Source organism: Halichoeres trimaculatus, unplaced genomic scaffold (genome assembly GCF_033239565.1).
Source record: "Halichoeres trimaculatus isolate MK-OKI-2021-1 unplaced genomic scaffold, fHalTri1.1 fHalTri1_scaffold_21, whole genome shotgun sequence".
NCBI classification, from domain to species: domain Eukaryota; kingdom Metazoa; phylum Chordata; class Actinopteri; order Labriformes; family Labridae; genus Halichoeres; species Halichoeres trimaculatus.
In genome coordinates this window covers 906006-1029517 of record NW_027437199.1, presented here as the reverse complement: position 1 = coordinate 1029517, position 123512 = coordinate 906006, and the positions used below count along the sequence as shown (strand labels likewise).

At 38.5% G+C, this 123512-nt stretch overlaps 5 protein-coding genes across 9 annotated transcripts; 2 read left to right on the top strand and 3 right to left on the bottom strand.

The window, feature by feature from the left end:
• Positions 1-5665: 5665 nt before the first annotated feature.
• echdc3 (enoyl CoA hydratase domain containing 3) lies at positions 5666-13263 on the bottom strand. Its single transcript, XM_074698356.1, has 6 exons — positions 13069-13263; positions 11444-11565; positions 11264-11361; positions 10961-11161; positions 10662-10840; positions 5666-7003 (listed from the first exon to the last, which is right to left on the bottom strand). The coding sequence occupies exons 1-6, from the start codon at positions 13203-13205 to the stop codon at positions 6850-6852; spliced, it is 891 nt and encodes a 296-aa protein (XP_074554457.1). The 5' UTR covers positions 13206-13263; the 3' UTR covers positions 5666-6849.
• Positions 13264-14015: 752 nt separating this feature from the next.
• kcnj8 (potassium inwardly rectifying channel subfamily J member 8) lies at positions 14016-18070 on the bottom strand. The gene is made up of 6 exons (XM_074698733.1): positions 17543-18070; positions 15889-16037; positions 15639-15799; positions 15371-15510; positions 15075-15291; positions 14016-14962 (listed from the first exon to the last, which is right to left on the bottom strand). Exons 1-6 carry the CDS (start codon positions 17887-17889, stop codon positions 14711-14713), a joined length of 1266 nt encoding a protein of 421 aa, XP_074554834.1. The 5' UTR covers positions 17890-18070; the 3' UTR covers positions 14016-14710.
• A 3725-nt stretch (positions 18071-21795) lies between these two features.
• abcc9 (ATP-binding cassette, sub-family C (CFTR/MRP), member 9) lies at positions 21796-75825 on the bottom strand. Of its 5 annotated transcripts, XR_012600095.1 has the most exons (44): positions 75507-75825; positions 72544-72590; positions 70140-70311; positions 67233-67374; positions 67024-67145; positions 64355-64521; positions 64165-64266; positions 63934-64074; positions 63674-63859; positions 61527-61691; positions 60104-60259; positions 59892-60026; positions 59652-59814; positions 59528-59568; positions 57973-58115; positions 57642-57750; positions 57302-57409; positions 52939-53011; positions 52333-52438; positions 50469-50507; positions 48715-48750; positions 46203-46304; positions 45081-45165; positions 44913-44993; positions 43870-44007; positions 42223-42348; positions 41710-41809; positions 41562-41638; positions 41257-41484; positions 40993-41153; positions 39633-39702; positions 39315-39472; positions 39135-39227; positions 37994-38096; positions 37341-37448; positions 36751-36871; positions 34193-34323; positions 33181-33259; positions 28420-28528; positions 25385-25488; positions 23737-23870; positions 23553-23615; positions 22948-23202; positions 22402-22541 (listed from the first exon to the last, which is right to left on the bottom strand). XR_012600095.1 is itself a non-coding variant. In XM_074697946.1 (43 exons), exons 3-43 carry the CDS (start codon positions 70285-70287, stop codon positions 22404-22406), a joined length of 4791 nt encoding a protein of 1596 aa, XP_074554047.1. In that variant the 5' UTR covers positions 70288-70311; positions 72544-72590; positions 75507-75825; the 3' UTR covers positions 21796-22403. The 5 variants fall into 5 exon arrangements, 3 of the variants coding, with proteins under 3 accessions (XP_074554047.1, XP_074554048.1, XP_074554049.1); XM_074697946.1 differs by lacking the exon at positions 22948-23202 and having other exon boundaries at positions 21796-22541; XM_074697947.1 differs by lacking the exons at positions 22948-23202; positions 48715-48750 and having other exon boundaries at positions 21796-22541.
• Positions 75826-81484: 5659 nt separating this feature from the next.
• On the top strand, positions 81485-89564 carry LOC141810911 (uncharacterized). Its single transcript, XM_074698773.1, has 9 exons — positions 81485-81544; positions 84035-84100; positions 84394-84528; positions 86023-86097; positions 86311-86406; positions 86566-86672; positions 87271-87370; positions 87517-87600; positions 88156-89564. The coding sequence occupies exons 1-9, from the start codon at positions 81485-81487 to the stop codon at positions 88276-88278; spliced, it is 846 nt and encodes a 281-aa protein (XP_074554874.1). The 3' UTR covers positions 88279-89564.
• A 14479-nt stretch (positions 89565-104043) lies between these two features.
• On the top strand, positions 104044-115152 carry LOC141810418 (tetraspanin-8-like). The gene is made up of 9 exons (XM_074697950.1): positions 104044-104215; positions 105689-105745; positions 109602-109721; positions 109843-109917; positions 110558-110653; positions 110745-110870; positions 110984-111016; positions 111120-111203; positions 113233-115152. Exons 1-9 carry the CDS (start codon positions 104156-104158, stop codon positions 113323-113325), a joined length of 744 nt encoding a protein of 247 aa, XP_074554051.1. The 5' UTR covers positions 104044-104155; the 3' UTR covers positions 113326-115152.
• Positions 115153-123512: the final 8360 nt, after the last annotated feature.

Here is a 123512-nt window from a genome sequence, read left to right as displayed (position 1 = left end):
TGACCCTTTTTGTCAGAAAAAGTAAAAAAACAACTGAGGGGTTCGTCTTGACTCATTTGGTCAGAAAAAGGAAAAAAAACCTAAGGGGTTAGTCTTGACTTTTTTTGTCAGAAAAAGGAAAAAACACCTAAGGGGTTAGTCTTGACTTTTTTGTCACAAAGAGGAAAAAAACACCTAAGGGGTTAGTCGTGACCTTTTTTGTCAGAAAAAGGAAAAAACACCTAAGGGGTAAGTCTTGCATCTTTTTGTCAGAAAAAGAAAAAAACACCTAAGGGGTAAGTCTTGCATCTTTTTGTCAGAAAAAGAAAAAAACACCTAAGGGGTTAGTCTTGACTTTTTTTGTCACAAAGAGGAGAAAAACACCTAAGGGGATAGTCTTGACTTTTTTTGTCAGAAAAAGGAAAAAACACATAAGGGGTTAGTTTTGACCCTTTTTGTCAGAAAAAGTAAAAAAACAACTGAGGGGTTCGTCTTGACTCATTTGGTCAGAAAAAGGAAAAAAAACCTAAGGGGTTAGTCTTGACTTTTTTTGTCAGAAAAAGGAAAAAACACCTAAGGGGTTAGTCTTGACTCATTTGGTCAGAAAAAGGAAAAAACACCTAAGGGGTTAGTCTTGACTTTTTTGTCAATAAAGGGAAAAAAAACAACTAAAGGGTTAGTCTTGTCTTTTTTGTCGGAAAGAGGAAAAAAAACACCTAAGGGGTTAGTTTTGACCCTTTTTGTCAGAAAATGGAAAAAACACATAGGGGTTAGTCTTGACTTTTTTTGTTAATAAAGGGAAAAAAAACAACTAATGGGTTAGTCTTGACTCTTTTTGTCAGAAAAAGGAAAAAACACCTAAGGGGTTTGTCTTGACTTTTTTTTGTCAGAAAAAGGAAAAAACACAAAAGGGGACAGTTTTGACCCTTTTTGTCAGAAAAAGTCAAAAAACACCTAAGGGGTTGGTCTTAACCTTTTTTGTCAGAAAAAGGAAAAAACACATAAGGGGATAGTCCTGACTTTATTTGTCAGAAAAAGGAAAAAAAACACGTTCGGGTCTAGTCTTGACTCATTTGGTCGGAAAAAGAAAAAAAAACCTAAGGGGTTAGTCTTTACCTTTTTTGTCAGAAAAAGGAAAAAACACCTAAGGGGTTAGGCTTGACTTTTTTTGTCAGAAAGAGGAAAAAACACCTAAGGGGTTAGTCTTGAGTCATTTGGTCGGAAAAAGAAATAAAAACCTAAGGGGTTAGTCTTGACATTTTTTGTCAGAAAAAGGAAAAAACACCTAAGGGGTTAGTCTTGACTATTTTTGTCAGAAAAAGGAAAAAAAAACACCTAAGTGGTTAGTCTTGACTTTTTTTGTCAGAAAAGGAAAAAACACCTAAGGGGTTAGTGTTGACTTTTTTGTCAGAAAAAGTAAAAAAACACCTAAGGGGTTAGTCTTGACTCATTTGGTCGGAAAAAGTAAAAAAAACACCTAAGGGGTTGGTCTTAGCCTTTTTTGTCAGAAAAAGGAAAAAACACCTAAGGGGTTAGTCTTGACTTTTTTGTCAATAAAGGAAAAAAAACAACTAAGGGGTTAGTCTTGACTTTTTTTGTCAGAAAAAGGAAAAAACACATAAGGGGATAGTTTTGACCCTTTTTGTCAGAAAAAGTAAAAAAAACACGTTCGGGTCTAGTCTTGACTCATTTGGTCGGAAAAAGAAAAAACACCTAAGGGGTTGGTCTTGACCTTTTTTGTCAGAAAAAGGAAAAAACACCTAAGGGGTTAGTCTTGACCTTTTTTGTCAGAAAAGATAAAAAAACACCTTGGGGTTAGTCTTGACTTTTTTTGTCGGAAAGAGGAAAAAACACCTAAGGGGTTAGTCTTGACCTTTTTTGTCAGAAAAAGTAAAAAAAAAACACCTAAGGGGTTAGTCTTGACTTTTCTTGTCAGAAAGAGGAAAAAAAAACCTAAGGGGATAGTTTTGACCTTTTTTGTCAGAAAAATGAAAAAAATACCTAAGGGGATAGTTTTGACCCTTTTTGTCAGAAAAAGGAAAAAAACACCTAAGGGGTTATTCTTGACTTTTTTGTCAATAAAGGGAAAAAAAACCTAAGGGGTTAGTCTTGTCTTTTTTGTCGGAAAGAGGAAAAAACACCTAAGGGGTTAGTCTTGACTCATTTGGTCAGAAAAAGGAAAAAACACCTAAGGGGTTAGTCTTGACCTTTTTTGTCAGAAAAAGGAAAAAACACCTAAGGGGTTAGTCTTGACTTTTTTGTCACAAAGAGCAAAAAAACACCTAAGGGGTTAGTCTTGACATTTCTGTCAGAAAAAGAAAAAAAAACACCTAAGGGGTTAGTCTTGACTCATTTGATCAGAAAAAGAAAAAAAAAACCTAAGGGGAAAGTCTTAACCTTTTTTGTCAGAAAAAGGAAAAAACACCTAAGGGGTTAGTCTTGACTTTTTTGTCGATAAAGGAAAAAAAATCACCTAAGGGGTTAGTCTTGTCTTTTTTTGTCACAAAGAGGAAAAAACACCTAAGGGGTTAGTCTTGACCTTTTTGTCAGAAAAAGGAAAAAAACACCTAAGGGGTTAGTCTTGACTCATTTGTTCAGAAAAAAGAAAAAACACCTAAGGGGTTAGTCTTGTCTTTTTTTGTCACAAAGAGGAAAAAACAACTAAGGGGTTAGTCTTGACTTTTTTTGTCAGAAAGAGGAAAAAACACCTTAGGGGTTAGTCTTGACTTTTTTTGTCAGAAAGAGGAAAAAACACCTAAGGGGTTAGTCTTGACTTTTTTTGTCAGAAAGAGGAAAAAACACCTAAGGGGTTAGTCTTGACTCATTTGGTCGGAAAAAGAAATAAAAACCTAAGGGGTTAGTGTTGACTTTTTTGTCAGAAAAAGGAAAAAACACCTTAGGGGTTAGTCTTGACTTTTTTTGTCAGAAAGAGGAAAAAACACCTAAGGGGTTAGTCTTGACTCATTTGGTCGGAAAAAGAAATAAAAACCTAAGGGGTTAGTGTTGACTTTTTTGTCAGAAAAAGGAAAAAACACCTAAGGGGCTGGTCTTGACTATTTTTGTCAGAAAAAGGCAAAAAAACACCTAAGTGGTTAGTCTTGACTATTTTTGTCAGAAAAGGAAAATACACCTAAGGGGTTTGTCTTGACTTTTTTTTGTCAGAAAAAGTAAAAAAACACCTAAGGGGTTAGTCTTGACTCATTTGGTCGGAAAAAGTAAAAAAAAACACCTAAAGGGTTGGTCTTAGCCTTTTTTGTCAGAAAAAGGAAAAAACACATAAGGGGTAAGTCTTGACTTTTTTTGTCAGAAAAAGGAAAAAACACCTAAGGGGTTAGTCTTGACTCATTTGGTCGGAAAAAGAAAAAAAAACCTAAGGGGTTAGTCTTGACTTTTTGTCAGAAAAAGGAAAAAACACCTAAGGGGTTAGTCTTGACTTTTTTTGTCAGAAAGAGGAAAAAACACCTAAGGGGTTAGTCTTGACCTTTTTTGGCAGAAAAAGGAAAAAACACCTAAGGGGTAAGTCTTGCCCTTTTTTGTCAGAAAAGATAAAAAAACACCTAAGGGGTTAGTCTTGACTTTTTTTGTCGTAAAGAGGAAAAAACACCTAAGGGGTTAGTCTTGACTTTTCTTGTCAGAAAGAGGAAAAAACACCTAAGGGGTTAGTCTTGACCTTTTTTGTCAGAAAAAGGAAAAAAATAACTTAGGGGATAGTTTTGACCCTTTTTGTCAGAAAAAGGAAAAAAAACACATAGGGGTTATTCTTGACTTTTTTGTCAATTAAGGGAAAAAAAACAACTAAGGGGTTAGTCTTGTCTTTTTTGTCGGAAAGAGGAAAAAACACCTAAGGGGTTAGTCTTGACTTTTTTTGTCAGAAAAGGAAAAAACACCTAAGGGGTTAGTCTTGACTTTTTTTGTCACAAAGAGAACAAACACCTAAGGGGTTAGTCTTGACCTTTTTTTCAGAAAAAGGAAAAAACACCTAAGGGGGAAGTCTTGACTCGTCTTGTCACAGAGAGGAAAAAAAACAACTAAGGGGTTAGTCTTGACCTTTTTTTCAGAAAAAGGAAAAAAACACCTAAGGGGGAAGTCTTGACTCGTCTTGTCACAGAGAGGAAAAAAAACAACTAAGGGGTTAGTCTTGACCTTTTTGTCACAAAGAGCAAAAAAACACCTAAGGGGTTAGTCTTGACATTTCTGTCAGAAAAAGAAAAAAAAACACCTAAGGGGTTAGTCTTGACCTTTTTTGTCAGAAAAGGAAAAAAAAACACCTAAGGGGTTAGTCTTGACTCATTTGGTCAGAAAAAGAAAAAAAAACCTAAGGGGTAAGTCTTGACCTTTTTTGTCAGAAAAAGGAAAAAACACCTAAGGGGTTAGTCTTGACTTTTTTTGTCAGAAAGAGGAAAAAACACCTAAGGGGTTAGTCTTGACTTTTTTTGTCAGAAAGAGGAAAAAACACCTAAGGGGTAAGTCTTGACTTTTTTGTCAGAAAAGATAAAAAAAAACACCTAAGGGGTTAGTCTTGACCTTTTTTGTCAGAAAAGGAAAAAAAAACACCTAAGGGGTTAGTCTTGACTCATTTGGTCAGAAAAAGAAAAAAAAACCTAAGGGGTAAGTCTTGACCTTTTTTGTCAGAAAAAGGAAAAAACACCTAAGGGGTTAGTCTTGACTTTTTTTGTCAGAAAGAGGAAAAAACACCTAAGGGGTTAGTCTTGACTTTTTTTGTCAGAAAGAGGAAAAAACACCTAAGGGGTAAGTCTTGACTTTTTTGTCAGAAAAGATAAAAAAAAACACCTAAGGGGTTAGTCTTGACCTTTTTTGTCAGAAAAGATAAAAAAAACACCTAAGGGGTTAGTCTTGACCATTTTGTCAGAAAAAGTAAAAAAAAAACACCTAAGGGGTTAGTCTTGACCTTTTTTGTCAGAAAAAGGAAAAAAACACCTAAGGTGATAGTTTTGACCATTTTGTCAGAAAAAGGAAAAAAAACACATAGGGGTTATTCTTGACTTTTTTGTCAATAAAGGGAAAAAAAACAACTAAGGGGTTAGTCTTGTCTTTTTTGTCGGAAAGAGGAAAAAAAACCTAAGGGGTTAGTCTTGACTTTTTTTGTCAGAAAAAGGAAAAAACACCTAAGGGGTTAGTCTTGACTCATTTGGTCAGAAAAAGGAAAAAACACCTAAGGGGTTAGTCTTGACTTTTTTTGTCACAAAGAGGAAAAAACACCTAAGGGGTTAGTCTTGACTTTTTTTGTCAGAAAAAGGAAAAAACACCTAAGGGGTTAGTCTTGACTCATTTGGTCAGAAAAAGGAAAAAACACCTAAGGGGTTAGTCTTGACTTTTTTTGTCACAAAGAGGAAAAAACACCTAAGGGGTTAGTCTTGACTTTTTTTGTCACAAAGAGGAAAAAACACCTAAGGGGTTAGTCTTGACTTTTTTGTCACAAAGAGCAAAAAAACACCTAAGGGGTTAGTCTTGACCTTTTTTGTCAGAAAAGGAAAAAAAAACACCTAAGGGGTTAGTCTTGACTTTTTTTGTCACAAAGAGGAAAAAACACCTAAGGGGTTAGTCTTGACCTTTTTTGTCAGAAAAAGGAAAAAACACCTAAGGGGTTAGTCTTGAGTTTTTTTGTCAATAAAGGGAAAAAAACACCTTAGAGGTTAGTCTTGAATTATTTATTCATTTTCTTTTCTAAATTTCCAAATGTTGAAAAACACCTATACATCCAATTATCCATTACATGAATCGGGTATCATCAGTCATCCTTTTTGATAATTTTTTCTGTTTATTAAGCATTGTCCAAGAACTCATTGGACGGAAAAGGAAACAGGAAGTGACATATCTCCCTGTTTTGTTAATTGCACAGTAAACTGTAGACCATCTAATTTAAGACGAAATAATAAACAAAATACATCAAAACAGACAGAATAAGTTGTTTGAAATAAGCTCATCAGTGTGAAAGCTTCCAACTTTGAACAGTTTTTATTGGATTTTAAAAGTTTTTATATCAGAGACAAAACTTTATCCTCTTCATTCATGAGTCTATTAGATCCTTTAGCATTGACACTTAGCAGCTTTTAAGGCACTCGACAGTTCACAGACGTGTTTTTACATCATTTTGTGACTTATTACATTAAAAATCACAGCTTTAATTACATATCTACAATTAAAGAGCAGCATAATTTGTGAAATGTCTCAGAAGTGGTGCTAATTATTACACACCAAACTGGAAGTCGTGTGTTTCAGTCAGGCTGATGACTGAGTCACTGCAGAGTTTCCTGAACCAAAGACCTCATCAATCCATCAGTCCATCAGTTCATTAGTCCATCAGTCCATCAGTCCGTCAGTCCATCGATCCATCAGTCCATCAGTCCATGGATCCATCAGTCCATCAGTCTGTCAGTCCATCAGTCCATCGGTCCATCGGTCCATCAATCCATCAGTCCATCAGTTCATTAGTCCATCAGTCCATCAGTCCATCAGTCCGTCAGTCCATCAGTCCATCGGTCCATCAATCCATCAGTCCATCAGTTCATTAGTCCATCAGTCCATCAGTCCATCAGTCCATCAGTCCGTCGGTCCATCAGTCCATCGGTCCATCAATCCATCAGTCCATCAGTTCATTAGTCCATCAGTCCATCAGTCCGTCAGTCCATCAGTCCATCAATCCATCAGTCCATCAGTCCATCAGTCCATGGATCCATCAGCCTGTCAGTCCGTCGGTCCATCAGTCCATCAGTCCAATGGTCCATCAGTCCATCAGTCCAACGGTCCATCAGTCCATCAGTCCATCAGTCCAGTCCATCGGTCCATCAGTCCATCAGTCCATCGGTCCATCAGTCCATCAGTCCGTCGGTCCATCGGTCCATCGGTCCATCAGTCGTGGGCTTTTTCCACTTTGTTACTCCAGATTGGCTTTCGCTTCTCGATGAAGGCGCGGATCCCCTCCTGCCCGTCTCTCAGAGCCAGGTTGTCAACCATCACTTTGGAGGCTGTGGCATAAGCTGCATCTCGACCTTGAGCCATTTGTCTTTGGAGGAAAAGAAATCATTGATCATTAATCATTAAATGTATCAGCACAAGTCATTCTAAATATTTTTTTTATCAACGTAGCACATTTTAAGAAAAAAGTTATTAATTTTTTTGTCAGAAAGTAAAAAAAACCTGAGTGGTTAGTCTAATTTCTTTTTTTTTTTTGTCAGAAAAAGAAGATAAACAGCTTAGAGGTTAGTCTTGATAAATTTATTTTTTTGTCAGAAAAATAAAACAAAACAGGGGTTAGTCTTTATTTATTTATTTTTTTTGTCAGAAAAAGAAACAAAAACAACTAAGGGGTTCGTCTTGATTTATTTTTATTTTTATTAGAAAAAGAAATAAAAAGGGGTTCATCCTGATTTTTTTGTTTTTTATCAGAAAAAGGAAAAAAACCTTTAGGGGTAAGTCTTGACTTTAATTGTCAAAAAAAGGAAAAACACATAAGGGTTAGTCTTGACTCATTTTTTCAGAAAAAGGAAAAAATACATAGGGGGTTAGTCTTGACTTAAATTGTCAAAAAAGGAGAAAAAAATCACCTAAGGGGTTAGTTTTTACTTTTTTTGCTCAGAAAAAGGAAAAAAAACACCTAAGGGGTTAGTCTTGACTTTAATTGTCGAAAAAGGAGAAAAAAAACACTAAAGGGTTAGTCTTGACTTTTTTTGTCAAAAAAAAGTAAAAAAAAACACCTAAGGGGTTAGTCTTGACTTTTTTTGTCACAAAGAGGAAAAAAACAGCTAGGGGTTAGTCTTGACCTTTTTTTGTCCGAAAAAGGAAAAAAAACACCTAAGGGGTTAGTCTTGACTTTTTTGTCAATAAAGGGAAAAAAAACAACTAAGGGGTTAGTCTTGACTCATTTGGTCGGAAAAAGGAAAAAACACCTAAGGGGTTAGTCTTGACCTTTTTTTGTCAGAAAGAGGAAAAAACACCTAAGGGGTTATTCTTGACCTTTTTTCTCAGAAAAAGGAAAAAAACACCTAAGGGGTAAGTCTTGACCTTTTTCGTCAGAAAAAGGAAAAAAACACCTAAGGGGTTAGTCTTGACCTTTTTCGTCAGAAAAAGGAAAAAAACACCTAAGGGGTTAGTCTTGACCTTTTTCGTCAGAAAAAGGAAAAAAACACCTAAGGGGTAAGTCTTGACCTTTTTTATGTCAGAAAGAGCAAAAAACACCTAAGGGGTTAGTCTTGACCCATTTTGTCAGAAAATGGAAAAAAACACATAAGGGGTTTGTCTTGACCTTTTTTTGTCAGAAAGAGGACAAAAAACACCTAAGGGGTTCGTCTTGACTTTAATTGTCGAAAAAGGAGAAAAAAAACACAAAGGGGTTAGTCTTTACTTTTTTTCTCAGAAAAAGGAAAAAAAACACCTAAAGGGTTAGTCTTGACTTTTTTTTGTCAGAACAAGGAAAAAATCACCTAAGGGGTTAGTCTTGACTGTTTTTGTCGGAAAAAGGACAAAAAAACCTAATGGGTTAGTCTTGACTCATTTGGTCTGAAAAAGGATAAAAAAACACCTAAGGGGTTAGTCTTGACTTTTTTTGTCAGAAAAGAGAAAAAAACACCTAATGGGTTACCCCTGACTCATTTTTGTCAGAAAAAGGAAAAACACACATAAGGGGATAGTCTTGACTATTTTTGTCATAAAAGGAAAAAAAAACCTCAGGGGTTTGTCTTGACTTTTTTTTGTCAGAAAAAGGAAAAAATCACCTAAGGGGTAAGTCTTGACTTAAATTGTCAAAAAGGAGAAAAAAAACACCTAAGGGGTTAGTATTTACTTTTTTTCTCAGAAAAAGGAAAAAAAAACATATAAGGGGTTAGTGTTGACTTTTTTTTCAGACAAAGGAAAAAACACCTGAGGGGTTAGTCTTGACTTTAATTGTCAAAAAATGAGAAAAAAAACACCTAAGGGGTTAGTTTTTACTTTTTTCTCAGAAAAAGGAAAATAAAAACACATAAGGGGTTAATTTTTTAAATTTTTTTTTTTTTTTTTTTGGCAGAAAAAGGGAAAAAAACACCTAAGGGGTTAGTCTTGACTTTTTTGTCAATAAAGGGAAAAAAAACAACTAAGGGGTTAGTCTTGACTCATTTGGTCGGAAAAAGGAAAAAACACCTAAGGGGTTAGTCTTGACCTTTTTTTGTCAGAAAGAGGAAAAAACACCTAAGGGGTTAGTCTTGACCTTTTTCGTCAGAAAAAGGAAAAAAATACCTAAGGGGTTAGTCTTGACCTTTTTTCGTCCGAAAAAGGAAAAAAACACCTAAGGGGTAAGTCTTGACCTTTTTTTGTCAGAAAGAGGAAAAAACACCTAAGGGGTTAGTCTTGACCTTTTTGTCAGAAAAAGGAAAAAAAATACCTAAGGGGTAAGTCTTGACCCATTTTGTCAGAAAACGGAAAAAAACACATAAGGGGTTTGTCTTGACCTTTTTTTGTCAGAAAGAGGACAAAAAACACCTAAGGGGTTCGTCTTGACTTTAATTGTCGAAAAAGGAGAAAAAAAACACTAAGGGGTTAGTCTTTACTTTTTTTCTCAGAAAAAGGAAAAAAAAACACCTAAAGGGTTAGTCTTGACTTTTTTTTGTCAGAACAAGGAAAAAACACCTAAGGGGTTAGTCTTGACTGTTTTTGTCGGAAAAAGGACAAAAAAACCTAATGGGTTAGTCTTGACTCATTTGGTCTGAAAAAGGATAAAAAAACACCTAAGGGGTTAGTCTTGACCTTTTTCGTCAGAAAAAGGAAAAAAATACCTAAGGAGTTAGTCTTGACCTTTTTTCGTCAGAAAAAGGAAAAAAAACACCTAAGGGGTAAGTCTTGACCTTTTTTTGTCAGAAAGAGGAAAAAACACCTAAGGGGTTAGTCTTGACCTTTTTGTCAGAAAAAGGAAAAAAAATACCTAAGGGGTAAGTCTTGACCTTTTTGTCAGAAAACGGAAAAAAACACATAAGGGGTTTGTCCTGACCTTTTTTTGTCAGAAAAGGGAAAAAAACACCTAATGGGTTACCCCTGACTCATTTTTGTCAGAAAAAGGAAAAACACACATAAGGGGATAGTCTTGACTATTTTTGTCATAAAAGGAAAAAAAAACCTCAGGGGTTTGTCTTGACTTTTTTTTGTCAGAAAAAGGAAAAAATCACCTAAGGGGTAAGTCTTGACTTAAATTGTCAAAAAGGAGAAAAAAAACACATAAGTGGTTAGTCTTTACTTTTTTTCTCAGAAAAAGGAAAAAAACATATAAGGGGTTAGTGTTGACTTTTTTTTTCAGAACAAGGAAAAAACACCTGAGGGGTAAGTCTTGACTTTAATTGTCAAAAAAGGAGAAAAAAAACACCTAAGGGGTTAGTTTTTACTTTTTTCTCCGAAAAAGGAAAAAAAAACACATAAGGGGTTAATTTTTTAATTTTTTTTTTTTTTTTTTTTTTGGCAGAAAAAGGGAAAAAAACACCTAAGGGGTTAGTCTTGATTTATCTTAATTTTATTATTTGCCAAAAAATGGGGATAATCTTGATTTATTTTAATGTTATTTTTGTCAGAAAATGGAAAAAAAAACCTAGGGGGTTAGTCTTTGATCTACGTAGCACATGCAAAGGAACAGTTCAAATAAAATAAATGTTGTAAACCTGGATGATCTTCATTGGGGTATAGTTCCTCTTCCTATAATTTACCTTTGGAAAGTGGCTTTGCCAAGAGCTACCACAGGTCTGCTGGACTGACACACCCGCTGAGCGATCGCCAATGTTTCATCCTCCAACCGCTCCTCTGGCACCACCTTACTGACCAGACCGTGCAGCAAAGCATCATGGGCTGAGAGGGGGGTCCCTGTGAAAAGCATCTCCATAGCGACCTGATAAGAAAACATGAAGTTTTTATGAAAAGGGACTTGAAGTGTTGCTGTTATCAACAACAAAAGAAAGGAAAAACATCACTCTGTGCAGATGTTTGGCGAGTATCATCCAACGCTCACCTTTCTTGGCACCGCTCTACCAATGGCCACTGCCGGCGTGGAGCAGAACAGACCCACGTTAACACCAGGTGTGGCAAAGGTGGACTTTTCTGTCACTACGGCAATGTCACAGCTGGCAACAAGCTGGCAACCAGCTGCTGTGGCAACTCCGTTGACCATGGCGATCACTGGAACAGGTAGGTCTTGTAGCAGAGTCATCACCTGAGGAAAGTAAGAGCATGAGTAACACTCATCAGATTAATTTTGTTTTTAAATGATGAAAGATTATAGGAGGGAGAAGAGAAAACGTTAACACTAACTAACCTCTGAACAGGTGTGAAACACCTTTGTGTGATAGTCTCTGCCCTGAGCTGACGTCAGCTCTTTCAGGTCATGTCCAGAGGAAAACACCGGACCTTTGGCTGAAACATGTTTAAAACAAAATATGAGGGCCTGATGTTTTAAATCTTTTACTTATCAACACATAAAGCTGATAATACCTGCCTGATATAATAATAACTCTAAGATCTTCGCTGTCGACGTCACTGAGGATGTTTTCTCTGAGAGATTCCAACATGGACAAAGAGAGAGCGTTCCTCTTCTTGGGATTGTTCAGTATTATTCTCCTGGAGGAGGAAAAATAAACAGCATTAGTCTGACGGCACAGAAGAAGAACATTAACACTAATTGATTGATTGATTGATTTTTTTTTTTCAGAAAAAGAAATAAAACACCTAAAGGGTAAGTCTTGATTTTTTCCCTTTTTTGTCAGAAAAAAAGAAAAGAAAAAACACCTTAGGGGTAAGTCTTAATTCATTTATTTTTTGTCAGAAAATTAAAAGAAAACAACTAAGGGGCTTCTCTTGACTTTTTTTGTCAGAAAAAAAGAAAAAAAAAACACTTAGGGGGTTAGTCTTGATTCATTCATTATTTTTGGTCAGAAAAAGTAAAAATTACAACTTAGGGGTTAGTCTTTTTTATTTTTGTCAGAAAAGGGAAAAAACACAAAAGGAGTGAGTCTTGATTTATTCATTTATTGTTAGAAAAAGGAAAAAAAAACACCTAAGGGGTTACTCTTGATTGTTTTTGGGGGTTTTTTCGGAAAAAGGCAAACAACTACCCAAGGGGTTGGTCTTGATCTGTTAATTTTTGTCAGAAAAGGAAAAATAACACCTTAGGGGTTCTTCTTGATTAATTCATTTATTTTCGTCAGAAAAAAGGGAAAAAACACCTAAGGGAAAAGTCTTGATTTTTTGTTGTTGTTGTTAGAAAATGGAAAATAAACTACGTAAGGGGTTTGTCTTGATTTATTAATTTATGTCCGAAAAAGAAAAAATACCTAAGGGGTTAGTCTTGATTTATTTATTTGTTTGTTTGTTTTTTTTGTCAGAAAAAGGAAAAAAAACACCTAAGGGAAAAGTCTTGATTTTTTTTTTTTGTTTGAAAATGGAAAATAAACTACCAAAGGGGTTGGTCTTGATTTATTAATTTATGTCCGAAAAAGAAAAAATACCTAAGGGGTTAGTCTTGATTTATTTATTCGTATTTTTTGTCAGAAAAAGGAAAAAAAGCACCGAAGGGATAGGTCTGGATATATATATATATTTTTTTTTGTCTGATTAATGAAAAAAACCTACAACCTTAAATTCATTGACTTTAAACCAACTCTTACAGGTTTTCTAATAAATTCACCAGTGAAACCAGTCAATAACAAAGTAGGGCTGGATAAGCTAACCCTGATAAATGAAACCTAATACTGTGCAAGAAAGAAATTAAAGATAAACCTGATTAGCTGACCACGTTGTTTGACATTTGAACGTTTTAATGTGGTTTTAATAAATCTTAATAAGTGAAAAAAAGGCTTAGTTTAGATAACATGTGGTGAAAACACAGAGGCAGAAAGCACCTGAAAGATACCTTTCGAGAAAAAATGCAAAATCTAGTCTTCAATATTAAAACTTATGACATCGGTGCTGACATTTTTTCAACAGCATTGATACAAGTTAAATTAGTGTTGTGTTTCATGTGTCACTAGTGACTTTTTCTCGTATTTTAATCGGTGAACCTCCTGTTATTGAGCAGTTAGCACCTGTGAAAGTTTCCTGTGATCCACGCATTCAGTACTTCACCTTATTCCGTCGCTCTGCTGTCTCACCGTCAGCGGTTCCGGGTCCGTTTGGGAGTAAAACCGGGTCCCTGTGGGCAGAACTGAGGTTCTGCTCAGCTGGAACAAACTAACAGCTCTGCACAACAAACTACGAGCCATGTTTACCCTCCGTGCTTCACCTTCCCACCATCACTTCCGGGTGCGATGACGTTACGTCAGACGTACGTGCGTAAAGAAAAAACACGGAAATTCTATCAAAGAAGACAAAAAACAAGTTTTCTCCCGTAACATCTTAATTCCTCCTCCACGGAACATCATATTATTATTATTATTATTATTATTATTATTATTATTATTATTATTATTAATATTATTATTATTATTATTATTATTATTATTACTTTTTTGTAGTAGTAGTAGTAAAAGTACAAGTAGAACTATTATGACACTTATTAATATTTATTCATTTTAAAACTTAAATTAGCTACCCAAAGTCAAACCACAATTCACAAGCTCCCAGAAGTGGAAAAAAAAAGAGTGAGGCAACTGATGCCATGGATTTTTTTCCCTATTTTTATTTATTTTTTATTTTTATTTTTATTTTTTTTAAGGAAAAAAAATCCAAATTTTGACAATTATTCCAACAAAATAATTTACCAGCATGTCTCACAAAGAATTTCATTTTAAATGTCAATCGGCGAGAAAAATTTGATCAAAAAAAAACCCCCAAATAAATCAATTTAAATTTTAAATTAATAAATATATGAATAAATAAATAAATAAATAAACAACATAATCAGTTTGAATAATTTTCTTACTTTGTCATTAATTATTGCTAGAAATCCACTCAAGATGAAGAAACTGTGACTGGAAACTAATTGATACATTTTTAACAAAAAACATTGCACACTATTTTTTTGAGAATATATTTATTTTTAGAGTTAAACATTTTTAAAGTTGATTGGTGAGGTGAAAAACTGTTATTTGGTCTTAGCTTAATATAAGGAGCAAATAAAAGGCAGATTTAAGAAACTAAAAGTATTTATACCCAAGTGACATGACAGAAGGAAGTTAGAATAACATTTTCTGGGGAAACAAAAGATCATTTGATGGTTCAAAGTTTGTTTTTGTTTTGTTTTTCTGATTTATCATTTGTGAAGTTAATTACACAATGATTCTGTTAATTTTTTTCTCTCCAGTATTTTTAGTATTTTAAAGCCACGCTTTAAGATCAGTGTTTCCATGAGGGGTGTATTTTTACTCTTAACATCACAAACGATAAAGTAAAGTGAACTAAAAGATTTACAGTACAGTGACTTATTGCTACGAGTTCAGACTGCTGGTGCTTTCACCGGGACTTCAGTTTTTCTGCCAAACAGTAAAATAAACATGAAGACCCAGTGCTTTTAAATATGGTGTGTGTGTGTGTATGTGTGTGTGTGTGTGTGTGTGTGTGTGTGTGTGGTGTTTCTATCAGTGCAGTGAGTTTAAGTTTCATCTCGTTCAGACCTCGATCACTGACAGTAGAAGTGCTGAGAGACGAGTCTGGAAAAGGCAGGGAACAGAAAAAGGATGAGTCCATTCAGGGCTGGAGAAACACCCACACCCACGAGCCTCCGTCCCACTAGGAGGAGCAGAGCCACCAGCAGGGGGCAGGCCTCATGTCAGGTGACGGCGTTCAGGCTCTGACCTCCCTCTGCCGGGGTGAAGAACTGGACCTTTGGCGCCAGGAGCCCGGAGTTGTTCCTCCGCATGCTGCCGCTCCTGCTCCCAGCTTTGCGCATGGAGTTGTTGCGTCTCATGGAGTTTCGCTTCCTCAGAGAGTTCTGGTGTGACAGCTCGCTTTTCTGCAGAGTCTGGATCAGGATGGACGGCTTCTCGTCCAGCTCTTTGGCACTGCAGCGCGGCGTTGCTACCTGAAAAGTAACGGTGCAAGAAACAGGAAAGTTCATCAACCCACGTGTCAGCAAATCTCTCTCAGTTTCTGTTTCAGCAGCTTTGTTATCAATCATTCTGTGTCCCTCTCACCTTCACCGTGTTCCCAAACTTGGAGTAATCCACCGAGTAGACGCCCTCCTCCTCCGTCACGATGGGAACGAAGCGATGACCCCACTGGATCTCCTCAGAGACGTAGGAGGTCCGAGCCTGCGTGGTGATTCCCGTGGTCTCCACCACCCCCTCCAGGATGACGATCACCTCCAGGTCGCTACACTGCAGCTCCATGGCCGACAGGTCGTACAGAGGACTGCGAGCAGGAGGAAGTCAGTCAGGTGTCATTTACGTCTCGCTCTGCCCAAACCACGCCCACTCCAGCAGCGTCGTACCTGTTTTTGTCGATGACGTGGCAGATGATGAGCGGGGCGAGGAGGAACAGGCTGTTACTGGCCACGGCGCTCTCTGTGGGAACATCGATCTGATGGATCGGGATCACCTCCCCCTCTGGAGTCGTCGTCTTCCTCACCACCTGCAGGAAAAGGCCCCGCCAAAATAAAAACGAAAAGGATCAGAGAAAGGAGACATGTCTCTCAAACTGGATTCCCCGCCCACTGATCCATCGATCCCTCGATCCAGAGACTAAACCAGAAAGTTCACCTGCAGCCGGACGGTCGCTCCGATGATCATGCTCTTCCTGAGATCCCCGATACGAATCATGAAACACAGACGGTTGTTTCTGACGGCGATCACAGCGTGACGGCTAAAGATCAGAGTCTCTGCCCGGCGGTTGGACTGAGCGGTCTTCATGAAGATACAACCTGAGGAGGGGACAAAATGTCATTACCTCGTGCGTTGAATTTGGCGGGTAAATCCAGAAACACACTAACGAAGAGTCTGAGCGTCTCACCCAGCATGACGGCGTTGATGATGAGTCCCACAATGTTCTGCATGATGAGGACGGTGATGGCGGTCGGACACTGCTCCGTTATCATCCGTCCTCCAAAGCCGATGGTCACCTGAACCTCGATGGAGAACAGGAAGGCCGACGTGAACGACCTGGAGAGACGAGGTCAGAGGTCAGAGGTCAGAGGTCATCTGTTTCATGACGGTTTGTTAGGGACGATCACAAGATGAAATAAAAAAGAGTTTTACAGAATTTTGACCTTAACCTTATCGGGGAGCAGGAAACCGTCACCTAAGGGTGGCAGCCAAACAGAGGAAAAGGAACTAAGAGAAGGAAAGAAGGAAGGATGGAAGGATAGAAGAGGAATAAAATGGAGGAAGATAAGAATGGAAAAAGGGAGGAAATGAAAGGAAAGAAAGAGGATAAGACAAGTGGTAGAAAGGAAGGAAGGAAGGAAGGAAGGAAGGAAGGAAGGAAGGTAAGAAGACAGAAATGAAGGAAGGATGGCAGGTAAAAAGAGGAGAAGGAAGGAAAGCAACAACGTCAGGAAGAATAAAAGGAAGCTAGCAAGCAAAGAATGAAACAAAGATTTGCAGCAAGAAGTAAGGAAGGAAGGATGTGCCGTGGTCCATAGGAACAAGGAAAGAATGAAAAAGAGTGGTGGGAAGTAAGGGAGAAAGGAAGGTAGGAAAAGAAAAAGGGGGGAGAAGGGAAGGATAGATAAGTAGTAGGAAGGAAGGACAGATGATAAGGAAGGATGAAGAAAAAGAAAAGAGGAAAGGAAGTACAGATGGAAGGAATTCAACAAGTAATCACAGGAACATAGAAAAGAGGATCAAGAAAGGAAGGAAGGAAGGAAGGAAGAGGAATAAAATGGAGGAAGATAAGAATGGAAAAGGGGTAGAAATGGAAGAAAAGAAAGAGGATAAGACATGTGATAGAAGGAAGGAAAGAAAGAAAAATATGGTAAGAAGACAGGAATGAATGAAGGAAGCAAGGAAGGAAAGAAGGTGAAAAGAGTGGAAGGAAGGATAAATGGTATGAAGGAAAGCAAGCCAGAAAGAATAAAAGAAAGGTAGTAAGGGAAAAGGAAACAAAGAGGTGAAGTTGGAAGAAAAGATGGAAGAAAGAAAGAAAGAAAGAAAGAAAGAAAGAAAGAAAGAAAGAAAGAAAGAAAAGAGTGGTTGTAAGTAAGGAAGGAAGGAAGGAAGGAAGGAAAGAGGGTATGAAGGGGGAGTAGGCAAGTAGGGTCAGAAAGAAGAGTAGTAGGAAGGAAGGAAAGATAAGAAGAGTTATCGGTAGGAAGAAAATAGATAAGAGAAAAGGAAGGAAGGAAGGACGGAAGGAAGGAAGGAAGGAAGGAAGGAAGGAAGGAAGGAAGGAAGGAAGGAAGGAAAGGAAAGGAAAGGGGAGTTAGAAGGAGGTGCCAAACTTTTCCTCCGGCTCCTGCTCACTCTGTTTAATTTCCTGATGAAAAACTGTTCCCTGACTTCCTGTTATAAATCAATGTCTCTCTCTCCCTCTCTCTCTCTCTCTCCCACTGAGGAATTTAAAATGGAGGAAATGATGAAGACGAAGATGAAGAATTTTTGGAAAGAGGCGCAGAAAGACAGTCTGATCAAACACACTCCAGCTCCATGAACTTTCTGGTTCTTACTCCACTTCGGTGACGCAGCGCGCGCCCCGCAGCTCCCCCGGGTCCAGGTCTCCGTGCGCGAAGGCCACGAGCCACCAGCTCATGGCGAAGAGCAGCCAGCTGCTGACGAAGGTGGTGGTGAAGATGACGAGCGTGAAGCGCCACTTCAGGTCCACCAGCGTGGTGAAGACGTCCTGGAGGAAGCGGCCCTGCTCGCGGATGTTCTTGTGCGCTAAGTTGCACGAGCCGTTCTTGGCGATGAAGCGCGCCTTGTTCACGCGGTCCCTGAACACCGGCTTACGGTGCATCCGGGTGGCGAGTCCCGGCAGCCCGAACTCCTCCGGGATGATGCTTTTCCTCGGCAGCATCTGCGCAGTTTCTGTCGGTGAAGAATAAAGAAATAAAGGCTCAAAGAAACGTCACAGCGCGCGCTCAGTGCGTCTTTACGCGCGGGTCCAACATGTCCACCTGCTGGAAACCTCCGCTCCTTCTGAGGACTTCGGCTGCCTCCTTCGCTCTGCTGCTCCTCTGAGGGCTGGGACGGTCTCCCCTCTGCTTGTTGACGTAGTCCAGCTCCCAGAGTCCAGACCCGCTCAGAGCAGGGTGCTGCTGCCTCCAAGGACCCAGACCGTGGAGGAAAAAAAACAAACACGTTTCAGCTTCAGCAAAACTTTAACACAAATTAAAAGTTACAGTAAATACAAAATAAAGTCTAAAATTAAGTTTTCTCAGTTCAGTCACCGGAAAAAAAACTGAACCACAAAATTTCAGATCCGGCTCCATGTTTCTTGATTTTAACTACTTTAAGGTATAAAAACTACACAATCTTATCCTCCAGGGAACTGCAGTGACTTAAAGAGATGGGAGTTGGGGTCAAAGGTCAAATTCTTGATCTATTGCTAATCCAGAATACTTGTTTTTTTTCTGGTTATTTTCAGGTTTATTTAATTTTTTCATCAAACTGGAAACTGGACATTCATGCTTAATTGCATTTCCATAAAACACAGGACACCAGCTGATGTCAATACAGGAAGTGAACTGTGAATTTATGGTTTGATTTAACATTTGTTTACTTAAATAAAACAGTTTAAATTGAGTCAACATTTCCTCTAGAATCCAGGATAACGAAAATAAAGTTTAGCTGGAGCTGAAAGTTACTTTAAGTAGTTACACTTTAAAAGAAAAGTCTCCATTTAATGGTTTAAAAGTTGGCCCAGTTAAATAATACTGGTTTTAATCAAAGTTTACCTGGCAGAAACTTGAAATATGACCACCAGGAGGCGCCATTTAGTAATAAACTGTGATTCAGCCCCTGAAACATGAGGGTTATTGAGGGTCACATCCTGAGAGAAAAAAGCTCACTTCACTCGAAACATTTTTATTCTCAGTGCAAGTTTAAAAAAAGAACAAGAGGCACATGTTTTAATACTTTATAAATGTTTAAAAACTCTGAGATATACAGAATGTACAAAAACATCCATATTCACCTGTTTTCTACAAATTAAACCTGGTGTTTAAGTTACTAACAGTCAGATGTGCATCAGTATTTGTTGTGATGATTATAAAAAGTCGTCTTAGAAAAAAAAATGAATAATTGTTTTTGCATTTCTGAGCCAGACCTGAACACGAAGGTTTATGGAGCATCTCTGGATCCAGGATAAAAACAGGACTAAAACAAAAGCCACAAACAAAAGATGAGAAGAAGAGGTGAAAAAGTTTTAAACAGATTTTAAAAAATCACGGTGTCAGTTTTCTGAGATGAAACACATGAGGAGAATATTTAGAAAAGACTTTATTTGGCGTTCAGTCTGTACATTACAAAGTCAGTTTGAAATCTCATTTAAAAGCATCCAACGAATAAAAAGAAGAATAACTGATCAGTTAAATACAAAAAGGGACAATAGCACCGCTTTCTGAGTGAGACGGGACGGGTGGTTCGGTTACAGCTTGAAATAAATTCAGTGTGCTGGGTTGTGATGAGTTAAAATGAGTAACTGGAAACCGCACACGTCCAAAGTTTGGCATCGTGGACATTGACGTTGTTTTCTGAAACATGCAAAGATTTTCAGTCCACTTTCTCAGGTCTCACTGCAGCCCACGTCCGGTGTCTACTGTCCCCCAAAAGGATAATAAGTTCAGCAAAGCATGACTGCAGACAGACAGCGGGTTCACCGGCTCCAGCCTGAGCCGGGACACCCTACAGTGTTTGCACTAGTGACAGATAGAAATAGAGCTGATAGAACAGAACAAAGGTAGAAATATACCAGAGAGAGAAGTTTAAAACATCAAATCAGATAAATTCTGGATAGAAACTGACAAATTTGGCTAAACTGTTGCAGTGTCTTCTGTCTTTGTTTAAAGCTCCTGTAAGAAACTTTAGGTTTGTGTGGATTTTGGTGCCACCTCTGGACAAAAATGGTACTGAACTAGACAAGTTTATTTATTTATTCTGTTTTTAATAATCTAACATCGACAAATCTTTACTGCTAGTTCAATTTTCACAGATAAAACAACATGTGAAAAACTTTGGTTAACAGTTAACTCTCCTGTGAGGAGCTATCGGTTGGTGTTCACTTTGGCGCCCCCTGTGGAGAAAACACTCTGCCATCAGTTGCAGATTTTGTCTTTTTTAAGTGTTTTTTTAAAATCTAATCCTGCTTTTTCACTGAAGAACTTTGCCAGAGGAAATGTAGGATAAATGCAGTTTTGGCAGGGTAAAGTTTCAGATTATTAACTACAGAGAAATAATCTTGGTGCTAACTGTCGAACTAGTTTTTATCTACGTATTATAGGATCTGTTTTAGTGTCAGTCCATTTCATATCCAGTAAAAACCTCACACTTTTTACTCTTATCCTGTTTCTGGTATATTTCCACCAAATCTGGATCCTGACTCATGAACATTCCTGGTTTTCTTTGTTCTCTGTTCCTGGGAGTTCAGATGTTTCATCGCTGACGTCTGTGGAGCTTCTCCCTGTGAAATCTCTGCCATGCTGATGTCACTGATCGACGAAAATCCAGAGATCAAAATCCTCCTCCTGTGTCCTTTAAGGGGGTGCACGTCACAGAGGTTTTTGCAGAAATTGCAGAAAATCCTTTAAACATTGATTCTCTTTGTCAGAAGTTTGTGTTTTTGATTTGTGAATCAGACGAGACAAATGGGTCTGATACAGCAAACACCAGAGTCGGCTCTATCAGCGTCATTTCTGTCAGAACGTGGTGTATACACATGTCACATAAGACTAAAGTAAAACATAAGTGAGGCTTAAGTTTGGACCAAGGGTCTGCAACCTGCGGCTCTGGAGCCTGATGTGGCCTCCTGAATTTTTATTTGTCTTACAGAGGGTATTGATGATGACACTGACACAAAATAGAAACATGCGATAACATTTTGTTGAACTAAATATGCATCAGCTCTTTCAATATGGCTTTCAAATTCCTTTGAGATTTTTGTAATTTTTTCGAACATTTTGCAAATGTTTTGAGTTTCAATTGTTTAACAATTTTTAAATAAAAAAAAAGTTGCACATTTTTGCAAATGTCATTTTTTAATTCCACAATTTTTGCAAATTAGTTGAACTCCATTTTTGAAAAAAAAAATCAAATTTTTAAAATTTCAAAATTTTTGCACATTTTTTTTTTCAAATTGCAAATTTTTGGACTTCCAAACATAGAAAAAAATCTAGTAAATAATTATCTAAACAAGAAGTTTTTTTGTTTATAAAATTGTACATGTGATGTATTAGATTTAATTTTTATTTCTAATAGATTTGCATGTAACTGTTTCTAAACCGGAAACATTTGTAATATTAAAATTTTTTTTAAGTTTGCAAAATTATGGAATCAGATAAATTGTAAAATTTTTTCAAAATTTTCCCCTTTTTTATAATTGCAAATTTTTTAAGTTTTAAAAATTTGAAAAATGTTTGAAATGCAAAATTTTGTAATTTTTTTTTTCATTTTTATTAAAAATGTTTCCTTTTTTAAATATGTGCAAATCTATTAAAAAATAAAAATAAAAACTAAGACTTCACATGTAACAATTATATAAACACAAAAAACTTTAGATTATTATTAACTACATTTTTTTCAATGTTTGGAATTTTATACACTTCTTTTTGTTTTTACCATAAAGAAAAAGTACATTTTGTGGTTCCTGAATGGCTTTAATCCAGGTGAGCTGAGGAAAAATGGCTCCTGTGAAAGTAAAGGTTGCAGACCCCTGATTTAGATGATTCAACTGGCATCAAACCAGCTCTAGGTTAACTCAAACCGGGGTTAGGGTCAAGGCTCAGGGGTTATCACTAACTCTAACCCCAAAACCAACCATTCAGTTAACAACAAGACTCCAAACTTCCCTTTCTTCCATATTATTGCATAATACAAGTGCTAAAAGTGATCAAACTAAAACGTGTTGTGCATAGATTTAAATCTGAAATGTTACATATTTTTAACAAAATAATTAACGACTTTAAACTTCTAAAGATTTCCCATGATCCTGAGGGGACCGAAGAAAAAGCTTCTGAAAAACTCTTCATGAATCTGTTCATTTACATATTTCCAATACGTAAACAACGGATCGATTCATGTGACGTAGAAGGTCGATGATAGATCTGATGTCTAACCGTTAAAAAGAGGAGTCAGTATAAAACAGGCTGACCGGCTGAAAGATTCAAGTACAACTTTTCAAAAACATCACCAGATGATCAGCGGTGTTTGTAGTTCCTCCGTTAAACTCCAGGAGGAGCTCCTCCGTGTGTGTTTCGGCTTCACCAAAGAGTCACGTGAGTCTCACCTTGAAAAGTTTGCATCAAAAATAAAAAACAGACCGAGTGATCAGTCCGTCAGCTGTTCGCTCAGCGGTGACCGACTGTGAGTCGTCGTCTACATGTCGGCCTTAACGAACGAGGCGAACATCCCGTCCTCCTGCTCCAAAAGAGTCTCAGGTTTGTCGTACTCCAAAATGTTTCCTCGCTTCATCACGATGACAAGATCGGCTGTTAGGATGGTGTGGACTCGGTGCTGGAGACACAGAAAGAGCGAAAATAAGTTTCTCTAAAAGCGACAGAGTATTCACATGTAGAGTACCTCGACATGCACTCAGCAAAAACGCTCATTGAGGCGCCTGTTTCAGGCCTTGTGGATGGATTAGTTGATGGTTTCCAGCATCAATCAGCATGCTTCTTTTTAACACTTTCAAAATAAATAAGAAATGATCAAACGCGATGACTTTAAAGATGAGACTCCAGGTCAAAACTGACCAAAGTTTGTCTCTACGCAGACGATGTTGTCCTCTATGTTTGAGGAGGATTTGCAGGCTCCATGCCAAAATTTCAAGCACATTTTTAATCCTAAAAACTCTGCATGCAGAAAGATGAACAGGACATATCTGCGACACAGCATGCAGAGGTTTAGATCTGATACCAACCAGTCAGGCCTCAGCAGACCCAGACTCAGCCAGGAGAGTTTGAGCAAAGAGAAACAGATGGAAAAGGAAAGAAAAGACAGAGGAGAGGTGGGCGGAGAGGTCTGTGCTGATCCGGGTCTACTTGTGGGTCTTCACTAACACACTGAAGAGGCTCTCCTCTTGTGCTAGCAGGTTGGGACCAGAGTCACTTTCCACCAAGATCCCTGAGGAGAAGACCAAGACCTGCTCGGCGTCCAAGATAGAGGACACGCGGTGCTGGTGGAAGGACGGAGGATGGAGGGCAGGAAGCAGGACGGACGTAGAGATCACAGGCAGAGCACAGGACAAGGAAGGGTTGAAGAAGAAGAGGAGGAAAGAGGGAAACAATGTAGAGAAGAAGAAGAAGAGCAAACACAGGACAAAGCAGAGCCAGAGAAAGACACAAGTTTACTACAGACGCTAAACGCTTCTGCATCTTAAACTCATGAAACTTCAGGGAAAAGGTCTGAAAAGAGGAGGAAGCAGCAGAGAAAGGATGTTTCCTGCATCCTTTAGGGAAATATAATAAATGCACATGAAGCCCAAAGAAAGAGGCAAATATCTGCATCTAACAGAGGAAGACTTACAGCGATGGTGACGACCGTTCTGTCTGCAAACGCAGTCATCACGACTTTCTGTAAGATGTTTTCCTGCACAGAGAAAAAGTTCAGGATCAGAAAAAACGTCACCTCACTTTAAAAAGCCTCTGAGAAAACACAAGCCTGGTGCTTTTCAGTGAATCGTTTCCTAAATCTGAGGTGTCAAACCCACCGTGGCCATGTCTATAGACGCCGTGGCCTCGTCCATGATGAGGATGCTGCTCTTTCTGACGAAGGCTCGGGCCAAACAGAAGAGCTGTCTCTGACCCACGCTGAAGTTCTCTCCTCCTTCTGTCACCACCGCGTCTGGACGCCAAGAAACAAACAAACCATAGAATTCAGAAGCACTGAGTTGAAGGTTTAAATTGGGTTCTTGTGTGATTAAATCTACCATAAATATTTTGTGTATTTAATAGTCCAGAAAAATGATCGTCTGGGATCAGAGACACCTGAGGGACAGGTGAGTTCTGGTTTTATCAGTATGATAATGGACTGACTGATTCTTTTCCAGAAGTGATAAAAAGGAGCGTTCATTTGTTACTTTTATGGTTAATAAAAACGTCAGTGAGAGCTGCTGGAGCTCGGTCATTGTCACAAAACAAATGTGTCTCTCTTTGAAAACAAAAAAAGTTTGGACACCGCTAGTTTATCCTTAACTATTAACACACACTTATTACAACTGTTCAGCTGTCTAGAAGGAGCTGCACAGCTGCACTCAAACTGCACATTGCTGATCAAGTCAAAAACAAAAAAAGTCTTCACATAGGAAGAGCCCTTATAAGTAACAATGGGACTAAAACTATGTTTTTTCTCCACATTACACCTTGTATCTTTTATTTATTATTATTATTATTATTATTATTATTATTATTATTATTATTATTATTATTATTATAATTATTATTATAATAATTATTATTATTATTATTATAATTATTATTATTATTAAATAATATTTTTTAAAAAATTATCCTTTAATTTTCTATTTCGTTTTCTATTTTTCTGTTTTATATAATTTTTTTCTATATTCAATTTTACATTGTACCAGTGGGACTTAAACTATATTTTTTAACCACATTACACATTGAATCATTTGTTGGTTTTTATTATGATTATAATTATTATTTATTTATGTAACCTATTTATTTTTAATACATATCCTTTCATTTATTTTTTTTTTTTCTATTATCAATTTTACAGAGTACCAGTGGGACCTAAACTATTAGACCTAAATTAGTTTTTTTTTATCCATACAACACCTTGACTCTTTTGTTTATTATTAGTATTATTATAATTATTATCATTATTTATTTATTTATTTTTAAAAACATATCCTTAGATTTTCTTTTTTTTTCTATTTTTCTGTTTTACATCAATTTTTTTTATTAAATTTTACAGACACCAACAGGACTTAATTTTTTTTTTTTTTAAATCCACATTTTACCTTGTATCTTTAGTTATATATTATGATGATAATGACGATGATGATGATGATTATAATAATAATAATAATAATAATAATAATAATAATAATAATAATAATAATAATAATTAAAATAATAATCAAATAATAGTTTTTCATATTATTAACACATATCTTTTAATTTTCTATTTTTCTGTTTTTTTGGTTTTATTTTAACTTTTTTATTTATTTTATTTACAGAGTGTATAGTTTGTACTTGCTTACTATTTAAGAATTTGCTGGTCCCATGTTATTTTCCCGTTTACTGTTACCACCAATACACCGAGTCTAATTCCTTGTATGTGCAAATGCACTTGGTAATAAAACCCAATCCTGATTCTGATTGTGAAGTAAGTACCGAGTCCTCCAGGCAGAGTCTTCACCATGTTCTTCAACTGAGCGATCTCCAGCGCCTCCCAGAGTCGATCGTCAGAGCACGTCTTCTCTGGATCCAGGTTGAATCTGCAGAAAGAGGACACAAACCGCAGACAACAAGGTTTGAAACAGGAACTAAAATGGGGAAAAAGGAGCTTGAGAAGCTTTTTTTCTGGGGTGATTTCTCTAACCCTGGCTTCCCAACGAGCTCTTTGAGGAAAAACTGCCGGACGGGACTCGTTGAGTCACGGTGAAACTGATCCTGAGAGTCAGAGTCAGCGTGAGTCAAACTGAGCTTTAACACAACAGCTACATCTAAGATAACAGAGTGAAACAGTTACTGTCGACCATTCACCTCAGGCTGACGCTCACATCAACACGAGCTGCAATAAAACCACACACACACACACTCTCTGATTCTCACACACACGCAGACACACACATTATCTGGAGCGACATATCTGTCCAAACAAACAGCACATGCTCTTTGTCTTTCATAACAAACACAGAGTCACTGTCTCCTCTCCTAACACAAACACACAGGCTGTGCGGTGTGTGTGTGTGTGTGTGTGTGTGTGTGTGTGTGTGTGTGAGCGACAGAAAGCGACCTCCTCAGCCCGTGACGTCTGTGACCAAAGTCAGATTAGGTCTCAGTCAGAGTTCCCACTGAGTTTTAAACCACTAACCCCACAGCTGGGACCCAGAGTGGTCATGTGACCACAGCGTCTCAGCGCACATTTCTGTTCCCCGGGTTATTTTGTCTCATGTTGATTAACTTTGGTTTCTGCTTGATCTGAGGTTTTCTTTTTATAACTTTCCCTCTTCTCTAAAAGTCTGTGGTCTCAGAGTTCTGATTGAAAAATCCTCTTCTTCTCTTTTCTGCTGTTAAAAAACAAAATCAACCAAGTTTCTGCTGAAACCAAAAACTGCAGCAAACTGAGGTAACATTTGATCTTTCATCGCAGATTTCTACATTTCTTTCTGTACTCTTCGTTTCTTTAACTTGCAATATCACCCGTCTCTACCTGATACGGTGAAATGAAGCCAATCAGCAGACGCAGCCACATTGGATATGACGCGGGCTTTGAGCTTCCTTTCTAACAGCTATAGGGTGCCTGTCAGTCACATGACCTGAGCTGTGTCTCTGATTGGACAATCAGACGATCAATTCACCATCAGTACAGTGTGTGCCGATACAGAAATCAGTATTTCAGACCCAAGCTGTTTCTGAACCAGACTGTAAATAAGTTTTTAACGCTGTAAAAGTCTGTTTCTTTTTTTGGAAAGAAGAGACCATTTTTTTCTGTATTTATTCTCAATTTTATGAATTAAAAACGTTTTAAATATTGTAAATTCAAAGAGCACTGGGCTGAAACTTTTCAGTTCGTCTTTTTATTGAAACATTTTTCTCCCTGACGTCTCCCAGAAGCTTGGGTGCACCTTTTTTTATTTTAAATTGGGGATGCAAAATAAATTGGTATCGATATTGATATGGGCTGATTTTTACTCATAAGCTGCCCGCATTTTCAGAGCATCTTGAACGATCTTTCAAGACCCAAATTATCTTTTCTCTGACTGTGTAAACACCAAAACTACCCAAGAAGAGTGGACTCTCTTCTCTTATGATACAAAAAACAGACAAAATGTGCTTTTTTGATCACGTTCATCTCGGGCGCTCCATCCTCTGATCCTCTCCATGGTCGTCTTTTCTCACAAATGCTCCGCTCTTTCTCTCCGAACTACCTTGACATATCATCTCATCTCAGATTGTTGTTATTTTTTTACCAATACTAAGATAAATATCGGTAGATATTGGTTATCAGCCATAACAACAATATTAATATTGGATATCGGTATCGGCCAAAATTTTCATGCCTGTGCATCCTTACTTTAAACGGGCAAAATGTTTTGTCTTTTCCCAGTAAAGTAAATCTTTGAATTAAAAGTAATGTTTATTGTTAGATATTTAGCTCATGTGTGAATTTAAAAAAAAAAACAAAAAAAAACAAAAAAAAACAGAAAAATGAAAAAGTAGATTTTAAACCTTAAAAATAAATCTTAACTTTGTACAAACAACTTTCAAGTTTTGGTACATTTTCATCCATAATTTCATTTTTACAAACATCACTTTGGTAATTTTCTTCTTAAACTTAAAAATAATAATAATAATAATAATAATAATAAAATAAATAATAATAAATAATAAATCAAATGGATGGCTGAAACTTCTCAGCTTCAGTCACTTCTGTAAATATCCGTCAGCCTGTCAGATATCTGTGTCAGTCTCATGGTGTTATCAGAGAGTTTGATGTCTTCAGAAACTCATCGTTATCTTTGACTAAACTCCATTTCCCAGAATTCTTAAGGTCTCTGCAGATTCAGATGTTAAACTAGAACTTGAACCAGGACTTACAGAAAGCTTGAAGGAATATTATAAAAGTAAAGACTGATTTTGTCCCAGTGGTTACAGAGTGGAGGGTTGAGATCTTTCAGAATTTCAATTTTATCTGTTAATATTGGAGAAATTTAAAATAAAATGACTGAGTTGAAAACCCATTGCCAGTTTTCTGCTTTTCTTTGATGCCGCTGAAGTGTCTGCCAGCAGCAGGTTGGATCAGAGCAGCACAGGAAACACAGCAACACTCCCAAATTCTTCATCTTAATGAATTATGGTTATCATTTATCTGCGGACACTCTCACAGAATCGTCTTTTTATCGACCTCTCAAAGAGAACTGTCAGGGTCACTTTAAAACTCCGCCTCCAGCCTCTCTGAAACAGAACCAGGGTTGTTGAGCTGCTGTGTTCGCTGTGTCGTCGTAGCCGTGAGCGATGTTTAACCACGTCGAAGGACTGAGCGTGGCTGTCATGAGTCCCTGGATTTAGTTTTTCAGGGAAAGTTTGGGAACTTCAGAGTCAGAGGACGGAAACTTTCTGAGGTGACTTTCTGAGGTTTACTCCCCCTACTGGTCACATTAGAGCTAACACATAAAGAGTGGGGGCTTAGTGTGTGTTTGTACCTGATAGATCCGCTGAATAAGACTGGGTCCTGCAGGATGATGGACAGTCTGGACCTGAGCGTCTGCAGAGGGAGCCTACAGATGTCGATGCCGTCAATGACGATCTTTCCTGGAGAGAAAGAAAAAACACTTTTCTGTTTCAACAAGTTTGAAGTCGCTGTAAAAACAATTTGTTTCTAGTCGACTTCAGCGACACATGAAAAACTGAGGACTTTGTTTCCCATGAGCACCAACACCTGCTATCGTAAAGATGTTACTCTTTCCAGGGTGCGCTATTGTTTTGAAGAGAAGAGCTTTTTACTTCTTTGTTGGAGACAATTTTCAACGACATTAGCCTTTAGCTCATGCTTTAGCTTTTCGCTCATGTTTAAGCCTTGAAAAAGTGTTTTAGCCTTTAGATCATGTTTTAGCCTTTAGCTCATGTTAAAGCCTTTAGCTCATGTTTTAGCCTTTAGATCATGTTTTAGCCTTTAGCTTGTCTTTAAGTCTTTAGCTTATGTCTTGGCCTTTAGCTTGCGTTAAAGTCTTATGTTTAAGCCTTAAGCTCATGTTTTAGATCATGTTTTAGCCTTAAGCTCATGTTTTAGCTCATGTTTTAGCCTTTAGCCAATGTTTGAGCTTTTAGATCATGTTTTAGCTCTTAGCTTGTACTCTAGTCTTGAGCTAATGTCTTAGCCTTTAGTTTGAGTTTAAGTCTTTAGCTTGTTTGTTGTTCGGTAGCTAATGTTTTAGCCTTTAGTTGTCATTTAGCCTTAAGCTTATGTTTTAGCCTTTAGCTCATGCATTAGCTTTTAGCTCATGTTAAAGCCTTTAGATCATGTTTTAGCTCTTAGCTTGTCCTTCAGTCTTTTTCTCCTGTCTTAGCTTTTAGCACGCATTTAAGTATTTAGCTTATTTTTTTGTTCTGTAGCTTATGTTTTAGCCTCTAGCTCATCTTTTAGCCTCAAGCTTATGTTTTAGATCATGTTTTAGCCTTTAGCTTATCTTCAAGTCTTTAGCTTATGTCTTAGCCTTAAGCTCGCAATAAAGTCTTATGTTTTAGCCTTAAGCTCGTGTTTTAGCTCATGTTTTAGCCTTTAGCCAATGTTTGAGCTTTTAGATCATGTTTTGGCTCTTAGCTTGTCCTCTAGTCTTTAGCTTATGTCTTAGCCTTTAGTTCGCGTTTAAGTCTTTAGCTTGTTTATTGTTCTGTAGCTAATGTTTTAGCCTTTAGTTGTCATTTAGCCTTAAGCTTATGTTTTATCCTTTAGCTCATGCATTAGCTTTTAGCTCATGTTAAAGCCTTTAGATCATGTTTTAGCTCTTAGCTTGTCCTTTAGTCTTTTTCTCCTGTCTTAGCCTTTATCTTGCATTTAAGTCTTTAGCTCATTTTTTTGTTCTGTAGCTTGTGTTTTAGCCTCAAGCTTATGTTTTAGATCATGTTTTAGCCTTTAGATAGTGTTTTAGCCTTTAGCTTGTCCTTTAGTCTTTAGCTTATGTCTTAGCCTTTAGTTCACGTTTAAGTCTTTAGCTTGTTTTTTGTTCTGTAGCTTATGTTTAAGCCTTTAGCTTGTCTTTTAGCTTTAAGCATATGTTTTAGCCTTTGGCTCATGCTCTATCACTCTCCTGTTTAGCCTCCATCTGCTCTGACGTCTAGCTCTGGTGTTGACTCCCTTTGTCCAGTCCGGCCGGTGTATTTATGTTTTATATTTTATTCAAGTGTCCTTCACAAAAAGTGCCTAAACCCCCCCCCCCATGGTTTCATAAGACAACAGAAAAACAGTTGCTGTGTTTACAAAATAGAAATTCATAACACACTGAGTTGTTCAATCTTTTCTCAGCTCAATAAAAGAACATCACACTCTGCCTTTTCTCCAAAGCGTTACAGAGAAAATCTGCTTTAGCAAAAATCCCTCTTTTGAATCAAAACTCAAGTTTTTCAGTCACCAAACCAAAAATAAGGCTGCATTTATCAAAGACTTTTTTCTAAAGAGTAAATCTCTGAGGTCATCATTAATCTGATAAAACAGAACATGAATCTGATTTCAGCTTCACCAAAGTTACACAATGAACAGTAAAAACTCCCAGTCATCGTGTCGTCAGTGGATTCTTGTTCATTCTAACACTTGTGATCGTTTGTGACCTCGCTCTGTGAAAGATGCTGTATCAAATGAACGTATCTCTTTGAGAGTCGAGGGTGATACAGTAACAAAACTCTGAATATCAGCAGCAGCAGAACTCCAAGTTCTCAGGAAGACAAAGAAACTCGTGTTTCTAATTTGAGTGTCCTTGGTAGTTTCAATAAATGACTTTATCTTCTGCTTTACTTTGTGATTTTTACTGATACAAATGTAAACACTCCTGACAAACAAGCAGGACATCATTTTTTTTAAAATCCAGGTCATAGCCTCCATTTCACGCTGAAACTGCTCCTTTAAACCCGTGATTTAACTTGTTTACTATAAATGTTTCTGCAGTGTTGAACGCACTGATTCATTTTTAGGGTAATGGGATAAAAGATGTTCCCTCTCAGCCGGACTCTGCTCTGCTTTCTCTTTATAAGGAAATGCTGCTGACACTCGTCTTAATTTACTGCTAAATGAAAGGTTCGTCCAGCTGTGTTTACACTACGTGTGTGTGTGTGTGTGTGTGTGTGTGTGTGTATGGAAAAAGTGAGCATGTAATCTCATCTCAGTCTGAGTAATCTGTCTGAGAGCTGTCATCTTAATCCAGACTGAAAACAGAGTGAAACCGTTACACTTTTAAAATCCCATAAATAAAGAGCGACAGCTTTAGAGCTGGAGGACCCGCCGTCCTCAGAGAAAAACGACTCAGAGCTGGAAGTGACTGCGCGGAGGAGACGGAGCCGTGGCTCTCTTCATGTCGTTATTTTCCTCCTCTGATACGAGAGTCCACTTCAGCTGCTCTTGTTGGGGATTTAAAGTAAAACAAAGGAGCTTCAGATCCTCACTCAGAGACCTACAGGAGTGTTTCAAACACAGAAAGAGACGCTGCAATAAATATTTCTCTAACCTGAGTTTACACTGCTTTAAAAGATCTGGATAATAGGTTTGCTGCGTGTAGTAGCCCACCAAGCCTTGTGTTTATCAGGGCCCAAAAACCGGGGTGAAAGCCCTCTTTAAACCTTAGTGATTATTATCATTATCTCTGTTCCCTGACACTTTAACCCCAAACTGCATATCTTCAACTTGACTGATACGAGAACAAACTCCTATTTACTTCATAATTTTTATTAATTACCCTAAGAAATGTCTTTCAGGCCTTCATAAAGCATCACTGACCGGGTCCTGTCCTGTAGTTAAAGGCTGTGACTTTGGTGCCATGTCAAACTCTGAAACCTCACCATGAACCAGCAAGTCATTGTAGCCTCGTCATGTAAAGTCCAATCTGCTTCAAATTACACCCACCATCACCGTCTTCTTCCCAACACATCTAAAAGCTCAAACCCGCCACCCTCTGGAAATGCATAGTATCATTTTTAGGATGTTGCGTAAATTGCAGTACCATTGAATACGAAACAGCCAATCAGAATTTGCCGTGTCCAACTCCTGATTGGTTCTTTTTGTGGCGCATCTGTAATGGTGTCTGATGTTAATGTGCAAGGCTGAGCGAGAGTGAAGGTGTGTATGAGTATGAGTGTGTATATGCTAGAGCAAATTGATGGTCCTATAAAAAAGGTGTTTTTTTCACCAAGCAGTTAAATAGCACACACCTCATGATGGGTAAAGGCAAAGAGCTCTCTGAAGACATTCACAACCTGATTGTTGCTCAGCATCAGAATGGAACTGGTTACAGACTTTTATCAAAGCACCTGAATATTCCAGTCAGCACCGTTGGGGCCATTATTCACAAGTGGAAGAAGCACCACCTTACCATCAACAGGCCACGCACAGGAGCTCCTTGAAGATTTCTGACCAGGGAGTCAGAAAGATAGTCAGAAGAGGACTCAACCAGCCAAGGACCACCCTGAAAGTGCTCCAGAAAGACTTGGAGGCAGCAGGTACAATTGTTACAGAGAAAACAACAGGCAATGCACTCCACAGCCATGGCCTCTATGGACGCTCAGCCCGTAAGACTCCATTCCTCAAGAAAAGGCATGTTGAAGCTGGTTTAAAGTTTGCTAAACAGCATCTTGACAAGCCTGTAGAATACTGGGAGAATGTTGTCTGGTCAGATGAGACCAAAACTGAACTTTTGGGCTGTCATACTACAGACCATGTTTGGAGGAGAAATGGCACTGCACATACTTTTTTCCTGTGTTATCGTACTTAATTCACCATAATCATTATTTATGGACCTGAACGTTGTGATTTCTTTTCATGTGTGGATTATTTGAGTTAATACCAATGTCTGGGAGAAATTTTGTTTGAATTGCAGCTTTGGAAATAAATGTGATGAGAAAAAAGCTGACGCCTTCAATACTTATTTTCCCCACTGTATATATCTATATTTGACATTAATGATGACCCAGCAGAAGAAAGACAGACTAAAACAACACTTGGGCTGTGTTATGTTGTTTCTTTTAAGTCAAACTCTTTCTCCAGAGCAGCTGGAGGCTCAGACCCAGAGGGAAATCCTTCAGACACAGCGCAGCTCCTCCAGAAGAGAGCTCGCTTTAATGAGACGTAAACAAACCGGAGCAGGAACGACAAAGAGAGATGAGAGAGGGCAGGCAGAGAAACTAAAGATGAAAGCAGTGGAAACTCCGTGTGTGTGTGTGTGTGTGTGTGTGTGTGTGTGTGACAGGAGACAGACATTTACCTTCAAACATGTCCACCATGTTGAAAAAAGCCAAAGACAGAGACGACTTCCCGCTGCCCGTCCGCCCGCAGATTCCCACCTAACAGGAAGAGGAGAAAACGAGGTTGAGGGCGACGCCTCAGCGAGACTTCAGACACCTGAGTGAGAGCAGGTGTCAGGTACGTGCTGAGCGTGGACGCCGTTTGGTCATTAGGTGTCAGATCAGAGGTAAAGAGGAGTCAAAAACACAGTGTCCTCTCTCAGAGCTCGGGGAAATCTCCTCAAAGCTTCTTAAGACGTTATTCAAACTTTTACGCTTTTAGACAAGGTTAAAAATATCAGACTGAAAGTGAAACAGTTATTCAGAGTTTAGAGGTTTATACTTGGAGATAAAGAGGTGAAACTTTACGTCCTTGTCCTTAAATCCACTAAGTCATGTGACGTGTTTCCCTCGTCCCTCTCTGGGACACGTATATCCACCTATACATGTGCCACCCCTCTGTGATTTCAGCGTAATGTGAGCTCTGTGTGTTCCTATCGGCGGTGTGTGAAGTATGTACCAATAAACAGACGCAGCCACAGATTGATTAAAAACAAATGGCCTCTTTAACTCGTGCTCCTGATGTTACATCTGATGACTTTTTATCAGATCAGTACTAAATATGAAAAACTGACCTTTAACCTGTGAATCAGGCATCAGCACCTCCTAACACTGACCCTAAACTGATAATAAAATGTATAAACACACCTTTGTACCTTTTGATGGGAGTGATTTTAACTCTGTGTAAACTGCGTAGATTAAAAAAAATGCGGAAATGTCCTTTAATCTACTTCCATTTCTCCAGTGAGTGATTGATTCAGATAAAATCTAAAAATGAGGCAATAAACTTACTGTTTCTATAAAAGTCACGTTAAAAAATTATGAACTGACCCTTTACAAAGATGCTGTCGGTGTGGTTATTTACTCTGATGTAACCATCTACCCCTGATCGCTGCGCCCCCCACGTCCTCCTCACAGCGTGGTGTAAATTACCTTCTGTCCTGGCTCGATGTACGCGTTGACGTGTTTGAGCACAGGTTTGAGCATGGGGTCGTAGCGCACACACAGATCCTGGATCTTGATCTCACCGTCATGAGGCCAGTTCTCAGGGACCTGAGAGGAGTCTGCGAGGAGAAACACAGGAGGAGGGTTTACTTCAGTGTGGTTGTGGCGCTCTGTGTATGCAACAGGCCTACTTAGTGTAAATATGGAGCATATAGAACATACAGAAGTCATAACACTGAGGAATTATGGGAGGTGGTTTCCATAGACCCACCACGGCCACCCTGACCTCACAGTTCAGCTCTCACTTCCTTTTTCTTTCCTCTGTCGCTTCTTCAAACTCTGTTTTTACTACGACATAAACATTTAGTGACTGGATTTGGCTCCTGAACCACTGATGCACAGCGTGCACGTAGAGAAAACGACAGTGTCCTTGAAGTAGCTCGACTTTGTGCAGCGCAGGTTTGACTGGCTGAGTAGAAAGAGCTACACAGCTGCACAGAAACTGCACTTTGCTGAATGCAGGAGAGAATCTTAATGCAGACTGCATCGTACGCAGATTATTATTCTATTATCCCCGAATTTACTATAGCATCAAATAAACCCTTGAATCCAGAGTAAGCAATACTATCAAGTCATTATGGAGCCAGAAATCTACATCATCTTCACAATAAAGACAAACGAGCGTATGAAATGCCAAACAAAGAAGAAATCAAGCGGAAAAATTTCTAAACAGTAAGATTTTTTGTGTCCACAAAACTGTTCATGTGATGTGTTAGTTTCTATTTTCAATAAATCTGCAAATTATTAAAAAAAATAATTCATTTGGAAAACTTATAAAATTTTAATAAGTTGAAAATATTTCAGAAAATTTGAAATATATATATTTTTTAAATTAATAAAAAAGGTTCAAATTTTCTGAAAAATCCCCCCAAAAAACTTATTTCTAAAAGGTGACAAGATTTCATAAATTTGCAAAAAAAAGTTGAAATTGTCATTTCAGAAAAATTTATAAATTTCAAAATAATAAGTTGAAAATATGTCAAAAATTTGCAATATATTAAAAAAAAATAAATTAAAAAATGTTTAAGTTTCCTAAATAAATCCCCCCTAAAAATATTTCTGAAAGGTGGCAAGATTATTATAAATAAGCAAAAAAAAATTAAAAATTGTCATTTCAGAAAAATGTAAAAATTTCAAAAATAATAAAAAATAAAAAAGGAATTTAAATAATTAACAAAAATTTGCAGAATTTTTCTCAAATTTTCAAAATCCTCAAAATATATATTTTTTAAAATCAAATATTAAAAAAAGGCCTAAAATTTTATTTTAAGGAATTTGCAAAAATTGCAAAAAATTGCAAAAAAAATCTCAACAGAATTTGAAAGCGTTATTGACACGTGTGATGCATATTTAGTTCAACAAAATGTTAACACATGATTTTATTTAGTGTCAGTGTCTTTAATCATCAATACCCTCTGGAAGAAAAATAAAAAATCTTTATTTTAAATCATTTTTTTAAGCTATAAGCAGCCACTGCAAAGGAGTCACATGAGGCTCCAGAGCCACAGGTTGGACACCCTTGATCTAGAGTATTTGAGTATTTCTATGCGTTTTTTAAAGACCCGGTGACTTTGATATGAGCAGATTTGTGAGGTCTTCCAGAGACAAGAGTAAGGACAGGAATCTTACACAAACACGTCTCCAAATTAAAAAAAACAAACTCCACAGAAGTGAACTTCTGCCTGGACATGAACTATTCTGATCCTGCTAATGATCCACTTCCTCCTCTGCGAGTGTTTTGTTTTGTTAGATTTTGATAAATCGATGAAAAAAAAAACTTCCCTCCCTCCTTAATCAGATAACGCTGGACTGAAAGCCCAGAGCTGAAGTAATCGGCGCTTGTGCAAACAGCGGAGCCTACGTGCTACATTATTACTACAAAGAGAAGATAAGCTCATCACAGCTCTGCCGCCGGCTCCCTCCAGTTTGTTCCTCCCTAACTTTTGAGGAGTTTTTATCTGGAAGCTTCCATGATGTCAGAGAGGAGGAATCTGTCTGTTCTCTGTCACTCAGGAGCTTTTGGCTTTATTTTACGCTTTCACTGTAAACCACATGATGAGGAGGAGTCAGTCTTTCTCCTTTCTCCAATCAGTCACCCTCCACGCTCAGGGTTTGGGACGTTTCCAGAAAGAGACGCTCCGTTTTGGCAACAGATGCTTTGTCAGGGTTTCCCTTTTTGGTGCGAAGATGTGGTCTGATAAGTTTGTTTCATCCTCAATAAATACGATAAATCTCAACGGGACAAAATATTAAAATCACAACTGTGCTCTGCGAGGATAAGACTGGAGCAGAGTTTGTGTTTCACCACAGCAACAGTCGAGTCGTAAACTGAAAACACGGCTTCTGAACTCTCAACAAAAGATAAAACCTCACAAACACTCACTCACACACACCTCTCGACAAAAAACAAAGGGCTGAAGTGAAGCAGTCTCCATCTATCTCACACAGTCTTTGGTTCAAACTTGTAAAATGAGAAACTCCGTTACCCATAGATCCCTCGTAGTTCTCGGACTCTGTGCTCAGGAAGCTGTTGACCTTCTTCACAGCAGCCATCTGGACCTCCAGGTCCGCCAGGTTCCTCACGACCCAGTTCAGGTAGTTCGTGACCTGGATAACGAGGCACAAACGGAGCATGTCAGGGGATGAGGCGCTTTCCTGGACTTCAACCATGGGAGACAATCATAGAAGTAGAGACAGACTGATATGGTTTTTCAGGGCCGATACTGATACTGATTATTTATGGTGAAGGAAGCTGATAGCTGATATTTGTGGCTGATATTTATTTGCAGTAAAAGGGAAAATACTAGCGTCAAAATTTGGTTAGTTAAATGAAAGATAAGCTAGGGACAGAGGCTGAAAGCTAATTTCTAATCAGTGGATGCCGATATGCTTCAAAATTCAATAATTAGTCCATCCCTACATGGATTTGTTGGACAAACAGATCTAAAGTCATCTTGCCCTCATCATCTGATCCCCAGCTCAGGAATAAACTCGGACTCTGATACTCAGTATGAAATCCTGAAACCCTCACAGGTCCCTGATCTGGTCTGGGCTCCCGTGAAACAAGCGGACTCACCGTGAGGGCGTAAGTCAGCCCGAGGCCCACCATGCTCTCTGAGCTGCCCAGTGGATTCCAGATGAAGGCGACCGCCGCCGTCAGCACGATCACCGCTCCCAGGTAGTCCTGAACACACACGGTGAGAAGAGCGTTCATCCAGAAACATCTTTACCTTAGACGACTGATAACAAACATTCTCATCTCCCAGATTCTTTTAAGATTTTTGGTTGGTTGGATTTCACTAGCAATTTGCAGACAACAACACTGGCTGATTTACGATCCTCTAACTTGCTGCTCTTCTCTGTACCCAGAGTTTTTACAGACCTGGAGAAAACTGATTTTTCTTTTCAATGCACCTTGGTGGTGGAATAATCTTTAAAAAGGGCAAAAATTGGATGTAATTAATTAATTTAAGAGCATCATTAAGACTGTGGTGACAGAGGCATGTGGTTGTTTTTTGTGAAAGCCAAATGTATATTTGATTATTTGTTTTAAACCTGTTGATTGTGTTGTGTCATTTTCTATGTACCATGACTCTGTATGGCTGCTAAATTTGGCCAGGTCTCTCTTGTAGAAGAGATTTTTAATCTCAAAAGAACTTCCTGGTGAAACAAAGGTTAAACAAATTAATTAATTAATTAAAGAAAACAAACAATGAAACAGTCTCTCACCGTCCGGACCTCCAGCCAGCGGTTTGCAGCGGACAGGAACAGGTAAGCCGTGTTGTTGGTGTCTGTGAGCTCCAGCATGCGCTGTTTGAAACGGGCCTCATGTCTGAAACAATAAAAACATATTTAACACACGTATTAAACCCCAGCAGCAACACTTAATGATAAAAACCAACAACTCAGAGGTTTGATCCCTTTAAAAGTTTATTATCTTTGGATTTATGACTTTTTTTATCCACTTGGATCGCCCAGCATCCTGTTTGGACCCAACAAGGAAAAAAATATGCAAGAAAACAAAAGAGCGAGCAGGACATGAGAAAAGACAAAGACATAAAATAAAGCTTCAGAGTCATTAGATCTGAAGGTTTTTGACCATGAAAACGGGAGCGAGACCACATCACTGCCAAGAATGTGTCCCTACACCAGATTCACTGTTTCTGTGAGTGTGTGTGTGTGTGTGTGTGTGTGTGTGTGTGTGTGTGTGTGTGTGTGTGTGTGTGTGTGTGTGTGTGTGTGTGTGTGTGTGTGTGTGTGTGAGGCAGAGACAGTCCACAGGGAGAAGAAGCACAAACATGGGAGCATTAACGTTGGATTAAAGAGAAGATGGGAAAGAGGCAGAAACACAAAACCACACATGGATCTATGACAGAAACAACCACCGACGTTTCTGCTGTTATCTCCACAAAAACATGCACATTTTTGATGATTACCTCTCACGACTTTTGCTTGTTTGAGACAAATTTTCACAACCAAGTATTTTCTAAAACTTCTGCAAATGCTCTAAAATAAAAGCGCAGATAAATGTAAAACTTTACCATGGTTTAACTTCCATAATAAAGCTGTGTGCTCTGAGACGTGCATGATTTTGTTTCCTGCCTCTTTCATTGTTCCTCTTTTCTCCAAATAGCACACAAATACGCCAGTTAATCCAAATCTTACATTTACAGCCTGTTAAAATTCCTCTGTGGCTTTGTGGGGTTGTATAACAGACCGAACATCCATGTTTGGGCTTTGATATTTTTGTACAAACACTTGTTGATGTCTTGAATCTTCATGCAGCGTTTTGTTATTTCTAATCTTTGAAGGTGATGATTCAGCCCTGCTTCTCTTTCTTCTCTCTGCTACCTGTGTGTCTGTGTTTTACCTGAACGCTCGTATGGTTGTGAGACCTTCAGCCGTCTCAGAGAAGTGGCAGAGCAGAGGGAGCTGGGTGGAGTCATCCAGGTCCTGCAGGTCCCTGAGAAAGACAACATTCACATTACACACAAACAGCATGTTGAATTCTCTACGTTACTTTTCTAGATGAAACTCCCAGAGGACTCACCTCGAGGCGACGCGGAAGTACTTCTGGATGAAGTAGAAGGCGACCCCCAGAGGGATCAGAGCGATGAGGAAAGGTGGAGTGACGCTGGAAATGACCCCGATGGCCGACAAACAGAGCAGCGTGGACCGGGTCAAAGACTCCAGTGTTGGAGGAATGTGCTGGAAGAAAAGAGACGATGCAGTGAGAGCGAAAAGAGAAGTCTTCATTAACTCTTTGACACGGATCGATAAAGAATCACAACTTTCACCGTCAGATATTCATGGACAGCTTGATGTTGTTGATTTGTCTGATAAGAAACAAACTGTGGCTCAGACGTACCTGGTCGATGATGTTGGTATCAGCTGAGAATCTGTTGAGGATCTGACCCAAGGGAGTGATGTCAAAGAACCTGAGGATGACAAAAAGTTGTAAAACAATCCCTCATGGTACGGTACAATGCAAAGGATGTCACGCAGTAACGTACAATTTACTCACATTATCTCACAGAATGACCTCGTTAAACGATACAACAGAAAAAGATTTTGTTCAATACGGCACTGTACCGTACTGATACCATACAATAAAGAATACGACACCACTTTGTATGGTACGGTACAGTTTCCATATGTACAATGCAGTATGATATGATAGAATACAATAAGAAGTGATCCTGGACAGTGCCCTACACTTTGCTACCATATAAAAGAGAAGATTTCATACAATACAGCCTAATATTCACATGGTACGGTACAGATTGATTTTGATACTGCATGAAAACATGTTGTACGGTAGGGTACAATTACCAAACAATACAATTTAGTGTGATACAGCACTATGGGAAAAGATGTGATAAGATTTGATTCGATACAATACAAAATGATTTTGTGCGGTACGGTACACAATATGATATGATATGATATGATAAGATATGAGATGAAACTACTTTTAAAGTTACGGTACAGTTTCTAATCCAAAAGATAGGATATGATACAGTATTACACTTTACGGTACACTTGGAAATGATTTTGTACGGCACAATTTCCACTTGTATCCACAAGATACAATGGAAGTTTGAACAGTACGGTACAATTACCATACAACACCAATGATACAGTATGATACGAAACAATACCAAACTTCATGATATGAGATGTTGTCCTACGATTTTGATACGATAAGATACAACACAAAACAAAATAATTTTATATGGTACGGTTCAATTTCCAAATAATACGATAAGATACAGTAAGATAAAAAAATGTTACGATACAATAACTTCGGATAAGATAGAGTACGATACAGTACGACACAATAAGATAGGAAATGAGACGATATGATATGAATCAGTTTTGTACGGTACGATACAGTACGGTACAACACAACACAACACTAATGATACAGTATGATAAGATAAGATATGATAAGAAACAAAACTAAACTATTTGATATGAGATGCTGTTCTAGCATTTTTTACGGTACAAAACAAAATGATTTTGTATGTTACGGTACATATTCCAAAAAATACAATAAGATCCAATTTGAGACAATATGATACGAAACTATAAGATACAAAAGTGATTTCCTATGATTTTCAGATGATATGATGTAAAAATGTGTACGGTACAACACAATTTCCATACGATATAATATGATACGGTACATTACATACATACATTTGTTGAACAGACTGAGTTTGTACCTGATGGGCGCGTGGATGATTTTGTTGAGCAGGTTGTGATGAAGGTTCGTAGCTGCAGAAAGACCCAGAAACTCCACCGTGAGGGAGGTGATGAGACACAACGTGATCCCGGCCGCACACAGGATGATGAAGACCAGCAGGTGGAAGGAGATGATCCCTTCCTGGGAGACAAACATGCACTCCATCAAATTCATACTTCAACAAAAAAAGACATTTTTAAATCTGTGAAAAACGTCAAATCAGCGTCCGGCTTGACTTTGTTACCTCGCTGATGTTCGTGGCGTTGCTCATGGAGCTGTTCATGGCGCTGTTCATCGAGCTGTTCATCGAGCTGGTCATGGCATCAATTGATTGGCTCTGGTTACTTTTGAAGGTCGTCCACTTAGCCAGCCAGTAATCGATGGCTACGATCACCGAGTGTTTGAGAAGTTTCGAGAAAACCATGAGGAAGACCATGAGGAAGCCGCCAGAGGACAGGTAACAGCAGCACACCTGAGGAGGTTCAGTTCCCGTTAAAACACGTCAATCAGCAGATTTATCTCTGAAGATCTCCGTCTCACTGATCTTACCCTCCATGGGATCTTTGATCTTCTGTTGTTGGTGATCGTTGACATGTTGTCATCCTCTTCCTCCTCCTCTTCTTCCTCTGATGGGAAAAAAAGACGGTGTTAGCTCTAATCCATTCCTCGTGAAACGACCTAATGAAGAATTTGTTACCTTCGTCTTCATCGTCCATTTGGTTCTTGGCCTCCCTGGAGTAAAAAGCTCTCCTCAGGGTTTTCCTCTCCAGCGTGGTTTGACTGTCCTGCTGTATGTCCTGCATTAACACACACACACACACACACACACACACACACACACACACACACACACACACACACACACACACACACACACACACACACACACACACACACACACACACACACACACACATCACATCAACGATCATGAAAATCCTCAGGAGCTTAAAGTCATTTCACAAGAAGCGTTTGCCCTTTGAAAAACCTTTGAGGTATGTTAAAATGAAAACTTGCCAAGCACATTTTTTTTCAGTTTGAGCTTCATCATTGTCCGTCAAACGTTTGTAAATCAAAAACCAGTGGGAGAAAAACTCCAGTGGAGCTCAGTTTTCTTTGGATTAGCGCCTGGATCCATGTTTCTAACCAGTCAGACAGGAGGAGAGTCTGCCAGTCCATCGACCTTCAGCTCAAAGCGTGTGACACTGACCTTCTCCAGCTCCTGGTCCTGCCTGTTCATCAGAGTCTTCCAGTGGTCGTAGAGCTCCACGTCGTGCGTCTGAATGTCCTTCAGGGTCCCCTCCCTCAGGACGGAGCCGTCCTTCATCGCTATGATCTGGGCAGAAGCAGTCAACACAAGAAGATTGTTTGATTTCCTTCAACAGATTTTAAAGCAAAGTCACAGTTCCTGGAGATAACGTCTCTCATCCTGAGCATCACAGACTGCATGGAGCACAAAACGAAGCTCTGCAACAGGCGCTGCTAACAACATGATGATAGGGCACTAGATTTATATTTCACCAAGAGCATCAACATAAGAGATAAATAGAAATGTTAGGAGGTTAAGATTAAGAAAATAGGATTAAAACAACGAAGAATTAAAAACAACAAAAGGTATCCGATGAATAATCCTGCCTGTGATTCTGCCTAAAGAGAAATAAAAACAGGATTTCCAGGATCCATATTTTACAGGATTAGCCCCAGTATTCAGGTCCTGCTCTCTTCAGCTTGGAAAGATTTACTACATCTGTGAACTTTTCTTCTTCTACTCTGCTAAACTGGTGCACACAGCGCTGCAGGAAGCTGGTTTGTTAGCAGAGCTATCAGTCTGCTAGCTGCTCCACCGTCTTCTTAAAGCATCAAATGATGACTTAGCTTATCAGACTGGGCCTACAGAGAACCTGTGCTAAATGCCAACAGTTTAATCTCCTTTGTCCTTGATTTAAGAAAATCCATATCCGATGTGGTTTAGCCGTGCTTGATTAGCACATGAAACCAGACCATGCTGGTCTTCTTCTATACATGGAGATAATAGGTGGCTAACCATTACCTACTGCTGCGTTAAGAATCCCCTTCAAAATAAGAGCGCAGAGTTTTTTTTTTTTATTTCAATTTTGTTTTTTTACACAACCCACCTGTTTTGAATCACTGCTTCAAATACCTTTACTGCAGCAGCTTTTTGGCTTCACTTTTTAGGAGCTGTTACATCATCCATCATTTTTATGCACATCTTCTTTTTTATTGTGTTTTATTGTGTGTGTTGTTTAATGTATCTGATTTATTTATTTTACTGACCCATGCTGCTTTATATTTATGGTGAAACACTGAGCACTTTATGTCTTCACTCTGACCAAAGTATGATGGGTTTGTTTGTGTCGTGAATGTGATCACTCTGTTTGCAAAACAAATCCACCCCCGGGTATAAATAAAGTAAAGTTGAAAAGTATTAAATCAATCAAACAGATTGTATCTATGAAGCACTTTTTATACGCAAGAATGGTAACAAAAAGTGGTTGACAAAAAATAAGTACATAGAAAATAAAAATTATAATGATAATAACAAAAAAATATAAGTGAGGTAAGGTAAAATAAGATGTAAAAAATCAAGAAAATAAAACAACCAAATTAAAAAAATTAATAAATAAATAAATAAAAAACAAGACAGAAATCAGGTAATAAAATGCTAAAAGATCAAAGCAGTAAAAGAGAAAATGATGTAAAATTCAAACGTTAAAACATAAAAAAAGATTAAAAAAAATTGTATTTAACTCTAAAATATTCAGATTTTATGCCTTTAAACAGGATAAGTCCAGAGGTTTTTTTTTTAGCTGAATAGGTAAAGAAAAAAAGCTCTTACCCAGTCTGCGTGGATGAGGTACTGCAGTTTATGTGTGACCAGGACCACGGTCCGTTTATCGTCCTGCAGGAACTTGAGGATCCCCTCCTGCATCAGGTGATCGCTGAGGTGGATGTCCAGAGCGGAGAAGGGGTCGTCCTTAAATAAAAAGATTTGGAAGTTATCACACACAAACTTTAGAGTTAGAAAATGATGAGAAAACTTTTTAAAAACCTTATTTTGCTGTCTTTTTCTGTATCAGGTCTCAGAAACATCAGTTCCTGACTGATATTGTCCCCTGTCAAAGCATCTTCAAAACAAATCAGTGGACGACAACTTCAGCAACATTTTGATGGTGTAACGATAAATAAGCTAAATTATGAGCTAAAATATCATAATTAATCTATCAAAATAAGCTCCTAAGCTCTTTTTGGATTATAATATTAAAGAAAACATCCTTGTATTATCTGTCTTCATCAGTAATTATCTGGAAACACTCCCTGCTCTCAGCCCCTGAATATGAAGCTAATGATGATGGTTTTCTCCTGAACACTCAAACATCTGTCACTTCCTGTTAGCGTCTCCCCTGGTGGATAAATCATGTGCTTTAAAGTGCTGATGGAGCTCTAACAAAGATAAATCAATGTGTTTTATGATGAGTGTGTGAGATTATAACGAACAGCTCAATCAGGAGATGAGATTTAAGAGCTTCACTTCCTGATGAAATGAGGTTAACAAAAGAAAAACATCCCCTCCTCGTTACAGACGCTACGCAGAGTGATGAGCGTGTAAAAGAACGCCGCTAAAGTAAATACATCCCTGAAAAAACAAGCCAAGGCCGCGGTGGCAGCGGGGAATCCAGCAACAGCTCAGAAAGAAAAACACATGACGGAGCGACACCACCTCCTCCCTGAGGTCAACAAGTGTTATCTGTTACATCACACAGACCTGACGGAGCGAGGATACGGCTGAGACTCCTCCAGGACGGAGAGGGTGTTACTTAATCTGATTTACACACAGAAACAAAGTGAAGACACTCCCTGACACAGTGTGTGAGCGCTCACCAAGAAGACGATGTTGGTGTTCTGGTAGAGAGCTCGGGCCACGCAGATCCTCTGCCTCTGACCTCCGCTCAGGTTGATGCCCTGAGTCACAACAAAAGGAAATCAGGGCGAGGAAACGACCAAAGTATGATTCAGAGGAGTCGTCCTCAGAGGAAAGACGGAGCCTACCCTTTCTCCGATCTCTGTTTGGTCTCCAAACGGCAGCAGGTCGATGTCTGGCTGCAGGGAGCACGCGTCGATCACCGCTTTGTATCTGAAAAAAATGACAAAAACATCAGCAAAAAGGAAAAGTTCAGACTATTGAAAAGTGAAATCTTCCTTCCTAATGAACTAAAAAAAAATAATGTAAAAAAAAAAAAACTTTATATAAAGTAAGTAAGTAAAATGAGTCTTATTTGCAAAGATGAAGAAATGCTGCTTCTTCGGAAACAAAACTACAATTATTCTACATTTGTTTTTACATTATGACCTTTTCTGACAGAAATGATTTAGTTGCCATTATTTTTCTTCGATTTTTGACTTTTTTTTAATCTTCTTTTCTTTTACAGAACAATAAAAAAATAAAAATAAAAAAAATTTCATCTCCAAAAATTGCTTTTGGTTGGTCTGACCTTTAGATTTGTACTAACTTTTAATCACAACTGCAACTAATGACGACAGTGTTTCTTAAGGAAGTCGGATCAATTATCCCACATTTTTGGTTCATTTAATTTAATTTAATTTACCCAAGTCATTTTAATCTTGAAGCATTTCTATTCACATCACAATCTGACTTTAGAGAAAGAGTTCAGAGATTAGAGTCACGATTTCAAACGTTTTTTACAGATTTATGACTTTTTTTTTCAATTAATTTCAGTTTTCTTAACCTCCTTCTATTATATTTCCATCAAGAATAGAATAGTTCTTTATTGTCGTAAAACATACAACGCATTTATAAAAGTATGAGAAAGTCAGTGCCATATGAGTAGCCAACATTACACTACATAATAATTAATATAAAAAAAATAAATAAATAAGTAACAAACAAACACTCTGTCATACATACATCATACATGTGAATAGAAATCTATTTATTTCAGTAATTTAACAATTTACATGTCAGAACTTCGCAATGAGAAAGGAAAATGTGGTTTGTTGATTGATGGATCCATGGAACCCCTGAACCTGAATAATGTTGGTGTATAAATGATGTAATCATACAGAGTGAAGCCTAATCTGGAGTCAAAATATCCAGCGTGTATGAATCTCTGTCAGACAAACGTTAAACATGAGGTTTCCAACGCGCTGTACCTCTGCTTGTTGAAAGGACTCCCAAACGTGATGTTTTCCTCCACCGTTGCATTCAGGAGCCAGGACTTCTGGGTAGCGTAGGCCACAGAGTTCCTGTTCTTGCTGGGTGCATTATGGGAAACAGAGGCAAAAAACACAGGAAGAGTCAGAACTACAGGTTGTGTGTTCATAAAGCTTTTCATAAAGGACTACTGATCTGTTTACTACAGGTTTTTGAAAGCTCTTATAATAAACTTCTTTATTCAAACTGTATTTTAATTCTGTCAGAGTGTTCTTTCTTATTTCTAAAACTTTATTTGCGTCTCTAAAATCTTCTCTGCCTGAAACTTCTCAGGAGTGAATCTCAGGATCAGATCAGTACCCCGTCCTGACAGCTTTATGAAGCTTCACGCCACACCCAAACATAAAAAAGGAGAACGACAGGGGGGAGATTACGGGTTTGAAGTTTTCAAACTTCACTGCAAAAATGAAAAATGAGAAATAATGAGAGAGAAAAATGGATCATGGGTTGGGTTAAAGATGAGCTGCAAATCATCAACAACAGCAGCAACAACAGGAACAACAACAGCACCGACACAAGCATCCATAAAACAACAACAAGGACAAACACAACTGTTGAGCGCTTTGCTGGGAGTCGGGTTCAAGAAACCAGGGTCAAAATAGCTCCAGAGTTTCAATATTCAAGATTTAGTCTTAAAGGTATTTTAGTATGACAAAAAACTGCCTGAGCTAATTTTTAAAGAGGTTTGGGGTATTCTATATTATACGGAGCCATAAAGGTCCATGAAGAGGTATAAGTTTGCTTTAGGCCCACATGCTATCTTGTTTTTTTTTTTTAAATAATAACAAATTATCTTGTGTGACATACAAACATTAGATAACACCTTGGAAATTACTTAAAAGTTTTTTTTGTTTTTTTTTGCAAGAGATAACCTTGTAACAATAATCCAGTTTCCTTATTAGCACAAGATAGAAACCTTCACCAAGAAATAACTGATCCACAACAAGAAAATAAACTTTACCTTTACATCCTTTATGGGTGAATAGTTTTATCTAGTGTGTAAAAGTTATAATGTATAAACTCGTGCAAGTAAATTATCTCTCGGGAACAAGATCAGGTGGAAAACTGTTATCTTGTGCAAAGAAGTTGCCTGAAGGAAAAAAAAAAAAAAAATCTTCACAATAACTCAAAAAGGGTCATAACTTGACCCCCAAAAGTGAAAAGTCGTTTGCACAAGAGAAAACTACCTTTTTCCTAAAAGATACTAACTTTTTACACAACTTGATAACTTGTTTGCAAGTTTTTTAAAAAATGCAAGGGGATCTTGGGCCAAAAAGATAGATCTATTTCTTTTGGGAAATGTTTATAAACTTGTGCAAACAAGGCCATAACATGACATGGAAAAGTACTTATCTTGTGCAAATAAGCTGTCTGAAGATAAGTTGAAATCAACATGCACAGGATGACAACTCGCTTGCACAAAATAATCATCTGGATCCCACAAGACAATTTCTTAAATGAGAAATAGTTTTTTTGTGTGTTATCTGTTATGAACTTGCCCAAACAAATTATCTTGTAGGAATAAAATCAGGTGAAAACTGTTATCTTGTGCAAAAAGTTGCATGAAGGTCATAATTTGCCAAACAAAAGTAAAAAATAATTTCCACAGGAGAAAACTACCTTTTTCCTACGAGATACTAACTTTTTCACAACTTTTTCAGCCGTCTGTCAATTAAAGAAACCTGACCCTGAGATCATAAGATGACATGGAAGAGTACTCAATCTTGTGCAAATAAGTCGTCTGAAGATGATAACTGGAAATCTTAGGATAACAACTCGTTTTCACAAAATAATCATCTGGATCCCACAAGATAATGTTTTAAAGGGGGCGCTGTAGATTACTTTGCTCGGCTAACTGTGGGACATCACCCCCTGAACTAACTGTGGACTCCCAGCATTTAAAGCACAAACATCACCAGGATCAGAGATCACCAAACCACTGATGAACTGAGGAGGAGAGGAGCGGCAGGACGAGGAGCAGGCAGCGCTGTGAAGGCTGAAGCAGTTGTTCCTGAACACACACATTTTTCCCAAGATGCTGCTGCAACAGAGCTGTGACAGAAGCAGCGCTGCTACCTGAGCTTTGATCTGAGGGTTCAAACCACGTCTTCAATTTGTTTTTTTACATCAGGAGGAAATATTCAGTGTGTGTGGCTCAGGATCTGAATTAAAACCTGAATCATTCTTTTCTTTTTTTGTCTGAGCTGCAGAAATGTTTGGGAAAGCTTCACCGTCTGATTACGACCAATGCAGCCAAAGTCGTTTGTGTACATGAACAACACAGCCTGAAATACCGCCAGGGGAAACCCGCTCTGGCTCCTTGGGGAGGGAAAGATGAAAATTAGAGTCGGATCAAATGAGAGTCAGAGGGAGGAGGAAGATGAGGGTCACTGAGGATCACTTCACATCGACAGGGAGGAGGAGGCAGGAGACGGAGAGAGGAAGGTATACCTGAGGTCTTCATCGGCCTCCTCTGACTCTGACCAACTGTCAAAGTCAGGTCAGTGTGTTAGAAGAGTCCTACAGCCAACTGTGTGTGTATTCATGTGTGTATTCATGTGTGTATTCATGTGTGTGTGGAAATAAACAACAGAAATGCACATGGAGGAAGACACAAAGAGCGACACACTTCTTTCTGCTTAAAGAGACGAGAAAACACGGAAAGAGGAGGACAGACGGAGACAAATGACGGAGACAGACGGCAGAATGTTTTCATGCTCTGATCATGACAACATGTTAGCTTGCTAACGGCTAATCGAGTTAATCTTCCCACCCAGAGAAGGAGCGCCGTCTGCAGTCACTGTCTGTCTGTGATAATTAGGTTTCACAGCTTCTCTGAGACTGTCTCACATCCTCTCAGCTCAGGGTGTGTGTGTGTGTGTGTGTGTGTGTGTGTGTGTGTGTGTGTGTGTGTGAGGTGTGGGGATAACACTCTGGGTCCAAAGAGCAGATTCAGAAAACCCTCAGAGAACAAAAATATCAAGAAGTGTCAAATATTTGAGCTACTCTGGAGTTTCCTGGTACTACGTCGTCAGAGTCCAGAGAAGGTGAAGTCAGACGTCCTGAGAGGATAAATCATCATTTCAGGACAATGAAGTCGCATTTTTACCGGAAAATTGACCCAATATTTGATGACAGGAGACTAACTGTCACAGGATTACAAGGGTGAAGTCATGAAAGTCTCAACACTGAGAAAAATAAAGTCATAAGAATAAAAAAAAGGTGTCTAAAATTAAATGTTTTAAATTATAAGACAGAAAATCCCTCTTTCAACAAGGATTCTTCATATTTAGAGTGGGATATTTCAATTAGAAAAACTTAAAATTTCAAAAATAGTTTTGATTATCAAGAAGAAAGTTCTGTCTTGAAAAAAGTTGAAATATTATCTGAAAAGTCCTGATGAGATAAAAAAGAGGAGTCATATAAAAATAATTAATCCTTAATAAAACAAGAATAAAGATGTAAGACATAAAAGTCTTCATATTCTTAAAATTTGTCCATATAGAATAAAGTTTAATAGAAAAAAATGAAATCATACTTTATGAGAGTTAATTAAAAAAAATATGAAAACAAAAATAAATTCATAATTTTGGAAAGAGAGTGTCAAAAATCTTCAAAATTGATTTTTTTTATTTTATTTTATTTTATTGGAATAAAGTCTCTAACAAAAACTTTTAAAAGTGCACATATTTGAGAAAATAGTTACAGCACAAGAACAAAAACTGTTAATAAAAATAAACAAAAAATAACAATATATAAATAATAAAATAAAAGTAATATTAATAATAATATTAATAATAATAATAATAATAATAATAATAATAATAATAATAATAATAATAATAATAATAATAAATTAATAATATAATAATAAATAAAATAAACCTTCAAATTTTCATCTTTTGTTGATCATTGTAAAATTAAAATTAATTGACTTGGTATCAAACTCTATCAAACTTCTAAAAAGAAGCTGAGTCTGTCAGAGTTCACTCCTCTCCGTCCTCCTCATGTTTGAAACTTTTTCTAAAGATTAAAGATTAAATAATGTGTCGTTCTCTGGGCTTTCTTTGTTTTGTTCTCGTGTTGAACTTTGTATAAATACGTGTTAATCTGACGAGCTGGCTCAGTGGGTAAATGTTGATGTGATGGTTTTCACTCTGTGTAAATGATGATGTTGGAAGAAGAAGAGACCAGAGACAGAGTACCTGATGTTCCCCTCGTGGACCACCTCACATTCAGGAAGCCTGATGTGGCAGAAGGCAGGAGGTGAAGAGACAGAAACCAACACAAACACACTCACACACACTCACAGACAGATCAGTGCACACGCTCACTGCAGAGGTTAGTGTGCAGCTCACTGCAGGTTACAGAAACTCCGACAGGACAGGTTCACATCTAAAGTCCCTCAAGTTTAGAGTTTTTTTCAAAGAGTTTTAAAGAGTTTGTAAAGCATGGGATGGAAGCTGCAGAGAGCAGACAGGATGAGAGACGCACAAACTTCTGGAACAAAGAAGAGACAAAAACTGAAACAGGATCAAAAGTTTCAGATCAGAGGTTTTTAAGATCAGGAAAGAAAAGTCTGCATGCATAAACTCATACTGTCACTTTAAGAGCACAGTCCAGCTTTAGGTCACAAAAGGTGAAAGTAAAAACTAGGTTAGAAAAATAAATCCTGTTTCACATCGTCAGAAAAAGCTGTTCAACCATCCGGCTTGAAATAGATACTTAAGACAATAAAAGTTGCTCCACACATGGATCAGCAAAACCCAACAATAACTGACAATTTCAAAATAAAAGCCTCTTTAGTGTGACTGAAAAAACTTCACATTTAATAGAAAGGAAAAATAAACAGCCAACGTCATGATCAGGGGTCTGCAGCCTTAACTATAGGAGCCTCAGCTCAGCTGGATTAAAGTCAATCAGGAGCCACAAAATCTACTTTATCTTCACAACAAAGACAAAAAAGTGATCAAATTCTAAACACAGTATAAAACTAGTAAATATTTTTCTAAAAGGGAAGTTTTTTGTGTTTATAAATTGTACATGTGATGTCTCAGTTTTTTTATTTTCAATAAATTTGCAAATATTTTTAAATAATTCATTGATTTAGATAACTTATGAAATTTCAATAAGTTACAAAATATTCTTAAAACTTGCAAAAAATAAATTGTCGAAAAATTCCCCCAAAAAATTAAATTCGAAAAAAAAAGAGGCAAATTCTATACCTTTGGAAAAAAAAATAAAAAATATATATTTTCAAAAAAATGTAACAAATTCAAATATTTTTTAAAAATTAAGAAATGTAATAAAATAATTTTAAAAAATATTATTTTGCAAAACTTTTCAGGTATTCAATTATTTTATATTTGCAAAATCTTTAGAAATCATGGATTTTTTTTTCAAATCTAAAAAAATGCCTTAAAACTGAAATTCAAGTAATTTGCAAAAAGGTTTAAAAACTTGAAAAATATTTAAATGATTTTGCAAGCTTTATTGATAGATGTGCTAAAAATTTAGTTCAATGAAATGTTAACCCATGGTTATATTCTGTGTTAATATCTTTAATCATCAATACCCTTTGTAAGAAAAAAAAAATTCAATCAAATTTTTCAAAGCTTCAAGGAGCCACTGCAAAGGAGTCACAGGTTGAAGACCATGGTCATGACATATGATTCAGTTTATCATTCATGAAGAAGATTAATGATGAACGAAAAAAAACCTCCAGAGGAACTGGTGGAGTAGATAAATCTCCAGGAGCGTTAATCATGGTTAAAGACAGACGCATGAAGTGAAAACTCAAGAGGAGTCCGCCGTAAAACTGAAATGGGGACATTAAAGTGACTCCAGGTTTATACAACAGTCCGGTTTGTTTTAGGAGCTGAAGGTGGTCTGAGAGGAGACTCTGAGGATCACTCTGACTCAGATCAAAACCAGAGACTAAACAAAGGTGTGTAAGACCCTAAAGGTCAAAGTGGAAATCTAAAGTCTGACCGTGACAGAAAGTGATAACAGGAAACTTTGTGTTAACTTTTCAGACTGTGTTTAGAGAGCGTGAGTTTAACGTCTTACTTGCTCCAGTGGACTCTCCCATCGATGGTCTGCATCTCCCCGAGCATGGCCAGCAGCAGGGACGACTTCCCACAACCCACCTGGCCCACGATCATCGTCAGCTGACCTGAAGAGAAACACAAGGGTGAGACTTCACTCCCACTTCCTCTGAAAACATTTTCTCCTTCACACGTTCATCACAATTACAGATTATAACACAAACCTTACTCTTAAAGGAGGATTTTACACTGCATCATGAGAATTTAACAACCTTTACAGAGGGGTCAAAGGTCAGAAAACATGAGGTTAAAGCACCTTCAGAGCAGCAGCACACAGCGGAAAGAGAAACCCTGTTTGTCCTGTAGTAGCATAGCTGGGATAGCAAGCAAGTCACCTCCCAGGGGATCAAACGTGTGTGTGTGAGTGTGTGTGTGTGAGTGTGTGACACACTACTCCATCCATCTTCTGGCAGGCTGCACACCGCGCCCTGCTCTCCTGACACCGGATACCTCAGCAGCATTTCTGCAGCATAGCTTCAGCTCCGTGTCAGCAGGGATCCTGGAGCCGCAGCACGAACTCACCTTTCCCCTCTTTGTGAAGTGTGAGCTCAACCAACAGCTGACCTACCTGTGGGGATGCGGATGTTGATGTCTGACAGCGTGGACAGGTTGCTCCCCCAGGTGAAGAATCCATTGCTCACCTGAGAGAGGAACAAAGATGATTGAAACAGACTCATTTATTATCAGCTGAGTTTGAGAAACTTTCACAGGACGTCCAGAAGTGATGCTGCATTTTATTTAACTTCATTTTTGGGTGTTATTAACGTTGTGTCCTCAGCCTTTGTTGTGCAGTAAAGTAGTGATTTTATTATTAAAGCTGACAGCGACACACACCCCTAACGCTCAGTCGGTGTGGTCACTCACACAGGAAGAGAAATTTCCTGTCAAACAGCAGAGAAACAAGCGAAAAGCCTGGTATCTCCTCCCTGCTCGCTGATCTATGACCCCGCTTCCTGTTATAACTCTGTTGACATTCCTCCCATCTGTTAGATTTATTTGTTTATTTTAATGTTTATTTTTAAGACCCCCCCTCCAGATTTCTGTCCACAGTTTCATCCTCTGTGTGACACGGCTCCCTAAAGGCTTCACTGAGACTCAGAGATCTGCAGCGATGCTTCAGCGAGGACTCGACACAAACACCTGGACTCAAGCTTTCAGCTCCAGCTGATGATCAGTTCTCTGGGTTTTCTTAAAGCAGATCAGTTTCAGGTCCAGTTTTTACAAACATACTGCAGCAGCAAGACCCAGAGGGGTCAGAGAGATCGGATCAGAAGGGCGACAATGTTAAAGCCTTTAGCTCGTTGTTTAGCCTTTAGCTTGTGTCTTATCCTGAGCTCTTGTTTTCCTCTTGAGGTTGTGTTTCAGCCATAAGCACCTGTTTTAATCTTTAGTTCTTGTTTTAGCCTTTAGCTCATGTCTCATCCTTCAGCTCGTGTTTTAGTCGTTTAGCTTGTGTTCAAGCCATTAGTTCATGTTTTAGTCTTTAGCTTGTGTTTTAGTCTTTTGTTTGTGTTTTAGTCGTTTGTTTGTGTTTTAGCCTTTAGTTCATGTTTTAGTCTTGGGCTCATGTTTTAGTCATTAGCTTCTTTTAACCTTTAGCTTGTGATTTAGCTTTTAGCTTGTATTTTAGCCTTTAGCTCGTGTTTTAACCCATATTTTCCGCTTAGCTTGTGTTTTAGCCTTTAGCTCCTGTCTTATCCTGAGCTCTTGTTTTAGTCTTTAGCTTGTGTTTGAGCCCTTAGCTAGTGTTTCAACCTTTAGCTTACATTTTAGTTGTTTATGTGTTTTTAGCGTTTAGCTTGTGTTTTAGCCATTAACTTGTGTTTTAGTCTCTTGAATGTGTTTTAGCTTTTAGCTTGTGTTTTAACCCATATTTTCCTCTTAGCTTGTGTTTTAGCCATTAGCTCGTGTTTAAGCCATTTGCTCATGTTTTAGTGATTAGCTCCTTTTAACCTTTAGCTTGTGATTTTAGCCTTTAGCTTGTGTTTTAGCCTTTAGCTCGTGTTTTAACCCATATTTTCCTCTCAGCTCGTGTTCTAGCCTTTAGCTCATTTTTCAGTTATTAGCTTGTGTTTTAGCCTTTAGCTTGTGTTTTAGCCTTTAGCTTGTGTTTTAGTCTTAGCTCGTTTTAACCAGATTCGTCCCTTGTGCTGATATGTCTTGAATTTCCCTCAGGATCAATAAAGTATCTTTTAATTTAAGTCACTTTATCCATATTTCTCTGATGAAACCAACATTAACAAGTAATTAACTAACTCTTACAGTTTTCTCAAGTAAAGAAATAGGCTGCTGGGCTGTAGACGTGAGTAATCCTGCAGGTAAATGAACCCAAGAAGAACCAGATCCCTGAACATATTCAGCACTTTGTCTGTAGGAGCAAACTCAAACCCATGTGATGTTGTAAAGATGAACTCTGGGATGGATAAAACTCCTTCAGAGCCTACGTGTAGCTCTGCTCCTCTCTGCTCCTCCTCCCTAATTAGCGGACCTCGTCTGGTCAGCGCAGTGGCTCCACAGGGAAGAGGCAGGAAGAGCAGCCTTCACAGAGAGGCCACGGAGCCTTTCAGGGGCAACAAATTCTCGTGTGAATTCTACACTTCCTGAGGAGACAGAGACTACACACGCAGAGATACACGTCACATGTATGATTCCCGGCACCCAGAGATGACCCGCGGACGCACAAACAGCAGAGATATGAAACAGCTGCTGATGGAGTTAAATACACGGTGGCATTAAGGAGCAGCTCCTACGTGACGACGTGAGAGTGCTCACGAACTCTTCACGAATCATCGGACGATAGAGAACAGTCTGAAACACCATGAAGGATCTGAGCGGTGACAGTGATCTGCTCCTGAATAACTCCATTAAAATATGTTTCTTTATGTCATCAGGACTTTTCTCTACGAGGTAATGATTTAACTACACTGAGGATAGTCCTCTGGATTAAAAAGTATCTGGTTATATGTAGAGTTACACATCAGACCTCTATCAGGTAAAACCATGAAGGAAGAGTCACTTCTTAAAAAGGAGGATGATGTTTTTAAAGCAGCGTTATGTGTCTGAAACCGTCTAAGAGCCAACAACACTCAAGATTTGTTCAAGATTGTTTTTCTTAAAAATAATGCTCAGTTGAATTTTATTTTTAGGAAATTCTTTAAAATTTAATTTCCGAACCTTCCTACGCCTTGAGCTCATGTTTTAGCCCATTTTTCAGTCTTAACCCTGTTTTTATTCTACCCTTAGCTCGTGTTTAGGCCTGTAATTTAGTCTTTAGCCTGTTTATTTAGCCTTTCGCTAGTGTTAGAGCCTGTTTTTTATCCTTTAGCTCGTGATTTCGCCTGTTTTTCAGTTTCTAGCCTGAATTTTTTTTGCCATTAGCTCATGTTTTTGCCTGTTTTTCAGTCTTTAGCCTGTTTTTTTAGCCTTTAACTCGCATTTTAGCCTGTATTCTTAGTCTTAAGCCTGTGATTTGCCTTAAGCTCATTTTTTGGCCTGTTTTTCTAGTCTTCAGCCTGTGATTTACCTTTAGCTTATGTTTTAGCCTGGTTTTTATTTTTTTTTAGCCCTTAGCTTGTGTTTTAGCTTGTTTTTCAGCTTTTAGCCTGTTTGTTTAGCCTTGAGCTTGTGTTTTAGCCCATTTGTCAGTCTTGAGCCTGTTTTTCGGCCTTTAGCTCGTGTTTTAGCCCATTTGTCAGTCTTTAGCCTGTTTTTTAGCCTTTAGCTCGTGTTTTAGCCCGTTTTTCCGTCTGTAGCCTGTTTGTTTGGCCTTTATTTTGTGGTTTAGTTGTTTTTTAAGTCTTTGGCCTGTTTTTTGGCCTCTAGCTTGTGTTCCAGTCTTAAGCTCATGTTCAAGTCTTTAGCTCATGTTTTAGCTTTTTGCTTTAGCCTGTATTTTTAAACCATGTTCTGAAACACACTGTTGTATTTCTCTGTTTTGCCGAATAACACCTTGCAAAGGGACTGTATTTTACTCTTAGCTGTAGCATGTTTTTCAAAACTCTCAAACAAAAATCACAGCAGCAAAGCCTTAACCATCAAACGTTAGCAGAAAGTCAAGGTACTTTTTGAGATAACAGAAAAATTCCAGGTTTAAAGAAACCTTTTCTTACAACTAAACCATTGCTAACTTTTTATTCAGACTACTTATAGGGAGCTAGTATCGCCATGGGAACACCCACATCCCTCCAATCTTAACATCACTCAAAAATTTATCAGAGCAAAGTTTTAATTTACGCTGATGCTGAGCGTTTAAATAAACACTAAGAATCAAAACAAAGAGATAAAGATAAAACCATTCAAAACTGAGGATCATTGTCTGTGGAGCCATATTGGAAAAGAGGCGGGCTCTGAGCCTCCACACGAACAGCTATAGGACGCCTGCCTGTCAGTCAGCTGAGCTCTGATTGGGCGAACAGGTGAATGTGAAGTGAATGTTAGAAAAAGGTCAGAGGTAAAGAGGTTTAAACCTGAGGATCTGAAGCTCAGAAACGTGTGATGTAAAGTTTTTTATCATGACTATCGTTAATTATCTGAAGCCAGCCTGCTTCTTTACTTCATAAATAATCTTCATATCTTGTTGTTAATCTCGCTGTAGTTTAATCTCTCTCACACTCTCCTCTCCCATCTCCATTTCTGTGAAACCAGCAGCCTGTGCCTCGGTACCTAAAAGCGTCTACTCCCAGAGGTCTCAGCACATTAATCTGTGGACGGAGCTGTCAGAGCGCCACATGCTGCTCTGAAGAGCTGAGTTCATCCCTCCTGAGTCAGTCTCCTTCACCCCCCTGATCAGGATCCAGGATGACGTCTGAACACAGAAATGTCACAGCCTCTCTCTGCTATCATCAGCCTGCGATTGTTGTCTTTAAGATGAACTCTTTCTCTGTTCTCACCCCGCTTCATTTCCTCCCCACCACGTGACCTCTGACTCTGACCTTCACGGCCACATCCTCCGTCTCCGTGGGTCTCATCTGTCGCCGCGTCGGCTGCTCGTAGTTGTCCATCTGGTAGCGCATCGGCTTCTTCCGGTTGATGGCTTTGGTCTATAAGAGGATGTTAACAGAGATGTCTGAAGTTAAGACCAACTTATGACCTTAGGAGCTTCCTGCATCCGCTGCAGGTCCTCGGGGAGGAGAGGAAGAAATGCGGGGTGACTGGAGGATGCTGCCATGGAGGGTTCAAACAAACAGTGAGCGCGGCGTCCTGTCCTCCGTATACGACAGCGTGGAGATGCTTATTTTAAATCGACTGATTAATATCGTCTCACACACTCACCCCTCCGTGGTGTTTCTTCCCGGCTTCCATCGAAACACACATGTCTCCGTTTCGCCAGCTGTCATCTCCGATTTCGTCACTCTGAAGAAACTCGCCAAGCTTCTGGACGCTGTGAACACACACCGACACACACACACAGAGTCCATGAGTTGGTGTGATTGTGATGATACCAACAGCTTTAATCTCTCCGGGTTTAGAGTTCCTCCTCAGCGCTGGCAGGTTTCCTCTGAGCTCCTTAAATTAGACTGACCACTGAAAACACAACCAGCTCCTTTTCCCTGGTTTAGACACTTCACCACTTCACCACTAACAGACACACACACACACTCACCTGACCACGGCTTTGACAGCGAACCTGACGACGGTGGAGAGCAGGAAGAGAGGAGTGACCAGGATGTGGAACAAGGCCAGAGCTGCGAAGGCTTTAGAGGGACTGGGACCAGGGTAACCAGCGATGTGGTGGGTCACAAACGTCTGTGAGAAGAGATTTTAGATTTTATCTTCTGAAACACATCAGGGAAGTTTGGAAAGTTTCTAAAACAGGGGTATTGATGATTTAAGACACTGACACTAAATAAAATCCTGTGTTAACATTTAGTTGAACTAAATCTTCATCCCATCTGTCAATAAAGCCTGCCACCGCTCTACTTCACCTCCTACAACATCAACAGCCCACCAACTTTCCATGCACCTGTGGCTAACCTCAAGTTTTACAGCCCTGGGAAGATAACTACATCTACAAAAAGACTAATCTGGAAGAAAATACTGATTTTAATTCTGTGTGGATGGATTCATTTAACTGACATTGATAAACATGCCTGATATGTGTCAGGAAATGAGCAAACTACGAAAAATGATGAGTTGAGCAACATAATGATTTTTTTAAAAATCAAAATCCAGTATTCTTTCAAAAATTTTGCTAATGTTTAATATCTGAATACTTTGTGATGCTTCAACAAAATGTTTAAAATTCAAAACAAATTTCTAAATTTCTGCAAATTCAATAAATGTTATCAAATAAAAAAAAAAATCGATTTTTAAAAAAAGTTTTGCAATAAAATTTGTAAATAAAATTTGCATTTGTTTACGTTTCAAGATTTTTTTTGAGAGATTTTTGTGATTTTAATTTTATTTCCACTTTTCTTAAAATTTCATTTCTTAATTTTTTCTCTTTTTTAATTTTTTTCACATTTTTGACTTTTTATTTTATTTTTTTCAAATTTATTTTATTCTTTGCTTTTTTTAAATACATTTTTTAAAAACACATAAAATATTTTTTTTTCAATTTTTCAAAATTTCAGGAATACATTTTTTTTCATTTTTTTCTCCAAATTTGGAAATTCTAATGCCATTAAAAAAAAAAACATAACATACATTTTCCCCATTTTTTAAATTTCAGGAATACATTTTTTTTTCTTTTTTTTCAAATTTGGAAATTTTGATGCCCTTTAAAAAAATCTATACATTTTTTTCACTTTTTAAACTTTCAGGGATATAATTTTTTCATGTTTTTTTTTCAAATTTTGAAATTTCTTTTTTTTTTTTTTACAAATGTTTTACAAATTGTTGAACTCTGTAATTATTTTCAAATAAAAAAAAGTTATTCATTTAGACTTCATGGGTACAATTGCATAAATAATAAAAAAAAACTCCTTATGTTGGGAATAATCTAAAAGATTACAACTGTGTATAGAATCATATACACCTTTCAGTCTTTTCTGTGAAGATAAAGTAGATTTTGCGTCTCCTGAATGACTTTAATCCAGGTGAGCTGAGGAAAATGTCTCCTATGAAAGTAAAGGTTGTCGACCTCTGTTCTTAAAGTTTTCTCTTCCATAAATAAATTCATCATCTCTGAAGCGACAGACTGTGTGTTTCTCTCTTACCGCGAGGATGGCAGCGATGGGGATGGCAGCGTTCATGAAAACTGCACACAGAGAAAGAAAGATCAGATCACACGCTGACGCTGTGGAGGAAGTCAGACAGTCACAGGTTTGGTTTTGGTCTCACTGGACAGAGAGGTGTAGACGGCGAAGGTCCTGAGGCTGTGCAGCTCTTTGCCCCTGGTCTCCTCCACGCTGTCACAGAAGATGTTCTCCCAGGCGTACAGCTTCAGCAGCTTGATGCCCTTCAGGATCTCCGTGGTCTTCTTCAGCCGGTCCGTCGAGTGTTCCTGGAGGAAAGGATTCAAACCATGAGAGGAAACATCAACCAGCATCACGAACCACGGCGTCTCAGAGCGCTGCTCACCAACGAGCACTTCTGTGTGTCTGCCAGCTTCGTAGCTATCAGGTACTGAACCGGAGCCAGCAGGATGATGACAGCCGCTCCCACCAAGGCGCTGGGGCCCAGCAGGTAGTAGAGCAGGATCACCCCCATCACGATCTGCAGAGGAAAGGAGGTTAAAGATCACAGCATGAGATTTAACAGGATAAAGACTCACCAGGACACGCTCAGATCACCTGCACAGGCATGGCCCACAGGTTGGGGCACAGGAAGAGGAACCACATCAGCTGGTTGGTCTCGATCGCTACCAGGTTGTTGATCTGCCCCAGAGTCATCTCCCCCATGGACATGTTGGAGGTGGACAGGCGCAGGATTTTGTTGTAAATCATGGCCTGAAAAGAAAATGATGATTAAAGTTTTTCATTTCTATTATCAACTCTAAAAAAAAGAATCTCAAACATGAAAGTTACAAAACTATACAGATCTAAACTATACAGGAAAATTTCCCATCATTAAAACATTTACACAGAAAAACATTCGTGCTACTGAAATTTTTTAGCAGTCAACGAAAAAAATACATTCTTAAAAAGCCTGAAAGTAAAATCAAAATTCAGACTTTTTTTCCCCAGAGGTTGTGAGATGAGAGTCAAAATTTGGAAAAAAAAAAACTGAAAAGTCTCAATCTCATTTTTTTTTAATTCTGAGAAATACAAAGAATTTCAGGTTTAAAGTTATAATTTTGATTAAAAAATGAATATATTAACTAAATTTAATCTCAGATTTCTCTGGAAAAGTTATAAGTCTGGGATTTAATTAAAAATTGTGACTTTAATCTCAAAATCCTAAAAGCCACATACCAACTCTGTCTCTTTTTGTGAATTTAAACCAGAATTCTGAAAAAAAGCAAAAAATCCAACTTTTATTTCAGATTTTGAAAGTCAGATCTTTATGAAAACTGAATTCTGAGGAAAGAAAGTCACAATTACTGGATTAAAGTTAAAATTGTAGGGCATACTGATTTTTTTTTCCCTCATATTTAGAGATGAATAAATCAAAGTCCCAGTAACAAAGTCAGACTTTTAAGAAAAAATATAAATTTCAGAAAGTAAGTGAAACCTCAGAAGAGAGGAAAGTTTTTGCTTCTGAAAAGAGAAGTCAGAATTCTGGGATTGAAGTTAAAATTTGAAGGAAAAAAAAAGAGAATTATATTTCAAATTAAGTCTCAAACTTTTATAAAGCATGTTAGAGTCTGAAACGAAACAACGACCAAAAACGTAACAAAAAAAATTACAAAACCCAAAATGTAACAGCTGACTGAACGTGTAAAAACATTTTGCCCAAAAGACACGTTGACACAATGATTAAAAAAAACAGTGGTTCTAGTCAGAACTTTAGAAGAAATCCAGTTTCTGATTGTCATCCCAGATTTCTGAGAAAAAAGCAAAAACTCTGTCTCCCCTCCTCAGAATCCTAAACCCTGGGCTCAGGTGATGGGTCTGTTGCTCGGCAGGTTTCCTGAGAAACACCTGTCTGTGTCTGACTAAGTTCACTTTGATCCAAACCGTCTTCAGAGACGTCAAACACAGAATCCTCCTCAGACCAACACCTCAGAGGAGAAACAAAACGTCTGGCCTGGAGTTTCTGCTATGTTTCACTCACCAGCAGCGCTCCCCGCATGTTGATCCCCGTTTCTATGGTGACGTAGTACGAGGCCTGCAGGAAGGTCCTCTGGAGCACCAGAGCCAGGAAGAGGAGCACGGCCAGGACGGAGGTGTTCTGCAGGAGCTCCGTGGAGGACATGAAGTACACGTCGAAGGCTATCGTCTACACACACACACACACACACACACACACACACACACACACACACACACACACACACACACACACACACACACACACACACACACACACACAAACATGAAGCTTTAATGAGATGTTCCACTCCTTAAAGTGTCAAACAGTGAAAGTGATGCCTCTGATCCACATCTTGTAAAATTGTGACAGAAGCAGCAGCTGATAACTTTCCCCTGAAAGTGAAAATAGAGACCTGGTGAAAAAAAATTAAATAAATAAACAAAGATCTGGTAAAAAAATAACAATTAAACAAAGATCTGGTAAAAAAAAAAATCAAAATAAAGATCTGCTAAAAAAAAAAAAAAGATCGGGTAAAAAAAAAATAAACAAAGATCTGGTAGAAAAAATAAAATTACAAAAGATCTGGTAAAAAAATAAATAAATAAACAAAGATCTGGTAAAAAAATAAAACAAACAAAGATCTGGTAAAAAAAAATAAAATTAAAAAAGATCTGGTAAAAAATAAAATAAACAAAGATCTGGTTAAAAAAAAGTAAAATAAACAATGTTATGGTAAAAAAATAAAATAAAATAAAGATCTGGTAAAAATAAAATAAAGATCTGGTAAAAAAAAATACATAAACAAAGATCTGGTAAAAAAAAATAATAAAAATAAACAAAGATCTGGCAAAGGATCTCAGGGGGACTTCTTGGCTTTTGCAGGCTGCCTCAAGTGGACACTTTGGGAACTGCAGTTTTTGCACTTGTGCAGCAGTTTCTGAGCCAAACCTACACCCTGTGCACTAATCTGTCATAATATACTCTGAAAAATTACCTCCAAATACAAAAACAAACTTATCTGTTTGCTTATTTACTCCATGCGTAATTAATTAGTTTCTAAATTGCTTAACGAGGAAGTTGTGTGTATATATTTGAAGTATAAATACACACACTCCTGGAAGAATTTGACCCTGACATCCACTCCGATCACCATGAATGAACGTGCAGTGATTTTTACTCATGCCTATTAATAAGACTGGATGAAATCACCAAACACACACACTAAAAGCTGCGTCTGATGCTCAGCAGACCTCTGCGTATTAAAGTGACGGAGTGTGAGGTGAGTGGGAGATTTTCCACGTCAGTCAGAAATGCAGCGCTGCTCCGCTCTGTATCTCTGCTGCCCGTTACACACACTTTAACAAGCAGGCACAGAGCCGTTAACAGCTCATGGTGAACACTAACCAGAGCGGCGTGCAGCCAAACGGACTGCATGAAAATACACATCTGTCAGTGCAGCAGCACCTGCTCTGCTTCTCCACCCAGCTCCACCAACATCAAGAGCTTCAGGAGGAGGCAGCGCGGATTTTTTTTTTTTTTTTTTTTTGTGATTATTTTTTTTGTAATTATCTATTTTAATTATCTTGATAATTTTTATTTTATTTATTTTTTAAATCAAAGATAAAATATATAACTGAAAGACTTTTTATTGACTGTTTATTGTCAATTTGTTGTTAATTATTCATGATACGCATGTATTTTCTTTTTTAATCAAAGTTTAAAAAATAATTATAATTGTTAATTTTCAATATCTAATGTTTTTATGTCCACTGTGTTTACTGCCAATTTACAGCACACAAAAATAAATACATATTTATTTATTTATTAAGAGGTCTATTCTTTTCACAGCGTGGTTCATCACCTGTTTTGGGCTCATTCCCTCAGAGCTGGTCACTTATTTCTACTCAGATCTGGCAACACAGCCTGGAGGAGGCTACACAGTCTCCACAGTTAGCCTGGAAGTGATTGCTGAAGTAAAATGTAAATTTTACACTTTAAAATTCAGGATTACATCTTTTCCTGTCTTTTTAAACGTTGGTGGTTTCTGACCACTGATTGGACAAGACAACATTAAATTTAACAACGTGAATTTTCAGACCTTTGAAAACGCGCTGACTGATCCTGAAAACCATCAGCAGACTAATTTCTAACTTCTGGTGTAAACCCACCCCCTCTTGAGCTGAGTTGGTCTTGTTCTTGTCCATGTTCTCCACGAAGCCGAAGATGCAGAGCGGCCCGGCGAAGCCCAGGAGGTCGGCCAGGTAACGGAAAGTGCTGCTGAGGAGGATGGGTCGACCGAACGCTCGGTACATGGAGCGCCAGATGGATGGACTGCGATCCGGATCCTCGGCCGTCTATGGAGACAGACACAGAGTGAGCAGAACCACCTGGACCGTTAAATCTGAGTCTGATCCGGCTCTGCGCCCACCCTCTGGTCCTCGTAGGCGTCTTTGAGGCGGAGGTAGTTGGTGAGGGCCCTCATGGCGATGGGCAGCTTTCCGATCTTCTTCAGCTCGATGGGCCTTTTGTGAGCTCCCATGATGAGAGGATTCATCCACCAATACGTCGCCTAAAACACGCCAAGAGTTACGTTAAAGTGCTGCCCCCTGCTGGTGATAAATAATAAATCTGACGGTCAGAGGAGGAGCGCTGGCGTCACCTTAGACAGCAGGTTGACAAAAGGCTGCAGGAATCGAACCCCCAGATCCTGTAGATCCTCAGGTGGTTTCACTTTCTGAGGGTTAGCGAAGAACACGTATCTCTACAGGAAGAGAAAAGGACAAAATGATCAAACTCTCCAAACATAGATCAACATAGATCAAACACGTGGGTGAAACACGAGCGCCGACCCTGACTCTGATGACGTTGACCTCCACCGCCATCAGCAGCCCATACAGGATCACCAACATGGCCGTGATGCAGAACCTCAGGTGCTGCAGTCCCACGTGGTTATCCACGAACTTCCACAGCTTGATGGTCTTGGTGATGAACGCCAGGACCCAGTAGATGAAGAGGACTGTGTGGGAACACAAGAGGTTCAGTTTCTGGATCAGGATTCACTGCTGGGTGCTGGTCTCACGCTGTGACGGATCCACAAAGAAAGAATCTAAATCTGGCTTCAGTTGGACGTTGAATAAAGATGGAGTCCTCCCAGATCTTAGTGGTTCAAGTCCAACAGCGGGAGTTTACCTCCATCACTGATGAATCCTTCTCTCCCTTCATACCTGACTGATCAGACATCTGAAGAGTTTCTCAGCTCGTTTCTCTTGCAGTAACTTTTCTTAAAACTCAAACTTTTTGTGCAGCCTCCTCACTGTTTTGGATCTGAGGTTGCACAATATGGCAGCATTCACTCACCGGACACTTTATCAGGCACATCTGTCCAACTGCTCATTACCGCAAATATCTAATCAGCCAATCACTTGGCAGAAACTCAACTCATTACGTCAGAAAGGTGATTAATGGGACTTTGAACCTGGCCTGGTTGTTGGTCTGAGTATTTCAGAAACTGCTGATCTACTGGGATTTTAACCCACAACCATCTCTAGGGTTTACAGAGAATGGTCCCAAACAGAGAAAATATCCAGTGAGCAGCAGTTCTGTGGGACAAAATGCCTTGTTGATGCCAGAGGTCAGAGGAGAATGGACAGACTGGTTGGAGCTGATAGAAAGGCAACAGTAACTCAAATAACCACTGGTTACAACCGAGGTCTGCAGAAGAGCATCTCTGAACACACAACACGTCCAACCTTGAGGCAGATGGGCTACAGCAGCAGAAGACCACACCGGGTGACCCTCCTGTCAGCTAAGAACAGGAAACTGAGGCTACAATTCACACAGCAACACCAAAACTGGACAATAGAAGATTGGAGAAACGTTGCCTGGCCTGATGAGTCTGGATTTCTGCTCCACATTCAGATGGTAGGGTCAGAATTTGGCCTCAACAACATGAAAGCATGGATCCATCCTGCCTTGTATCAACGGTTCAGGCTGCTGCTGCTGGTGTAATGGTGTGGGGGAGATTTTCTTGGCTCACTTTGGGCCCCTTAGTACCAACATGAGCATGGTTTAAAGTCAGCAGAAAAAAAAGAAAAAGAAAGAGAAAAAGGAAAAAAAAGAGAAAAAAAGAAAAACAAGGGGGGACAAAAGAAAAAAAGAAAGAAAACAAGGAAAAGAAAGGGGGGAAAAAGAAAAAAAAGGAAAAAAGAAAAAAGAAAAAGAAAGAAAAAAGGGAAAAAAGAAGAAAAAAGTGAAAAAAGAAAAAAAGGAGAAAAAACAAGGGGGGACAAAAAAACAAAAGAGAAAAAAGAAAAAAGACAAAAGAAAAAAAAAGAGACAAAAGAAAAAAAGAGAAAAAAGAGAAAAAAGAGAAAAGAAAAAAGAAAGAAAAATAAAGAAAAAAGAAAGAAAAAGGGGAAAAAAGAAAAAAGAAAAAAAGAAGAAAGAAAAAAGGGAAAAAAGAAAAAAAAAGAAAAAAAGGAAAAAAAAAAGAAAAAAGGAAAAAAGAAAAAAGAAAAAAAAAGAGCAAAAAAAAAAAGAAAAAAAAAATCCACAGCCTCCCTGAGTGTTGTTGCTGACCATGTCCATCCCTTTATGAGCACAGTGTACCCATCTTCTGATGGCTACTTCCAGCAGGATAACGCTCCATGTCATAAAGCTGGAATCATCTCAGACTGCTTTCTTCAACATGACAATGAGTTCCCTGGACTCAAATGTCCTCCACAGTCCCCAGATCTCAATCCAATAGAGCACCTTTGGGATGTGGTGGAACGGGAGATTCTCATCATGGATGTTCAGACCACAAATCTGCAGCAACTGTGTGATGCTATCATGTCAATATGGACCAAACTCTCTGAGGAACGTTTCCAGGACCTTGTTGAAGCTATAACACCAAGATTAAGGCAGGTCTGAAGGCAAAAGGGGTCCAACCCGGGACTAGCAAGGTCTACCTGATAAAGTGGCCGGTGAGTGTATGTTGGTAGATCTTCAAACTGGAAGGTGGTATTCGCAGGGATTTTACCTGATCAGCCACGGCAGGTTTGAAGTTTTGGAAAAGACTATCACTGATTTGAGTTTTTTTTTCTTTTAACCTTTAAATGTTTCTTACGGTGGCCTGTAGGTGTCAGCCAATTTGCAAACCCAACAACAAAAATGCCAAAGCCACAAGACAACGGAAGTTAAGAGGACAGTTATCCAAACAGACAGAAAAGTTGTGAAAGTGAGTAAATGATTGTTGTCTTTTCTACCTTCAGCTGTGATAAATGTAGCGTTAATGCTTTGTTATTGATTCATAAAGCTAAATATAATATGATATAATTTTTAGAAGATTTATTTATCATAAATGAAGTAAAAAAAAGACAATCATTGACTTACTTTTGCAACTTTTCTGTGTCTGTTGGGATAACTGACCTCTTTAACTTCTGTTGTGTTGTGTTGTGGTGTTTGCATTCGTATTGTAGTTTTTGCCTTTCTGAAAAAAGAAGGAATCTCCAAAAAGAAACATGGCGTTGAGCCGTACCCAGCAGCAGCTTCGGGAAGTTGGACGTCTCTATGTTGTGGTAGTAAACCACCGACGTCGTCGCTGCGATGAAACCCATGAAGGCCGGCACGAAGAGATGCAGGTGGTTGGTTCTCATCTCCCTGCAGCCAGAGGCAAACAAACACGTGACCAACACAGAGCGTTATGGATGAATATGGATGAAACGTGACGTCTCTTTGAGGTCTCACTTGTTGGATACGATGCCCTCTGCAAACTCGCAGATGTGGACGAACAGCAGCAGGAAGGTGAGGATCCATCTCAGGTTGTGGCCCGGGAAATGGAGCCAGGTGTTGTGATGGATCTGGACTTTGGAGCTCTGGCTGCCCCAACCTGACGAACACACACACACAGAAACACACACACAGAAACACACACACAGAGTAACTCAGTGAATCGATCCTGTTTGTGCTGACTGTCACTTTTTGTTTCTGCTCTTAACCAAATGGAGCTCGGCCAGTTCAGAGGCTCCGGGGAAAGAAAGCAGGAAAAACTAAAACCAGGAAGCATCAATTAGTGAGTCCTCAGGGAGCGGACTGAGGGCTTCTGGTCAGAACTATTCCCATAAACTACTGTACACACACCAACACACACACACCAACACACACACACTGAGTTTATCTATTCTCTACAGAGTAACTCAGCGTATTATATCAACACTTTCTGACTTTACATCAGGTTTTTTAAGACGTCAGTGTTGATCACAGACTGTATTAAACAACAAATGACATCCCAGCTCCCAAAAAGTGAAGTCAGAACAATCAGAGCTCCCCCTACTGGCTGGCTGCAGTAAAGGTTACACAGCTTGTTTAATCAGGGTTAACAGATAGGACAAAGGTCAAACCAGGAAATCAGAACACACTCTGAATAACTCTGAGTTCATGCCTCCACTGTCAGAAATCACATCAGCCTGGAGTTAAAGCAGTTTTAATAAAAAGGAAAGAAAAGAATCAAGCTTTAATGATATTTTAGTTTTTATCTGCTTTTCACACAGTTTTATTTTCAGTCTGAATCCACAGAAACAGCCGATGTGTGGCCTCAGGATCGTTGAACTAATCCCATCTTAACTGCTCCTCAAAGCTGCTTAATGTTCACACTGCCGACAAGGAAGTGTCTGAAAAGTGTGTGTTTGTGTGTGTGAGTGTGATTATTTGTGTGTGTCCATGGGATGCAGAGAGAGTAGGGGGTCGATGTCTCCAGCACATCTGCTGCGTCCTCCAGATGACACAGAGTCACTGTGGAGGAGCAGATGATGGTCACACGGCTCAGTGGGAAACACTTTCCCTCTCTGGCTCCGACCCACAGATCTGCTTTTCTGCTGCGGACGGCTCGCCTGATTGTGAGAGGTCACCCGATCAAAAAACACGTTTCCTAGTCAGAACTTGTAGTTGGTTTTGATTAGTTCTCCCTTAATGCACAGTGTCACATTTCTGCAAGTGTGATCCAGCTAACTATAGATACTTTTTACTATGAAATAAACTGTTTTTGGCAAGCAATTTACAGTTTTTACTGTGCACTTTTTTCACTGTGCACAAAGCAATTTTGCTGTTCAACACTGGGGTTAAATACTTTTGTTGTGCAATAATATATATATATATATGTATATATATATATATATATATATATATATATATATATATATATATATATATATATATATATATATATATATATATGTATATATATATATATATGTATATATATTGACAATAAAATATATTATTATAGTGACTAATGGTCTGTTATTAATTTGATATTTTTTGGGCTTTTGACTTAAAAAATATCAGAAAATGAAACAACAAAAAACATACATTTTAAAATGATTCAAACATAAAATAGAATAAAGTTAAAAAAAAGAAGTAAATTAAACAAAATTGTAAAAGAACATTAATAATAATAATAAAATAAAATAATACTAAAAGTATTATTAGAAAAAAAACAAAAAAAATAGAAATAATAGAAAAAACAGAAATTAAAAATAATTCCAAAAACAAAAAATTGAAAGAAGTAAATAAGATAGAATAAAATTGATCAAAATTGTAAAATAATAAAATAAAATAAAATAATAATAATAATAATAATAATAATAATAATAATAATAATAATAATAATAATAATAATAATAAACAAAATAAAATATTACTGAAGTTTATTATTTAAAAAAATCATACAATGAAATAAAAAAAATATTTTAATTTAAAAAAGATAAAAAGATAAAAAATACAAAACATAAATAAAAAAAATAAAATAAAAAAAAGACAAAAAAAGATAAAGAAAATTCAAATCTGAAAGTTCAAGAGAAATATCACTAGGATGTAAAAGTGTGAGTTCAAAAAGTGTCTCTACAGTTTATCCTGTTGATCTATATCATTAAGAACTATCACAAAAAAGACACCCCTGATAACCTTAACTCCAGGTCACACTTAACTCATTCATGAACACTGGATAAATCTCACTGCAGCTTCTAACAGACATGGGTTAAGAGGATTAAACCGATAAATAAGCGTTTGATCCAAACAATAGTCTGGGATTTTATGGTTTCACTGAAATAATAAAAGCATGATAGCTGTTACTGATCCAGGACTCTGAACTGTCAAATCACAGAGCTGCATGCATGAAAAAATTAAAATGTCAACCCTCTGATTCTTCATGACGCCCCGGAGGCCACAGCAGGCCTAAAGGTGACCCTGCTCCCATGTTTAAGAGACAACGCCGCGCTGCATGTATCAAACAATGAGCGTCTGACTCTGCTCCACTAATCCTGACAGGATTATTTCTGTCCTGGCAGCAGCAGCCATTTCTGAGACTCTCCAGCTGAAAAGGTGAAACTTTAAGAGGATAAAGCAGGAAACACGTAAAACACCTGTCAGAGAAACAGAGGGACATGAAACCTGTAACACCACAAACTTTGGTTCCCTTCAGAAAGTGTCTGAGGAATGTTTGATGTGTGAGTGTTTGAGGTTAGAGGGAATAAAAGTGGGTAAATAGGTCACTGATTTTCACATGTTGCTTTCATGTCACACAGAGAAAAACACGTCTGCAAAGATCCTTTCTCAGTCCTCTGATTCTGTGACCTGGTCTGAAGTGGCTCCACCTACCGATGAAGAGGATGGGGAAGGTGATGAAGAGCAGGAAGACGTGGGGAACCAGGTTAAGAGCGTCCACGAAGCAGCCATTGTTGAGCACGCCCTTCCCCACGTTGTAGGCACTGGTTTTGTTTTCACTGCCACAGAACGACAAGGCCATGCCACCGTCCGACCTCCAGCCAATCTGCCACAGCGAGAAACACGCTCTTTAAAAACTACACACCAGATAAAAGACATTCGTTTGACTCCACGTGTTACAGAATGTGGGATTTTTCCACCCTGTCACATGACCCGCCTCGTCTTGACCTCTGCAGACCCGCTCAGAGAGTTTTGCAGCATGTCACACGTTTTACTGCGCACACACAGACGCAGGCCGGTGTCAGAGCGGTGAGCTATTTCAGGGACAGCGTCCAGCTGCATGCTCTCTGGCTTATGGTGCATTAATGTTAAATGAGTCGACTAATTATGTGTCAACAAAAGATTTTATGAGGCCGAGCCTGGCTGTACATTTATTGATCATTTACAGCTAAAAGTTAATATTAGCTCTGAGCTTTGAGCCTGAAGTGAGAAGCTTAAAACAAAGAGTCCATGTGCTTTTGAAGCCGTCTATGATTTTTGTTTTGGAAAAAGTTTAACACACTCTTCAGCTCCTGATGTTCCAGGATAAAATACTTCAGAGTGGTGTCTCTGTCTCAACAAAACCATCTTTGGAAACTCATCATTTTTCTCATTTTAAAGCTCCTCCTTTTTTTACATGTCCCTCAAGTTTTAGCTTTAGTTTTAGTGAGCAATACATGTTTCATCCACATGAAAGAAAAAAAATCAGCTAACAACCCTTTGTCCACAGGGGGGCACCAAATTTGCATAAGCAGAAATATCCACGCAGGAGCTTTAACAGTGATCAGGTTTAGTCTTTTTATTTCGTTTTTGATTTGTTTCTATCTTTACCAACTTTTACTCTCAGTCACCTGTTAATTTTTTTTTTTTCAACATTCTTCTTTGTTGAATTTTTGGCACAAAGTTACCAGAAATATACCATTCGTTACAATGAATGCGTGCATTTTGGCATTGTAAAATCATAACATTATGAAAAATAAAGGTATGCGTATTTACAAACATACTTAATCGTAGACATATACGTATACCCCCCCCCCCCCCCCCCCAAAAAAAGGCCATATCCGCATAAAGTTAAAAAAAAACCAAAAAATTAATTATAAAAAAGGGACAGAAAATAATTCAATAAAATCATAAAATATTTAAAATATTTAGAAAAAAGGAAAAGAAAATAATAAGCTATACACACATACATACACATACAAAGTAATAGTAATATTAATAATAACTAGAAAATAAATGAATTATAAAATACCGTTATAAGAATTAGAAGAGTTAAGTGAAACAATTACAGTTAAAAAAAAATAAAAATAAATAATAATAATAATAATTTAAAAAAATAACTTAAATAAAATAAATAAGTCAACTGTGAAATTATGATGCTTGAATTTACTGACTGAGCGTTTGTATCTTAAAGCTCCTGTGTTTGTGATTTAGTCAGTGGTTTTAAACATCAAAATAAAAATAAAGAAACACTTCCTCTTATTACCAAAGCTCTTTTTTTCCCTTTTTTAGGTCCTAAACAGACATTTGTTTCAGTTTCAGTCTGTTCAACAACAGGAGCTTTACACTTCAAAGAAATTAAATCAAACTACTCTAAAGACGTTAAATCGACTGAAAATGAAGTATAACATTTAAATAATTTCTACCTGCTGTTTTTTTTTTTTTTTCTTAACCTTACCTTAGAAAAAAATCATGTATATATATTAAAACCACAAACAACAGCAGCCATATTTGTTGTTGCCACAAAGAGGAAGTTTTGGCGCCTCATAGTGGAGAAACTGTCACTTTTTTCGACCCAAACTTCATGTTTCAACTTTTCTTTTCTCATATTTTCCTCTCTTGTTTTAAGAAAACCCAAAAGTCCACAAAAAATCTATTTTCCTACAAGACAAAAATATGAAAAACATCATTTCTGTGTTTCTATAACGGACAGAAATGCCTGTGAGGGCTCCTCTATCTGAACGTCACTGTGACTGAAGCTGCTGAACAGCAGAAACAGTTGCTCCAATGTAAAAACATGAAATGAATTTTGAGGTTTGAGGCATTTTTACAAGATAAACTGAGCAGGTGATTTCCTATTAAGAGCAAAAGTATCATTTTAAATGTAAAGTACCCACTTCATGCCACCAACACCTGCTTTTAACCACAAACATTAAACAGACCAAACTGAACACCGCCTGTCTCTGAGGAGGATCACTGAGTTACTGTAAGCAGCCGGAAAGTTTTCATGGTGACAGTAAATGAAGACTGGTCACATGGCTCAATAAGAAAGAGATAAAACACTGAAGTTTGTACTTACCTCAGAGAAAAGAGTCGTCCTCACTGACACCAACTCATTCCTGGAGTCTGGGTTTGTACAAAGAAAGAAAACAGACGGAGAAAGAGAAAGAAGAGGGAAGAAACAGAGTTGGAGCGAAAAAAGTTGATTATTTTTAGAACCGCAAGAGCATCAGCTGCTCCGCATACTGCTGCCTATCCCTGCCAGGAGGGGTCAAGACTCAACAGACGTGACACACAGCTTCCTGTAGTTCCTTTCAGAATAAAATACAAAACCTGGACAATACCTTGACCAAGCCATATAAAGTCACAATAATGTTTTTTTTTTTTCCAGTCACAATATTGTTCAAATTTTCAAACAGTACAACAGTCAAAAAAAACATGTACACAGACATAACTAAGAGGAATAAAGTCAACCTTTCCAAAACAATAAATAAATTAAAAAAATAAAAATTAAAAAGACGGCAAAATTATAACCATAACCAATTCAACTTTTTTTTTGGTTAAGTAGTTTGAAAACAGACACTGTTGACCAAAGTGCTGTACAGAGAATTAAATGATTAAAATAAAATAAACCAAAATAAGATAAAATAAAATACATGGCTAACAAAAGACAAAAGAAACACTTAATGTGAAATACAAAAAAATAACAAAAGTGAAAAACAACTTAAATCATACAATATAATCAAAACACCATTTAAAGGCTTTTAAAAAGCAATCAAATAAAATGATTAAATAAATAAAATAAATACAATTAGGGATATCTGTGTGTTAAAAGCCAGAGGCAAGAGGTGAAAACAGGAGACAACTTAAAAAAAAAAAAAAAAAAAAAGGAAAAAAAGAAGAAATAATAAATTAAGCCACTGACATAAATCTTTTAATTAGTTTTTTTTTCTTTAGGAAAAAAAAGTTTTTAAAAAAATTAGGTCTTTATCTTTTTAACATTTATTTTATTTTATTTTATTTTTATTTATTTTATTAAATTTAATTTAAACTCATCTTATTTCAATTTGATGATTTTTTTTGTTTTCCTTTAACTCATTTAATTATTTTACACTTTTTTATATATATTTCTTAATAGTATATCCTAGACATTATCATATTGATTTTACTGCACTGATTTTATGGAGTTTTTTTTTTAAGTCTTACACGACTCTTTTCACATATTGATGTTATGTCTTGTCTCTTTCCTTTTGCACTTATTAGCGCTTGAAGGTGTGATTTAAATAAAGATAAGTGTGAGTTCATTAAATTTAAGATTGTAAGACCAATTTTTGCTGCCCTGCTAAACACATTGTGACATTAATTCTAAAAACTGCTGACCTTGAAGCAAAGTAGAGTCACAAATCCAAACCATGTGTACCAATACTGATCAACTGATAAACCATAATAACAGGGTCCTTATGAATTATAAATGCAGGAATATTTAATCATTTCCCACTATGTGAGTTCATTGCTCTATAATAATGACAGCTTTTAAATGAATAAAAATAATAATTAAAAACATTTTATTGTGAAGGGCACCAGTTCTTGACTTTCTCTTCAGATGTTTGTAATTTTAGCACGCTTCACGCCGGGTTCCTCCTATCAGATTTCAAAACTTGAACCAGTTTAGAGGTGGGTAGGGGGTTTATGATGGTCCTCCTCATCAGCCAAGAGACATGTCAGTAACACACTTTAACATACAACTGGTGTAATGTTTCCTCATTAGATTATAACTCAGACAAAAGGAGCATTTTATCATCGAAAGATGCCGTTTTTGTTGCTTGATTGGCACATTTTCCAAACATGGCAGGCCATCACAGGTGTAGAGATTTATTTTAAATTGAATGAATACATTTTTAAATGTTGAATGAATGTGAATCACCGAGAAATGAACAAGTCTTAGGGCATTTTCATTTCTCTGTTAGATTATTAATATTTCAGAAAGTTACTCAGAGCTTGTAAATCTTTAAAAGCCTCAAATCTAGAAGAGAAAAAATTCAGTCCTAAAATTTTGACCTGACTCCAAAGAAACACAAGAACAGCCGTGAAATACAGGTCATGATATTTTGCACAATGTGCATAAAAACAATTCTTTCTATTTCTTTCTTTCATCTGGTTTGTTCTGCATAGTGTAGCTGCTCTAAACCTCCATGAATGTGACGCTTCAGAGGATGCAGCATTCATGCACATAAAACCCACACACTGTACAAGAGCACAGTGCCACAGTTTCATGTTTTGCATGAGAAAGCAAGGAGGGAGAAAGACCTTGGCTCCTGTCAGTGAGGCGAACACAAACCCTGCTCGCCTCGACTGGATTGACAGAAATACATGTAAGCTGCAGAAATCAGAGCAAGACCACATTTCCTGTGCGATGTTTACATGAGAAGCGATAATAATCCTATGGTGTATCTTAAAAATATCGTGCAAGACAAGCTACAATGAGTTGCTGTCACGTGCGGACCAAACCTCATTGTGAAATCACTCAATTCATGTTTTCTTCGAATATCGGGAAATATAAACAAAATATCAATGTCATTAAATATGTTTATTTTAATCAATAAGGCAAACTCTTGTGTTCGGCTTCAGTAGTAAGTTTGTAGAACTTAGAATTGTAAAGAAAAACTTTTGACACTTCAAACTGTCCCGTGCGCTACTCTCTCAGCTCCATTCACAAACTGAACACGAATCCGCGCGCAGCAGCGTGTATCATAATCACTGTCCTGCCAACTTTTTACGTTTTATCGGGATCACAACAACGCCGAATTAAGCACAAGCCCTTTATTGAGTGACATAGCTAATAACACCACGACCCTCATCAACATACTTTTGGTACGAGGCGAAAGACGTTAAATTGGAGGAAATATCAACGAGGTCTGGTGGAAGCCCAATTTAACAGCACGATCCCTGTAAACCTGGATAGTGCTACACCACGTTGGAAAATACAGTGTGTGAATGACAGAAGGACGAACAAGGATTGCTTCCCAAACACTGCACACTTACCCGGTCTCTGACGCAGGTTTTTGGTCTCCCACTAGGGTCTCAGCGTCCTTTCCCGGATCTTAAACGACGCGTCAGACGTCCCCTGGTACTGTGGTTCACTCTGAAGGCACAGGGGACAGGAGATGCCGATGCATCCTTTACTGTCGCCTCGGCTTAGATCTGCTGTTATGGCGCTCCCACGCACTAACCCACGGACACCCACTCAGATATGGTGGCTCGCTTTTTACAGTGATATTTCTCATAATGCATGACGACGTCGTGGGCAAATGTAGGTCAAATTAAAGCCGAATCAGCAGAACGGAGCTGATTCTCCTGCCTGATATTAAAGATCACATTTTAAGCTGCACATATTGTGAAAGCGACATTTAATACATCAGTGGGTCCAGCCTCACCGGGGTCAGGTGAGGTCCGGGTCTCTGACGGATGTTTGATGTTAGGAGCAACAAAATAAAAGCTTTGACAGACACATTTAGACAAAACAGATTAAAACATATGAGATATAATCAGAGATTGATTGTAAATATCTGTTTAACACCTCAACTGATCAAAAATACCTTAACATAAATTACAAAGCTACAAAAATGAGGATGTCCAAATTTTATCAATGGCCCAGTAACAAAAATCAATCACAAAGGAAATCTTTTTCCTTTTCTTCTCCCTCCACCTGATTTAAAATGACACATTCCTTTACTACACACCTCAGGTAGAGGGCGCTGTTTCCTCCAAAGCAGGAAATAGATTTATGCAGAAAAGAGTGAAACTAACTCAAAAAAGGCCTCAGTGTTTCCTGCTTGGAAAATATGAGAATGTGTTATTGATTTGAAAATATTGAATAATCAGAGTGTTTTGGAGTGTTTATAGGATCTTCTTTCTTTCTGTCTTTTCTTTTTTTTTTTTTAAATAAAGTTTTCTTTATAAAATTTATTTTTGAAAGTTTTTTTTCCACAAATAAAGTATTCTTTATAAATGTATTTTTTATAATTTAGTGTTTTTACAAATAAGGTTTTCTTTACAAATTTATTTTTCATATTTTTTTTTTTTTACAAATAAAGTATTCTTTATAAATTTAGTTTTTATAATTAAGTTTTTTTTTTTTTTTTACAAATAAAGTTTTCTTTACAAATTTATTTTTCATAATTTATTTTTATTTATTTATTTATTTATTTATTTATTTATTTATTTATTTACAAATAAAGTTTTCTGTATAAATTTATTTTTTATAATTTAGTTTTTTGGTTACCTTCAGGAAAGCTCAGAGGATCCAAATATTTATGGACAACATGATATTCCTCAAGTTTTTTTTGTTGTTGTTGTTGTTTTGTTTTATTAAGTATGATGCTGTTAAACATTCAACACCACACAATGAATATTATGTAATATTGTGTTATGTGATAATAATAATAATAATAATAATAATAATAATAATAATAATAATAATAATAATAATAATAATAACAATAATTATTATTATTATTATTATTATTATTATTATTATTATTATTATTATTATTATTATTATTTTAATCTCATTTGAAAATTCTTGGTCAGAATGCAGTCACGCTATACAGTTTTGTCGTTTTTGTTGTTGGGAAACTTCAATGTTTTAACGTCTTTAGGCGGCATTTTGTAAAACCCAAACATAAAGATCTCAGGATGATTCTTTGAACCATTTTTTGCTCCATGGGAAGTTGTGACCCCATTAGACGGGGCCCCAAAACCCAGGACCAGGACCCCTGAGGTCACAGCCTCCTCCACTGCTGGGAATAAAGGAATAAAGGTTGTGGATCCAGGATCTGGAGCCTGGGACTCAGTTTGCTGCTGACTCCCAGATGAGACCAGAGCCTGGAGCAGCAGAACTAGAGAGGGGGTGAAGGGGTTTATGTGTATATATATATGTGTGTGTGTGTGTGTGTTCATGTGTGTTCGTGTGTGTATGGAGGACAGAGTGTGTGGGAGGACGTTAAGAGCCTCTGTGACTGTTTGTGTGTGTTTTCACACACGGCGAGGGATGGAGTGAAGAGATTCCCATCAACGAGTTTTTCCCAAGGAACCGGGGAGCTGGCCTCTTACCCTGAACACACACACACACACACACACACACACACACACACACACACACACACACACACAGGACAGAATACTCCACGTTTGGGGACACCACCACAAGGTATGTTGTCTTTCTCCTGCGTTGTTTCTTTTCTCTGAGACCTGCAGTGTTCAGAGCAGTTGTCATCGTAGTGTTTCCATTTAGAAATCCTGAACTGAAATGACTGAAATTAACAAAATTTAAGGACAAAAGATCTACAACCACCGTTTTGACCGTTATTATACTACCTACAGTTTTTAATCTGCAGAATAAGACTTTTCCTTCTGTGTGTTTTCAGTCTCTCACTTCTCTTTAAGTTATTATTGCAGCTGGTTTTTAGTGGTACAGGAGCAGCATATAGTTGTAACAATCCTAGAGCTCCCTCTTGTGGCTGCAGACGGTAATGCTTACTCCTTGGTTTGTGTCAGTCAGTATGAATTAACATTTAAAAACATGTTAAATTATTTATAGCTGGATATTTAAGATGAACCAGACTATAAGTTACAGGAACAGCCAAACTATGAAAAAAGTTTGATATACAGTCCAGAAAATACAGTTTGTGTTCAGATTTATCTCATATATGTCCCATCTCCAGCTGAAGACTTCTCACGACTAAAAAAAGACCTAGAAGTAGGACGTTTCCTCATGATATACAATTGATAAAGTCACTGGAGAGTTACCAACAGGTCTTACGTGAAAATCTCTGCCCTACAGTTGCAGGTAACGTGTTGTTTCATGATCCTTTGAGCAGTTGAATCTGACGTGTCATTGTGTTTTCTCTTTCAGCTGCATCGTTGTGGTTTGGTGAACAGATCATCAGACATGAACATGGTACCCAGCTCCTGCCGCTGCAACGCTTCAGCTATAGACTGTACACCTGCTACAGACTACCAAACCGTAAGATCAGAAAACAGAAGCTACAATAAGACATTTATCTGTGGACTGTGAACCATTTTTTTATGTTTAACCCACTGTTAAATCATTTTAATGATTTACTCTAAATTATTAAAATGAAAATTGAACTGTAGAGACTTCCCTACCATCACAATTTCGAAAAAATTAACTTTTGAGATTTGACACCACTCAGATTGTTTCTAAGTAAAATTGCTCCTCCTCTCTCTTGTTTTTCTTCTTCTTATTGTGTGGAGAAACTTTGTCTCAGAGGCTGCACTTCAGATCATTGGCCAGCAGGTGGAGCCACACTGTTAGATTCTGTGAGAGTCTGCAGACTGAAGCACTTTCTGACAAATAAGAGTCAAACTGATGAGAGTCCTTTGACATATTCACCTCTACACCGACCACAGCTGACCCCAACCCCACTCAGCCTGATCCTAACCCAGACACTGACACACACACTGACACTAACACACACACTGCAGCTGAGGCAGGCAGAGAAAACTCTGCTGTGTTTTTATCACAGAGGCTGCACTTTGGGCTGTTGGCCAGCAGGTGGAGACACACCATGTCAGATTCTGTGAGAGTCTGTAGACTGTAGAGCTTTCTGACTCCAGCTCATGTGACAAAGGCCTGGTATAAAAATAGGATTTTATCACCACACAGAAAATAGTAAATAAAAATCAGTAAGATTAATGATATATACCAGTAATATTCCTCCATTTGTCCTATTGTTTCATTGTGGAGCAATTTAACAAAAAGTCAGCAAGATGTAAATTCTGATAAGATGTATGACAAGATCAACCTCCTGGGTTCAAGGGTTCAATTTGGCCAATTTGATCACTTTTGGTTTTACCTTTTCATTTCATCCCAAAAATGGTTGAAAATTTGATTGGTATCCTGTTTTTTCAGCACAGCCTCTCCTGTGAGAATTAAAAATGTATTTGTTGATTGTTTTTATGTCTTATTTAATGTGCTAACGGACTGGACCTGGAAAAAAATAATAGGAAAAAAAAACATATTTTTTAAAATGTTTTTATTTATTTACTATGGAAACCACAAAAAATGAAAAAATTTGCAACCCCCCTCCAAATAAATAAATAAATAAATAAATATAAATAAAATAAAATAAATAATAATAAATAAATGAATAAACAAACAAATAAATAAACAAATAAATAAAACTCTGGGATGTTTTATTATTTACATAAAAAATAAAGGAAACTCTTTTGAGTTTTGGTAGTTAAGTTACAAAACCATCAAGTGTCACTTGAGATTTCACAGAACTATTTGTGCCAGAAAAATTCAGTCTTAAGTCTCCCTGTGTGACTCTCAGGCTTACTGCCTCACAAACAGCTCTCATTGTTTATCACATAGTTTGAAATTATTGAGAATTCAGTAAAATAATGTATAACAGTGACTGTAACAGTGACCTCTTTGTATGAAAATAACAGTTTTAAACTGAATCAAGTATTTTGTTCACTCTGACTCCCTTAGTAATTTTTATTCATGGGTCTCGCTGCCTCATACTGTGCTTGAGCTTCACATACAGCAGAGGTCTGTTCACTATCTCCACGTTTGTTACTCTGAGTCTGATGTGTACTCTGTGTGTGTCTGCAGTCTGTTGTTTAGACTGGTTTTATCGCCACTCCAGTCGTGTAAATACCATAAAAGACAAAGGGAAGCTGTGTCCGTGAGGCTGTGGAGAGGTAAAAGAGAGGCTGAACTTTTGATGGAGGCCAGGACTGAATCTTTGATTTAACAGGAAAGGGAAGTGTACCTTTCTTTTCTTTGAGAGGCTGAATAAATACAGATAAAAACTTTGGATTAAGGTGTCCTATGATGATCCACCAATTCCAACTGAACAACTGTTCGAAATAAATAGTCTACTTTCTGATATGACTGTCTCTACACCCAAACAGCGCCCCCTGGAGGCCGCAATGTTCTTCACCAGTGTTGGAGGACACTTTGAACAAAAAAGGCCAAAGCATCGCGCAGAGTGTGAGGAGGATTAATGAATGTTAAGACGAACGGTGATGGATGAAAGTTTTCCATCGGCCTTCATCACAACACCACGGAGGATCATCATCATCATCACCACATTTGTAATGGTATGTATACGTTGTGGAAACCAGCACAGAGCTGGAGCACTGTTAATGACACACACACACACACACACACACACACACACACACACACACACACACACAGAGTCAGAGTCAGTAAGTCCGTCCCTCTGCTGTTATTTTTAGTCTAAAGTCAACACAGAGCTATGCATCATGACTGCACTGAATTCCTCCGTGTTGTATTTTATCAGCTCCACTGGCTCTAAAGGAACATTCCGTGAAATTTCTTCAACAAAAAGGGCAGATTTGTTCATCTTTACCGTCCGTCATAATGTCAATAAGAGGTCTCTGGGTCTACGTGACGTAAACAGATTCATATTCTGTCAGGAAAATCCAACCTGACCACAGATCCTGAGGAATAACACTTCAGAAAAAAACACATTTAGACTGTTTTGAGATCACTTATAGAAGTTCAGGCCCAATTCCACCAGATCCACGTTTGGTCCGTCTCCGTTCCAGCTCTCCGTACCTTCCTATCATCACTCTGTACTTTCACTTTCTTTTCAAACCATCTTTTTTTCTCCTCCCTCCCAGCTTTTCCTCCCTCCAGTCTTGATTACTTCCTCTTCTTTTCCCCTTCATTAGATACGATTGTGACCTAGAATAACCTTTTCCTTCCCTTGTTTCCTCCCTCCTCCCTGTATTTCCTCTCCTTGTTTCCTCATCTCCTCTCCTCTGTCCAGCTGATCTTCCAAACTTGGTCATGTTCTTTGGTTCTGAAGCCAAACACTCTTCAGCTTTAAACAACTTCTCTCTCACACACACACACTCTTACACACACAGAAAAAAAGGAAAGGCCACACACACCCCTCTGAGCCTGCACTGGTCTTTGCTCTGTTTCTATTTTGGCTCGGCACTCTCAGACGGCGGTCATGGCTGGCTGCAGGAGTTACTTACGGGGACTCTCCATCTGTGTCACTGTGCTGCTGCTGGTAAGCTAACGGCTAACTGCTAACTGCTAATTGGCTGATGAGTTTGTGGGGTAAATGTCACCAGATGTTTGTTTCTCTGAGAGCTTAATCAGACGGGTGTGGGAGACAAATTTCAAGTCTGTCTTCAAAGTTTTCCCTATTGGTAATGAATTAAGATAAAAATGTGTTAGAAATGACTGATAATTAATATCAAATTCACATAATTAACTTATTTTTCTATTATATTTATCCAGTACAGGTATAATTAAAAATTTTATGGTTTCATTTTTTTCATCAGCGCATACGAGCACATTGAGACAAAGATAATCCTCAATTTTTAGAGACTGTTAAATTGAATTTAAATGCTTTATTTTTGCTTTTATTTGATTGAATTCTGAAGAGTAATTGTAAGATTTTTTGACAGTATTAGCTGCAGCTCCAGATCAGGAAATGTTTGCCTGAAAAGCTCAATCATCTCTCGCTTCTCCTTGACGATGTTCATGTCCCCACCCCTTCTTAACTGTGATTGGCCGGGGATAACGAAGGGACAGAGAGGGTTCATCAGAGTCTCCAAAGCTGAACTATTTTCTCCTGAGAGCATGGAGAACAAAACTTTAATACTACAAGAAAAAAGTTGCAGTATTAGGTATGTAAATACTATTTTACTGGAACATCTGCAGCTATATAGTGGGAAAGGTCTTTCCTAATTATTGTGAAAAATAGCAAAGGATTGTGGGAAACAAGATAGTAAAGATACTGTAAATAAGGCCGCGTTTACACAACGCAAAAAAACGGTCAAATCTGATAACATTTCATTGCGTTTCGATGAGACCGTGTTGCGTTTTGAATAGGGATGGGTACCTTTCACATTTTAAATGATACCGGTACTCAACGGTACCAATTTTCCGTACTTTTTGTGTTTATGTGGTAAAAATATCAATTTGTTTAATAATAAAATATATATTTTTTTTACAATTTAACAAATTTATTCTTCAATATATAACCTTGCAGTGCTGTGTTCATGTCCAGCATGGAAAATCACCTACTCTTCCACTCTCTCACAGTCACAAGGATGCATTTAGGTACCTAAACATGGTACCTTTTGATTTTACATGAATCGATACCCGGTAATTTTGACATAATTCGGTCGGTACCTAAAAAAGTAACTAATTTAGTACCCATCCCTTGTTTGTCGGAAAACGGAAACTTTTGAAAACGCTCTCCAGAGTGTAGAGTTTTCAAAACGCTCCTCCATCCAACCTCATATAAACAGAGAGCAGAGCGTTTGAGGGTGAAACGCTGACATCACCACATGAGCAGTTTCAGGTGAAGGTTGCGCGCACAGCCACAACTTCAAGTTTAGCCATTCCAGTCCAGTTGGTGGCGGTAACGCGCCTCACAGTTGGATTGCCAAACGTCTCACACAATAAAACGGCAGAAAAAGAAAGAACAACCACAACAATGATGGCTGATTTCTGAGTAGCATGTATACACATATATCTACATCGCCAACTACTGACCTGGCATGGCCACTACATCGTTGTGACCTGTCCTCTTGGAGTCGTATGAACACGGATGGTTTTCACACTGTCCTCACGTAAACGTGGGTGGCTTTTGGAAACATAAAGGAAGAATCTTTGCGGGAGTCTCCGTGTAAACGTGGCCTTAGTTGCGGTAATAACACAGCGTTTTATTTATTTATTTTTTAAATTAAATTAAATTACTGACACCTTTCTACAGCGTAAGGGGAAATCAACTCTGGACTTGAACATAAGCCCCGCCCCCAACTACCAGCCAATCAGACACCAGAGGTTTCCTTGGATCGCCCCCTGCTGTTATTATTTAATAGTTAGGTGAATGTTTTCAAATGCGTTTCACTACATCGTCCCTATCAGATAGAATAATGTTCATAAAAAAGTTTTAACAGCGTATCATTAGTGTTGTTGTTATAAGATGGAAAACAGCTGCTTAACATGGAAAATATTCCATTGTGGTGTTCTTTGTTTACCAGCTCATGTTTTCCTGCTTCCTGTTTTGGCGCCTGTTGGACTTAATCAGCTGTCATCAGAGTTTGATATCTGAAGGTTTCAGTGATTAAAACAGTTTTTTAAAAGTTGTTTCTACTTTTCATCTTAAATGTTGTTGAGATTATGCAGTAAGTAGTTTCTGACATGCATTCAACTTTGTAATAGCATCTGCAAAAAACAAACAAAACTAATAGAAGGAAGAAAGTAAAATAATACGAATTCATTAGTGAAGAAAACATCTCACTGCTTGCTCTCTGGGAGAGTTTAAACTGGCGGTGAGGACGATGACGTCTGGGACTCGTAGCCGTCAGAGTTCCCAGCCGATGCGAGTCTGATGAGCGTCTCTCAGGGGAAGCTGAACAGTTTCAGAGGAATGCTGCTGCTGCTAAAGACTTCCTTCTCCTGTGAAAACCAACAAACACTCCCAATCGCAGCAGTTAAATCCAGCTTTCTCTGACTGTTTCCCATCATTACATCTCTGCAGGTGTCTGGACTGGTGATGATTGGTGTCGGGTTCGCCTCCATGGAAGGCAACACGCCCGTCGCTGAGGTAACTGGGTTTGTGTTTTACCCCAACATGGTTGCTATCTGTGCAGCTGGTTGGTTTGTTTTCTTCCATCCATGGCCTGTAAAAACCACAGACAGAAGAATCTCACTGACGTTAAAACTTAGACGTCTGGTGAAGCATCATTAAGCCCGAAAAATGGTGGTTACTTAATGGTTTGAAGTTTTACTTTCTACTATATTGAGGTTTATTCCCCAAGTGGACGCTTTAGGATCTGCAGTTTCTTGATGATAAATTAAATCAGTTTCACATGCCTCTCTTTCTGTCTTTTCTCCCAGTTATTCGACCAGATTTCAACATCCGGTACCAAAGACGGTATTCTGGTCCTGCAGGTGTTTGGCCCGCTCACAGTGTGTTTATCCGTCATCGGTATTTGTGCTGCAACGCTTGACCTCAAACCTTTGCTTCTGGTGGTGAGATTCACTTTTCAACCTTACTTTAACCTTTTCCCAAAGGGCATATTGCAGGTTAATTTCTTTTTTGAGTCAACACTTAACATGGTCTGATAAAGGCAGTAGATTAAGTCTTTCGCTGATTTTGTTTGATATTCAACATAAAAAGGCACAAATTTAGAGGAAGAAGTGTCTGTTTTCAGTATCGCGTCATTTGACGTTACAAAATGGATTCACATTCTTTTACCCCGCTTTGAGATAATGTGAATAACAGGTTGTCATGAGTGAGATAGGGTCTTTCGGGTCGTGTTTATTGTGTTTCTTCCTCAGTATTATTTAATTTGACCATCCTTTGAGATGATTCCGATGTGTTTGGATTGATGGATGCAGAAATATTAGCTTAACAGGACATTGAGTCCACTTTTTCGGACACGGTGAGCTAGCTTTCGTGCTTCGATTCGTTTTGGTGAAGCTGACAAGACGGGACTTTGTTTCTGCATTTCTGTCCCAAAAAAACGCAGTCGTCCGTGGTGCCCGTTTCGCGACAGGAAGGTTGATGTGATGGAGTCTATTTTATAAAGTCTATGGATGGAGTTCAGGATGGGATACCGGAGCCAGGTGAGACTGACGTGGCTACTTTCCTGTCAGACATCTCCTGCTTCACCGGGAGCAGCAGCCTCCAGCTCGGCTCCCGATGACAGACGTAAACAAGGATTGTCAGAGATTCAACCCGACGGAAACGTGAGCTGAGCACCGTAGCTAAGTCTTGGTTTTCTGACTCTGGATCAGTTGGTAGACCCCTTATAGACTTTATGCCTGTTTCTCTATGGACTTTATCATGACGGCTCAAAGCGTGTTGCTTAATGATCAGCTCTTACACGTACTACTTTTTTTTAAAGTCAGTGAATCTGATTTCAAACTTTACATATGTTGATGTGAACACAGCATTAAGCTACATATCACTAGCTAACAGCGCTAACTCACCAGGACACCTGCTCCTTTCTCCTCTGGTTCTCCTCACACCACACCTCCTCTGCTCTCCTATGGCCGTTACTCCTCCTCATCCTGCTCAGTTCCTGCTCTCCATCTTTCCTAAAAGGCTCATAATTTTAGCCCTGAGGACCATCATATGGATAGGAATTGAGATTATCTTCCTCTTCATTAACAGCAGTGACAGTCTGATCCATGTTTCTTAATGTTAAACTGAGGCAGAGGGACTCCCGACTGTGACGTCACGTTCAAATGATGGTTTTTAATGCGGAAATACAAAAACTCTAACTAAATACGACCCTGTGGTTTATTAATTTAGGAATTTCTTTCAGGATATTGTTTTTAAGTTGTTTTCCTATCACTTTCTTAACAGTTGTCTTTAACCTGCAATATGCCCTTTAACCCTGAAACTGACTCACAATCCTTACGGGGACGGGGACACTCTGCGACCCCTTACCAAAAAAGAGTCCTCACTTTGTACCATAAACCAGAACACTGAAGCTCCTCTGTGTTTGTCGTCTCCAGTTTTCTGCTCTGATATTTGTGGAGTTTGTGGCGACGATGATCGCTGCCTCTTCTCTGGTTTTCAGTCAGGCTGAGGTAACTTGTTTTTTGATTGTTGATTACCTTGATCACTTCTTTTAGCTCTCACCACTGCCCTCTGTGTTCTTTGTGTGTATTGCAGCCCATATAATGAAACAGATGGATGATTGACCCTCTTTTCTTTCAGACTGTTTTTAGCAGTTGAATTTTTTTATTTAATGTTGTTTTGTGGTATTTTTCTCCACCTCTGGATGTTTTTTTTGTTTACAGATGGACAATGAGGTGGACAAAGTGTTTCTAAATGTGACTCCTCTTCACAGAACAGACGCTTACATCCAGAAAGAACTGAACAAACTACAGACCTCAGTAAGAGACAGTAAGGAAACAAGAAAAACCAAGATAAAAAGAGATAAAATTGATCAGAAACTTTTTTTTGTTCTGGTGCTTTTAGCCAGGCATATTAACTCTCTGGTGAAACCTTGAGTTTAGTTCACGTTTTAAGCAGTGATGATGTCTCTTTCCCAGGACTCCTGTTGTGGTTTGATAAATTATAAAGACTGGGAGGATCAACTTCCTGTCTCCTGTTTTTGGACACCTGGTTTTACCTCTTCTTCTTCTAACACAGAGCTAAGGTACGAAAAACTCAAGTATTTCACCTTCCTGCTTTTTGAAAATAATCTATTTTTCAGTTTCTTGCTTTTTACAGAAAATGTTTTGAAGATGTTCATGAAATTTAAAGACTCCTTCTTATTCTTATTTTCTAAACCCTGTTTTTAAAAAAGAATGTATTCAACATAAAAAAATGTGTGTGGATAAATTATTTGTTTTGATTTGGTGTCTTGAAAGTGTTTTTTTTTTTTTTTAGAAAACTTTCTTTGTGACTTAGTTCAGATCAAGCTGTCTCTAAAATACAATTTTATTGTAGATGTGTCAGATTTTACAGGATGTGATCAAAAAAGTCTGAACTCATGGATTTCTGGATGTTTTTTCGTTTCAAGGTTTATTTTGTCAGTCAGCTTTTAGACGGAATCTGAAGCTGTTGAAAGTTTGAAAAGTATTTTAGAATATGCAGATTTAGAAATAGGACAAAGAGACTAAATATGAATGTTTACGTTGGCACATTAGCTGCACTAGGGATGCGTTTGGTATGATAAAACATTTCCATAGAGAGGCACAGTTTCTCTTGTTTATCTATCTATTCGGTTGAAGCCTTTTTTTTTAAATTGACAGTTCTCAGCAGGCTGACGTCACCTCAGAGGAGTCCTGTATGCTGGTGAGAAGTGACAGTCCAAACATACAAGTACCAGAACAGCAGTGGGTTCACTCCAAGGTAGCTGAACCAAATCCAGAGTCCATTTCTCAACACTTTTTAAAGCTTTTGTTTTTATTTATTTATTTGTGGAGTTCAAATTTTACTTTCCTGTTGTAGGTTTGTATTAATTTTGGGTGTTGGTTTTTGCTTTTTGTTCGTTCCAGCCCTGTGGTCCCATCCTGAAGAGCTACATGAGCTTTCCCATCAAACTCAGGATAGGAATCATTTCAGCATTTTCCACCATTGCGGTATGGAGTCTGATTTCCTGTCTACAGTTGTACTTTTGTTCCTTTAGTTTGATTATATTCTGGATAAAAGCTCTAAAATCTCAACCCTCCTTTAAATGAGGATGTAAAATTCAATTTTAGCGTCCCCTGAATGTCATCACATTAATGTCTTCATTAAATGTCTAACTTGAAAATACCTAATATATGCCTTCATATAGGAACAGTGTCTCTGTCTTTATATGTGATGGTCCCCTGTTGGTGACATAAACAAGTGTTTGTGTGTATTAGTCTGAAAATACATTGTTTTTGAATGCTGTCACATCCGTAACTTGAAACTCTTGTGAGGAATTTTCAACTTGTTTTAAAAAGTGAAAGTAAAAGTGGTGATTATATTTGTCCACAAGGGGGCACTAAAGTTGACATGAACCAAAAGTTACCTTACACACTGATGATCCCTGTTTGGTAAAGTAGGAAAATAAGTGTGTGTGTGTGTGTGTGTGTGTGTGTGTGTGTGTGTGTGTGTGTGTGTGTGTGTGTGTGTGTGTGTGTGTGTGTGTGTGTGTGTGTGTTTTGCAGATGGCAGCAATTGCCTTGTGTCTGGCTTTGGGTTTAGAGAAATACTGGAAGACGCCAAAAGTAGAAACGTCCGTCGATGACTACAACAGAGTGAAGTACCAACCTAAACCGTCCCCGACTTGACCTTTGACCTCTGACCTCTCATCCAGCTCCATGGCATCTATTTATCCAGCTAGCTGCTCCTGCAGGAGCTCAATGAAGCTGAATCGTGCACTGTTTGGGGTAGTTATTTTTAAAACTGCTTGATTATATTTGACAAAAAATGAGTTTTTTTGTAATAGAGTGTTTTGGTTTTGCTTAAAGGTCTCATACAATGAAACATCCCTGATTACATAAAAACTTAAACATGTTTATAGACGGTTTTGGCTCTAGAGGGCCAGGGACAACAGGTGTTGCTTCATATTCTTAACAAAGACTATCTGGCTCCTATTACTGTGAAATTCAACAAGGGTGAGGACAAAGTTTGATTTGCTTTAACAGCAGACGTGATATCCAGAAGTAAACCATTTACAGTTATTACAAGAAACATCTGGTTTGTTGTGAGCCTGAATTCTTCTAGAGGGCTTGCAAAAATTGTTTTGGTGTTTTTCTGCCTCTGCATCCGTCTCCATCATAGACTGTAAAAAAAAATGGACGTCCGCTTACTGGGCTCGGAGTGAGGTCTCCACAAAAACTGCTCCCCCTGGTGGCTGGCTGCTGTATAGGTCAAAAAATCCATCTCCCCAGTCGTTCCAGATGGGCTGTGATCAAACTTTAAAAAATTAATACACCTGGTGGAAATGTTTCTCACGTCTGATTGTTGTGGTGATTTGAAGATATCATTTTGCTGTCTTGTATTCGAGTCCTGTTTTTCTGAAGAGTTTTGTTTTCATTGGTTATACGAGGTTAAAAACAAGGCTTTACGTCACGTTTAACGATGATTGACAGCTGACGTTCTCATGTATTTTTTGGGGGGATTGTAAAATATGTCGGAAGGTAGAGTCAGGAAGTGATTAGACTCTCAAAAGAAAAAAAAATATATATTATTTTTGTCGCCCAGCTCCACTCAGATTCTCCCAGAATCGTCTCAACTAAAACACTATTAAATAAGACCTTGAAAGACAGGATGTATCTGAAGAGGGAAGAAGAGCACACTTTAACAAAAATAGTGAAAAAACGATCACAGCCAGACTTATAAGCTTTGTGTCATAGATGTAGAAGCACTGTCACAGGGAAGAATCGGGGGGTTTGGTGGTTGATGTCTTTGGGGTGTTTTATTCACCTGAGCTCCAGTGAAACATGCCAGCATCAGTCAAGGAGACAGAAGTCATTTTTCATCCTGTAAGCAAGATTACCTGATAAAACCAGCCATAATGTGTTATCTAAGCTGGCCTAAACTGTTGGTGATGAGTGAAAATTCTACTTGAGATTCAGGCCTATTTTTGTTTTTAAAAGCTGATAAAAAAAGCATCTGGACTTGTCAGGTAAATGTTGCTCATTTGGGAAACAAAATAAGGTATGCTTGCTATTTTTTGATGAGTTGTGTCATCTGTGTACAGCACTTTGTGAATAAAGAATAGTTTTATGTTTTGTTTGCACTGTCTGCTGTTGTATTTTCCATCTGTGGGCACAAGATGGCAGTGTTGGCACAGATGATCCCCCTGTACACTGTGTGTTTCTGTGAATGCAGATTGTAGGTTTGTGGTTAAAAATAGGTTCATTGTTGTCCTGTTTCCACAAAAGCTTGTTCAACAAAATCCCTCAATGAAAGAAAAATAAATATAAGTGGAAGCACTTATTTTTCTCAAGGGAGCACTTGCTCCACTGCAGTTACATCCGCCTCAAGTGGACATTAGAGAAACTACAATTTGTACAATAATTTACCTATATTTGAAGTTTCACTGTCTGTGATAATGATCTGCACATTTTAACAAAGTGGAAACCCCAACAGCGTCGATGCTCAAGGTCTCACATGACATCAGAGACAATGCACAACGCCGTCATCCTGCGACATGAAGCTCAAAGTGAATTTCCATCTGTCTGAGCAGCGGTCGCTAACTGCATTCGACTGATGTTAGAAATCAGCTTTAGAGATCCACAATCTGATATGTGATCTGCAGTCCAACCACTGCATCTTTAAAATCTTCACCTATTGTGGTAATTAAAGTCTAAGAAGACCGAACAGGATGCAAAGACCTTGGTTTCCCCTCTGACTCTTTGTTGAAGACGACCTCAGCTCTTTCACAGGACGCATTATTTCCTCTCGAGGGAGACGAACAACGTTGGTGCGGTTTCCAACCTGAATGGAGGACAAAATGTTTTTGTGCAGAGCAGACAGACTCCAGCAGCAGCAGGAGAGTGGGAGAGTGTTTGGGTTGGCTTGCAGCTAATTAAGTGTCTGCTACACAAACAGGACGGCTAATACAGTTCGGGGTACTCAACATCGGAAGCAGGATGAACTTTTCATGATGACTTTGTCTACAACATTAGTGAAAGAGGAAATAAAGAAATTTATTTATTTATTTTTTTTTATAATTTCACTTTTAGGCTGTTATGACTACCAGGACTGCACTTTGTTGTTGTTTATTTCTTTTTTTTATATAAACTTCCTTAAATAAAAAGAATGAATAAGCATATAAACAGTTTTAAACAGACCAAACAGTCACCACCAGGGGGAGCAGGAGTGCGCAGAGACATTTTACACAACTCGACAACACTAAGTAGTTTTAAAATAATAATAATAATAATAAAAAAAATGAAGGAGTGGACACAGCTAGCTAAAAATGCTGCCAGTGGACACAGGCCCTGAATGTTCCTGCTATCCACCTACAACACTTTTGCAAAGGAGAGATTCAGATGTGTAAATGACCCAGGTATTAGTTTGGTATTTAGAGGTGTTAGTTGTGATGTTTTGCTTTGTGGTTATTTTTATTCTGTTGTTTTGTTCTTTTGTTTCCATATTGAAACAGCGTTGGGCTTTTATTTTGAAGGCTGAGTTCAGTGTGGGTACACAGAAAATGAGATAAATGCTGGTAGGTATGTCCTACCAGGTGGTACATGGGCAACGTTTGAGGTGAACCATTCACAAAGATAGCATCCTGCTAAGTTGGGAATAAGGTACCATTTACTGTTTTGATTTTTTTATATATTTCTTTAAGGTGTTTGATGCTTATTGTTGTGATCAAGCTAACCCAGAGAAGCCACTACAGAGTAGCTTCTCTTTAGCGCGTATCTGATGCCAGCTGAATTAGCTCTGTTTGCTAGCTTGTTTGTTTGTTGTCTTAGGAGTTTTCAAACTCATCAAGTGGTTTGTAATTTGAAACGTCAACATTAATCTTGCGGGATTTGTTTGCTGGGTACTTAAGCAGTAATGTGTGTAAAATTTTTAACTGTTTGCTAACTCAAAAGGTTTGTAATTTCAACTCATCTTGTGCTTGTGTTTTCATTTTGTGTTGGTTAGTGGTAATGGTTTATTTTGTTTTGTTTCATCCTGCAGCTCTCTTGGTGTGTGTGAGGCGACGCTGCTTCAATGAAGGAAATGAAGATCTTAAAAAACACCTGTCGAGAGTTAAACAGTGCGTTAGCTAGGGACGCTACAAGATGTATTTCCTCACACGTCAAATTTCTGCATGTGAAACTAATCTGTAAGGAAAATTGAGCCTAACACCATCTCTGTTCTTAGAGCTCTTGAATCAAAGTTTGGGGCTCTTCTGCCACATAAATCTTTGTCAGTGGACACAGGCCCTTAATGTTCCTGCTATCTGACACCATTTTAGCTCTGGTTTCATCAAATACACCATTAGCGTAGCATCCTCCTGCAGCACTTTGGAGAGAAGTGTACCTGAACACCCACCTCTGATTTTAGGGCTCTGAGGTTTTGGGCACTGCAGGACCAAAAATGCTGAAAGTGGACACAGGCCCTTAGTTGGTTTAGCAGAAAAAAAACTGTCCCTGTTTCTTTTTTTGTCACTTATTTTGTGAACTTTTGTGGATATAACAAAATGTTTCAACGACTGGTGCCTCTGAACCAATGCTCCACTGCACAGACGACTCCTTGACGTCTCACCTCTGGATTTGCAGCTTTCAGTTAAATTTTATACGACTGTATTTCCTTCACTCACTCATCTCCGGGTTTCCCATCACCGGCGTATGTTGTCTTCCTGTTTCGGGCTATTGCTTTCTAAATTTGTCCCTTCTTTCAACATCCAGGACTTTTTTATCATGAAGAGAGCCAACAGGAAACTTTGCTTCTGGTGCCAGCCAGACCACACAATGGGCTGAAACAATCTGACGATGAGGAGAGGAGAAAGTCTCTTCCTGATTTTTTCTTTTGTGTGTGTGTGGTGGACTCGCAGTCAATGAAAACGACATATTTATGGCAAAGTTATGTCAATCTTATTCTAAATTCTGGCTTTAGCGAGCGCTAAACTGTGATCACTTTGTAAGACATACGCTGAGATGAGACTACATGCTCACAGCTTCAGGGTTTCGTGACTGACCTGTTGGGCTGGGAAACCAGTTGTTTTGATCTTGTCTCCTTGTAAACCACAATCAAGATCTCATCTGAGCCACCTCCGGTCTGAAAGTCACACTTGTGTGTGGTTTCTCTGTTTCTTGAGAATGATAAATGAAAGTAGAGCAGTGACAATGGGGCTGCGGCGTGGAACAAATGCTCCATGGAAATGTTTGTCAAGTGTTGGCCACAACATCTTTAGTCATTTGGTGTCAAGGATCACCACGACAGGCTGAAGACAGAGACGTGTCGATGAGAGAAAGCTGAAACACTCGACTCAGAGTCGATCAGGTATCTGCTGAAAGTAAACAAACTCTAAGTCAGAATTAAACTAAATGATAATGATAGCTTTATGATTCAGTCCGTGTTGTTTTTCTGGTCACATTCAGGTTAATATTGTCCAGACTCACTCACATGTCAGCTTCCTTTGTCTGCCAGCGGAGGTTTAGAGGGAGAAAGAGGGAGACTGAGGCCCACAGGGTGGAGTTATATAAGATCTGGAGGGTTTGGTCCAGGCAGGATTGACAGGGAGCCGTCATGGATACAGGGACTGAAAACCTGGGTAGTTAGCAGTTAGCAGTTAGCACGTCAGGGGAGGGGCAGAGGTTATTTTGATGCTTTCATTAAAGGAAAGGATCCATGTCAATATATCTACGTGAGATCCTCTCAAGATCTTCACAGTAACCCCATAAGATCCTCATGAGATCTTCACAAGATCTAAACAAGATCCTCACAAGAATAACATGAGATCCTCACAAGGTCTCCATAAGTGTTTCACAAGATTCTCACAAGATCCCCACAAGGTCTTCATAAGATCTTCACAAGGTCTTCATGAGTTTTTCCACAAGATCCTTACAAGATCCTCATTAGATCTTCATGAGTTCTTCACAAGATCCTCCCAAGATCCTCTCAAGATCCTCACAAGGTCTTTATGAGATCTTCACAAAATCTTCACAAAATCCTCGCGAGGTCTTAATGAGTTTTTCACAAGATCTTCTCAAGATTTTCACTAGATTCTCACAAAATCTTACAATATCCTCACAAGATCCTCTCAAGATCCTTACAAGGTCTTTATAAAATCTTTACAAGATCCCCACTGGATCATCCCAAAATTCTTACAAGATCTTAATGAGATCCCCATGAGTTATTCACAAGATCCTCAAAAGATCCACACAAGATCTTTACAAGGTCTTCATGAGTTTTTCATTAGATCTTCACAAGATCCTTACAAGATCTTCATGAGATCTAACAAGATCTTCACAAGATCTTCACAAGATCTTCACAAGATTCTCACAAGATCTGACAAGATTCTCACAAGATCTTACAAGATCCTCACAAGATTCTCTCAAGGTCTTTATGAAATGTTCACAAGACCTTCACAAAATCTTCACAAGATCCTTACAAGATCTTAATGCGATCCTCATGATTTCTTCACAAGATCCACACAAGATCTTTACAAGGTCTTCATGAGTTTTTCATGAGATCTTCACAAGATCTTCACAAAATCTTCACAAGATCCTCACAAGGTCTTCATGAGTTTCTCACAAGACCTTCACGAGATCCTCACAAGATCTTAACAAGATCTTTACAAGGTCTTCATTATCTTTTTATGAGATCCTGACAAGATCTCACAAGATCCTTGCATGATCTACATGAGATCTTCACAAGACTCACTGCCATGATGTTGTTGCATGAGGATCCACATTTGCTTCATGACACGTTAACGGGACGAACCTCAAACACCAAGATCTCTTCACGACAGGCGTTTGAGGGCTGTCCAATCATAGGGAAGGGGGTCTGTGGAGCTGGGAGCCTTAAAGGGACAGCAGCCAAAACTAGGTGGAGACTGAAATAAGGGTTTTTTAAAATGCATCATCCATTCAACATTCGTTCCTATATTAGAGCCATAAAACACAGCTTATTATGGGATGTCAGCCCCTCACTCATCCATCTTTGAACATACATTTCCTGTCCTTGTAACGAGGGTCTGGTCAGGACCCAGTCCTCAGTGTCCTCAGTGTCCTGATGAAAGTGAAACCTCTGCTCTGCGTAGAGTGGATACTGATGGAGATGCAAAGGAGAAAAACAGCAGCTGTAAACAACTCAGCGCTAATGTGATGGTAGATATCAGCCCCCTGCAGGCCAGGCACACAGCTCGGCAAGAAAACAAGCTTTAAATCCAACAGACTGTGTCCACATGTTGGTTCAGCTGAGTCCCTGGAAGGATGTGAGTGCAGAGGATGGATTTACAGCAGGAAATAAATGGAAGTGTCCCAAAAATTAAACAGAAATGAAGGACGATAAGAGACTCCTGGTTAAATTCTTCCTTTCTGATTCTTTCCATCTCAGCATCCTTATCCTCCTCGATCTCACTGATACGTTTCATACTATAAACCACACTGTACTTCTCTCCTGCCTGGATCTGAACTCTCCTGGCTGAAATCCTTCCTCCTCGACCATCAACAGTTCATTTATATCGACAGCTGCACCTCCAACCCTCCTCCTGTGGCTCGAGGCGTCCCTCAGGGTTCGGTGCTTGGTCCTCTTCTGTTCACCATATATTTCCTGCCATCATCTGTCAACATGGCCTCCAATTTCACTGTTACGCTGATGACATCCAGCTCTACATTTCCCCCAAATCTACAACCACAGACACCACAATCATTAACTGCCTCACTGAAATAAAAACATGGAGGCACCACGACTTCCTGTCTCTAAATCACGACAAATCTGACCTCAGTATCGACTAACTCAACACTATATTGCTCACCTCACATCAAAACCTCAGAGTCGTGCCAACTTCCTGTCTCTCTTTCAGTCAGTAAAAACAAAAATATGAGATTTCAGTCAAAGTGAACTTTCAGCTGCTTCTTTCCAAAAGACCTGAAGGAAAAAAGGGTTAATGAACTCTCATTATGATTCAGTTCAATGTCCTCCAGCTGCCGGGGTCATGAGAGTTTCTGAAAAACCTCTGAGGACTCTGTTCAGCTTCCTAATGGTCTCCATCATCATCGTTATCATTAGAGTCCCAGTTAACAACTGCCCATCAAGTTTGTCATGTTACAGCTGAGGAAAGAAGAGAAAACTCTTTAAATTTTCACAACAACTCTACAAAAACTGAAATCTAACCAAGTAGTTGTGTCTTATTTACTACTCTTTCACTCAAACCTAAAAAGTTTTAATAAACCTGACTTTGTTAAGAATTAAATTCACAGAGTTGAAGAGACGCTATCATTTTATCATCATGGGCCTGAAGGAAGCCTGGCGCTGAGGGATGGAGCTCAGATTTCATTAATTTGCACAATTGCTTGAGTGCATCCTGCAGCCAGCAGATAAAACTGATGCGGTATGAGGTATGGGGACAGAAAAAACCACAGGCGTACAGACTCCCAGATCCTCCTGGGACAGTCTTGAGTGCCTAATGATCCCGAGGACGAGGCTCAAAGTCTCCTGACGTCACGATCAACAATCACAGATTCAAACCCAGCCCCTGGTGTTTATGTTTTCTTCAGCAGAGTTTGCAAAACTGGACTCACACCAGATCCGTCTCCGCTATGCGTGGAGTTTCAGCGCCTCCCACGCCATTAGTGATCGTCTCCTGGTTCATGTCGGGCTGTAAAACCTCAAACCTGTTCACTCCTGGTCATTATGTTGTCTTAGTCAAAAGAAACTGATTTTCACACAGTTTGTTTTATTTTGAAAGTCTCTGTTTTTTTTTAGCTAGTTTGTGATCACGATCGATCTTGCTTGTGCTGAATTTATGTGCCCCAGCTCTGCGAAAAACAGGATGGCTGAGTATTACCTGTTACATGAACAGAACAGATCCAGTGTAAGTTGACGGACTGACTTAGATGGAAACCTATCTGAGTGGAGACAGACTGCAGACGCATCTGGCGTAACAAGACACAGGTGCAACACATAAGGGAAGGGCCAGGTGATCAGCTGTGAGGGAGGTAGCTTAACAGGAACTGAAAAAGACAAGAGACACAGCAAAATGAAACAGGAAGTTCAAAAATAATATTCTAACTTGACAGATACTGACACAAAGTGAATGTCTGATTTCTTTCTGTTGATGTTTGTGAAACTTCACGGTGACGTCTGAGCCGAGTAAAGCTCTATTTCTGGTGCGATGAGGAGGGAAGCGTTAGAAAAAGACCTGTTCTCTGTATCGGCGCCGCTGTCATCCCAGTGATAACAGGACGCCAGTAAAGACTGAAGTATGCAGAGGCTACTTCTGTCTGTCAGCACAGCGGACAAACACATCCCTGAAGCACTGTCAGCAATAAACCCCGTGACGGTGTCAGCGTGTGCCAAACTGTTCCCAGATCATTTCCAAAGAAACAAGTTAAAGGGATATTTCCTTCTTTTTTTCAATCTAAAAACTCTGAAATATCCCTTTAAAACCAGAGCTGAGACACTTGAGACTGATACACATCAACAGGCCTGATCTAAGAGGAGTGGACCAGCTCTAACCGACAGCGCTGAAGGTGTGAAAGTTGAACTTCTCAGAGCGTTTGTGATGTGGTCCCAGGGAGTTTTTTTGTTCAGCTTCATTTGCGTCACACCTAAAAGCTGCTAGTCATGTGACCAGAAGAGGACCTGCATTAAAACAGGGCAGGGGTGTTGGATCAAGTAAAACTTGTGAGAGTAGCTATGCTTCAAAGAGGAATTGTGTGCCCTGTGGTTTGTCAGTTTAACGGTATCTCTCCTTCACAGGAAGTTCCTGTTTGCAGTGTGTTTTGTGGTTCCAGCACATTTCTAGAAACTTTCTTTGGGAAATTTGGAAATACTCTAAATTGTTTTATGAAAATTGACTTCCTGTTATCCCCAGGTGCCTTTAATGATATTGCACAGTGCATGAAGGCAGATATTCATTATTGCAAAGCTCTTCTTTCTGGTCTTCCACAATTTTTTTTTACCCTCTTCAGCTCCTGCAGAACTCAGCTGCACGGATGCTGACTGGACCAGAAAGAGAGCCCACATTACACCAGTTTTAAGGACTCATCATTGGCTGCCCGTTTCTTTAAGGATAGAGTTTAAGATTCTTTTACTGGTTTTTAAAGCTCTTAATGGTCTTAGTCCTTCATATTTATCAGATTTGCTTTTACCGCATGAGCCCATTAGAGCCCTCAGGTCTTCAGGAAGCTCTCTGTTAACGGACTCAAAACCTACCTTTTTAGTCAAGCTTTTACCTGAATTACCTTTTAGTGTTTTATTTATTTTAAGTACGGACCACTTTTTATTATTTTATCATGTCTTATTTATTAATTTATTATTTTATTTATGTATTTATTTATTTATTTATTTGTTTATTTATGTATTTATGTATTATTTATTTATTTATTTAGTTATTTATTTATTTATGTATTATTTATGATTCATTTAATTATTTATTTATTTATGGTTAATTCTATTTAATTATTATTATTATCTATCTAATTTTATTTTTTATCTTTTCTTTTTAAAATCTTTTATATTTTCTGTATTTTATTCTATAGTTTTCCTGTTTTATTCTTCATTAATTTATCATTTTATATTTCTATATGTATATTTTAACTTAATTTCAAGTATGTTTCATTCTTAATTCTTAAAAATCAGTTTCATATTTCATATTATAATATATTTAATTTTATACTTTTTACCTAACCTCCAGTGTTTTCTCATTTTTAAACCTTAAGACGGCGTTTCCTCAGTATGTGCTGGATACAGCAGTTTGCTTTATTATTGTCTTTTATCTATGTTGCTTTTTATTAACACTGTGTATGGGTTGCTGTGTGGGTGGAGTGGGTTTGGGGTTTAATTCTCTTATTAAATTCATGAGTCTGTTTGTAAAGTACTTTGTATGAAGAGTGCTATATAAATAAATTTTGATTGATTGATTAATTGATATTCAAGTGAACTTTCATGAAATCTGTTTGTTTTAGACAGAGTTATGCTAAAATAACCGCACCCTGGTTATATTTAGGCTCCTCATTATAAATTCCCATGGAAAGTTTCAGACTTTAAGCATTCCCAGAGTTTTGTGACCTTATCATGGAGTGACTGTGAAAACATGGCATAAAGTTTGACTGACGACTCTCTGACTTTGTTTCTAAGTGTGAAGTTTTGACCCTTTCTGCTCTCTGTGCTCTGCATCCTGTGAATCTGTGGAGTCAGTGTGAATCACTGAGACAGGAATGTTACTTTTCCTCTTGTATAAACTTTAACAATGAGGCTCATAAATTTTAACAGCAATGAGAGCATTCTTTCACACTCCTGAACACAGAGATAAACCCAGAGAGCTCAGAGTCTTTGGATCCTGAAAAAAAACAAAGCCACTCAGACGCCTCTACTGTCCAACGACCGTCACAGCAGGAGGTCTGGGAATATTAAGCTGCCAGTGGCCACAGCAACAGCACCAGAGCTCCAGGCCTGGGCTTCAAAAGACAGTCAGGTGTTCATCTGCTAAATGTTTCACTTTCACTTCTCTTAGTGCAAAAGTTTCCAGGGATCTTGAAAGTGTGGATCAGGTTTTTCACCAATGTTTCTTTAAATCCCAACCAACTTTCTTCTTATCTTGCTAACATTTCTAAAGTTCCTGCAGAAACGTCCCAGGAACTCCCAAAGAGTCCAGAGAAGTCTTGAAAAAGCTTTCAAGGAATAACGCAAGTTTGTCTCTAGAGTCCCACAAGTTTCTAGGACTCTATCAAAACCTTCTTGTGATCTTGCAAATGTGCCTCAGGATCTTGCAAACATTTTTCTGCATTTTTCCCAAGTCTCCTAAAACTCCCAAAAAGTTTGTTGTGATTTGCTAATGTTTCTAGAAGTCTTTCAAAAGTGTCTCAAGAACTTACAAAAGTCAGTAGAAGTCTTGAGGTGTATTGGGATCTTAGAAAGCTCCCCAGAAATCTTGCAAATGTGTTTCAGGATCTTGCAAACATTTTTCTGGATTTTCCCAAGTTTGCTAAAAACCCCAAAGTTTCTTGTGACTTGCTTATGCTTGTAGGAGTCTTTCAAAAGTGTTTCAAGAACTCACAAAAGTCAGTAGAAGTCTGGAAGTCTTGAAGTGTCTTGGGATCTTACAAAGCTTTCCAGAAATCCTCCAAGTGTGTCTCAGGATCTTGTGAAAGTCTCTGAGACTCATGTGGAAGTGTTCTAGGATCTTGCAAGTGTCCAAGGATCCTGTAAGTTTGACTCAGGATCTTGCAAAAGACTTTTGTGCTCTCGTTTAAGTTTCAAGTGGTCCAGCAAACTTGCCTCAGGATCTTGCAAACGTTTTTCTGTTTTTTTTTCTGACTCCAAAAAAAGTCCAGAAAAGTCTTGAAAAAGCTTTCAATGAATGCTGAAAGTTTGTCTCAAGTCTCGCACAAATTTCTAGGACTCTAGATCTCTCTGGGATCTTGCAAACCTTTTTCTTGATTTTTCCCAAGTGTCCTAAAAATCCCTCAAAGTTTCTCGTGATTTGCTAACGTTTCTAGGAGTCTCTAAGTGTCTCAAGAACTCACAAAAGTCAGTAGGAGTCTTGACGTGTCTCCACTTGAGATTCAAGTGATCCTTCAAAACTGTCCCAGGATCTTGCAAACATGTTTTGGCGTCTATTGAACATTCTCCTTTATTCTGCAAAAGTTTCTCATAATCAAACCACGTTCCTTGTGCTCACACTAGCGTTTACAAACCCTCTTAATCTTGTGAAAGTTTCTAGAGACCCTATTCTTGTGTTTCAGGATCTTGCAAAAAATTATGCAACCGTAGTGAACACGTCTCTAAAAAGGCAACATTTCTCACAGTCCCACAAAAGTTTCTCGTGATCTTGTTTCAGGGCTGTGCGGAAGTTTCTGGGGATATTCCAAGTTTGTGTAAGGATCTTGAAAATTTTCTGTTGGTCTTGCAAACATGTCAAAAGATCGTGTAAATAATTCTAATGATCCTGCAACTCTTGTAAAGAGTTATGGAGATTTTGCAAAGGTTTCTAAGGATCTTGCAGGATTGTCTTGGGATCTTCCAAACATTTCTTGGTATCTTGACATAATGTCTGCTGGATTTTGTGATCTTGCTTAAGTTTTGAGGTGTCTTTCAAGATGTCTTAAGATCTTGCAAAAGTCTTGGAAGTATTGCAGAAGTGTCTCAGGATCTTGGAAGGTTTTCTCATGATCAGGCGAACACTTCACCTCTGGGAATCTGGAAAAATGTTACAGCATCAAGAGCTCTTGCAGATAAGTATCTTTCAAGTGTCTCGGGGTCTAGGCGAAGGGGAGCTGGATCTTGTTTTGGAAGACTTTTCAGAATCTAGAGATGTGTGCATTAGGTGACTCCTCTCCTCCTGGTCAGCGGGGCCCAGCACGGGGCAGCGTGCAAACACAACATAGCAGAGGAAGTTGGTTGCGTAGCTTAAATTGGCTGTGTTTAATCACATCTTGCATGTTTACAGAAAAATGAAGGAGGAGTTTCTTTCTCTGTTTCCAGCTCTTTCCCCTCCTCCCTCCTGTTGGGAGTCCAGTTTCTGAATCTGACACTCAGAGTTTCAGTTCCTCAGACTCCTCGCTGCAGAAATCTGTCGCTGATTCTACCTTTCCAACTTTTTTTTTTTCCCTCATCCTCTCGTGCAGAGGCTTCTCGTGCAGCTCACTGTTTTGATTTGCTTCCCTTTTCTGACCTCTGCACTTTTTTATGTACCAGGAAGGATGGAGCCACTATCTCTCTCTCACACACACACTCACACACACACATGGGGTTGGTGTGAAGGGGTGTGGTCACACTTATAGACAAAAGTGCATAGATCTAGAGCAGTTAGACAGGACCAGAGAAGAAATGCCTGTAGATGAACAACACTGGAATGAAAACATGATCTCCACTCAGTCTCTGAGGTTGTCACTGATTTTTACTTTAGTTTTTTTTAACCCCCATCTGGAAACGACATTTGCTTTATTTGCTTTATTTGGACTCTTGTTCCAGGAGTTATTTGTCAACAGCCTGTCCACTCTTGTCAAACACTCAGCTGCCTTGTTTAAAACACTGAGATGATTAATCTCATTCTCAAGAGTTTTCCCAAACAAGGTCTTTATATCAGACAGATGCTTAAAAACAGGAAAAAAAAAATCATGTGACCTAACCTATCCAGAACTAATGGTGTTAATAAATGTCTTTAAAGAACAGTAAGTGGCACCTTAACATCAGCTAAATCAGTTTTCAGATGCTGGAACTTCACGGTGCATTGATGCTGATCTTAAAGGTAAAATAAAAGAGATACTGACAAGGCTGATTTACTAACCAGGTGCATCAAGGACTGTTTCTGTCAAATGATGAAAAAAGCACACGCAATCCATGTGACGTGTTTGTGTTCATGAAGATCATCAGAACGTGCAAATTCCGGGGAGGAGGAAATGTGACATTCAGCAGCTGCAATGTGATTTATTAAACCTGAAACTGAATGTGGTCACTGTTTTTGCGTCTATGTTTGGCACATTTGGAAGGCAGGTGCAAACCGGCACAGTGTTACATGCAAACCGGCACAGTGTTACACGCAAACCGGCACAGTGTTATGTGCAAACCGGCACAGTGTTACGAGCAAACCGGCACAGTGTTACGTGCAAACTGGCACAGTGTTGTCGCGAGAGGCAGGCAGAGCTGCAACGACAGACGAGAAGATCTTCCCGTGTTTATTTGCCTCCTCCACCAAAACCTCCACCTCCATAACTTCAAACTTCAGTTTTCATTCACAGCCTCTCTGCTTTCCTGCTTTCAGCTTTTAACATGAGTCTGGTTCTGTCTGAGGTTTCTGCCCGTTAAAGGGAAGTTTTTCCTTGCCATGGTAACTGGCTAACTTAAGATGAGATCAGACTCCTTATCTTGTCTTGATATTGGGTTTCTGCTAATAAAATTGCACTAAAGGTCCCATATTATGTAAAAATCACTTTATTAAGTCTTTTAGTGAAATGTGTGGGTCTTTGTCTTTCCTCCCAGCCCACAAAATGTGATATTTAATGACCAAACCTGTTCTTAGTAGAGCTTAATGTAAAATCCTGACCTAAAACCAGCTGTTTGGATTTTCCGGGGTTTGCTGACGTCAGCGAGTCCCTTTTTTTCAAGAGCAAGTCTGACCTGATTGGTCCACTGGAGCAGATACCCCCGAACCCCCTCCCCGCTGCTGGAGAGAAATCTCTCCAGCAGCCATCACTGCTCTGTTTTTGTCTGTAAACAGCCACATATTTCCATGCCCAAGCTTCCCATCTCAGAAGAAGACAGACTAAGTGTCTAGAGTTCATTTATCAGGAAATGTTCCAGCTACACTCAGTAAAACTGAGCATGTGTGTGCTAGTCACTTCACGGCCGACTGCTTTTCCAACTTTGGACAGTCCAACAGAGGGCTAGCCAATAGACTGGTCCTGAATCCAGGCGCATTACCAACCATCCTCCAACAAACCTGGGACCCTGGAAATGTGAGTATTTTAAATGCTGTGTGCTGTGGAGCAGATGGAAGAGCTTTTCCTCAGTGTCCCCCCTGTCTCTGTGTTAGCTTCAGGATGCTAACTTTAGCTGCAGTTAGCCTGTTGTTTTAGCCTGTAATGTTACGGTAAACGAGCTTCTCCGTTTTCTAAACATTGTGCACTCGGAGCTCGTGGCGCCGCTCTCAGTGACGTGGAAGAGCGGGGCGGTATCAGCGGTGGCTCATTTACATATGAAGGCCACGCCCACTAAATCAGAGCGTTCTGAACAGAGGGGCTATGAGAGCCTGGAAACAATGCTGCTGTGATTGATTTATTGGCTTTTTGGACCAAAACATGTTACTACCATTTCATGAAGACATCAATGATCCAGATTAAACTGCAGGAAAGGAGCAGGAGATGGGAGCTTTTACGTTTACGGGTCTAGACCTGTGAATGTTTTTGTAGAGTGTCTTGAGATAACTCTTGTTATGATTTGGGGCTATTCAAATAAAGATTGATTGATTTCCCAAACTCTCCACGGTGACAGCTGTTAGCACAAGCTAAACCCTCTTCTAAACAGGGCGGTTCACCACTTTAGATCTGTGGATCACCTGCAACACGCCCACTGATAACACCTGCAGTTATTCAGTTTGAAATCAGCAGTAAAGGGAACCATAACACAGAGTGTGGAAACTTTTGACGTTATTAACGAAGACTTGTAAACAACAAACATTTTTTAATGAATCTTTAAAACTAGACTTTCTTCAGTTGTTTCAGAGAATCTTTGTGTTTTTTTTAATCTTTCCAGAGCATTTAGTGCAGCCTCCTGTGTGTTGCATTGTATTTTTTCATGCATGCATCCTGTGTGTGTGTGTGCGTGTGTGTGTGTGTGTGTGTGTGTGTGTGTGTGTGTTGTTACATTCCAGAGCTGGTCTGCAGACCACTTCTGTGTGTTGCAGCTCTGCATCAGACCTTCACTCACATTCACTCTGCAGGCAGATTATCAGGGACACACACTGCCTGACACCATCACACACGCCGTGCTGCACACACAGACAGCGTCACCTCTTCATCTCTGAGAGCCCGTCAGCGTGAAACAGCCAGGATGGGAAAAATAAACGGATGTATAAAATGCCTCTTCATCTTCTTCAACGTGCTGTATGCAGTAAGTAAAAACACTTTTATCACAATTTATAACTTTTTATTCTTTCTGAAAAGTTTTCTCAATTTTTTCTGCACATTTTTTCTTCTTCAGACTTTCAGATTTGTTGTTTCATTTTGCCTAGAATTGAATTAAAGGTGAAAATGTGAAAAAACTGGAGGGAAAGATCCAGCAGAGATGTTGTTGCGTAACTTCCTATGCTGAATTATTCGTTAATTATCATCACTTTGGAGTTTTATTTTGAAAAACAGAGCTTAGTTCAGCAATATATATATATATAAAAAAAATCTTTGGGAAAAATGTCAAATCAGATTGGGAAAGTTTGAAAAATGATGTTTTTATGTTTTTGTTTTTGGGGAACAAACACAAAATAATTTGTAAAAAGTGTCAAAAAAAAAAGATTTAGTTCATAGAATGGAGTTTTGTGTAAATGCATTAACTTCTAAAATAAGAAAATAAGATTTAACATGTAAGTTGAAACTTTCTTAATGGTAAAAACTTAAAAAAGGTGCAATTATCATGTTTTTGATTGGATTATGGGAATTAAAGGTGCATATAGTTTTGGTTTTGTTTCCCGTGTTCAGCAAACAGTCATTTCCAGTAAAAGAAGAGAAGGAGCAGGGGGGGAATGGGCACAGAAAAAAAAACAAAAGATTGAAATCTGTGAAGCAGAGTTTGGGCATCATGTTTCAGTCCACCCACAGACCCCCTTCTCCGTCTGCTGCACCTCGAGGCCCCGATGGAAAATAACAGTAAAGAAGAGGTGGAGTCTGAGGGGGCTGTCTCTGGATGGGGGGACATTTAAGGTGAACTTTTGTGGCAGGAAAAAAGAAAGAAAAATGCAAAGAAAAAAAAAAACTCCACTGTAGAGTTAAATGCAGAGACGTGCAAAACAAACCGACGCCTTGAAAAGTCACACACAAAACACAAAGTGGAAGAAGATGAAGCAGGACTTATTTTTAATCCTCATCATCCAACCCCCAAGACAGATCGATTTAGATTTCCTGTCTCCACTTGCACGTTTATTCATGTTCCCCTTTATGTTCAAGTGAAATGCTGTTTGACTCAGATTTACCAAAAACAGGAAGTTTTGCTTTAGGTAACGACATTTCAGAGGGTCAGAAATGTAAATGAACTTCAGCATAAACTCTGCACGCAAACACGTGGTCTTTGTGGCGTTTGATTCCCTCCAGGTGGAGACGCTCAGTCCGCCTCTAAGTGTTTACAGCTGCAGCCAGGAGTCTAATGAAGATGTGATGTTACGTAAGAGGAGACAGGCGCTGAGTTTGTGGAGCTCTGGCTCCCTCTAGTGTCTGTGTGCAGGAAGAAACACACAAGCACCAGTCTTCGATTTGATTACTGAAAGCACATTTTTGCCACTCATATCAAAGAGAAAGGTTTGAGGTTGTACCATGAACACCTTCACTCATGATTCATGTTTTAAAAGCTGATCCAACTTTCTTCTTGTGTCCTCAGATTTTTGGATGTATCCTGATCATCGGGGCAGTGAAAGCCAGCGCTATTTACTTGCAGGTAAACAACAAAAAGAATGACAGTATAAAGCAGAGGTCTGCAACCTTTTCTTTCATAGGAGCCATTTCCCCAGCGCAGAAATAAAGTCATTCATGAGCCACAAAATCTACTTTATCCTCACCATCAAGACCATTAAGTGTCAAATACTCTGTGCACTGTAAGAATCTAAGGAATAATTATTTAAACAAAAAGTTATTTGAATTTATAAAATTCAAAATGTATTGTCAATATTTTTTTCTTTGATTAATTAGCAAAAATAAATAAAATTTCAAAAATAAGCAAAAAATAAAAATAAAAATCAAAGTTTAAAATATTTGCAAAAAAAAAATCCATAAAAAATCTAAAATTGAAAAAAAATATGCATAGAATTGCATATAAAAAAAAAAAAAACTGTTTTTTTTTTAAAAATTTATAAACGGTTTGTCAAAATGCATAAAAGTACATTAAAACTAATAACTGAAAATTGGCCAAAAATTAAGATAAATAAATAAATAAATAAATAAATAAATAAATAAATAAATATTGAAACTCTCAGCTATTTGCAAAAAAATCCATTAAAAAATCTATTAAAAAATCTAAAGTTGAAAAAAAAAAAAAAAATTGCATTGTATTGCAAATAATTTAAAAACTGAAACTTTGAATTTTTTCAAAAATCTTAAACAATTTCTCAAAATGCATTAAAGTACATTAAAACTCATAACTGAAAATTGGCCAAAAATAAGATAAATAAATAGATAAATAAATATTGAAACTCTAAAACATTTGCAAAAAAAAAAAAAAAAAACATAAAAAAATCTGAAATCGCCAAAAATTGCAAAATTAAAAAAACAGGAATTTTGAGAAAAAAAATGTTTTTGAACATTTTTAAAACTTATAAACAATTTGTCAAAATGCAAAAAAGTTCTTCAAAATCTAACAACTTAAAAGTGGCCAAAAAAATTACTTTCAAAAATTTAAAAAAACTTGAAAGAAACCTGAATTAGTTAACATAATTGATATTATTGCTATCAAATCCTTTTTTACGTTTGCTAATGTCCGGCATGTATAATAATCCAGCCTTTGTCTGTTAAACGAATCCATCCTCACAAAACTGAAATATTCAATTTCTTCCTGAATTGTCTTTTTGTAGTTTTATTTTTCTCACCAGAGTGGTGTTGAATGTCTGAGGAGTTAGCAACATATGTGACGATACCCCCTGAGACGCACGAAGACGACAAATAAATCCTTTATTAAAGGAAACTGACAAAAAAAAGTAGCACATAGTGACTTGGATAAACTTTGACTTTATTTTTTTCTTTCAATTACTTGAATAAGACATTTTTAAGGACTAAGACAGTTTTTACTAAAAATAAGAAAACAGCACTTGCTTAGATTTCATTTTTGTCCAGTGTAAATTCAACCTGACACCACTGATACATGGCTTAAACTCTATTTACCAACTTGAGTGATCAAAGATGCAAACTGTCATCTCTGCCTGTTTGCATCAGGGTAGTAGAGCAGATGAGTGGCTGCTGGCAGTTTTGAAGGTTGAAATAATTTAAATGTTAATTTTTGATGATGATATTTATGGTCCAGTCCACTACACGTGCACAGCCTATCAGGAAGTTCAGCATCATTCTCAGAAACTCAACCCACTCACCAGTTTTCTGCAGTTCAATCTGAACCACTGAGCAAACTGTATGATTTTAACAAGCTCTGGCCTGAGTGCGTACCATCCTCTGCCAGGTGAATTCCCCTCTTGGTAAATATCCGTGCGGGGTCAGTGACTGCTGCCAAAAAATGCATTTACAGCTCCCACTTACGGGAAGTGCGTTGGCAGCCGGAGCAGCAGATGTAGCGTAATGTGACTCAGCGGGGATCAGGCCCAGATGTAAACAACAATTAAAACAATCAAGTGCGTGTTTGAGAGGGTTTACGGGTCTTTCTTGGTTTGATTACTCTGAAAAAACCTTAAGGATGCGTGTTTACTCAAACCAAGACCCTCTTTTAACCTTTAACAGGCAGTACATACACACACACACACACACACACACACACACACACACACACACACACACACATTTGCTCATGGTTATGTAAGAGTTTTGATTCTCAGAGCGTTTCGTGAGGATTAAAAGAAAAAAAGCAGCTGGTTTGTGTTCAGGAAAATCAAAGCAGGTTTCTTTTTTCTCCCACATCCCACGCTCCGTCCTGTAGTCGTACTGTAATACTTGTTTGGATGATGCTGTGGTCGGGACTGGGGAGTGTTTATCAGGACGTGGACGGCTGCCAGGACGTAGTGGAGTCTCGGGTTTCTTCCTCAATGCAGAACAGATGTGGGCTGAGGAGATTTTCCATTCTCAGTCGACTTTCTCTGAAAGTGGAAAAAAAATCACCACTGTTTGTTCATCAAACCAGAATCACTGTGAGCTACACAACACGCCCCCTCGCCATGGATACAGACCAGGTTAACGTCCAATCAGCGTTGACATTTTTCCAAAACACATCATCCCTTCTCGTAACGCACTTCGCATTTCAACATCCTCTTTCTGATGAGTCAGATTCTAATTAGTTTAGCTCTGAGACTTGATCCTCTGCGGTAGATTTATACTAAAACAAAGCCAGAAAATCACATTTGGAGAAAACGTTGGACATAAAGTAGCTGACTGTATCCAAACAGGGCTTTCTTTCCAGCTCAGATGATTGCAGTCTCTTTAACATTGTCAGTTTGGAACTGAAAATAAAGCAAAGTCCCAAAACTGCAGTTCCTCCATCGTCCACTAGAGGGTGGCCCCAAAAGTTCTGGAAGCCACATACACACCAATTCAAAAAAACTGATCTTTGCAGACTTTTTCCAACTCCACACACTTTATACAGTGTTTTACTTTTTAATAACTTACTCACAAGTGTCTCATTATTGGAGGCGCAATTACAGGTAGACTTACTGTAGCTGCAAGGAGGCCAAATGCTCCACTCTAAAGTTAGACTGGCAACTGACAACTTAAGGATCAAAGCTCAGCTTCACAAACTCACTTATTTTCTTACTTCACTGATAAATAACTGATAAAGTTATTGAAGAAATGTGAAAACTGAAAGAAAATTTCACGTATTACGCATAGAAACAACAGACTTGTGCTACCACGCAACTCTTTTCTAGCAACTATTGACATTAAATCTACTAATTGGGGGTTTATAACTGAGAATTGTCAGAATTTACCAAAGGATAATTTCATTCTCTAAGTATTGGTCCTCTTTACATCTTTCTTTGCCATCTTAAAACATCCTTAAAGGTGTGTTAGCCTTGTCATTATCACTTGTAACAGTGGGGTCTACTTCCTTTCAGTTCAATGCTCTGTTGGACAGACTATTTTCATTTCCATTGCTAACGGCTGGATGTGCGTACGGGCCCAGGACTTCTATCCGTAAACTAAATTAGCCCAGCTAGCTGTCAGAGAAACCTCCAACTGGCTAGCCTCCATGGTGTAGTCTCAAACACAAAATGTAGACCTATGCGTAGCTGGACTTTCTTTTTCTAAAGTTGCAGAGACTTTTAACCGTTGTTCAGAATTCCATATGAAACCTTTGGTGGTCAAGTCTTTGTCATATCAAGGCTGTAAACACTGCGAATAGATCTCTAACTGGATAAAAATGTAGTTGCCATGAAAAGACAGTATATCTATAAAAGTAGATAACCCGTCATTCAGCCGTTCCTGGGTCTTCACCAGGTTTAACAGCATCTAACTGAGTCCAAGAGTCGAACATTCCTTTGACTACGTCGACCAAAATGTTGAGAACCTTCTTGTTGAAAAATCAAACCTGTCAGATTCATGTTAATGTTGTGTTTTGTTGTGTTATTGTTCCCGTTTTGGTCGGTCAGGTCCAGGCAGTTGGCGCCCCGAACTTGGGTTGGATATGGGTGTTCGCCATCAGTGTCCTCGTCATTTCCTGTCTGGGAATCTACGCCGGGATCTCTGAGAAAGCCATCATCCTCAAAATAGTACGTATGAGAGACGAAGCCCTGATCGGATCAACCTTTGAACTCGAGAAATCAACGCTCTTGAGTTTAACAAACGTTTTTACTGAGACGGCTTGATCTGTGCTGATACTGTGGTCTTCAGTTCGCAGGTTTCATGGTGGTTGGGATGATCATCATGCTGATCCTGGGCATCGTCGTGGTGGTCCTGAGGGACAAGGTCAAATATCTATTCACAGGATCTATGAAAATCTTGTTTTCCTTTTCCATCAAACGTCATGTTTGGATCTTTAAAACGATCCGTCTTTACTCTTTGTACTCTTCCCTGATGCTTTTAGTTTTGTAAACTTTATCTTTTCTCTAAAACGTTGTTCTTTGATTTCTTTCTATCTTGACTCTCCCATAACTCTCATATTAATTTCTTGTTGCAATCTTTTCCTTGGCTACCTTACTTTTTGTGATTCATTGGCACTGGAGTTACAACGAACCTTGACCCAGCTTTGCTAACTCTCCCTGTATCTTGATGCTACAGCTGCTCTGTTATCCTGACCTTTGCTCTGTAGAGTCTGCCTGCTCTGATTTTTCTCCTCTTACAGTTTGTGAATCTTGTTTTCTTCAGTATCTTGGTGATAAAAGCCAATTTTATTGTTTTGTTGTCTTTCCATCTCTATCTCTGATATCTTGATACTAAAGTTTTGAATTCAACTTGATCTTGACGCTGTGCTCTGAGTATCTTGCTTACTACCTTGACATCACCACTGGTCTTGCTGTTTTTCCAAATCTTGCTCATTACATTATTTGTTTTTCTGTCTCTTATTCTTCTGTTTGCAATATCAACTGTGCTATTTCTCAACTTGTAGGTCAAACAAAAATTGGACGCTGCCACCACTGAGTTCGTCTCGTCGTACATGAAAGAGGAAAGCGTGCAGAACGTGCTGAGAGAGTTGCAGACTACGGTAATCTTCACGGGATGAACCTGGGCTCAGTCGTTCAGATTTAATCTGATGAGATTAAAATTAAACCTCGTGCTGTTGTTTTGTGTTTCAGGCTAAGTGCTGTGGGGTGGTGAGCGCCTCAGACTGGGGCGATGAAATCCCTCAGTCCTGTGACTGCAAATCCTCGTACGGAGGATACGACCCGTTCGGATCACCTGGATGTAAAGCACGACCTCAGGTTGGTTCAATAAACCAGACGATGAGACGAACGTTGAGTCGGTTTCTCTTTTTATCTGATGAAAAATAAATGAACAGACTCTCAAATCACAGCTCTGCTCTTTTTTCCTTCAGGGAACCACCGGCCCCGATCAAATCTACAAACAGGTACTGAACCAACCAACCAATCAGTAAACTGATCAATCAGTAAACTAATCAATCAGTTAGATTGTTTTCAAATAATGACTGTTTTTCTTTTTTCCCTCTGCAGAGCTGCGCTGACTACATCTTTTCCATCCTCAACTTCGTCTTCCAGATTTCCATGGGCTTCTTCTTTGGTTTAGCAGTGACTGCAGTAAGCTAATGTTTAAGCTAATGTTTACAGCTAATGTTTACAGCTAATGTTTAAGCTAATGTTTACAGCTAATGTTTAAGCTAATGTTTAAGCTAATGTTTCAGCTCATCAGGCAGAAACACTGCCTTCTGTTGTCTTTTTCAGAGTGTTATGTTTTATTACCAAAACTATCTTCATATTACTGAAACTCAATAAATATATTTAGTGCTACTGAGTTACAAGAAGAATAAGCCATGACCTTGATAAAAAGGGTCCCTTTAAAATAATAAAAATAAAATAAAATAAAAATTAAACAAAAAGACAAAATAGAAAACTAAATTCTACCAAAACCATAGCAGTTATCATTTGTAAAATAAATAAAAAAAAATATGTAAACACAAAACTCTCACATGATCACAATCACAAAGCTCCAAACTGACAGGGTTTACAGGAAGGACCCAGATTCATGACTTTCAAGAAACAGAAAAGCTTTAATTTTCACAAAAAGGTTCAAACAAAAGTTCTCAGCAAGGCTGGACGGCAAATCACAAAAGGAACTAAAAAGTCCTTGCTAAGGTTTTAATTTAAAGCTAAACTGAAAAAACTCTCACACTTGATTTGACGAAACACCCAGGACAGGACATGACAATCTGACACAGGTCAGAGGGAGACGCAGACTTATATACGAGAGGTGATGAAGCACAGGTGGGAACAATCAGGAGCAGGGATCACAATCACAAGGGCGGGAAAACACCTGGACAGGAAGTGAAGTGAGGAGAGAAGTCCCCACAAAATAAAACCAGACATGACAAAAATGAAAGAAACTTATCAAGACATGACACAAGAAACAGGTCAATATGCTAAAAGATAAAAGTCTTTATGTCCAGAGAGGAAAAAGCTATGATAATAAAAAAAAGTCATAACATTAGAGGGTCAAAGCCATATGGGAAAACAGTGTTACAGGATTAAACCTGTAGTGTGATGAGGAAAAACTAGTTTTAAGTTGTTATGTGACGGGAAAAAGTTATAATATTGGAAGATTAAATTCAGAAAAGCTGATAAAAAAGTTTAAAAGCATGGGGAGGTTAGACTTTAGTGCAAACGTGCACAAAAAGCTCATATACGCTGGCGTGGATCTCATATTTGTGTCAGGAATTCTAGGAAAACAAAGGAGGAGCCAATCACAGATGAACTTAAAATACTTTATTAAACCAAACTCCAAAAATTCAAAAAGCTCAAACGAAAGAAACAAACCAAAAACACAAAGAAACTTATTTTCAAAAACAAGTATCCCCCCCCCCTCGTTTGTCTTAGAGAAAACTTTCGTCCACACGCAGCGGGTAAATCTGCTGGTGAGTGTGGCTCCACCAGCCAATCAGGATGAGCCCTCATCATTCAGCTGTGACGTTTACGAACCGAAAACTCTGTTTCCCAGCGTCTACACGAAACCATGAAACCAGAGTTTTCCAAAGTCTTTTCCAAAGTTTTTAGTGATGTAAAGCTGTGGTTTCATGTGGATGACAGGCGTAAACGTAAAAAAATATATGTGGTTTCCCAAATACCTGGCTATGTGTGGACATGGACAAAGACTATAAAGACAGGGGAGTGAGCAACACAGGTGTGAAACAAGACACAGGTGACATGAGGAGCAATCAACGAGGAGGGAAACACAAGGAGAACCAAACGTAAGACAGAGACTAAATACATTAAAGACACAGAAACACTAAAATAATCACAAAAAGATGAGAACCAAATCAAAACCACAAGGGAGACAAACTAAAGACAAAAACAAGAGACACAGGACATTCAACAAGAATAACTAAGAAACACAAGAAGACTGAAACACAAGAAAACCTAGAAAAACACAAACCAAAAACCCAAACCATGACAATTTGCTCTTGAGTTTTGGCAGTAAAATGCCGCCATAGAAAAAGCTAAAGTTAGCTTAGCTCAGTGCTTGATCACAGTAAAGTGGTTTGAGGGTCTGAGGTCTTTCTTTGACCTTGATGACTTCGATGTCTGACTCTCACCTGTGCGTTTGTCCCTCTAGCTGCTCGGCCTGCTGATCTCGCTCCTGATGATCCACCAGGTCAAACGCCATGACAGCGCAGCGGGCTCGTCCATGGCCATGAAGGGCTACTAGAGGAGCCGCTCCAGCCCTGACCCCTGACCTTTAACCTCTGCACTGTAACAAGAGGACTCAGTGGTCGATGTATGACCTCTCTCTTTGCTTCTTATCGTTTCTTTTCAGCCGTGTGAGGAAGAGGAAACCACGGCCGCCGTGTGGCGTTCTGCACCAAGGTTACAGTCTCCTCCCAGCGCTCTGTTGTGGAAATTATTACAAATGTTTATTTTTCTGAAGCGTGTAATCTCTTATGTGTCGTGTCATGAAGTAGTGTAGTTGTTTTTTAAGCTCATCTGACTCCAGCTGAATCAACCCGAGGAGGAGGAGACGTCACGGGCATTAACAAAACTTTAAATATCATTTCTTTAAAGACAAAAAATGATAAAAGTTGTTTTTGACATTTTCTGACTTTCCTGAAACAAGACCCAATTTTTTCTACGTGGTCAGTAACGCTGTGTCTGAAGGTTTTACTGATCTCACATATCAGATGTAAAAACCTCCTCAGGTTGAAAGACAGAGTCAGAAAAACACTTAAGCTGCCAGTGCATGATAAAAACAGTTGTTTGTGTCCATGTAAAGGGTTTAAAGAGGGGGTATTCTGCCTTTTTTTTTAAATTAAAAATCTTTGTTCCCCTTTAGTAGCTTTAAATGATACACAGTTAAAAAAAAAAATCCCATTTTTGTCTCGCTGGTGTTTTAGGAAACTGTTACTTCAGCTGCTGTCTCTTTAAGGCAACCCCCTTCCCTCTGATTGGCCAGTTCTCTGGAGACCTGTTAGGGGCAGAGCTATTAGCATTTGTTAACAATACATGGATATGTAGAGGTTTAAAAATCTTAACACATTTAGTCTAAGCCTCCAGCATTGTTACTTTAAATCCAGGTTTGAAAAATGGGACAATTGGATACCCCCTCTTTAAGTTGTGTTACTTTGAATTCGGGTTTAAAAAATGGGACGGCCCAATACCCCCTCTTTAAGTTGTGTTTCTTGAAATCCAGGTTTAAAAAAAAAGAGACAGCCTGATACCCCCTCTTTAAATTTTCGTTCTTTAAATCTACGTTTTTAAAAATGGGACGGCTCGATACCCCCTCTTTAAGTTGTGTTTCTTTAAATCCAGGTTTAAAAAAATAGAGACAGCCTGATTCTCCTCTTTAAGTTGTGTTACTTTGAAACCAGGTTTAAAAAATGGGATGGCTTTATACCCCCTCTTTAAGTTGTGTTACTTTAAATCCAGGTTATTAAAAAATAGGACAGCCTGGTACCCCCTCTTTAAGTTGTGTTTTATTAAATCCAGGTTATTAAAAAATGCACAGCCAGATCCCCCCTCTTTAAGTTGTGTTATTTTGAAACCAGGTTTAAAAAATGGGATGGCTTTATACCCCCTCTTTAAGTTGTGTTTCTTTAAATCCAGGTTTTAAAAAATGGGATGGCTTTATACCCCCTCTTTAAGTTGTGTAAGAACTTCACTGTACTTCACTGAGTCTGATCCCTGTAAAGGTTGGGACTCCTGCCTCTCAGATGGAGATTTGTGTTGTTGCATTAATCAAGTCTTTAATTTTTGTTGGTGATCGATCGTTTGTCTGTCAATAAATCCCACGGCTTTGAGTGTTTAAAGCTGATTCCTCTTTATTCCACTGAGATGACGACTACGACCTCTAAAGCAAAGCAAACAGTGTGGCAGAAACACAGTTTCTCCTCAGCCTGAGACGTTTTAATCAGAGCAGAGTCCCCGAGGAAGATACACTGAAGATAGTTACCCAGTTTGTCATGTGTTTTGGCAGGAGGAGCAGCAGAAGCACCATGAAATAGAAGAAAATTACATCTTTGTGGGAGTAAAATACTCAGAATCTGCACTATGGAGAAATCTAATTTCATAATAAACTCAATAACCCTCATTTCTCCCTGGCGTGTTCTTATGTAATCAGCGTTTCCTCACCTTTGGCAGAGTTTGATCAAACACTTACATAACAGGCTGGTGCAGGGAGGAGAGGTGAAGCAGAGGGAGGCAGGTTTGGAGGTTTGGAGGTTTGGAGGTCCAGGAACGCTCTGAGCATAAAAGAGACGACTGACACCAGAGCAGGGCTGGTGCTCAGTTTGATGACTGTGTCGTTTTCACTTTCTAAAGCAGAGGTTTGAAATTTACAGCAGGCTTTTCTTTCTTTCTTTCTTTCTTTCTTTCTTTCTTTCTTTCTTTCTTTCTTTCTTTCTTTTTTCCTTTCTTTCTTTCTTTCTTTCTTTCTTTCTTTCTTTCTTTTTTCTTTCTTTCTTTCTATCTTTTTTCCTTTCTTTCTTTCTTTCTTTCTTTCTTTCTTTCTTTCTTTCTTTCTTTCTTTCTTTCTTTCTTTCTTTTTTCTTTCTTTCTTTCTATCTTTTTTCTTTCTTTCTTTCTTTCTTTCTTTCTTTCTTTTTTCTTTCTTTCTTTCTTTCTTTCTTTCTATCTTTTTTCTTTCTTTCTTTCTTTCTTTCTTTTTTCTTTCTTTCTTTCTTTCTTTCTTCTTTCATTCATTCATTCATTCATTCTTTCATTCATTCATTCATTCATTCATTCATTCATTCATTCATTCATTCTTTCTTTCTTTCTTTCTTTCTTTCATTCATTCATTCATTCATTCATTCATTCATTCATTCATTCATTCCTTTCTTTTTTCTTTCTTTTTTTTCTTTCTTTCTTTTTTCTATTTTCTATTTTCTTTCTCTCTTTCTCTACAGCTTGAATATCCTAAACTATTTTCAAAGAGAGGTCCAGCAGCTGTTACTGTCATATTTATCAAATGTGTAACAAATACGTTGTTTATCTGTTTCTTTTAGTGGTTTCTGTAAAAAGAAACAAAACAAAACAAACAAACAAAAAAAAGTTACTAGGTGGTGTCAGATAAACTTTTTCCACCATTACAGACCTATGAAATTAGGCGTCACCTGTCCCACAGGTGTGTTTTGATGCCAGATGATCAGTGTTACATGCTGCGTAAATATCAGCAAACTCTGTTTCAACCAGGGGCGGTGTTACAGGGGGGCCCAAAGGTCCCAGGCCCACCCTAAACTTTTCTTATGGTGAAATTCTGTCACTTCATGTTTGTTTTGTTGGTGCCAGATGCTGTTTCTGTAAAATAAGCTGCCTTTTTGACCTGTTGGGCAAAAACAAAGTTAGAATCATTCGGCTTCACGTGCCGATTTTTTGTTTACTTTATTTACTTAAGGTTAACATCTTTGTTCTTACGGCTTGTAATAAACCGTAGCGGTGCAGCCTGCAGGTGCGTTAGAGCACCTCTCTTTAGTCAGAACCATGAAGAGCGATTGCAGGTAGATCCGTCTGATGCAGAAAAGGTTATAAAAACACAGTTACTGGTGAAAAAAGCAACCAGATCCACTTAAAAACCACACATTGGTGTATTGTCAGTTATTTTCATTAATTTAATTAACCATCTACAAACTTTTGAAACTTGAGGCCCAGCCAAAATTTGTCTGGTCCACCCAAAACTGAAATTCTGGCTCTGTCCCTTTTCTGACCAAGGGAAATGTTGTCCACTAGGGGGCGCTTTAGGTGAACTATGTAAGGATTGTTGAGTGTTTTTCATATTCAGACTATTTTGATGAAAAAACAACATTTTTGGCCCAAAATGTGAATTACCCTGCACCCTCACACTTTCATACCCTGATTAAAACATTTATTTAAAGACATCAGCCGGAAGACGTACAGCTGCAACTCCAACACAGTACACTTGGATTCATGGTTTCCTGTGCACAAACGAACAGAGACTTGAATTGGAAACGTGCAAAAGTGCTGGCACAGAAACCACGCTGCCATCTAGTGTTCAGATGGAGCATTGCAGCGTGATGCACATGTTTGAAGATACAGAAACCAGACTTCAAACACAGCCCAGTTTGTCCTGCAGGTGCTTTTCTGCAGAGTCAGACCCACAGATCTGACACAGCGATTACTCCAGACATGGTTTGAAGCAGGTTTTTAGATCAGAAAAAGACAAATTAGAGATAAAATGAGTTCTCAAACGGGAGATTTAACCCTAAAACTGCCTTAAAACAACTGAAGTCAGAGGAAATTAGAGGAAAACTCAGGTTGAATCAAGATTTAAGGCATCTTGTAGACATCCTGTTGAATGTTACAGACAAGTGACAAGATTTCAAGGCGGTAAAGATGCTGATACATTTTTTTAATGTTTAAAACTCTATTTACTTTTGGCCACGCAACGAGTCGCAGCAGCCAGCAGATGGCAGCACACACCAGAGGAGCGTCAGACTGAACATCAGATTGTCAGAGGATCCAGTCAAAGGGATGAAGAGGAGAAGATGTGACCTCTCGACCACGCTGAACACGTAGTCTGACCTCAACACAACCCTGAAATATTTCAAAATAAAAGCCCTGGTTAAAAAACTTTAAATAACAGAAACATTAATCCTCTCAAGTGATTCCAGATGAACGTATTAACAGGAGTCGAGTTACTGATTATCATTTTTTAGGTAAACTGAGCACCTCTGCTGCTCCCGTCATGGCTGAAATCAATCCAAAGCGAATCAAAAAGAAATGAGTCACGGTTTCCTTTAATGACGGCGAGCGCTTTTGAAAAGTCTCTCAGGAAAGCAGAGCGGGAGAACACACGCTGCGTATGCAACGGGGAATAAACCGTGACACCTTTAACTCAACAGGTGAGCTCATGGGTATTAGAGACCGTCTTTAATGCAACCTTTCACTTAAATAACCTCTCAGGGGGTTGAATAAGCATGCACAGTATGAAAAATCAGTCGCAGGAATTAACAGACGGCCAAAGATCCTCCGCTGTATCAACAGGAGCTGATATTTTCCTGGTGTAGCGTCTTCCTGGAGGAATCACGGCGGCCTCAGCGTGTTTTCTCTCCTCATTCGAAGCAGCCTCGGGCAGTTTTACTACAGCTCTTTCTCCAGACGTCTCTGTACATAAAGCACACGGCGACTAACGCTGGCAGGGAGGGATGTTTAACTGCAGCTCGGGGTGAAGCAGGAAGGATGATGTATGTTCAGCTTTGCTCAAATGAAAACACGGAGGGTTCACTCCTGCTTCCTTTATTAGTGAAAACACAAGCTGCACGCTGGAGATGGTACAGCGTGTTGCATTGATTTTCACCCTGCTTGAATCTTGTCGAGCGTCAGGATCGTGTTCCTCCTCTCAGGCCTGAGACGGATGACACAAGAGAGTCAGAGCGAGACGAGATTTAGTCTTTACTCAAACAAACGTCTTTACAGGTCCTGCTCGTAGAGCGTCTGAAAGGAGAAGAGATACTGTTTCATTTTGGGAATGACAACTTTAGCATTCTTTCTAACAGCCAGTAGGGGGCGAGTGGTACCTTGACTCACAGGAGCCCCTACTAACAAGTTTTTCGAGATACTAGTCATCTCATATGATTTTTTTGCTTTGAATCGAGAGATAAACTTCAGGTTCAGAGCCAGCTTTGTCTCCACCAAGTGGTCCGGTTTGGATCAGCACAGGTTGGATCAGTAAAACCTGATCCTGTTTGTGTTTCCACAGCCAACCATGTCCTTCTTAGTAGGCGGTGGTGAAAACCGGATGCTGATAGCTGCCAAACCTTCGTAACAGCATAACTGCAGCTAACACAGTGTGCCCCGCTAATAAATCCAACGAAGAAGAAAAATGCGACAGTTTTGTTTTGACAGCAGTTTCATGCTGTTTGTGACACCATTGTCCAAACAAACTGAAAGTTCTCTTCGAGAAGTGGACCAGAGATTTAAACATGGCAGGGATATGTGTTGTTCTTTATCACCGCTGTCACACAGGAAGTGACGACTCTTTCCACCAATCAACGGCAGATTGGGGTTGGATCAGTACGTCTGGTACCCCAACAGGAAGGTACCAAAAGGTGGGACAGTACAGATCAGTAATTTGTTTAAATCAAAGGAAACGTCGCTGAATGCGCATCAAACTGAACCACTTAGTGGAAACAGGGCTTTAGTTGGGCAGTGAATGCTGAGTAAGGATTAAAGCTATAACCATAGGGGGCGCCAAACTCAACACAAACAAGCTTTAAAAATGATCCCCTAGACCGGGGGTCCTCAGCCTGCAGCTCTTTGATTTCTTTGCAGTGTCTCCTCGTAGCTTTAAAAAAATTATTGAAATGAAGAATTTTTATTTTTCTTACAGGGGGTATTGATGATTAAAGACACTGACACTAAGTAAAATCATGTTTTATCATTTTTGTTGAACTATATATTTATCACATCTGTCAATAAAGCTTTCAAGTTATATTGAGATTTTTGCAATTTTTCCAACCTTTTAGCAATTTTTCGATTTCAATTTTAAGGCATGATTTTGTACTAAAAAAAAATCCATATTTTAAAAAAAAGATTTTGCAATATAAAAAGAAATGACTTCCTGCAATCAAATTATTGATTTATTTATTTTAAGTTTTCATATATATATATATATATATATTTTACAATTCTTTCAAAATTTTTCTCTTATTTTATTATTATTTTTTGCAAATTTCTTAAATTTTTCATTTTTTTTCAATTTATTTTATTTATTTATTTACTCACTTTTTTTTATTTTATTTTTTTTTTTTTTGGGGGGGGGGTCAAATTTTTAACATAACATTTTTTTTTAATAATTAGCAACTTACTGACATTATAGGTTTTCTAAATTATTTTTTTTTCTAATATTTGCAAATTTATTGAAAATAAAGACTTAGACACCACATGTACAATTTTATAAACACAAAAAAACTTCCCATTTAGAAAATTATTCACTGGAAATTTATTATGTTTAGAATTTTAAACACTTTTTTTGTCTTTATTATGAAGATAAAGTAGATTTTGTGTCTCCTGAATGACTTTAATCCAGCTGAGCTGAGGCTCCTATGAAAGGACAGGTTGCTGACCCCTGCCCTGGCCCTATGAGTAAGATTCCTGTGATAAAAACACCAAATTTATGGGTTCAGAACTTTGGTTAACAAACCAATGGTTGATGTGTCCTTGGTCACTTCCTTTGGGGCCTTTGGGTTTGACCCAGAAGGACCTTGAACAGACTCGGTCGGCTTCAGGCCTCAGTTATAATAAAACCAAATTAGCCTCCTGATAAAAACACACTTTGCCTGACACTGATGTGAAGAGGGATAACAGCTGAGGAGAGATTCTGTTAGAAAATAACTCCAAACACTGGACAGTTTGACGCCTTACAGGAGAAATGAAGGAAACATATTACCATCCCAGAGTTAGCAGGCAGGGCGTCACACACACCTGAGTCCATCCATCACACACACACTAATCTCAGTTTACTCATTCTGGATTGTCGCTCTCATTCATGAGTGACATTAATAACCTGCCCATGTGAGCGTGTGCTGACCCACATTTCTTAATGGCTCCTCTAATATGTTGTGAATTTATTACAGCATCGACACCTCTAATATATTCTTAATGACCTTTGTAATGTATTTCGTGTGAGTGTGTGTAATAGGTTTTAAATGGATGAGCTCCATCAGATTGAACTTGTACCACAGGCTACTGGCTATCGAACCGGCTGACACACAGCATCAGTGTTAATGAGGGAGAGGAGGAGAGAGACGGGGACAGGAAGTACACAAAGATCTGTCATTGTTAGGGTTCAGTCCTCCCGGGCTGGCTGACATGTGTCGGACCATTTCCTGCTCAGAAAGACTTTGTTGGACCACTGTTAACTTCTCTCTAAGCTTTCCTGTCTCCTCTGCACAGTTAGTTATTGACACACGTTACTAAACCCAATTTTCGCCCCAATCAGCCATTTTTCACCAAATATTATGAACTTAAAGCTGAATAACAAGAATGAACTGTAATGTTAAAGGCCATATTTGAGAAAAATCAACATGTAACTAGAATTTCCTGTTTTTCTCTAGACCGGGGTCTGAAACCTTTACTTTCATAGGAGCCATTTTTCCTCAGCTCACCTGGATTAAAGTCATTCAGGAGCAACAAAATCTACTTTATCGTGATAACTCACACAATTCACAATTAAGACAACGCAGTGTCTGAAATTCTATAAAATCCATTGAATAATTATCAAACTGAGAAGTTTTTTTGAGTTTATAAAATTGTATATGTGATGCTTTATTTTTTTATTGTTTTTAATAAATTTGCAAATATTTCAAAAAAATTTGAAATTTAGAAAATTTGCAAAACATTTAAATAATTTTGGAATAATAAGAGAATGTCAAATATTTGAAAACATTTGGAAAGATTTTTAAATTATAAAAAGTTGCAAAATTTTAAAGAATTATAATAGAATTTAATATTTTTTTAAAATATGTCAATAATTAATGAAATATAAAAAAAATGCAAAAATTGAAAACTCTTTTTGAAATATCCAAAATTGCAAAAATAAAATAAAAAAATGGAAATGTTTAAATAAAAAATACTAAATAATTACATTTAAACAATTTTGAAATTAATAAAAAATGCAAAAAAATTACAAAGAAATTGAAATTTAATAAATCAAAATAAAATTCAACATTTTTTCGAAATATTACTTGTGTATGGTTACATATATTGATAATTTTGCATAGCTCATTCAACTCAAACGAGACCCAAAAAAGAGGCCAGGCCTTAAAGGGTTAACTTGAGGTTACACCCATAAAACTCATCAAAACAACAGCCAGGCCTCACGCCAAGCTGTGAGGGTGAAGAGAGAGTTTTGCGGATCAATGAAGCAACAACAACAGGTTCCAAACCCACCGTCTGCCCCGTCTCGTTTGGTCAGGTCCCCGTCATCATCAAATCAGCACAGTGGATTCAAAACTGTTTTTGAAATGGTTCAAGCTGGTGACAGTTTCCTCCACATGTTTCCCAGTGGAAGTATTTAAGACCTCTACGACTGGAGGGAGACCTCGAGGCAGACCCAGGAGTCACCATGGGGGTTCGAGCTGGCCTAGGAGCGCCTCGAGATCCCCCAGGAGGAGCCTGAGGCTGCATCAGTCTCCGCTAACACCATGAATCTGACGGGGATGGATGGGCAGATGATGCTAAAGCTGAGAGAGGACTGAGATCACAAATACAAACTGAAGACGACAGGAAACATCTGTCCACATTAACGTCAGACTCTTCCCTAAACCCTGATCTCTGTCCTGGGCTTCACTGAGATAACATTACCAACCACCAGAGGGTGCTGTTCGTGTCAAACACAAGAAACCTTCAAACAGATGGAAACAAAGTTGATCAAATCTTTTTTGAACCAGTTTGTAGCGTCCGTCTTCACAAAGGTTTAGACTGAGCACCAATTAATGTGCTAAATCCCATTTTTGATATTTTTGATATTAAATGTTATGTTTTTTGGGCTGATTCAGACTTCTGAAGATCTCTGGATGTGAAAATCTTTGAGTTTCCTCAAACAGCACTTTGAAGCAGCACGGTCAACGCGTCCTGGGTTGCAGATTTGGGCCGTTGAACAAATTCTGTGAAGTCTTTGGGTCGTATGGACATGAAATGTAAAATCCTTTGGTTAAAAAATCTCAGGGACTTATTTTCTCCAGAACAAACTGTGTGAGTGCTCTTTAACTGTACGGCCTGAAAATCCACAGAGTGAAAAGATTGAACAGATTTTACGCTTGAGAGGAGAAAGAAATGAAAGGAGGAATGAATGAGAGGTGAAAGAATAGAGAGATGGAGTGTGTGTGTGTGTGTGTGTGTGTGTGTGTGTGTGTGTGTGTGTGTGTGTGTGTGTGTGTGTAATGAGGCCTGACTTGGCTAATACCTCAAGGCGAGGTTTGCTTTTTGATGCCATAACACACACAAACACATTACAGGCAGTGTAATTTTTTAAATGGCAGGGTTGAAAAACAATTACAGAGACGAATGAGGACTGTCAGTCACCCCATGACGTGTTCCTTCTCTGGCCTCAGCTAAAGTTTAACCATGAAGAAAACTACGTCAAAGAGACGGGTTAGACTTTCTTTGGTCTCTGGATCAGGTGATTTCATTCATCACAACAGAGAAAGAAGATTCATGGAGGGACCAGGCTTAAGTCATGGTGATCCAGGCGTGGCGAGTCGATTGGCTCTTTCTTCTCAAAGGGTTATGTGAGATCATGGTCTTCACATGTTTTGTCAAACACAGAGCCTATAACCACGTCATCTTGGAAGTCTAGTGGGGCAAACTTTGGGAACAAAGGGTACCAGTTACCAAGAACTACAAAAACAGGTTCTCAGATGTTGTTTGTGTTCGTCCAAGTTGCCT

Bases quoted from the DNA above. Each gene is read 5' to 3' on its own strand.
- echdc3 (XM_074698356.1), bottom strand. From the start codon at position 13,205: ATGGCTCGTAGTTTGTTGTGCAGAGCTGTTAGTTTGTTCCAGCTGAGC. The intron at 11,566-13,068 runs GTGAAGTACTGA...TTCCTCCTCCAG, and splicing joins CAGCAGAGCGACGGAATAAG to GAGAATAATACTGAACAATC. The intron at 7,004-10,661 runs GTAAATTATAGG...TTTCCTCCAAAG, and splicing joins GGCAAAGCCACTTTCCAAAG to ACAAATGGCTCAAGGTCGAG.
- kcnj8 (XM_074698733.1), bottom strand. From the start codon at position 17,889: ATGCTGCCGAGGAAAAGCATCATCCCGGAGGAGTTCGGGCTGCCGGGA. The intron at 16,038-17,542 runs GTAAGAACCAGA...TCGTCTCTCCAG, and splicing joins CGCTGCGTCACCGAAGTGGA to GTCGTTCACGTCGGCCTTCC. The intron at 15,511-15,638 runs GTGAACTTTCTG...CTTTTCCTGCAG, and splicing joins GAGCGACCGTCCGGCTGCAG to GTGGTGAGGAAGACGACGAC.
- abcc9 (XM_074697946.1), bottom strand. From the start codon at position 70,287: ATGGCCTTGTCGTTCTGTGGCAGTGAAAACAAAACCAGTGCCTACAAC. The intron at 39,228-39,314 runs GTGAGTCCTCTG...TGTCTTTCTCAG, and splicing joins TACTTCCGCGTCGCCTCGAG to GGACCTGCAGGACCTGGATG. The intron at 28,529-33,180 runs GTAAATGTCTGT...CTTTCTCTCCAG, and splicing joins CATGGTGGACATGTTTGAAG to GAAAGATCGTCATTGACGGC.
- LOC141810911 (XM_074698773.1), top strand. From the start codon at position 81,485: ATGGCTGGCTGCAGGAGTTACTTACGGGGACTCTCCATCTGTGTCACT. The intron at 86,407-86,565 runs GTAAGAGACAGT...TCTCTTTCCCAG, and splicing joins TGAACAAACTACAGACCTCA to GACTCCTGTTGTGGTTTGAT. The intron at 87,371-87,516 runs GTAGCTGAACCA...TGTTCGTTCCAG, and splicing joins AGCAGTGGGTTCACTCCAAG to CCCTGTGGTCCCATCCTGAA.
- LOC141810418 (XM_074697950.1), top strand. From the start codon at position 104,156: ATGGGAAAAATAAACGGATGTATAAAATGCCTCTTCATCTTCTTCAAC. The intron at 109,722-109,842 runs GTACGTATGAGA...TGTGGTCTTCAG, and splicing joins AAGCCATCATCCTCAAAATA to TTCGCAGGTTTCATGGTGGT. The intron at 110,654-110,744 runs GTAATCTTCACG...TTTGTGTTTCAG, and splicing joins TGAGAGAGTTGCAGACTACG to GCTAAGTGCTGTGGGGTGGT.